The sequence below is a fragment of the Aquila chrysaetos genome, chromosome 3, assembly GCF_900496995.4.
Source record: "Aquila chrysaetos chrysaetos chromosome 3, bAquChr1.4, whole genome shotgun sequence".
Taxonomy (NCBI): Eukaryota; Metazoa; Chordata; class Aves; order Accipitriformes; family Accipitridae; genus Aquila; species Aquila chrysaetos.
In genome coordinates this window covers 7,530,712-7,667,344 of record NC_044006.1, presented here as the reverse complement: position 1 = coordinate 7,667,344, position 136,633 = coordinate 7,530,712, and the positions used below count along the sequence as shown (strand labels likewise).

The window sequence follows — 136,633 nt, the reverse complement described above, 5'->3', positions numbered from 1 at the left end:
AATTATTGATCTCAATGCACATGTCTAAGGACTGATGGTAACTCTACACCCAAGACTGTTTTTTATTAACACTTTGGGGGAAAATAAGAAAACTTTCAGTTTCATTTCTGTTGTGAAAGCTCTTTTTTTCCCCAGTTGTGCAATATTGCTATTAAAGGTTCATCCACAAAAGCTTTAGTTTGCTTTTCAAAATGTCTCCCAGCACCAATATTAAATGTGTCTATGCTCTCAAACAGCCTTTGGGTAAGTTTTTAAACTTAAGACTTGTCTCCCGTTTGTAGGGGTTGGAGAAGTGTTCGTATGTTTTTCATGTATGTGCTACCCAAGACAAATACATTATGATAATTTATGCTCTTGAAAAGAAGAGCAATGGGTGTGTTTGAGACGTTCAGGTTGACTTTTGATGAGGGAAGCAAGGATAATGTTAGCCACAGATGGAATCCTGGCAACTCCTCTGCTGCTTATGTAGATAGCTGTGTTAAACCTCCTGTAAAAATGTGTCCCAGCCATTTTACATTTAATTTTTTTCTTTTGAGGTGCAAAGTCAAAATTGTGTTAAGGGTGACAGTACATTTTTCCCCTCCTTGGCTCATGCAGTTTACATGAGAGAAACAGTGATTGGGAGGTAAGAATTGTGAACAGTTACATGGTTAGGTAGGTTAATACAAACATCTCCCTCAAAGTTAGTAGCTGAAGTCATGCATAGTCCTTGCTGTATCTGTAATTATTCTGCAGATAGAAATGTTAGCAAACTGTTCATTTCATGTTTGTGGCCAAGATCCTTCATGAAGGCAGGCCTCTTTAAACTCTACAGCATTTCTTCTACCTCCTTCACCCCTCCCTGGCTACGTTTCCCACTGCCGGAGAGAGTATATCTGCTAGGCTTATTGAAGCAAGGTAGGGGTACACAAATACATACAGACTATCTAAGCGGATGGGACTGTGTTGGTATATTATGCACTTTGCAGAAAATGCTGCTACAGTGCATATGTAGACAAATACAAATATTAATTACTACTTTTAAAAAAAGGAGCAAAATGGACTTCACTGTAGAAGAGTTTTGGCTATGATTACACATTTTATTGTGTTAATGATCTTTGATTTTACGAAAGTCATAGCAAAATCAACTGTAGAATTTATTTTACTAGTTAACTTGTTCTACAACATTTGATGGAGCTACAGTGAGGATGTTTTTCTTTCTTTTCTTTTCACCCTCCAGCTTTGGACATCAGTGATATGGAGTAACTATATGACTGCTTGTGGATGTTACTGAGAGATCACTGTTGCAGAAGTTTTGCAGTTATTCTCTCCCCAATTATTCTCCTCGCTGTTCATTCCTATGTGATGTAGCCATTGAGGAGATAGTGATATTTATTAATAGCCAAGGAGTGCATTATAGCGCTCACGTTTACCTGTACAGTCACTTCTCTGGCACCTCATTATTGCAGGTACAAAGTACCATGGGATGAAGAATTGGATATATGATACTCTATAGACAAGTGTGGGTTGGTTGGTTGTGGGTTTCTTGTTTTCTTTTTGTTTTTTAAGTTCTTGTACTTTGTGCCCTCTAGTTACTTTTTCAAGTTTATAGTCAGCTTTGCATTGGATACAGTAGCTGTCAGACTTTAACAAAGTTTAAAAAAAAAAGTTATTTTACCTATATGATATTGTTACTTTCTACTGTGGTAGTCACCTTTATCTCCAATGAGACATGGAACTTTCATACTATTAATGCTCACCAACCAGTATTTTATATTTCAGCCATGTGTACTATAAGGGACACTTACCTGGTGCTTTGCATTTTTTACCTCTAGCTTGGGCTTTGTATGCTTTCACTTTTCCAGACAACAGACTGCTAAATAGCTCTATGTATTTATAATGCTGTTTGGTGACATCAGCACAAGAATTTCACATCAGGTTGACTTTCATTTATTGTTACTGGCCAGAACTTCTTGACACATTATTTTATTGCTGCTATACTTGATACCACAAACATACAATAAAATAAAATTGCATTTCACTTTATATCAAAGCAAAGATTTATTTAATACCATCATGAAGTTTCAGCTGATCCCTGTTGCTATGACAACATGCAGTAACTTTGTGGTTAGCATAGGAATTATCTCAAGAATTTCCTGAGTTTCATGTCAAATATGAATAGCTTGCAGGCTTTCCTTATACTAAACAGGACATGTGGGAGAAAGATCACAGGCTCTTTCCTTCTGTTCCTTAAGTGCTGGTTTCAATTCCCTCTTATTTCAAAGGTTAAGTTCTCCTTGATGTCAAAGTTGATATGAAAGTTAGGAAGTTTTTCAGAGTAATTTGTGACCTGCTATTTTCATTTGTCCTTTGTACTGCGATGAAGAATACAAAGTTTGCTTTTTATTCCACAGTAGCTTTGATGCATTGATAATGAGCTCTGGGTCAGGCTTGGCTATAGTTCACACACTTCCTAGCATGCTGAAAAATATGCATTTAGGCGCTTACTCTTCTCTGCTTACATGGTGACCTGTAGCTTCATGTTGAAATATTTATATTTCAATTAATGGAGGTGTATAGATGCTAAAATAATGAACACCATTCACAAATTAGAAAAACAAATTAATCATACAATTAAAATGTAAAATGAAAAAGTGATTGGAGCCAAAAGAAATCAATTCCCCTTAGGAGCAAGTAAGAGAGTTTCCCTATAAATGTAACTTTTCTGAAAAATCTCAGCTATTTTCAGTGACTACTTCTTCATTAATGTGTACATCTAAGTTTATTCTATACTATTTTTCAAATAAGGCCAGAGAGTTGGTTGTTATGCATCAATGTACCATTTACACCTAGCTGAATTATATGAAGCAAATTGTTTCACATTCTATTCTGTTAATCATCATAATGAAAGGAGAAAGTTCTAGTTCAGCTTTGAAAATGCTGCTGTCTTGGTCTTTTGGTTGTGAAATAGAACTGAATTAATGAGCTATAGTAGTCTACATAATTATACAGGAACAATTTATTTAAGGCATAAAGCAAACATGGAGATTTGCAACAACTCAAGAAAAAACCCACAAGAATTATTTCCATTTTGCAGCTATTATGGTTTGTTTGAAAGCGATGGAGTAAGAAAGATCTAAGAACCAACTTACAGCTTGAAGGTGACACCAGCAATGTTTGAAATGTCTATGCTGTACTGCATTTTATAGACAACAGAAGTGCAGTAGGGTTTTCTGTTCACAGTGCATTAATGAGTTCCATTCTAGCTTTTTCTGAAGGGGTTCTGAGCACACTTGTTAAAACAAACAAAGTTTTGGAAAAACACCTAAGCTTCATTTTTATGTAGACTTGTGCAGATTTCCTGAATTCTTTGCTGTTGAATTGGTACAAAATCACTGTGTGTGGAATTAGGGGTGGAAACACAATGAGAAAATAAGTTCATTTTTGTTTCCTGTGTTGTCTATTGGGATTTTGTATTGGTGTTAGTACCTTCATTATAAGTCATTGAATTTCATGGCATTGGGACTTTCTCCAACACAGAGAAATCTGTGGCTTGCCCTCTAACTTCTTTTAACCTAGATGTGGAATTTTACAGAGTTTATAGGGAATCTTATGATTGTAGTTGGGAACGAGAAGAGATGATACATTCAGGCATCTGAGCCTTTTGTATGTCTGAAACAGCTTTGATCTTAGCCATTACAGAAACAGCAGTGTAGAGCAGGAAAATCCTCAGCAATCTGCTCACTTTTCCCCATGGTTAACATTTCAGTTTTGTTGAAGAATTAGAGTTGACCCTTGTCTGCTAAACCATTACTGAGTGCCCCAGACGCATTAGGCTAGAGGAAGGAAGTGAATTAAACATCAACTTTATCGCTATCTATAATGTGGTAAATGTAAGACCACACACGGAAAGATCTCAGCCTTAGTGGAAGCGAATGTCATTGACTCAAAGTCTGCAACAGTTGGATGTGATTTGCATCAAGCAAATAGTTTACATTTTTCCTAGACTTTGTGTTAAAATTGACTCAAAACTAGTACCAAAGCCTGTGAGAAATACTGATTTAGAATAAAAAACAGTAATTGGTCTTATCTTTTAAGAGAACAGGCAAAAGCAGAAATTGGAAGAAAGGTGACTGGCATATGTATACATTTTTTAATGTCTCTGCAATGTAACTTTCAAGATTTTATTATTATTTTTCACAAATGGAAATTCTGAAAAAGCACATGTCATTACTCATCATATTTTCTTTCTTCCCTGTGGCTTAAAAAGGGGTACAATCAGTAGGCAAGGCAGCATTACTGTGAGAAGAAAGGACACAGCCATTTTATAAAGAATAATGAGATGAAAAATACAGTAAAGCCTACAACTGTTCCTTCCTTGATTATTGATACTGAGCTTTATTAGAGCATTTAAAAGCTTGGAAGGGATTATAGCCATAGTACTGGCTACCATGGAAATGCCACTTCAAATGATAAACCCCTTAGAGTGACGCTGGTATTTCAGAGGATATCAGAAGTAATTATTCAGGTGAAGAAGTGAATTTTTAGTAGCTCTTTGGAATTGATTTCTTTATTCTCCCCTGCCCCCTTTTCTCCTGTCTTTTAAAAAGAGCTAATCTTATTTCATCTCTGTTGTCTGTAAAGCAGGTATTAGGAATGCTTATCTCAGCTTTCCAAAGCAGTATACAGTACAGTGATTGCAGCTAAAAACACACCTATCCCTAGTGCCTGCAAAATGTTAAAACAGAAAAGCATGATTGTTTCTTAGTCCCTAAGGAGAGGAAAATTCTTTAGCTGTTGTAACAGTGTGAGTAGCATAGAGCCAGACAGCTGTGATGTCCAGTCTGTTGTAGCTAAAGACATAAAGTGCATGTAGTTGTCCTGGTTTCAAACAGCCATGTGTCTGGACTGAGAAAAGCTGGATTTTGAGCATGAAAGTATATTTGGAAGAGCTGGAGCTTTGGATGCATGTGGTTTTTTGGGGTTTTTTTTTTGGTTTTTTTGGTTTTTTGTTTTTTTTTTTTCCTAGACAGAGCCTGCTAGGTACAGCAGTCATTAAAGGGGGAAGCAAGGTAAAGACATGCTGACATTTATACACTAATCCTTTTGGGTTTACTTTTCAGAGGATGTTCAAATTGTGTTATATTGTATCTGAACTAGTTCATAAAAGTTGAAGACAGACAAGTATTCAGGCACGCAGAGCCTATCCTTTTGAGTACAGTGCAGTTTATAAACTGAGAGAAGTTTAAGCTCCGTAATTCTGCTGGCCTTCTTCTAGAGGTTGCATCCATTTGTCTGAGATAATCATAGAAAGAATGTCTTTTGCATAAAGATCCAATCAGTGCTAGAAGCTTCACTAAAACAAAATATTTATACTTTGTGTCCCAGGGACATCACAGCAAATGTCCAAGTACTTTGCAAAGCTACATACTAACATTCTCCAAACCAAGAATTAGTCATGAAAAAGTAATTTTTAGGTCAGAATTACAGTTAAGAAAAAAGAATCTAAATCCATTGGAGGTATCTATTTTACAATAATTTCATCTGGTAACTCAGAATTGAAATTTGTAGATTTAAGTGGAAGGGATAAATCATATTGGAGGGACTTCCTTTCTGTTATTAAACACAGTCTGCTTGCAGATAAGTGTGGGGCTGAGAATTCATCATTGTACAGAATTTGGAAAATTAAATTATGGAAATGAAAATCCTCGTGGAAGGACTAATAATTCCTCTATTACCAATGCAAGGAAACCAAGACTTAAAACACAAATGAGACCTTGAGCTCCTTGAAGTCACTCTTATGACCTCAGCAGCAGATGAATTCCAGCCATTTAACCAGGAGCAGGGACAGGTGTATTCTGAAACTTCAGGAAGAGTTTTGCCTGACATACTGACATAGCTTTCTGGACAGTTTACCTACAGAGGATTCAAAAATGTTGCAGACAGTCATCTTGGCACATAAAGTAGCTTTGGTATATTCACATTAGCCATTTCAACAGAGGCTATGTAGGATGACAGAGAACTTTAACTTGCCTCTTCACTTATGGTAAATACAGAATTATATGCTGTTTTAGTAATGTGTCTCCTTACACTTGACACAGATGAAGAAAAGCAGCCCCATGCAAAGAGTTACTAGAACTGAATAAATAATTAATGATGAACAGTTTATTCAAACACATTGTTTCCCATTCTGTTTGCAAATTGGCCACAAATAGAGTGACTTTTTTATTTGATTAATTATTCAAGAAATTCACTAAATAATTCTTGGTCTCCAATGCTGTCATGTCAGCTTTAGTAAAAACAAGAGAGATTTGTAAAGTAACCTGTTTAATCGGACACAAATCTCATGCTATGGATCTTGTTTGAATGACAGGGACATGGTTTAGTGGTAGACTTGGCAGTGTTAGTTTAACAGTTGGACTCAATCTTAAAGGTCTTTTCCAACCTAAACAATTCTATGATAGCAACCATTAAGTTGATTAGAACCAGGGTTTTAGTTAAAATGACTTTGCTTTTTCATCTGACATTTGATTTTTGTCTAGGCAGCTCTGTTATTTGCTTCAAATTTGCTTCTTTTCTTATGGCTACCAGTAGTCCTGAAAATAAACTCATTCACAGTGGCAACCTCCAGAGGAACACCACCAAATTCTCTAAGATAAGAGCATTACAAGTGGAAGAATTAAGACAATTCCCAATGAGACCACAGAGTGTACTTAATATCAAGAGGCAGTCCAACTCTTACCATTAACTTCATGTTTTAAGGCATAAGCCAACCATTAACACAGGAAAGAGAAAATTTCTCTCCAGATAGATAATTTCAAAGTCACTGACTAAAGATTTTCTCATGTTCTACATAAAAATCACAAAAATAACACCTCTGATTGAGGAAGTCAGGGCAACAGTCCTCCAGGCTGAGGGGCTATACAAAGAAAACATTGCCATAGGTTACTTCTGTTCTCATACTCACCTTTGTTTTGACCACAATGGCTTTAAAAGAAGGACTTCTAAGCTAAGCTGGTGTGGCCTTTCTGACACTATCATGAGCACAGGACATTTCAGGACAGCATTCTGACTCACTATAACAATAACTGTTCATTTTGATTGGATGCTGTGAGAATATGAAAAGAGCTTAATTTCTCATTTTTTGAACATTTAACCCAAATTGAAAATTTTTAATACATTTTAATTTTTTTAATGAAGTTTCTGTTCAGTTCTTTTTCTCCTCCTCAGATTACCTAGATGTATTTACTTATCTGTCTCAGCTATTGCTGGTGAATTAGTCAATGTTTTCAGAGCTTTGTAAAGCATCATGTAGGTGTCAAGATTTTAAATAATCTCTCAGATAGCATTTATCACTATACTTAATAGGCTTTCAATTAGAATGCCAATTAAAACTGATTTGTTTTAAAGAAACAGACATATTTTTAATTACAGCATGCGCAGACTTGTATTTAATTGCAACAAGATTTCTGAAATGCTGTCTTTATTCCTAAATGCACAAGGACAAAGCTTTTACTCAATTCTCTGCAATTAGGATGAAGTAGGAACATTATCTCAGCAGGTGCAGAATAGCTCAGAAGGGAATTGCTGAGGCGCAGATTTTTGTGCCCCTGCTGGCTGAATGGCTGTAATATCCTAGAAATATGCCCCAAAACAGGATCTGGTTGCCTGCATTTATTGTGCTAAAGTCCACAAACACAGGTTCAAGAGAAGCTGGAATTACTTGTGGTAGTCAGATCTCCTTCTTCCACTGCAGAGTTCACCATCCTGTGTTGAAATTCTTCACAACCAATATGACTAATGCCTCAAGAAAGTGGTACTGTTGCAGACAACCAAGGCACAGATCCTTAGCTCCCCTTCAGTCTGCTCAGCGTGACTTCTGTGGGACCGTAAGGGCATGATGCTCTAAGACAAGAGAAATATTCATCTTGTCCATCTGGGGCTAGCATAATCTGCCTTATGCAAAATGCTCTTGACCCCGCTGGAAAGTAATGGGGGACTAGAGGAATGGTTTAAATGAGACTACTTGGGTTATACCATATTGTGGCCTGGAGGCAAAAAGGGCAGGCTCCAGCCCTTAGATTCTGGTCCAGCAACGGCCTGAAGAATGCATGTAATCCCAGCCTGTAAGCAGTCTCACTGAAAACAATAGGACTATATAAACATTTCAGAAGTTTGATAACAGCAAAATGCTTTCCTAAGTCAGGTGTTTAATATGCAGTATCTGCAAACCAGAGCCCATATTCATGTTACTTCCTTTCCATCGTGCTCTCAGAACTTACTTTGAAAGTTCTATCTGTATTTTCTTTTACCTCCGAACATGCTATACTGGTATTAAAAGGTGGTCTGATTTATGGTTTAGATTTTTTTTGTCCTTTTGTAAAGCAGCACATCAAGTCTTAATATGTCATCTATCAGCACTGTAAATCTCATGCTTCTAGATATTCTGATGTCAAGGCAAACTGCAGTCTTTGAAGTTTTAATACAATAATCCCCTTACCAGCCAAAGGAAGGGTTTTCAAGATATCCATTTCCTTCAGTTTTTCAGTGTGTTATGACTGCGCACAAAAGCTGTGCTTCACTAACTACAGTTAGAGGAAGCGCACCTCTTGTGACACTTCTCATACTTAAGGATTTTAAGTGTAGATTTGGAATATAGCATTATAAATAGTGACACTGATCACTGGTGTGATCTGAAGTATCCTGTAAAAATAGTTAACTATCTTCTCACAAACACAGGAGCCTGAGTTTGTCTTAGTGACTTGTCAGCTAAGCCAGGATAACTATGCATGGCATTTTGCAACAGCAAAATAAATCATTGGCTTAAACCAGCACAAAGCTTTCACTATCAATCATTCACATTGAAAACCACTTGACTTCAGGTTAGTCTTCTTGCTACTCAGTGTTAATATTCTCATATTCCTTTAGAAAATAGTGGGTAAACATTGAATTCATAGGTTCTTAGAACTATGCACAGTATGGCATTATGTATAGTAACTGTAATGGTGGTCCATTCCCACATGAATATTTAAGTACCTCTTTTCTGTGACATCTGAAGTCAAAAAGTTGAAGATTGAAATAATTTTGAAGCAGAATGTGACAAATGTCTGGACTGTGTGCCACATGCAAATGGAACAGAATAAGCTTTTCAGCCACTCCTATAATTAAAGTAAACAAAGCTAAAATAAACCCAGAGTGGAAAATAAATTGAACTGAGGATATGATTACACCTAATTTTCATGGGCTTCATGTCATTCTGCATTCACATCATAATTCCCTTTTAGCACAATTGTAAACATTTTGTTCTCATCTGGTCATTGATTCCTCTTCTCCTAAGGAACAACTTTATCCATAAGCATCAAGAAGAATATGAATGTCCAGCCCCTCTCCATGATAAATGTCATACTTTCAGGGAAAAGCTGCATTTGAATGCTTTCTCCCCACTGCTATTATATTCTTGGCACTCACTCCAAATTTAAGCAAAAAAGATAGACCTAGTCTTGTGAGTCATTTTCTTGATTGATCTAATTTACCTTGAAGGTTAATGTATTCTAAACTAATTCAGAGATTAATAACCATTTAAAGATATATGAAAGACATTTAACTGTATACTAGACGAGTGTTGTAACCTAGTTTATCTCTTCAATGACTTTGGGAGTTCATTTGACAAGATTTAAGAGTTGCTTGATACACAGAGTGGCAGGTGCAAAGCAAAAAGGTGTTTTCAGAACCCACTAGTCAATTCTGAAAACAAGGATGTAATTCTATTTGCTTATACTGTATAATTCAAGTAAAACATTTATGTTCAAGGTGATAATTAATATTTTTTCTTATGGCATTCATTACAATTCTTTCAGTGATTAAATAATTAGTTGGACCAGAACAATGCTGGATCTGTCTATTCTCCAGCTTGCTTTTGACTTCTAGGACAACAGCACTGATGATGATGCTCTTCCTCTTTTTTTGCAAGACTACACCAGAATACCAATACAGAGCTTTGCCTTTATCTTAAGGAACCATATCAAGTTTAGGTGTTACCTTTTCAAATATTAAAAAAAAATGCAAGTCTGTTGTATGTGTAGTGTTTTTGGATGTGTCCTCTTTCTGCTGGAAAAAATTGTCCAGTAATTTTCTGAAGAATTCGTGTCTGACCTGATAGAACTAGCAGATGGAAAATGTGAGACAGTACTGTATATGCCCAGGAGCTCTCACTGGGCTGCCATATGTTCAAGAGTCTCAGACATTTTCCAGTGTAAGTGGAGACGCTACTTGTTGCTTGGAGGTATTTGTGCTGAAGATCTGCATAGTAAGTCCAGCATTTGTGGGAAGCACTGTACATCTGCACTAAACAGAAGCATTCCTGGCTGCATCAGATCTATTGTGCATATAAAAAAGAAAAATTGCATAACATAACATGCAATAGGTCCAAAGTTTTTCAAAACCCTGGACAGAAATATTGTATGCTGGGGCTGTAATGTACTGTATTTTGGCCTGGCTGGTCTCAGCAGATCAAAGCTGAATGAAGGCTAAGCTCTGTATATCCTTCTGGTAGTCCAGTTCCAGACTTCTTCTGATCTGGAGAAGGAACATAGGCTGCTTAATCTGTACTACATAGACTATGTGAGAGCTTTACACATGACCTTGTAGCCTAGGTACTTTTCTGAGTGGTGCTAAGGATTTGCTCCCAGACCAGGAACTCAGTTCTATGTAAACAGAGGAGAGAGTTGTTTGATATTTACAAATGCTGAACATCTTCAGCTGCCAGAAATTGGTGAGAGTTGCAAGTATTAAGCAGCAGCAAGGAACAGATCAGGCAAATAGTGTCTGTTTACTGTAAATATTTTGTTTTATATTCACAGCCAGATAGGTACCAAAATTGTGAGCAAGCTGTTAGGCACATCAATACCTCTGAATATTGTGTGTGGTCCCATTCACTGACCTTTAAAAATAACAAAGATGATATACAAGGTGTTTTGTTCCCAAGAGTATAGTATCCTACTGCTTATAGAGCTTGTATCATGTTTTATCTGGGTTTTTATCTCAAACCAGTGTTGCATGAACAACAAATGCACAATGAGCCCTGGCTACCTGATTTATGTCTGCAAGCTCCTGATGACTTCATAGCTCATGAGTGTCAGAGCAAAATCAAGCCCAGATTGATTTATGAAGGGTCATCAATAAAGAGTGGAAGAAAAGGACTGATCTAGAATTAGGGCTCTGTATGCAACACTGGGCTAGACGGGTACCCACATAAAACCTATTTCATACCTAATCCAAGCCAAGCAAACAGTTACAGAGTTATGAAATAGTTATAAATGAAGAAAACCCACCATAAGCTTTGTGGAGCTTCAGGTAACATCGTGGGGATCTATGCATAAGTTCTATAAATAATACAAAAGCTTTTCACTTTGAGGTTCTGCTGGGCTGTCCGAGGGAATAAAAGACCTGGCAAAAAGAGACAGGTATGTTCAGAGTCAGTAAAAACCTTGACAAATACTAAGAAAGGATCAAGTGGATGAACTGATGAATAGATATACAAATCCATTAGAAAGTGCAGTGTACTGGTGCCTTCCTTAAGACACATCCCGTCAGCAATTGCTATTAGTTGTATGTATCCCTCTACTCCTTCAAAATGGTCTCTCAGGGCTTGCTTTGTCCCCTCAAACTGGAAAACACAGGGAAGGCAGGATTTCAAAAGTGCTGTTTTCATTACCATTGACAAGTAAAAAAAGAAAAAACCAGCAAAAATTATCCTGTCTTGGATAGCCCACTACTAGAATGCTTTCCTGAGATTAATATAGTCCAGTACATGCTATTTGACTCATGATATAGCTTAAAATGCAGAAGAGATGCAGCTAGTGGGGTATTTGTCAGAAAAGTATAGAATAGCATATCTGTTCTGTTTCTTATCAGTGAATTTGACCAAAGCATTTGACACTGTCAAGACCTGGACTTTCACAAGGACCTGCAAGTTAGGTTCTCCAAGAAAAAAATCCAAACCACCTGTAAAATTCCTTCAGAAGCCTTGGGGTTTTAGCATGCCCCGAGAGGGAGAGGATTGTTTCTCAAGAATGCAACCAGAGACAGAATCAGATGCAAGCCAGGAAAGCATCCACAGCAAGTTAAGATGAGTAGCTGTGACAGTATCATGAGATTGTTCTGTGACAGAAAGCCTGGCAGATGGCGTAAACTGATCCTTGTATCATCGATGGGCCAGCCCTGTTTTGTGCTATGAAGTTTTACAAGCTCTGAATCACATTGATTTGCTGATAACTGCCCCACAGAAGCAAACATGTACAGAAAAAAATCATGAAGCTGATTATGAGCTTGGTTTGAGAGGTATGGACTCGTAATAAACTTGGGAAAAAAGGAGATTATGCATGTCATTTTGTATCACAGCCTGTCATTAGTCATTTTAATTCGCAACATATGTTAGCCATGAAAATTTTTGCTATTTTGGAAATACATTATTGGAGGGTGTTCTCTTGGACAAAGAACTGTCAAATATCATTAGCACAGCCTGTCCATCTTTTGTGGGTTTTTTCAAGAAATAAAGCTTGGAAGCAATATGGTATCAGCCTCTAGATTAAATTAAAGGTCTGCAAAGTGGATGCTTTATCTAATTTTCTATACAAGAAGGCACAGATTTGCTACTGATAATGCATAACCTCAGGAGAGATTTCATCTGCTTACCACACTGTGCAGTCAAGGTAGGAAGAAGTTTTCTTTTAAGTCATTTTAGAGCATAGAAGTCTTCTAGGGAGCTGAAACCATGATCATTACAGCACACTTAACTGGTCTGGTCTTATATCTGGAATGGAAGACAACAGTTAGAGAAGATTGCCAAGTCAGATGTTATTTGGTGAACTTAAAGAGGGAGTATGTCAGCAGGGCAGTTAGATGAAAATCTTCAAGGAAATACTGAAGCACAACCTTGAGCAACATGACATTGATATCAACACAGCTGGGAATTACTGACAGCAAAGAGGGCATGCTGGTGTTGGCAGTTTATGCTGGGATGGGTTGATCTGACCAGTAACACATAGCTGATATCAAAGCAAATGGCACTGAAAACTGACAGGTTCACAAGGCAGAGATTCCAAGATTTTCTGACTTTACTTACACCTGATCGTGAAAAGAAATGAATGTCATTCGTACACCGGACTTTTCAGGATTCGATGACCCAAGATGGAACATAACAGTGTATTGTCTGCGATTTAAAAGTACTTACTGCTATAATGCCATTGATCACTGCAGTGTCTCAAGATGCAGCAAAATACAATATGAAGCTTATCAGAGAAGAGCGGTCCCTTCAGAGGTCACCATGCACCTCTGAAGCCTGAAAGAAAACTTGCATCTTAAAGGCTTCTAACTTTTTTAGTCTTACTGTAATCCAGCATTGCTCTGCACTTTGAGCTTCTCTTTGCTTTTGGGCTGCTATCTTGAATGCTAATAGCAACAACTCTAATGATCAGCTAAAGTATCAAAAGATCGGTAGTTTCTGCTTCCAGTTCATGAACGAACATACAGTTTTTGTTGTCAAAACCTTCTTAATTTATCGTTTTTTATTTTTCCCCATAGTATCAATTTGGTTTTGATGGCAGTTAAACTAGAAGCAGCCGAATCAATTTTCTGAGTGTAGACTGTAGAATTTAGCTGGATACAAAAGCAAACCTATTTCCACTGCCAGAAACAGGATTAGAGTATGTCTTTCATTGTGTCTTTGGTCAACCTCCAGATCAGTTTCATACTTTTGGATTTTTTATAAAAAGCTTTTAAAGTTTTTATGAACAAATCACTTTTCAGTGAGAAAAAGGCAACTTTTTCTGAAAAAGTGAGATCTATTTTTTCCCACTTCTAACAATGTGATAGTAGCTGGCAGTATAATTATGAAATTAAAGTATCATTTGTTAGGCATTACAGACCTAACAAAAAGACTTTCACTGTATAAGTAAATGTCAGTAACAAATGTGTTGCAATAACATGTAGTAAGACTTTCTCTAATGTCTATGGACTCTGGCTCAAAATCTTGGTTTCACTTTTCTCAAAATAGTTATGTCGCATGAGATCCATGCACTGGTATATAAATTGCAATTCTGACATTTCAGCATTAACACTGAACTTTCTTGACTATCTTAGCTACCAGTTTAAGTTCATTATTTTATAAACTTTGTAACATTTATTTCCTTGGTGACTGTAGTCATTTACCAAGTTCACTGATAGTTTTGAAGTGTTAGGTTCAGAGAGCCTGTAGATGGGATTGATTTTCTGTTTGAGGCCAAGTATTACCACGTTAAAAGTCTGTCTCTCCCTTCAAATACAGAATATTTTTTATGGGTTGGTTTTTTTTTTTTTTTTTGGTGTGCAGAGCTTTAAAAAAATCATCCAGCTACACAAAACTCCATGTCCATTACTTGAGTTCAGTTGATGGCAGTAAGTTCTTTAGTCACTTCAGAATTGTAGATAAACAGACAAATTTTAGATATTTAGTTACAGTAAGCATGCAACATTTAGCAACACACAAAAGTGATATTTACAGGGATCTCATATTTCACCATTTGTGCTGATTGGTTGACAAACATGTTTAACATTTTCTGTAGAATAGAAAATGGCTTCTTTTTTTTGTCTTTCCTATTTGATTTGCTTTGGTATATATGTCCATTGCATTTTTTTCTGTCTAACTTACCAGAGTGATTCTGTAATTCTTATGATTAAATGTGCAATTAAGGCTTAAGCACTATTAGCACAAGGAATTTTGAAATTGGGATGAGACTGCAACATTGACATCAAATTTAAATGTCAGCAGTACTGGAATAGGATGTGTGACTTTCAGTTAAAAGCTATGTAGCTCTGCCATGCAAATTGCTAACGGGTATAAAGCATGATGAGGCATCAGGACTCAATGTACCCAGCAGCAGTACTTAGCCGACCTATAATGGATTTACCCATGGTAATTTTTGGAATTACATGTACGCTGACAGCATACAAATGACACAGTGCAAATTATATTATTTTAACTTGTTTATCAACTTGTCATCATAGCCCTTTCTTTTTTTTCAGTGCAGCATTGTAAATCTGACTCATGCAGAGAAAGTAACAGAGATGCACTGGCCTGTCTAGATTTCCAGCAATATTATTATGAGAAATACATTAATTTGTCTGTATGGAAAGGATTTAAAGGTTGTTGGATTCATTTGTTACCAGAGACTGAGCACTTAATCACAGACTCAGTTCAGCAAGAAAACTATCTCTTCTTCTCAAGTCCATTAACAGTACTTTTACAGAGTCTTGAGAAATATAAATATTGGAGGATATTAATGAAAATGACATCTATACCTGATGTATTGGTGCCCCAAAATGTGATTAAGTGCCCTGTTAATTAACTTTTTTTGCTATGATACTTGTAAAAGTGTAGTAATTTTTTAAACCTAACTGAACTGCCTAGAAAAAGGCCAGTAGTCTGATCTGGGTGAACTGTTGTCCCATCAATGACTTAATGATGAATGACAGCAACATATAGTGCACCCCAGATATATCACACTGTGTAAAGCAAAATGCTGAAGTTAGTATTTTATTACTACAGCAGTACCTCCATAAGCACTCCTCCTCTTCCTATTTTTCTGCCACTGAGCAAAACTTTGTTGCAACAGTGAAAGAGAAAAACCTGTGTTTTTCCTTTTAAAGATTGGAATTTGAGGCATAGAAAAATTAAGGGTCACCAAAAAAGTATACAAAGACCTCCTATTAAACAGTTATGTTTTCTCCTGAAATCAGGACAGTGGGAGTGGAGCTGTTCTGAAATTCTGGCCCTCAAGAGCTTAAGCAAGGATGTTCAGAAGAAACATGGCATAGCCAAGGACTGACCCCAAGTCTCTTGAACGCAGTCTGTAAGGCCATCCTTCTCACTAGAAGTTATCTTAAGTCTACCTCCTGGCCTCAAATGGACTTTTGAAAACAAGAGGAAGTCAAATAGCTCTGAAATAGATTTTCTTTATGAGATCTTTTATTATTAGTTCTTGACTGAAAGGGTTTTCAGTGAGTTAAGTGGAAGCTGAGTGAATGTAGGGTTTGCAGGATCAGGTGGCGAGATGCTTGTCTTTAACAGATTCCTCAACTGGCACAAGGAGATCTCAAATTTGAGGAAAAAGCCCTCTGACACACATTATATTATGCAACTAATTATTATGCATAAATCATTCCAATTTTGCCACAAGTTTTTCTGCCTAACCTCTGTCCATGTTTGTCAGAGTTCTGTTAATGGGATAATCTTGACACAAAAGACACAGGTAGTTTTTCCCATATTACAATAGGAAAAAAAGGGCAAGAATAGTACCTTTAGAAACAGCCCTTTAGTTCAAGAAAGTAGAGAGAATAACATTCTGAAATGTATCTTTTAGATTAGCAGTTCATTCCCTTACTTACCTGGTGGCTGGGTTTGCTATGTAACAGTGAAATATTAATTCCTGTTAGGGTTTTTTTTTTTTTTTTTTTTTTTTGAGGAGCTTCATGCATTGACAGAACCACTCTAATAGTGGTTGTAAAAAATTATCGCCCCAGCATTGGAACATACTTCACAACCAAGGAGACATTAAATTCACTCTACTTCACTGCATTTGCATTCTGCAGTTATTAATGAGTTAATGATCTGTACAGTTTTAATGAATAGAACATAAATGAAGAGACAGGAAAGGATATTAGAGTGAGTGAAGCCCGTGAGTGAAGGCTTTAATTACCCTCCCATCTTCAGGTCATTAGCTGCATAACTACCTGTGGACGATCTGATAATTATTCTCTCGTGGCACTAATGAATTTGCTTTTTGTTTGCATTGGTAAAAATGTTAATATCCTTTCTATGAACAATTAAGCTCTCTGACACGATGTGTATAAAAAAAACTGCAGTCAACATACTTGACCGTACCCTGCATGTCTTCCTTCACCCCTCATGCTGCTGCATACTGTTTTTAATTAAAACATTTCCAGAATGACTTCCAATTAATTTTACTGCAATTTGGATAGCTAATCTTTGTAGTGCCTTTCAGAAAGACAAGCAATAAGCATTTCATTTCTCAAAAAATTTGCCAAGTGTTCTGATAGAATTTATAGATACCAAAACTGGTTACATTATTCTTGAACTGAGATACCTGTTTAAGATTGTTTTCCCCCCTAAAAAGTAGGGGTATACTTCATGTCCTTTTTTTGGTAGCATGTAATGCAAGGACTACGTAGAAAAAAGTTCTCTTCAACTTTGTAAATACCAATGAGTAGTACTCAGCTAGCACAGCCACATGCCAAAGGGCAAACACATTTAAACATTGGATAAAAAATAACTTGTTACATGATGCAGATCTCCAAATACTTCATAAGGGGGTTTGTTTTGTTGTTTGGGGTTTTTTGTTTGTTTTTTTTTGTTGTTTTTTTAATTATTAAATGCCTTACAGAATTCCTAGGCACATGGCAACTTGGCCCGAGTAAGAAAAAGGCCATAAAGAAAAAGCTACATCTTCCACAAAGTAACGCCCTTATGTTTTCCAACAAACAGCAACTGAATAATATCGTATTAGTAGCATCTTGAAAATAAACAGGCTATACTGCTCTTGTTTTGCAAGATATTGTTGCATTAAGCATAATATATATTTTGTCACTGTTAAGACAGAAAGTCAAAAGACAACATTTAGCAGGCTTATAAAGTTCTTGGAAATAGTGAGGTCCAGCCCCACCAGGTAAGAGCTGCCCCTGCTTCCCTCTCGTAGGGGCCCCTCTCCCAGAGCACCGACGGTCTTAGGTCAACCAGAGACTGCCCAGCTGTGGGCCAGTTCTCCTGTTGCACTGCTTGGCCTGCACTTGCAAAGAGCCGCGCTCGCTTCTTGCCGTTAAATTAGCGCCAAGTACACTCTTAGTTTCATATCGGCCTGTTGTGCCAACTCCAAGTCATAAAGCATTTGCTGCCTTGAGAAACTACTTTTTTCCTAAACAGTATCCATCTGAATCCTTGAGGCTTCAGACCCAGAGAAACTAAATGACATTAGAAACTAGAGAACCGTTACCTCGGGGTCAATTTTGAAGACCATCACAAATTTCAATACCTAAATTAACAAAGTTTTTTGAGCTTGAAAGAGAGGTGTTAGCAACACATCAGGATGCTCAGAAAATTCAAAAAAAGCTGGCAAAACAAACCATCAACTTCCACCTGTTGTATTTATAGAAACACCGAAGAGCATAATCCTGCTTTACATGATTATTATATTCTGTGGACACTTAGCAAAAATTCTTAACGCTTTTTAAAATAGCTTCCATACTATGGAAGTCCTACATTGAGCTGAAAACCGGTGTTTCATCACTCATTTAACAAGCATCAAAGTTGGATAGATCATTTCGCTAGCCTTTGATCTCATATTGGATCTGGTAATTTATAGATCAGAAAGGACAGGAAAAAGGCATGTGACTAAAAGCAGGATCACTACAGAGTTTGCAGATGACCTGCTAGCATTTAATAAGTTGTAGGAGAGCATAAAGCATAATATGCTATTAAATTATTAGATACACTGATCATTTGAAAATGCAGGATGGAACCTCGTGACATTTTTGCTGACTCAAATTAGGTCTGGTTAATAACTGAAGCAGATTATTGCTCATAAAAGTTATGCCTGCACTGGACAAGAAAAGACAACAACTAAGTGTTATTTCTAACCTAGAAATCAGCCTGGCCAAACAGCTCTTAGTCTGAATTTAAAAGGCTTACTGACATAATTTCTGAAGCTATTTTGAATCTATTTTACAGTACACTTGTTTCTATACTAGGGCAATCACAACAGGGTTAAAGCAAATATCATCCCATCCGTCTCCATTTATTTAAGATTTTTTTTTTTTTTTTCCTTTTAAAAGACCCTTTTCTGTTTAAACTGTTATTCTGCTTTTTTACTTAAGCATTTTGTAATGGAGCTACAAATTAATCATGCTGAGTACATCAATTTTGACTAGAGTTAATAAGGCATTTGTGTAACCCCAGTGACTCAACCAAGTCCCTTGGGAGTCCTACTGTGCCCGCTACAATTTACACGTACAAAAAAGTACTCTTCAAAAAGGGAAACGGCAGTATTAGCATGAAGTTAAGCATATTAGGCTTTATTCAAAAGAATTGTAAATTTAGCAGCTAGCTTTTGACCAACTACAGAGATTATTTATCCTGAAGGTGCAGGGCTGAACTCCCAGCTTTGACTGTACTTCAGTTTGACAGTTGTGACATTGGGCAGAGGAAGGAGGTGAGGCAGCAGCAGTTGTTTAGCAGGTTACTGAACTGATAGTACATTTGTTATATGGAAACTGGAAGCTCATATAAAAATTTAAGATACACTTTCTTCCATGACAAATATATATATTCATAAATAATCTTGTCATAAAAAGCCCACTGTGACCAAATAGCACTTTTGTTCTTTTGAGACTTTGTTCTGCATAGTATTTTTATGGTTATGAAAAGCAACCAGCCCAGACAGCTGCCTTTTCTGACCAGTATGTTTTAAGTCTGGAGATATTTCATTGTAGATAATTTAGCTTTTCTTCCTGAAAAAATAAAGAATACCTGAGAGGTTCTGACTGCTATAAAATTCATAATAGTTCAATTCTGTATTGACTTTTTAACTTGACAAATGCTTAAGAACACAGCCAAAACATTGAATAGAAGATTATACCCTTTCTCAGGAAAATCCATAGGCATTATTATTTTGAAATTCTATAACAATTTTTTTAATCTGGGCTTTGTAAACCAGAACAGAAACAAGTTCCAGGGAACAATTTTTGAATTTATTAAAAAATGAATATATGAAAAACAAATTAAAAGAAATGTATGTCTGTGTAATTTGTGTATTTGATTGCTCTTGGGGTGAAGCCAGTTGCTTTGTACATACATACATACCAGATGTAGCTGACTACAAAATAAAGATAACTGCAGCATATAGATATGTAGCTGTCTTCTGAATTGGCATAACATAAGCTAGGCACGTTTTACCCTTTCTAATTCAAAGTGTTGTGAGTCATTTAGAAATGTAAAGACTTTGATCAAGAGAAGCTTAAAGAAGTAGAGAAAAATCACCCACTGAGATGAGAATAGCTACACACTTGTAAAAACAAATAGTTACTTAATTAGTGAGCTTTTAAGGAGAGACATGTTGCTCTGGCCAGTAAAATATCAAGTAACATTATATATACATTTTATATTTTTTTTTATTGCTATAATTAATCCAGTATACATGTACAGATCACTATTGCTAGACAGGTGGTTTTTACAGCCAGCTTCTATAGTTGTTACCACATACTGTGCAAGCTCAAATGCAAGCTTATTACAACTGGGTTTATTAACAAATAAAACCACAAAACAGTATAGCCAGCTCAGGTTTTCATTAAAAGAGTAGTTAATCCTAGGACCCCTGTTTGGGATCTGCTCAGTCACACATTACATGTGCTGCTATGAGGAGGACTTCTCAAATCTCAATCAGAAAAGGTACAGAATGGCACGGCTACCATCTGCAAAAAACAACTCAACTGTCTTCACATGACAGCTAAATAGAAAAACTGGTCCTCCCGGCCTTTGGATCCCTCTCATAGCCCTTGGCCAGGATGATCATCTTCAAAACATGGTCTTCCCCATACTGCACAACGAGGATAACTTGGGGACATTTGTTTTGATGAAAAAGAAATGAGATGTGCCCATGAAGTAGATTCACTTGAAGTAGATTCACTCAGATATGATTGTTACTCAAGTAGTAAAAGGCTATTAGTGAAAAAATTAAGTTGTACTTTTGGCTTATTCTATGTGATTTTATACTGAATATATACCATAGCTAGGTCTCTTTTGTACCACTAACATTGTTCCAGTGATTTGTTTAAATGGGTTATATAGGCAAGTAGTTCATCTGGGAGTTTGTGACAGATGTTTTGAGTTGAGCTATTTCTCACCTAGTTAAGCATCTAAAATACTAATGACCAGGTCCATACAAAGAAACTTTATGATGTGACTCAAAGTATTCTAAGTAATGTTCATGAGTTCAATTTTCAGATCCATTTCTGCAGACCAGTAGACCAGTAATTGTTTCAGGGCATTTTGAAATGCTAATGATGGCCCAAATAAATGGTTTTCATTAATGCTAGAGAACATTCCTACACTGTAAATGAAGACAAAAATTGTGAAAAAGCATCACGCAGGGAGCATGGTATCCAGGATTTCAAAGAGCAGTCCAAATACAGGTTCTTTTGCCCAGCCAAATTATATGTGTATTGGGTGATTGTACAAGGCATTTTCCTAGTTGCCTGTGTATTTAATCCTCCTGTCATTTAACCTGCAAACCCAACTGGAGATGTTGGAGGGTTTGTTTTTTTTTTTTAAATTCAGACCCAAGGAAGGATGAAAGGTTGTTTCTAGAATGAAAGTGTAGTGGTATTAGTAGGAAATAAGACATAGTCAGAAGCCTTTGGAAAGACGGCGTTTGACGGTAACAAGACTACCTGGGCTTTCCGCAGCAGTGTGCTGTACGGCGTGGAGCACTGCCACTACACAAAACCAAAGCATTTCCTCTGCTTTGTACCTGCCAGCTCAATGGACCAGGCTGGGCCAGAATCATAAGCATGGCTTCAAAGTCACCCACCCTCATGGCAATTACTGTCCAGAGAAACCAAGCATCACTACCCCCAAAGTAACAGTGCCACCGCCCCTGCGTGCTCCCTACCTACCCTAGAGCTGTTGTGTTTGTTTTCCATCACAATACCCCATTTGTCTGAAGCAGCCGAAGCCTTTTTGAATTACTTAAGCTCAGTACAGCAAGATCTGTGTAATGTATTAGTTTAATATAAACTAATCGGAAGTGTTTGCTTACAAAAAATTGAAGTCAAAGTGTCATAGAATAGTAATTTATCACAGGGTCTTGGTTCAATGATTCAGAACATGAAGCATAAAAAAAATACTAAAGGGTTCATCGTATAATAAAACGGCCTTGAGGGGATGTAAAATTAAAATAAAAAATTGGACTGTGGAGTAGGGTCATCAGCTTGTGTAAGCTGATTTAATTTTATTACAATCAAAAGGCAATATCTAGCTTTATCAAGAAGCAAGCATAAAATTTATATGGACAAGCAGCTGCTTCAGCATCTATAAAATGTATTCCTCGTTCAGTGACAAGAAACTTCAATGGCAACAATATTTGGGAAAAGTATGACCCAGGAAAGAAAAAAAGTAATGTAACCACAAATGTGGTCACACTTAAATGCATAGTTTAGGATTATCATCTTGGTCCACTTAAAAAAAATACAAAGCAAAATATCACATAGGTTATCCAAAGTTGAGCTGGAATTAATCCAAACAGTAAATCTCCAGTACATTCAGCTGCATTATTTAATAGAGCAAATCAGTATTGCTTTAAAAAATCTACTAAAATTCAAATAAAACATTCATGTTTTGATCAGTACTAATTGTTAGATTTTACAGTTTAAGTCTGTATGTTTTTAATTCTTTTGTACGCAAGAGCAAAAAGTTTTACACCACTGACTTACCCAGCAGATGCCAGACTGGCATTAGATCCTATCACCTTCGATAGTCATATTGATAATACAGTACTCCAGCTGAACTCTTAAGGGAATGGAACATAACATACTCAGAGTTACTCCAACATCTTTTTACTTCTGGGGAAAGAAAGCACTCTTCTAGGCAAAGAGTCAGAGTTCCTTGGCTGAAAAAATACCTGTATTGAGACAACACTGCTGAAATTAGAGGTTAGTTTTTCCTAGATCTGGAAAGAGTCTTTTCTTGTACTTTCTTTACATCCTTTCAACATCATTTCCTTTTCCAGAGGCCTACAATGATTTGTATTTGTTTTGTGATAACTTGAATCTGTATGCAGCTCCAGTGTTTGAATAATTTTTAGTGTGCAATTCTTCTATGTACAAGTACAAATGTTCTCTGTGGCTGTTTTGCAAGCATAGTGGTATTCCCTCATGTTTTCTTTCACTGCAACTTTGGTCTCAAGAGATTTGGTAAAAGTTTACTTTCATGAATTACAGTAAATGGTTTGAAAGAGCCAAAGTGACAGATAACTCAAACACTAAGTATAAATGGTAAGTATGAGCAGCCTTACATACGGTATTAGACATGTTCACCTTAATATTCTGGTGATACATAAAACAGTCCAAACAAGGACTAGGAACACATACAACACTACAGGACTTCAGTAAGGACATAGGGGATAAAGTTAACTTCTTCAAAAATCAACATGGGATCTTCAATGTCCCCTATGACAGGAAGAACATCTGTTTACTTCTCAGCCCTGAAGAGGTAAATTATATTATCAGCTTCAGCAGCATATTTGGCATTTAATAGATCCCATGTTAAAAGCCCATTTAGGGAAAAATAAATAAAATGAGTCCAAGATTAATGTTTTTATTTAAGAAAATGCTATATATGTAGAAAATGTCATGACTCAGCCCTGGCTGCACTCATCTAGCACTGCTGGAGCCAAATTACATTTGTACCATTAGTACTACTTCATCCTTATTCTTTCATACAAGGATCTCAAAACACTTTAAGCATTCCACAATTATTTTTTGCATCAACTGAGGGTACAAATTCCTTTTCTGTTTTATTTCTTTCATCCTTTGTTTACAGACAAGGAACAAAAGAGCTTCATTTACTTTGCTCAAAACAATGAAGAGCTCAAATGTTACAGCTCCCAAAATCATATGTAAACCAATAGACCATATTCCCTCCACTAGATAATTCTGGAGAGGATGCTTGGCAAGTGTAATACATTTGAGTAGAATTTATTGCAGCTGTTCTGAAGAGGCAAGTTTAAAATACACTAAGGGTGAATTTTTTTGAGAGGTTCCAAACCTGACTGATCCATTTTTCTTTGCACTTTACATGTCTAATTGCACTTGCATGCAAATAGCATTTGAGTGAATGCACAGATCAAATAAGCTGACAGCTCACATATACAAATCCTGTTTGCTTCTAATAGATCTACAGGGCTAAGTATTTGCATGCACAGATATGGCTAATTTTTAAATATGTGCTGAAGTTACATTGAAATCAAATGGTATCAATCACATTATTAAGAGTTAATCATCTCCTTAGGTCTCTTTCTATAAAGGGCAATGGGATATTTTAAAATAATCCTTACAGAACGTGAAATATTTCAACCAAAGAAAGTAAATAGACAAGGAACCACATTAACTAATCTTCCACCTTCATAGCTCTGTTGATTATCTGAAATAAATGTCAGGGGCTGAACTGACTGGCAGAAATTGTGACGGAAACCAAAACAGCAGCCAAGACATTCAGTATACGACCTTAATTGTAATAACGCTGGCCAGAAGCAGGCATCACACCAGCCGCTGCATGGAGAGCCACTCTATGCAAAGTGATTCAATTGTATCATCATCTTCCCATCAGTGGGAAAGAAAGTCTCCGATAACTAGGCTAACTGCTGATTGATTGCAGGTCTAGTCTTTACATGAAGTAAATTATCTTGAAGCCAAAAATAAATAAGAATTAATTTGCCTTCCTTAAATGATTGCCTGATTAGTAGAAGCCATAATTTGTAGATTTGGGGGAGTAAGTTAAATTAGAATGACCATTACATTTTCCTAAGCTCTTTCTGGTTCCTGGGACTCTGAAGAGGAAATGATTCTCCAGACAGTATCATTTAAATTTAGATACTTCTGTATTACTAATTCTTATTGTAACACTCCTCCTGATTTTATAATCTGGGGTATGGCTGTGCAAATGTAATCTTCCTCTCTGTGAATTTATCTTTTTCCCTCGTTTACTTGCGCTGTGTGTTGGAGATCATATATGCAATTTAAGTGAAGTATTTAAAAATCAAAACTCTAAAATTCTCCAGGTCACAACCTGAAAGATAAAGAGCTAGTGACTGTCTCCAAATTACATCTAACTTTGACTGAGAGAATGACACTAATTTGAAGCACTGAGAATTGATTCCCCAAATGAATTGAGGTTAATGTTTAGTACATATTGAACATAAAACTGGTGATGCTGTGTTTGTAGGCTATGTCTTGTGGATTTGTATAGTCCAAGTTCTACCCTTGTATTTCTGTCTTTCACTGCATTTTATAGATCTCTTCTGGAAGCCAAAGAGAAAGGAAACAGGCACAAGTTGATCCTGGCTGAAAAACATAACCCTCTGGAAAAGGGAGAATGAAAAGGCTGTTTTAAAAGCAAGCTGAAGTATATTCTCTTCAGATACACTGTTTCCCACTTTTCTGTTTCAAGATGAGAGAGCCTGCTTACTGTCTGAATTTTAAAGAGATGCAGCTGCGTCCACAGACGTACAGTTTTCTATAAACCACAGTAGAACAAGTGAGAAGGAAAGCAGATCCCTGAGCATAGACTCTTTCCTCCCTCCTCCACCACCTGTTCTGCCCAAGCTACTACTTTTCAACCACAACCTGTAGCAGCAATAACCTTTATTGCTATCTTTTTAGGGGAATTCCTTGGCCACCATAAAAGATTTTGAAGAATAACTCTTACCTGAACTCTGTTGCTACCCTTTTTGACTTGTTTGTTGGAAGCCTGACAGGCTTCATATCCCCTTAGGAAAGCTTAATAGAAGATAAGGGGTTTTATTTGTTTTTTTAGTGTTCATTAGTTGACTTAATAAGACATATTATGTTAGTGAACCTAATCCATATAATATATACAGAACACATTATGTTTTGTAAAAACTCCTTTTGTATAGCTGAAGGTACATATAGTTACTTCAAGAAAAATATGGATGCATACCTAGAAGTTGAAATAGTTTACTTCTGAACCTTCCAAAATGGCACATCCATTTTTATTCATTTTTTTCTAGTAGATATTATTTGCAAAGCTCAAACAAAATTTCTTAGTCTGAAAATACTTGCATCACGTAATAGCTAAATAGCTATAAAAAATTCATTGTCAGTTTAGAAGTGTTAGTAGTATATTAGCAGTATTTTCTGAAGAAATTACTTTTCTTAATTATATTATAAAAGCAGAAAGCGGTTACTTACAAAGCAGCATTAAGAAATCCTGCAAATTTCTTATTTTTACTGATGATCTGACTTTTTCTTAAAGGATAAATTTGTTTCCTTGTTAGCCAGACTACACACAAAGAAAGAATTTATTCATAAATTAACTTACCAAATGCAAGTCACTTAATAGATGCTTCATCTAATACTACTGAAGCTCTTCCCTACATTTCTATAAACTAAATTTACTCTACAACCTCAAATATCAGAGAAGAAAGATTTTTTTTTTTAAGCAGGATGTATTTATAGTTAGTCCCAAGTTAAGTGATCCCAGCTGAGCTTATACATCACCCCACCCCCTTCATTTTTGTCCCTATAAATTGTGGTGAGGTCAGTGTATGGCTGCCTTTTTTTTTCAAAAAAAAAAAAAAAAAAAAAAAAAAGGTGAATGGGTAGGAATTTGTAGTGTGGAAAATTACTTTTCTCTAAAGGGGAAAATAAAGTGAAGTGAAACAAATATAGGAAAAATTATTTCAGTATACATTTTGCTCAGCTGAAGAGGTTTTGTTTTTTGAAGAAGTGTGTTTCAAGGGTCTGATGTAAGTCACTGATTACTTTTCTTCTGCATAATGGGGTAGTCTACAGTTAGGTTCTTCTATGTAAATGTTTAGCTGTGTCTTTGCAGTCTTTTTTCTAAAGTCTTATATAAATAGAAATGCCGTACCATATTCTTTCTATGTGTCTATCTAAGAAACAGCAAGATGTTAGAAAGCTGCAGTATAGATCTTAGTGGGGAAAAAAAAGACAAACAGTTCACTCCATTCTTATAACAAATTCTGACTTCTCTCAGTAAGGAAATGTATTGATTTTTTTCACTTTTTGGCAGAAACTTTTTTAAAAGCTTCTCTTAAGATGTTTTGTTACTGAACAAACAGTTATAAGTTCACTTCTGTAAGCTGTTTAAGAATTGATAAAAGTCCCCTTTCTAGTAGCTGCTGAGGATACTTAGTCTGGAGTTTGTGGAGCAAGTTAGAAAAGAAGGGAGTAAAAATCACACTTGAATGTTGGGGAAGATGGTTCCAGATTTTTTGGTCTGCCCTGTATGAAACACCTTATTATGAGATAAGGCATAGGGGAATTTTTAATGTTTTGAAAGAAAAGTCTATTCATGTTCTAAACGTACAGCCTATTTTAAAAAATATGAAAAGTTTCAGCCAACTGTTCGGCACTGACTTATGTTTGAGCTATATATATATATATGGAGGCTAGTAAATTTGTTTGTGCTATCTCAGTCTTGTGTAAAATGTGTAGCACTTCTTCACTCTTCTCCCTGGGTTATTTGTATGTGTTTTAATGAGCATTGGGATATATCCTGATAACCACATGTGTGTCTCCATTGATCTCTCGAAACCTTGACTAAAACTGTCAAATTCTTCTAATAGAAGCAATTGGACTTTGAGGGATAAGGAGGGGATGCCTTCTGTGCATCCCAGCGAGGTGTGGCTTTGCTGGCTGTTAGTGAAAGATTTAACGTGTGTCTAGCTAGTTTTGTAGGTCTGAAATCCTAGTGACTTGATACTAATGTCACACTGCAGTCTTGGTGATGGCTAATATTGAACATGTGGATTATGTTTGACTCAAGCACAGAAAGCTTGAATTTCAGTAATTTAAAATGAAAATTGGATGATATCTTATTTTTTTTGTGAAAATCAACTGCCTTTTTGGATTTCTCCCAGTCATAGCTGGGACCCTTTGCAATTATACTCTAAATCTAGAGACAGTTTTCCCTTAAACCAAAACCTGCCAGTCTAAATAGGTATAATAAAGAGGTTGGAAAAAAGGTGGAGGGGGAGGTGCCCAATGTCACAGAGCAGGTCAAAGTAGAGCCAGTAAGAGGACCTACATCTCCTTAGGTAAGTTATTTACTAACTGTACTGAGATTTGGAATTGCTTTCTGCTCCATAGGGGAGGCCTAATTACTCACTCAGGCCTCAATCGCTAGTGAATTATGAAGCCATCTGTATCTCATGAATATAAATTCCTTTCTCTCTGGTGTAGTTAAATATAGTTATATCATTATGGGGGATAGCATATTCCATATATAGAGAAGGATAGAGGGACATTCTTCTCTTTAAAAAACAGGAACAGTTTTCTAGTAACACAAATGATCATGTGTTCAGAAAGATAGATTATTTCATTTTACTCCTGCTGACATGCAATATGTCAATTAAAATATTAACATATTTTTTAATTCAGCAGATTGATTTTCACTTTGCCGTATTTTTAAGTAATTTGTCTTTGTTAGCTGTCTGAAAGAAACGTGGTATATTTATTCATCCCCTGAGCCAAAATGGTGACCACTGCATAAAATACTTGTTCCTATCCTCTGCTGTTTTGCCCCAAAACCAATAGTGCCTTCAGCTTTTACTCCTTGGAGGCAGGAAGTATAGCAGAAAAACATTATTTTATGTATTGTATAGTGTTGGTTTCTGGAAAGTCCTATACCTAGTGTATACAGGCAATATGATGCTTTCTTTCCAGTTTTCCTTGCTGAGAGTCCATCAAAACTGGCAAAGGTACAATTGAGCTCCAACTATTATGCCTGAGATGTGCTATCTTGTGAAAATAACCCGAAGAAAGGGCTGCTGTTATGCTGGCTTTTGTGTAAGAAAGTGGTTAATGACACGAGAAGCTTCCAGGCACTAGAGCAGGAGGCAGGGAAATGGGATTCTTAGCTGAAACTGCCTGGTTTGGGACAAAGCGGGGAGGTTGCTTTGGACCTTGTGTTTTGAAAAGTGAGAGAGGATGCAGCTTTATCACTTCACAGGACATGAGAAAAAAGCCTCTCTGCTCCTGTCTGCAGTCCCTTGAAATGTCTGTGCTGCTCCCAAGCCTTTAAACTTGTTTATCACTGACTCACGGAGGCCAGTATTGGGCTGACATTTTCCAGGGTAGATTTCTGAAGCTGTGCAGTGAGCTGGCACTGAAATAATTGGCCTAATTTTTCAGAAGCGACGAAGATCCCACTGACATCTTCATTATATCTTGAGACATTTAAGAAGATAACGCCAGGCACTCACATTTGAAAATCCTAGCCTTTTACCTCACCAGAGATTTTACCTCAGAAGGAATTTGTGAAGATTACTGTGTTTCTAATGCTTTTTGAAATCCTTAAAAGGTTTTGCAAATGAAGAGTAAGAACAGCAGCAGTGTTATAATACACAGTCTTCAGTGGCTCTGTTTACTTACCAGGTCAGAACCCATGCTAGGCAACCAGTGATACCATAAACCAGAAGCTTGGGAGGTCAGAGTATAGGGGAATAAGATCTGCCCACAGTATTATGTGTACAAACACCTGCAGGTGATAAGCTGCATTTTGAACTAAGTGTTATAGCAGTAATACTGACTAGACTTCTCTGTAAATCTGATTTCAAAGGCGTAATTATTCCCTTTTTCCAGACCTAGAAGATAACGGGAAGTGACTTGCTTCAAGTGTGAATGGAGCACACTGAACTGAACTGCCTTCTGTCATACGGTAAGAAGGGTATTAACTGGAAATATCAACAATGAAGCAAACAACAGATTATCTCCAGTTTTCCGGTCAGAGATATTTATCATTTATGTAGGTAGGGTTTTATTCCATGTCCATTGAAGTCAAATGTTTGTTCTTTCCATTGCTTGCTTTGCACAGCCAAGTAGAAACTTCAGAATTTGCATTCTCTAAATTGCAGAATTTTGTTTCCATAAACTACAAGCAGAAAACAAAGACTATTGTTTATAATCTGTCCCATTAGTATTTATCTTCAAATAATGTTAATTAAACGAATGAACATCTATACCTATTCCTTTACTCGCTTAACTTGTGTTACAAGGAAATCACTCTTTCAGACATTTGAAAAACTAGGCACAGAGATTACTGAACAACTGGCTAACAATTTTGATCTGAACTGTATGTCACTTTTAAAACCAATTATGAAGGTTCTTGACAGATGTTATATTCTAGCTGTAATCTTATTAGTAGAAGCAGCAATGGTAAGACAAGTTGCGGTCTGGATGAATTTACTGCCAAGTCTAAACTATTTATTTTTGGCAATACTAACTTTTCAAAGAGCAGATGGTTTAATTCTCTGAACCAGCTGCTAATAAATAGAAGTAAAATCAGAGGTGGGGATTGAAATAACTGTTATCCACCTTTCAAAATTCAGCATGGTTTAAAGGTATGCAGGCATTCCAACTTCAAGTAATGGATTTTTCTTTTAGTTTCTTCAGACTGAAGTACTTACAGCCTCAAGTGATATAATATAATGAAGTTTGTAAAATGACCACTTCTTCAAAACTAGTCTAAGCAAGCAATGAAAATACTCAGCTTAGATGCTTGGAAACTTGGTTTTGCAGCAAAAAAAATGAAGTTTAGAAGGTGGATTAAATAACCAATTAAATTGCATCTAGCTTTGGAAAAACAGTAAGGTTTGAACTAGTCAAGTAGCAGTCAGGTCTTACAGACGTTTACTTCTATTTCTGAAGTGATTCAGTTGCAACTTTAGCTGCAATATTTATTCTGACCACTCTGTTAGGTGGAGCCTTTTTAAGCAAACTAGGATATACAAGACATAATGCAATGGCATGACAGCTGAACCTTGAGAACAAAACCCATGAACTTCAAGACCTTGAATTGATGAATCCAACTTTAGTGGCTCTAATTCTTCTTAAAAACAATCCCACAAACTTGGTATGCTCTGGTTGCATAGGATCCAAGGCTTAGCTGCTAGCAGCAATACAGTTTGGAAACTTCTAAACAGATTCTTATTTCCTTCTGATTAGGCAAATAAAACCATCCTGCAGTGAATTCCAGCTGCATCTGTTCATGAGTTTTATTCTCTGAATGCTCCCCAGGAAGCCCACATAATGCTTATGATTCTGTGCAATTTATATCTTGCTCCTGGAAAACAGTAGATGCTGCCAGAGGTTTATTTGCACAAGTTTTGAGAATGTGTGGTGAGGGCATAGGATATATGAATGGCTGTTGCACCCTTGTGCAGGAGAAATGAATGTGCTGTTGTCTGTGGGCATTTGGTTTTTTAATATGGTCATAGAAGATTGCTCAGTATTTTTCCCTTCTTTCACTTGCAAGTTTCTCCTTTTTTGTTCTCTTTGGATGCTAGGATACTGCACACTTGATGTTAGCTGGTCTACCACTTTACGTGTTCTTATTCCCTGTCATGCAAGTATTCAGGAGTAGTATGTACAACTCTCTCCAGTCAGGCTTCCATTTAATCTTATTTGGCAAAAATGTGGAATGACTTCCTGAGAATGTCCTTCCATGAATCCTTGAAAAGTCTGCTGTGTCTTGAACATGTTATCATTGATTATTAAGCTACCCAAGATGAGAACTGTCTTGTTTTGAAACCTGTTATTAGAAGCAGTAGTTCCTGTCTCGAAATAACTTGTTCTGGAGGTCAGAGTGCTGCTTTGGCTAACAACCGTGTCTGACTTCAACCCTTGGTGTCATTTTGCTGAGTGATAGATCCAGTGGAGAGCAGGCAGGATGTGATCAATATGTGCATGTGGTGGGTGAACTCCCATAACAAGCTCTGCTTCCAGCAAACTGCAGTGATTCTGCTTTGAAACTTCTGTACAACTCACTGAAAAGCTATAGTACCCCAACACTACTGTGGTAAAAGGCGTATAAATTCCTTTGGATAACACAGTCTGAAGACCTACAGATTGAAGCAGAAATGCCGAGTGTATAACAACTAGGGTGGGTGCAGTGTGTATGCAGTACTAGGAGCAGTAATGAATTAATCATGACTAAAAAACAAAGCGGGAGCCTTAACTATGTGATGCCAAAAGTGTCAGCCTTCAAAGAGTAGGTTATAAAGGGTAAAGCAAGAAGGTCACTTAAGGAAGCTGTGCTTATAGTAATTCAGGTAAACTTAAAAATCAATCATTTGATGTTGTTCACCCTGGTCTACATAATTAATTACAATTAGTTCATATAAAACCCCACAGGTGTCTATACCTTCTCCTGTGTTGTCTTCTGCTATTTTCCTGTGTCACCACATCTCAATACTGTTATTCTCCCTTTGCACACAAAGCCTCACAGCAGGTACCAAAGACTTTTGAATGCTATTCCTGACAGCAGCAAAACTGAGAACTACGTTGCTTTGTGTCCTGTCCCTCATGATTTGGTGGCTGACAAGGATGGTATTGCTGGTGCCTGTGAGGATGGCTCAATTTTTCTTACCCTGTTCTCTAGTCTGTCTTCTGAGCAGCCATGGCCTTGGTAAATGTGCTCCCCATGGAACAGAACTAAGCACTATGCATCTGTATATCAGTGAAAATCAACATATAATTGGAAATGATACTACTTATGATGAAATAGAGCAATCCTTAAACAGTAAACAACCTTTCTGGAGCACTAATGGTGTTTCAATCAAAACATCACAGCTGTAGTAGTGGTCTGCAGCTTCAGGCTTTCCAGAAGTAATGGCATGCAGCGTGTTGGTTCTAATCCCCATGGCAATAGACTCTCTTCTTGACATTTTCTTGTGTATTTAATAACCAGTTGTTAGTTAAACAACTTACTAATATAGGACACCTGGCCTTCTTCATCCCCTTAGTAATCAAATGATGGACTGGAAGGGAAATAGATGTATCTATCAAATTTTTGCCTAAGCAGAAACAATTAAAATTTTCTGGCTCAGGAACAAAGCAGACTAGTTTACTGTGAGTCTTTGGCAGCAATGGTAATCCACTCAAAGTAATGAATAGCACAGCCTGGATTTTGATGCTCTGTCTGAAGAGCTGTTGACGTTCTTTGAAGGTTAGAACAGGACATGGCCTACACAATATGACCATCTCAGAGATGTGATCAAATTCGTTATGCAGCTAGTCTGATGATGGTCTAAAAAAACCCCCTAATTTGAATAAGCATTTGGAAATAAACTTTAATAATAGTGATGTTTCCTTCACCATTTTTCATAAACAGGAGCCTGAAGTCATGTCTCATCATTACTGTAACTCAGGTGTTCTCGGTATTATATTGCCACTTGGACTTGTAGTTCATGCCTGTTTGCATCTGGTCGGATACTCAAATATTCAGAAGCGTAGCATGGTTCCTTTTGACTTTCTTTTTATTTTGCTGATGTAGAGAGATATATAGGAAGCAAGAAAATAGCTTTGTTCATATCACTTTATTCAATAAAATGTCATTACTCAAGAGAAATCTGTACTTGTTGAACCATTGCCTCAATGGAATTGAAAGGTGATTATGTACTTTCCTGAACTGAGATCTAAACTATTTACACTTCAGATATTGGCCATAGCAGACTGACATTCAGAAGCTATATACTTACTTATGGATCTTGTATTTTTGATTAAGTAATACATACAGATCTTTTAGTTATACTGATCTTTTGTCATAATTGCTTTAATATCACCATGATGCTTGCTGCCCCTGCATTGGATCTGTACCCAATAGACAGATTTAGAAATAACTAATGTATTAACAGTGTCATTTTCTTTAGAGCAGAGACAGTGTTGATGCCAAATTTTAATTCTATTTGAGCAAGGAAATGGCAAATGCAGAGACTGCATGGTTCTTGCTGCTCCTTTTTGCCAATAAATCATGTGGAAAACCGAGCAACACTCCTATCTAGATACTACCTGCATTACAAATCATTCAGTTTGTGAATGTTATTGTCCACCTTTTTAAACAAATAGCCTATAAAAGCATAATAGTGAAGACTTTAATTCTCTTTTCTGGTTGCCTTTCTTCAGTTTAATAACACTCTACCAAGAAGAGTACTTTAGCTTAACCTAAATAACATCTATGCCTATGGAACCTATGTAACTGCATCCCTTGATAATAACAAGCCTGGTAAAAATGAAAATAATTCAATGGCCATTAATCTCAGAGGAAGACGTATAAGCACCAACCTATGTTTCAATTATATACAGCAATTTACTCAAATGGCATGTTAGCACTGCCCCTGGATTATTTTTTATACTTAATAGATTAGAGATGTTTAAAAAGATAATGGAATTGGGATTATTTAGCTGTCCATAGTTGTGCTGAGATGAACTCCTTCAAAGGAAGCATCAATAATGCCATGGTTTCCCCTATGTCGTTAATTGCATCTCTCTGTATCCTGCCCACTTGGATGACAGAACTCATTACTTGTGGAGTAGGGCAGTGACACACCCAAGTTTTAATAGCATCATGGGGAGCAGTGCTGAGAGAAGATTTCAGCTGAATTACACAACAAAGGCTATTTGATTCATCATTCTCAATTTAGGGCTTTCATAGTTGGGTGCCTGTTATAAAAGGAGAAGGAAATTGGAAAGGGTAAGATTGGTTCAAAATGAGTATTGCAGTAGATTAAATTGGGACTTTCTCTGCTTCACTATTCTCAAATGCAGTTTTGAAGCTCTGTGGATAGGTTGGCAGCATTTCTTTCCCTTCTTCCTGAGAACTAGAAAGAAAAATGTTCTTTAAATTGAGTAAGCCTAATTGCCACAAGGCACAAGAACATGGACCCGGCAGTAATCTTCACTAACTTACCAGTGGTGAGAAGTGCAGTTTAGAGTGAGTTCTCTGTGAAATTGCACAGACAGACTTCATTAGGAGGAAAGTTCCTGCTGGGTAAAACTGCATGTCTTCATTCTTTCTCTGACTCATTTTCTTTCTGTTATTATGAGCGTAGTTTTATTTCCCTCCACGGGTTTGCACACAGAGCTGGGTCGTGTGTGCGTTTACCCCTTACGTAGCTTATCCGTCTTTGACCTTCATTCCCCATTGTGCCAATAGGTGTGAAGCGGTTTGCATAAGGGTGAGGACTATACAGTTGAAAAGTAATCATGTACTGAGCCCTTAAGTGTTAGCTCACCAGCCACTCCAGGTCATTTTCTCTCATTTGAGTATTTTGGCCTCTTACCTCACTGGCAAATAGATCAATGGGTGTTTTATCCCATGAATTGAGCAATACACAAACCATAACTGAACCTCTGTTTTTTCCATCCTAATTTTTCCAAGAGAAAACCAGTGTTGTCAGAATAGAAGTATGTCACTGGATGTGTCAATTTTGGCAATGTTTTTGATAGGAATTTATGAAAACATACCATTTAGGCTTCCTGTGCTGATTTTGGCTGGGATATTTTGTTCTGATAATCTTTAATTCCTTATTTTGTTTAGTTTCAGGTTTTAAATGCAATAATTAATATTAATCATTGCATATTGAGTAAGACATGTCATAATTAATTTTGACCTTTAGTATTTTAAACATTCCCTACATGCAACAATATGGAATTTTCAGTCTGTGAAGAACATCCAAATGTTCACTTTGTTACAAAACAGAACAAAAATAAATGTCAAAATATACAGTACTCCACGGAATGTATGGTCGATTTTCTCAACAGATGTAATAGCAATATTTCAACATGACTTAACTTTGAAAAAAACAAACAGCTTCACTTTGCCATCAAAGCATTAAAAAAGATCAGGCATAGATTTTTCTTACTCATATGCAGGCTTTTGGGTTTTTCTGTTTATTTTTCTGTGATTTAGGATTGTTCAGAGGTGAAAACAAATCTAGAGAGGAAACCTAAAATGATTACAAGTAAACCACGCATAATGAGGAAAATAAGACTTCAGGAATGATTCTAAAGTAATATTACTTAATTTTTGATGTAAAAAATCTAGAGTTTAAATTTGATTATAGGACTGAAGCAGTATGTGCAAAACTGGCAGGCAGCAGTGTATTTAGCCAATCTGGATTTGCAAATTCAAGTCTATGCATACACATTTCAGCTTCTGTGGCCACCATGATAGAAACTTTTTCACAATTACACTGATATTTGGATATTTGTCAACTTAAGTTCTAGTTATAAACATTCTTTGGGTTCTGGAACACACAAGAATAACCTTAGAAATGCAAATATTGAATATTTTGAAATATTCTCATTTTTGCAAGTGCAGGAAACCACTGTCACTCTAGGGCATATCAGAAACAAGTCTGGGAAGCTCAGTGAAAGAAGGAGACAGATGGATTGACAGAAGGACTAACATAGTAAAGTTTATTTTCTTTTGGCTGAGTATTTGCTTGGCATCCAATAGAGTGTTTGATTATTATTCCAGTGAAACACAGGCTTTTTCCTCTTGAATGTCACTGCAGAATGTCTTGGCCTATTTTAGAAGCTATTTTCTTTGGTATTTGTTTTGCAAATTCTTTTCCATATCTGTGCATATTAATGGTTTTTATATCAGTTTGAATATACATCATTTGGTGTCACAGTGTGAAAGTGAGGAGAATTATAAATAAGTTTCTAAGGAGCAGGTAGTGATGCTCATGGTAAATAATGACTAGGATGCCAGTAAATAATGACTGGTGTACGCCAGCTTCCTGAGATAATTTTTCACCCAGATATGTAACAGGAGCATGCAATGCAGAAGAACAACAACCTGCAGATGTGCTTGCTTATGGCTGCATACAACCATTGCTGTAACACCCTGATGGGTAAAGGAGGTTTCTCGGTGCATAATTGAGACAATTCAGGCTTATCTCAGCCTAAGTAACTGTTGGTGAGTCCCTTTAGAGACTTCTTGACTTTATGGTAAAATAAGCTTCTGCTTCAGCAGTGGGTTGGGCAAAGTCCTAGATCACTGTGTGGAAATTATCCAGGGGGATCATTTAAAGGTGGCCCATTGTGTTGCTATGAAAAGGTGCAATATCCAGCCTGAGTGGCACCCTTAGTTTGAAAAAATTATTTGCAGTCCTGGAAATCCTTCTGATTTTAGTGGCTAGTGCCTGGAATTTGGTATGGCCCTTACTATCAGTGCTTGAAAAGACAGAGTAAAATACTTTGGACCTATCATCAAAGGGTAGATCCTATGGCAGCATTTGCCAGTTAGTCACATGTACCTTAAGGGCTAATATATCTTAATAAAGGAGGTGGGGGGAGAGAGAGATGTGTTTGTGAAGCTGAGTCTAGTGAGGAACACTAGCAGAGAAAAAGGGACATCTATCTCCAACTAGCTAATTTTTCATTTCAATATTTTTTCCTTTGGTGATATCTGCAAATCCTGGGAGACAGTTCTGAAATGTGCTGTGTTTGGATCCCATTCTACATTTGCCATAGCAGTGTTGATAGCATTTATCTAGATTTAGCATGGAGTAAGCAAAAGCTGTAATAGTTTATTAATCTATTCCCACTTCTTCAACTTGCTATGTGTGTTAGGCTGTTTATAAAATGCTGTATGGTTAGAAAAAAGATTGGATTAACAGAATGCTACATTAATTTCTCTCTAACTTCTAGGTCAAATTTGATCAGCTTACAAGTCAAAGAATGCTTTCTGTCATAGCTGTAAACACAGCTGAGATCGAAAGTCAAGCTGTGGGGAGGGGAAAAAAGGCTCTAGTCGCTTCTCCACATCTTTGCCTCATGCAGTTACATTGTCAGCTAAATTCTTCTTTCAGGCTCTTTATAACTGTTTATGATACTCAGATGAAAGAGGCAACTTTTTAATTTTAGAAGGCCACGTTGTCCGAGCTGCAGAATAGTATGTGGCTCCTGTCATATATTGATCATTCTCAAGAAATCACAGCTCTGCAAGTGCTGAGGGAAAAAATGTATTTCTTTAGTGAAGCCCAAAGATATGAATCAAAAATATAGGGGAAACAGATTTATTGTGTAAGGTGTTGTGGTTTTTGTTATGGTCCAGTTTTCTGACAATAATCAAAGCTGTCTGCAATATTGCACAAGATAATATCCCTTATAAAGTCAGTAGAATGTTGGTCATTTATCATCAGTTTATCAAATTCCTCTCCTCACTCCTGGTGTACACAGTCCTCATTTGGACTGGAAAACAACAGAACAGGAAAAAGATGGTGTTTCATTTCACTGAGAAACTGGTTTTGGATTGGTTATAATAGTCCCAATATTAGGAGAGAGACTTCTATCACTTCTCTGCTTTGAATGTGATAAGATGCACTCAAATCACATCTATATCATGATATAGGCTGCATATTGACCTTCTGTTTTAGAAACCTTGAATATCAACGAGGAATGTAATTAGTAATTGAGAGATGGAAGGAAATAAGGCGATGTTATATAGCTGAAGATTAAGGTAAAAGTTTGTCTGCTTTTGCTTTGGGCTGTGGAGAATTTGTGCACTTCTCAAGTGCATCATGCACATGTGAGCTTTCCTATTTATTATTCCATAATTATGAAATAAATATGGAGAGAAAAGACCTTTCTGTCAAATATTGACTAGGAAAATGGAGTGATACAGCACAGTATCTTTCATAGATCTTCCTTAATTCTGACAATTACAATGTAAATTCTGTGAAGGGATCCATTTTCCTCTTTTTAAAATCAGTTGCATTTCACAAGAAGATGTGATACTAAGACAATATGCTTTTTCCCAAATGTCCCATTGTGCTTTTAGCCATTTGCATTTCTGATAGCTTAATGTAGACTATTTGCTTCTGAAATGAATATTTCAGATGACTTTCATTAAAATCATTCAATATAATTATAATTTGTTTTTATCTAATTATATATTCTTTTAGTTGTCCCTTGAAAAAAGTTAGCTCATTATCTCATCGCTATGATGATCCAGCCATAAGCAATTTTTGCCTTTTTTTTTTTTTAAACCTCTGAGTTGGATGCAACAAAACAGCTCTGGAGGGTCCCAGTTTTGGCAGAAGCTCTGGCAGGGTTTATAAAACGTCAGGGAACTTCTGGACCTGCAGAAGAAATGGAAAGACATTTTTGGCTTGAGCACATCTATATCTCCAGTTCAGGTCTTGGCTTCTTGGAAGGCGGGGAATGCACACGGGAAATGCAGGACATTTGTTAGTCCTTTTCTATATTCATGTGGACGGAAAGATAGAGAAGCAACATATTTGAATACAAAATAGTAAGAAATGAAAAGGCAGTGCCAGAAGGCATGAAGTAAACAGCCTCGTTAAATTCTCACCACCTAGCAAATTATGAGATCTTGCTTCTTCCTCTTCAGTTTTAAGAAAATGTTGAAGTTGCTTAGAAATTTGACTGACTTTGACATCAGTGAGACGCCAGCCTTCAAAATAACCATCTCTGCACTTCTCTTTATTTACTCTTTTGGCAGGATTGCTCCTTCATTAAAAAAGGAAGGTTCATTTCATCCTATGGGCTGCCAATAACATAAGCAGTGAGATAGTCCCCTTTTGTAAGCTTATCCAAAATGAACAAAACACCACATTATTTACAGTCTCGGTTGTTCTAAAGCTGTCACAGCATGAACCGCATCTGAAGGACCTTGTACTGAGTGAAGACCAAGAACAGATCAAAACCCATCTCCTTTAAAAATTAGGCTTTTTTTCAGGCTGAGCGGCAGTGTAGAAATTAGACTTGAGCAGACTTCCTACTGTTCAGACTTATGTTCAGTCTGGGAACAGCAGGAACTTTCACCTTCTCTGGCAGTTGGCTGCTGCACAGTCGTATTTAGTCCATGATTTTGTCAGGTTTGTGGGAAATCTGCTTGGATCACGTTCCCTCCTCTCGGTGCAAGGAACTAAAGGACCTCTCTTGCTCCTGTTCATTCTTTGTGGTGTCCCATGCCTCACAGAACTAGTGGTCCTGAAATGATGCTGCCTAAGACCCTGCCCTGATGCCTCTCACTGCCCCAGAACTTCAGCCAAATTCCTTGGGTTAAATTCTCTGGATATCAGTCACCCTGAGGACATCGTGGAAAAAGTAATGCAGTTATCCTTTGGTGTAACAGACCTATATGAAGCCAAGCCAGCACAGCCTCCTCGAAACTACACATTCTCATGCTGTATGTTTCTTTTTCTGCTTGTGATCTTTGTGGTAGTCTGAGGGAAAGCAGGCTTTTGAAGACTGTTAGGCTGAGATTTGGGAAAACTGCTTTTCTTCCCACTCTTATATCAATCCTCTCCAGCCAGAGGTGAAACAAAGCTGTTACGACTTCTGCCCTTTGTACAACAGCTTCAGTTCGAAGAAACCACTTGGGTGCGGTACTATCTAAATAATTGTTTCATTATTTATAACATGCAAAGCCTGGTTACATCTACAAACAGCTGCTCTGGCATGTTTCAGAAATGCAGAATTCAGTGAAGGCTGCTAGAGAGCTCATAAATCGTTCAAAGGGAGACTACTGAGCTGCTGGTGACTACAAGAGCCTTCCCGATCTATTTGCCAGCCTCTCCCTCATGTGCCCAGCAGTTTTGTTGCTGGCTTTGCTATTCTATCATTGAATTCTCCCCAAAACTTAAATTTTTATTTCATCACTCAGAAGCTCATCTAGGCTATGTTGCAGTGCAAAGCAAAGTTTTATGCTGGAGTTCTTTTAAATGCTCAAACGTGGGGGTTTTATGACAATGCTAGCATAGCTTAACTAAAGCAGAGAAACAGGTTCATAAAGTACTACCATATTAATTACTACTGAAATATTACAGGTAGCATGGTGAACACAAATTTCATGGAATAATTTCACCAGAATTAGTGAGTTACATTGTGTATTGCAAACTTCTGTTACTAGTCTAAATTAATCAAAACCAGAGTATAATTCTCTGATAATATTTTTCTAAAATTGTTTGTAAAGAAATAAATTGTACAGCATGTTCTGAATATTAGAAAGCACTTCCTCACTTGGTCAGAAGCCAGTAATAAAATTATAATAAGCTAATTTCAATTCAAAATGAACTCGTTCCTATGCTGGCTGCTGAAAATGCATGAGACAGGCATTGTACTGGCAGAAGCAACTTGGATTCTACCTTCTTCTGCCTGTCTGCCCCCAGAAAAAATCCAAACTGAAATATTTCAAAACAAATGGGTTTTAGAACAAAATTAACAGCTGTTACAGTATTGGCCCATGGTGTTCTCTGGCCTGTTTTCTGAACTACTAATCCATTCAGAGTGCTTTTAAAAAGGTTAATAGGCACAAATGCATGAGTACGATTCCTTATATTGCGTATAAAATACAAACAGGTTGTAAGATGCTCGGAAAATAATATTTCATACCAGAGAGTGGGGTGGGTTCACACTTTCTGGTGCAATAAATCAAGAGGCCACAGAAGAAACAAGTGAAATAATCACTTTGAACAGGTGTGGATTTAGCTGTTGTCTGTATTCGATACCTGTCTGAAGCAGCAAGAAGAGGGACATAAACATACTTAAAACCTCTGCATTGAATTCCTCCCTCTAAAATACCATTTTGGATACTGGTAGCTAATCCTTTCTAAATTGCTGTCTGTCTCTGAACAAGCTCTTATACCTGTGAACCCAGCACAGTGGATTACCTGTTTTATAGTTTTTCCCAAAGGACAAACTCTGCCTGGACCTCCCCCCAAAGATCATTTGCTAATTCACTTTCAAGTTTCCCACTTCAAGCTGCCTGATGATGTGTCCTTACGTGGGGGTAGAATTGTTTGTGATATCCCCTCTCTTTCCCCACACAGGTTCGAATTCTGCCGGCTACGCCAATTTAAAATGTTACAGATGCACGCATAACCAAATCTAACAGGTGTTAAAACTCAGATTTATTCTTCAGTAAAAAGTTAGTTAGAAGTCTGGTAACATTTTATAAACCACAGGCTGAATGATGTAAAGATGTGCGGGGAAGGATTTTCTAGTGCAATATATCTGTGATTACCTTTCACAATCACAACACCACTATGACCTTGGTGTGACAAAATAGTCCAGCTGAAATTCATCGCTAAATCTGCTGCCATGCAAAACCTAGTACCTCTGAATGACAGTACTAAGCAGCTTTGCTGAGTGTTGCCCTCAAAAGTGAGCTGGCCAAGAAAACTGCCTCCCTCTATCAAGAAAACTTAATTTTTTCACAAAAACCACAAAATACCCCCTGCTTTGTCATAAAATTCCCAAGATTGGGGTAAGAAAAAAAAAATTGTCACTATTCCTTCTCTGCTCCCATACTCCCAAATTGTTTTGAAGGAATTTTTTCTATCAGTATTTAGTGCTGCAACATTGACTTTAAATGTCTTGTTCTTATAGGATGGATTTTATCTTATTTTTAGGTTCAGAAGTCTCGTGGCAATAAAAAAATGAATATACTAACATATATGGCAACATAGTCTATTAAAATGTTAGCAAGGTTGTACCATATGGGAGAAAAAATAACGAGCTTGTTGAACTGGATTGTAATTACAACCAATAATCAAATAGAAAATCCTTTTTCTAAGCTAAAACTCTATATCATGTGTCTGCAGATTCCTCTTTCTCAGATAGTATTCTCCATTGCCCCCCCCCCCAACCTTACCTGCCTTTCCCATTTAATTCTGGATGTTTTTAAATAGATACTAAATAGTTAATTTTTCTAGAGCATTTGAAAATCCAATTCATTATTCCCAAGATCCTCAGGTTTTTCAAGCTAAAGATGGGATAAACCTGATTATTATTTGCTAAGCCAGTAATTGAAAAACTGATTTTCTGTTAGCAGCCCCAGTTTACTCTGTTCAAGTAGAAGCAAACATTGACCTTTCTACCTGTCACCATGAAGTGAGTCACGGCTGACAAATGTTTGAAGCTGATGTGCACTATTTGCAAGATAAATCAGTATTGCAAATCACCCTGTTTTATTTTTGTCTTAGTACTTCAGATGGGCCCAGGAAAGTGCCTCAGGCTTCTCCTGTCTCATCCAATTACTCACCAGGCCCAGGCACGTAGCCTCAAAATAACTTACTAGACCGTTTCTTGCTCTTGAGGCAAACTGAGATCCCATGGCCATGACCCATGTCTTCTCCCAAGCACATGGGCTGAAGGTGCTAGCTGAGTGCTGGGGACAGCTGGGGGTGCTCTCAAGACAGCAGGAAAGTCCTCCTTGGTTGGCGATGGGGTGGGCACAGGTCACATCGCTGTTGTCCCTGCAGCTCCACTCGACCTTCCCTGGGTGTTGAAGTGGCAGTGGATGAGGAAGATGAAGAATGTCATGGCTGCCTATGGTTGCTATTGCTGTCATCTCTCACTGGAGAACAGAGGCCCATTTTAAGAAGGGACAATGAAATTGGCTATTTCTGCCAGAATACAGCTGGGTGAAAATTTGGGGCAAAAATAGCAAAGAGAACAATTCACGGTGCCAGCACATGCCTAAAGCAAGCCATAACATCCAGAAGATGACGAGGTCACACTGTGCTGTATGGCTAACTGATCCGAGCAGAGCATCCTGGTCGATTTGCAGTAAGAACCTGGCTCTGAACGTGTGAAATTACAATGCATGAATGTTTTGGGGAACTTGCTTTCCTTCTCCCTGCTCCCCGAATCTGTGGTGCAAGTGTGACTGGACAACGTGCTGAGGCTTAAAAACTCCTATTCTAGCCAAGGTGAAGGATTCTTTGCTTAATTTCTTCTAATTCAGCTTAATTGCAAAGTATTGGGTATGATATTAAGTTTGGCTTGAAACTGGTGGTATGGTAATGGTTTTAATTTTATCTCTCAGCTTGAAGACTGACTTGTAAACATTAGCTGACAGGCATATCTTTCATCTCACTGACAGTAAACCTATCTGTCAAAAATCCCAATTAATATTCAGAGAGGGAGAAAAGTAATGCAATTCAAATTAGGTTAAATCACTTGAGTTAGGATTTGGAAATTCTCCCTTTGAATATCTTAGGTGTTTCTTTAAGGTATTAGTCTGCACGTGTTGTGTCCAACTGCAGTGAAATCGTGGCTGTTTGATCACTGCCTTTGTGCCTCAAGAAAGAAGAGGCCGGTTCAGGTTTTTTGTTTTCAGTGTCCTTGTTCATGCTCCTGTCTTGCCAGTCAACAGCTGTGCCTTAGGCTATGAAACTACTTGTTTCTTGGTGTATGTCATTTACTACTGTATTCATCATTTGTCCATTTCCCTCAGTGAAAAGAAATATTTTCTTTCCACACATGCTGTTATCTGCAGATATTTGAGAGCTTTATTTACATTTTAAAAGATGTAAAGTCAAATACACAGCAGGTCAGCAAGCCCTGTCTAAACCCTTTGAAGATGTTTTCAATGTTCACATGCTAGCTGGGCTTCACAAATTAATCTGTACAGCCCCCCAAAGGCACATCTGAATAAACCCATTACAATATCATTTGTACATGGAACTTTGACATGCACAACAAACCCAACGCATTTTGCCTATACAGATATATTAAACGTATTTGTATTGATATTTCTCTTGTCATTTGTATTCATGTCTTTACTTGACAGTTTTGGCAATCAATATTCAGGTCTTAATTTGCCAGTTTTAGAAACCAGTAGGCAAAAATCTTTGTCTTCAGTTCACTTTCCTTTTGAGCCAGGCATTGCTCACATTTATGTAGGAGATACTGCTGAGGAGTTTTGATGACAGTATGAGTCTGACCTGGTACATTTGTAGCTGGAAGTAGCTAGGCTAGAGATGCAGAAAACGCCTTGTCCTCCCACTTCTCAGTGCACTGAGAGAAGCACAACTGTCCATGGTTTTTCTCAGCCCTAATTCAAATTTTCTGATAAGTGGTTGCTTGTAATAGTGTATCATACTACAACTATATCTACATCAGTGTCAAATGTGAATAAGGCTATTACAAAAAGCCAGTATTACCCAGCTAATGATATGAGCTGTGTGGCATTGAGTAAGAAATGACAAGTGGATGCCCTTAAGTTTGGATGTCTGCTATCTGCACAAATGGGGCTTGCTTGAATGAAATCCCTGTAATGAAAGAAAATGAAATGAACTGTTTAGTCTTAAGTGGATTTTCTTGCTATAGGAAAAACTGCTGGAATGTTTTCAAGTAGTCTAGGAAATAGTATTAAAACTTTTTGCTTGAGAAGTGGAGGTGTTAGGCTTAATTAAAAAAAGAAAATCTTTAACTCTAGTTTCTATAAAATATAGACATAGTCATCCTGATTCTTATATTAATATAGTGTGATAGAGGAGGGCAACACGCAAAGCACCTTTACTTGTTTGACCTGCTTCAAAATTCAGTGAGATCAAAGGAAGACTTCTCTGTGAGAAAGACTTCAGGTGAGGTTTAGCACTTAAAAACAAAGCCAGCCCTTGCGCAAGATTTTAAGTATTTCTAGTAGAAATTTCTAGGTAGGAAAGTCAGAAGCTTAGCTTCATCTTTGCTGCTGCAGCCTTTTTTCTTATCCTTTTCTTTTTGGTGATCACCAAAGCTCTGCAACTTGTTACACCCAGGCCAGATTCTGCATCGCATCTGCAAATATCGCATCTGCTACTAATAGATGCTAGCATTTCTAACCCATAGACATACTGTTGCAAACCCTTTCTGTGCTCTATTAGTGCGACATTCACATTGGAGTGTGATGTTCTGGCTGCTTTGCTGTTTGTCAGGGATCTAGTTAAGTTGCCTGGTTCTCATTTTGTATTGTATTTTTCTGGGCAAGTTTTCAAGGCTGTAGGTCTCGCACATCTTAATGAGCAATCTATTGCCTTTTTGCTGAGATGAATTTTGCTCACGTAACCTGCTAATGCCATTGGACAAGGTACCAGTCAGCTCAGCCTGGAGTTTTTTAGTATGTATCACTAGGACAAGAGACACGCAGTTCTTCCTTCCTGGGACTTTTTATCTTAATGCACCATCAGTCCGAGCATGCATCCTTTCTAATGCAGAAACGCTATGTAAAAGCCTCTTGCTCTGCAGATTTTTTATAGTGATGACTCTGGATCTACTTTTTTCTTACCTTCTTATTTGCATTTGATGCTGCAGCCCTGTTTCAATGCTCTTAAGTGAACACGAATTTCTTACATAATAATTCTTTATGCAACTTCAGGAAAAAATTATACCTGGCAAAGTAATGACAGAAATAACAAATTGTCCTTTGGAACTAAACAAATGTGATGATTTTCTTCATACCTGTATCTACTGTTGATACAACATATGAATTTTTTTTTTAAAAAGCAGAGGAAATACAAACCCATTCTATACCAAGTTTTAAAACTTGTCTGCCATCTTTTGAATAGAAAAACTGGGAACATATAAGGTATTACATAGAGCTTTTCTATGAATTGATCTCTGAAATTGTACATTAATACATAGGTAAGATGGAAGATAAAGCAAAATCATGCTCCATTGAAAGAACTTTAATTTGCATGCAAATTTATTGAAAGATGGATTCAAGAGGGGAAAAAAGTAGATCTAGGTATGAGACAAAAAGCATTTATATCTGGCATTAATAATGTATAGTGTCCCCTAATGTTAAAGCAGAAAACAGGTGCGCTGCTTCTCTATAAGGATGAACTGTTTTAATAATAATAATGATTTCATAAAAGTGAAATCAGTAATTGATCTAATTTACATTAGCATGTAAATTATTCATTAGTGAACTGCACAGAGTAAAATTAGACTAGCCAGCAGAAAGACTTACTATTTGTCTATGTGTGTTCCTGCCCTCAGTGTGTGATATTTGCTGTACAGCTGGCAAATTCTTAAATAATATATAATTTCAGCAAAGAGCCTCTATGATACACATGAAAACAACTTTCCAAAGTGTCATGATCCTTTGGTAGAGACTTTTTTTATATATTTCACAATTTAAACAGAGATATAGCTAAAGCTCTTTGCTTTTAGTTTTCTTATACTTTATTTCTTGCTCTTTGCAATTCCTATACAGAAACTTGAACTTAACCCCTCTTTAATCCTATCACCCCTCATATGCCTTTCACTTATCAACATTTAATTTTGCTCTTTCTCCAATGGAAAGGAAGTGAAACTGGATTCATATTTAGGTATTAGTCATTTGCCCTCACAGAAGAAGCAATATTTGCCATACCATTTTTCTAACTTGTTTTCAGGAGGGGACATTTGTAGAGACAGTCTGGGTACATGTATGAATAACACTCCATTTCTTATATTCATTTATCTATTTTACTAATGATTCAATTCCATGGGAAGATCCTCCATTCAAATCAGTGAGAACTGAATGTCATTAGCAGCCCTTCAGTGATAGTTTGCACACATTTGGATCAGCCTTTCTGCTCACCAGGGAAGGTGTGTGGACTCTAGGGCTGTAGTTGCTCCCTGTGATTCTTTGGCAGAGATTTGGGGCAGTGAAAACCAGCAGGATAGCTTTTCTGGGTCATAGCTCCTGAAGGACGTTATCAGAAGAGAGATTTTTTAAAAATGATGTTTTCTCCAGGGACCTTCATACTGCATCCAACTTGCTGACGTGTTAGAAAATAAACAGTAACACAGTGCTTTTCTATTGAGCTTTTCTTCAGAGATCTCAAAGGGGCTTGCATAACATTTGCGTGCACTAAAAGCCTAGTGAGATAATTTCATCCATCACTAAGTACAGCTAACTGAGGAGTAGGCTGCAACAGCTCTCACAGTGACAAGATTACTGAATGGCTTTGGGAAGAGAATGCAGAAGACTATCATATCCAGCTGAAATTATAAGGGTACTTACACTGAATGTAATTACATGTAATAGTTTACCCAGAACACCAAGAGTAACTACAGATGCCTCCTGAACCCCATCATCGCTACAAGAAGTGATGCCGTGAGGCTGCAGCTGCAGTGGGGTATGTTTTGTGGAGGATTCAGTTCAATGACCAAACAAGTTTAACACACTGTCTATGAGGAAAGCCATCAAAATAGAGATTAGAGAGACTAAGTGGGCCTTGTGCACAAGTCCGTGAATGTCAGAAGTGCTCTAAATTAATTGCTTTAAATCTTTATAAATGGGCATTTTTTTCCAGAAAAGTTAATGAAATGAAATAGATTTTTGGTGGTGTCTCTTGGGATTCAAGAATGTCAGACTGTACTAATGAGAAAACATCTTGGTTTACACTTCTGATTTTTACAGAACTGTGTGAGTAAACTTGATCAAGTTTTAACTGGAAAATCCCACTGGCTAAGCTTTCAACTTAAGTCAGTCTTAATGTGTCCTGGGAAGGGAATCCATGAGCTAACAGGAGGGATATGTGGGTGTTGCTTTTTAGGTGATACTAAGTAAAACTCTGAAACCAGAGGCAAAAAAATCCAGCAAGTAACATTTCAGGGTGTGTGGTGAAACAGGAAAGGGCTACTTGCAGTCAATGCTGAAAATAACCATCAAATTGAGTACAGTTATTTCAGCTACAGTTATAAATACTAGGATTGAATTTCCTTCCTCTCTATTCCAGAAATGACTTGTAGAGAGCAGAAGTGAACTATTACTATTTTCTAAATGCTGTTGTGCTGCCTTTCATTGAGGAAATCTTGGAATGAAGAGTGGCTGCACACACGTTAAGGCCACACACTTTAGTGGGATTTACTGCGTGCGTAGCATAAAGTACTTGTGAGCAGCAGGCAGCCTGCTTGAGGTTATTGAAGCCTCCCAGATTTCTTTTGGGTAGAATAAGTTTCTTGACAGAGAAGGAAGATCTAGGGAAACCTCTGTGTCAAACATCTGCAAAGACTCTTTGTCCTTCAGCTCTTTGAGCAAGTTCCCAGCCACCTCTGCCACCCATGATGTCTTCAGAAGTTTGGGGCTGAACTTCAGCTTCAGCGTGCTCTGCCAAGCACCTTTGGTTTTGCTTGCTTACAGTGTCCCTTGCCAGGGTTTCATCCACTGAGTTTGATTAACGGTTTGGCCAATAGTATTTTCTGATCAAAACCTTCTCGCTGCTTCTGTGGGTTGCGGGGTGTTCTTTCTGCATTCAGGACAATTTACTACAGGTAGACTGGGCTATGTTTACTCTTAACCTCATCTCCAGTTGTTGCAAGCAGCACAGAATGAAGGACAAATTCAAATATAAAATTATTTCCATGCCATTACTTCTTTGCTAAATTGTCTGTTGTTTAAATTCAGAAATTGCAGTGGGCCAAATGCTGTTCCTACAATAACTGTTCTGGTCTTGTAAAGCAACAGAGAGCAGAGTTTGATCCACTTTCCCTGTTGTTAATCACCATAATGGTAAACAAACCCGAATGTTATAAATGCATTAAAAGTAAATGAAAAACAGCATTGCAAAGTAAAGTGGTGAGTGGATGCATTTGCTCATTATATACTAAATAACACAAGCAGTTAATGCCTTTGCTGGCTAATTGCTTTGCTTTCTATTTTAGACTAGAAGAAGTCATATTTGAATATAAATTGAGTTGCCATGTTTATCATGTACCATTTTTTATGACTAATTAACTTTCTTTTGCATTTAAACCACTAAAGCCAATTGAACTTCAGACTCACAAGCACCATTCTTTCCATTTGGGAACATATTTAAAATTCCAGCAAGGGATCTCAGACAATCTGAAATTCATTATTGGCTGTTACACCAATACTTCAGATCACTAGAATAACAAAGTGGTACTGCAAAGATTATTTGTTGTGCAATCACTTTCAGAGCTCTTTGTTATTTGCAGAGCAACCTAATGAAATATGGGCATGTTTACGAAAGATTGTTCATAAGAGATAATTTCAAGCATTCTAGTTAAATCTTTCTATTTCTATTAATTGCTCCTTTACAATAACAGTGGGGTTTGTAAAAGAATAATTTTGTTACTGAAGATCATTTTCATATTGGAAGGATTTCCCCCCCCCGCCCCGTAAATATCCACGAAGGTAAGTTGAATTACTGCAGATGGTTTAGCCTGGGGGAAAGTATGTATTTTTAAAAAATTGTAATTGCAAAACACATTTCCATGACAGAGAGCTCTTGCACTGTTCATCTTTTGAACACACTTTCTTATTTAATATTTTGATAACTATCTTTTGCAGCTATAAATGCATAATGTTGAAAATCCTTTCAAATACGACAATAGCAAATGCTGTCTCACACGTGAAGCCTGAGTTTTGTCACCAGTGAGTTTTATTAACTGAATGGAGAGCTTTTGCACGAGGAGCATCTCGCTTCCCAGCAGCAGTGGTGGCTGGGGAGAGGAGTGTCATCTGGGGGTCAGCAATCGGTCTGGCACAAGTTCCTTTTATTCTTGAGCAGATCAGTCTCTGTTGCAGGTGACTATCTGATAAATCACAAGGAAAGCTAAGGTGCCTTGTCTGTGCTGTGTGTTTGCACTTATTTGAAACCCAGAACATAGGCCAGCGTAGCGTATTCTGAATTGGCCTGCCAATTTTATTTTTTCTGGCTCTCTTTGGGAAATGGGGGACATGGGGGGAAAAGCAAACTACTTTTGTTCTGTCTAGTTCAGCGCTAGCTAAATTCCAAGATAATTTGTGCCAGATATTTCCAGAGAATCTGGATCCTTATGCAGGCCTCGCCAACCTGTCTTGGTGTGCAGATGTTACGGTGACTGCATGCCAACTTACTGAAATGTTTTATGTCTCGGACTGGGTTACTAAGACAACAGTTCTGCTCGATTCTTTAAAGCAAATTCATTATTTGAATGAACATAACAAGTCCTTCTGCCACTCCTTGCATTTCTCCAGTCATTTTTAGCTCTCACATTGCTTCAGGGTAGTTGCAGGGTGCTGACTTGTTAATTATACAGTCTCTCTATTCTCTAAAACTTGTAAGAATATGATGGCAGATGCTGCTGTACTAGTTCTCCTTTAGAAGTGGTATAGGATGCTGGTGTAGGACAACTGCATGATGATCATCTTTGGCCCAAAAGGCAAGTGCTGGCTTTCTGGTACATATTCATGTACATATTCATCAAAAGAATGTAGCAGCATATTGTGGTTTCAAACCATTGCAATTCAATTCACTGTAGCACGCCGATCCTTGTAACATGCACTGGACTGAGAATCAAACAGTGGGATGAGAAGAAATAGATTTGGCTTGAGAAGAATTTCTTTAAGTAACCTAAAAAAATATACATTCATGTTCCTTAAGTAATCTAGGTATGTAGATCAGATGCAGCATTACAGAAATTGAGCATTATTAAAGTGTTGTCAGCGGTCTGTGCGATGTATCAGAGGTGTGGCACAGGTAGACTTAAAATTAGTACTTCCAACATTTTTAAGCCTAAGCAGTGAAATAATTTTGTTGTCTTTACTCCTTAATTTGAGGCACTTTTCAAAAAAAGTGCCCAAAATTGTCTTCCTAGAGATTTGACTATTGCTAGAAATTTTGCATTGAGGGTGCTCCAGTCTAATGAAGATGGTTGGCAGTAGAAAACCTGAACACAGGGAGAGAGGTTAGATGAAGAAAACATCCTAATCACATAAATCATTACTCCAAGGCAAAATGTAATGAGCATTTTTTAAAACATGAGCTGTCTGCACTGTGACATCCATTTAACATCGTACTATCATGCCACACCAATAATTTGTTAACTTTAATGAAATCCTCCTCCCCCTTCACGTCACCCACGCTTTTGATTAGTCTGAAGGTATCACAACAATACTCAGTATTGATTTCCCTATAAAGACGGCTTCTTGGTCCCCATGGATAAATGTGGGAGCAAGTGACACTTGTGACCGTGTGGATTTCAAATTAATGGGCTACTCTGGTATGACTAAAAGAAATAATAGATACCTTGTGGTATTAATCATTTTGTGACAGTCTGTCCTAATTGCACCATTTTTAAAACTCTATAGAAAATTCAGCTTTCGGGGTTAAATCATCCTATTGCATATCATCCATCCTCAGTGACGTCCATGTTTTCAGTCCAAAATGTTGAATAAAAATGGTACAGAAGGGCAGATGCTACACTGAGGCATTTTCCAGGTTTCGTATCACCTTTGACTTCTGAGCAGACATAAACAAGCTCCCATACAGAATGTGGTGATAGAAATGTCTTTGCAGTCACAGGTGAAAATCTGCAGCAAACCTGAAGAAACATTTTTTTTTAGTAATGGCCTCATTTAAAAGAATGATTGCAAGAGAGGAATCTGAGAGGCCATATTTATCCACTTGATGCATATGTGTGTTTACTTATATTTACATAGGAGAAATAGTCTGACACCTTCAGCTTTTACTTCCCCATAGGGGAAATGCAAATAAACATTTAGCTAAATAAATTATGGCCATCTTTGTGATTGCTAACATATTTTCCTCCAGATCTCTCATTTATAACTCGCCCTTGAATACCAAGGTTGTTGATCACCGGCATCTTGTTAATTGCCCCATGGGGAATGGGGCTTTTACTGACTTCCAGCCTTATCAGCAAGGAGACAAATGAAGCTCTTTGTCTTATTGTTTTCTTTTATTCAATGAATTACAGGTTTGATGCAAATCCCATTAAACTCTCAGTGTGTGTTGGATCATTTTCCTATTGCAAAGCTGCTCTACTTCCTTCTGCTAGCTGTTAGGAAGAGGTGAGAGCCTCCACCAGCTGTTGTCTGGGCTTGGTGTCACGTTCCTAATGCTCCTTATCTGCTAGCCAACATCATTTGCAGAACTGCGCTAATGCCGACATAGTGAAGTCATACTAAAAAAGTGACTTAACATTTTGCCTGCATTTCAGTACCTGTAAATTGGAAAAAAACCTCAAACAAACCCAAAAGCCCCACAACCCAAAACCCCCAGCAATTTACCTGCGTGGCAGAGGTATTATGGGACTTCACAGAATGGTGCAAAGGATATGATAATTACTGTGCAGATATATATGTACACATGTATACAGACATGCATTTCTCAGCACAAACGGTGCTTTTAACTGTCTTGTACTCTTTATCTGGCAATGATTCATGCAAGATGTTTCTTGTAATCAAACATGCTCTGAAGCATAAAATAGGCACGTCTCCCTCATGAGATATTAACACCGGGACCTCACAGTGTGCCGGAGGAAGGAAGTGCACATTCTTTTTCCCCTGTGCAAACTCTGAAGCACCAAGAAGCTTGTTTGCACTGTGGCTTTGTTGTGGCAGATCCCATATGTTGCCTCTCTTTCTGGCTTTTGCTTTCAAATGAGGTGCTGCGCTGCAGCCAGAAGAGGCTTTTTCAGACCGCAAAAGGGCAACACCGTTTTTGCTGGAATTTGTACCGGTTTTAATATGGTGAAGTGAGGTCAAAAACCAAGATTCCACAGCTTAATAATAAAACAAGTAATGCTATTACGGTGACTATATTTAAAGGAAAGACAGTGGGCTTTATCTACCAAGAAATAAAGTGGAGCCACAGACAGTTCAGCTCCTGCAAATCCTAGTAAGTTGTCTCTGGAACACTGGAGATGGTGATGGGTCTTCTCACAGCTCTTCCTAACCCCATCCACACTTAGGAGGGGCTGGCAGAGTAGCTGTGGGAGCGTGAACATGTCACTACCAGCCTTAACCTCCTGAGCAGCTCAGTTATTGCCTACGGAGGCAATAGAGGTTTTTCTGGAAGAACAGTAAGAAGAATGGTTTGCATCCAAAACCAGCAAGTCCCTCCACTGGGCAGAGCAGGTGGGGGAAGCCTGGGCAAACGCCATGGGGAGACCAGTCATGTGTCCCTGTACAGACCATGCTCCCCACCACAAACTGGGTGGCAGTGGTGGATGTGGAGTGAAACGCAAAGCTGGGGGAGGGCACTTCTGCTTGCTGCTACAGGATGTCGATGGGAAACCAATAAAGCAATGTGTCCTTATGTGGTAGCTGCCGAATTGCTGCTGCCACAGACTGAGTCAGTCTCATTAGCGCACCGCTTCATTAAGTTTTTCTTTTAATTGCTTCATTGGGTTAAGCTTCAGTGAGCATCTAAGAATATTTTTCCATTCAGCAACAGAGAAAGAAGGAGATGTGCAATACGTGATGTTGTTTATGGGTTGTCAATGAAAAAGAGATGGGAAAGTTTTTACTTTCACACAGCAGATTTTGGGTTTTTTTTTCCTTCCTATTTATGATCAAAAGAGCAAACATCAATTGCTGGCGTGACAATGAGAGTAACAGGGAACGAATGTGAAGCATAATATGATTTTTTAATAGTTTTTTTTTTTTTTTTAAATTCTTAATTTTACCAAAGGCCATGAGGATTGATCAGATCCACAATGCCGGGGGACATCAAACTGGATAGTTCCATTGAAACTGCAGTGGCTATACCTTCCAAAATAATGCTTTTGCCTAATTAAAAAAAAAAAAAAGTAATTTCTGACTGATTCTAAAATTCTTGTCATTGAAAGACTTAGGATTTGTAAGCAGTAGTGTAATATTTGCTCTTATCTGCCTGTGATATACATTCTCACTTGCTTTGAGTTAATTTGTCGCATATTGAGTAATTACCATTAACCATACGAAATCTTCTCTAAATGAAATGCACTGCTGACATGGTCATTTGCAGTTATTCAGTTTCAATTAAGCAGGTCTTTTTAATGAACCCCAAATCCTCTTTTGATCTTATTCATAGTTTCAGGAGCTGACTTCTAGCTTCATCATACTGGATTTTGGGTTGTAGTTCATTAGTTTTGAGCAACCTTTTTGGCCAAATTTCCTTAGAAATACTGCAAAATTCACATACGTTGATTTAATTTATATTTTTTGCATGTATTAAATGACATTCTTGAACTATTACTTCGTTTCCACCCTCCCCCCTGCCGCTATATTTATCAGTAAAAATATTTCCCAACTCAATTCATTCTTTATGCTAAGTTACAAGGAACTATTTAGTTTCCGTATGTGCACGCACACACAAGTTATAGTATGACATTCTTGGAAAATGGTTTTGTTGGTCAAAGAGCTTTTTATATTAGTATGGCTGTTGATATGTAGCTAACTTTGGGGAATGAAAGGCAGCAGGTTTTCTTGGCTTTATGGATTTCTGTTATCTGTACCTGAGACTGTTGGCAGAGAAGGGGCTGGATGTCTGGACCCTGCTAGTCCCAATGAAGGACACATGCTCTCAAAGTACCATTTCCTCCTTTCTGTCCTGGACCATGTCTCATTTCTGGTCATTGTCCAGTTATTAAGCTTGTTGCATTGATGGTTCGTGCTGGTGTCTGGGCTGTGAAGTGAGGCAAGTCTGGGTAGGGGGTACCTCCCAGTGCCGGCACTCTGGGAGAGGAGCTGGACGTTTGACTCACATCAGCCTCAGGAATGGCTCTGTGTGCTCCTGGCTCTTTCCAAGTAGTTTATTTCTGATAAGCTTTCTCAGAGACAAATTATATTTTGTTTAATATTGGTTTTTGCTTTGGTTTTGGTTTTTGTTTTTTTGGTGTGGGTTTTTTTTTTCTTTTACATAGATGCAGTTTGCATGCAACTGTATGGTTTGTGCTTCCTTAAAGATTGGACTGCATTTTACACTGGCTCAGTTATTAAAGGCTAAAAAAGTGCACACAGAGTTTAGTGCTGTGCCTTTAAATTCTGAAGTACAATTGTTTATGTTTTGTAACATTTGGGAAATCTTTCACTGGCAGATAAGGTAACATCAAAGTCTTAATAGTTTATTTTACAAGGATATTTTGGAGTCTTTCTAATCTTCTTGCATGATTGCTTATCTTCTCCACTGCAACTTGTTGAATGAAAGGATAATCTTCCTTTTGGATTAGTTTAGGAATTTTAGACCGAAAGGTCCACAGTGTTTTATATATGAGAGTATTTTATTGTTGCTCATGGTGCTTCTGCTGAAGTTCAATGTTACTAAGTACACACTAGATCAGTTTTTCATTCTGCTTAGCTGGTGTCATTAACTGAAAGTCCTTAAAAAGAGTCAGTAAGTGAAATCAACATAAATATATATAATAAATTTTCTGCCTTTCTTCTAGAAATGAAGGTACAAGTGAAAAATGTCCAGAGATTACAGTGAATCAGTTGCAAAATGTTTTCTAGAATTATTGAGGTCATCTGGGCTGAGATATCCATTAAGAAATGTGCAGAACTATGTGAAAACCTAAATCAAGACTCTAGCCATACATATTCTGACTATGGTAACTAAAAGATGGGTCAAACCAAGCTGTTATTCAGGGTCATGTTATTACTCTGAAATTAAAATGCCTAGAAATGTAATTTACAGAATAAAAAAAAAATTAGTAGTGATATTAAACAAGGGGCTAGGGCTTTAAAAACCTTCAAATTTTCACATTTGCAACCCAGTCTTGAGAGGTGGCAACAACACCTGAACATATCTAAAATGTATTTACACATTCCACTATATATATATTTTATTCTATCGGTGTCTTCAAGGAACTGTTAACAATGCAGTCAAGTTCCTTAACTTAAGATGAATACATACAGACAAAAAGCTCATGGGGAAAAGCCACTAAAGAATTCTGTTCAAGAAAATCACCAACTGCTTACACTTTAAAAGCTAGAAATCTCACAACTGGACCTTTAGAACCAGTAATCATAGGTATGTGTTTTGCTCATGAAAATAACCAGTTGGCAAGCACATTTATAAAGACAATATGTGCAATTAGATTCGCAATTATACATTTTGTTTATTGGCAAACATTCCTTCTCCAGTTTGAAACAAAGAAGAAAATGTGTCGAGTAGCTTTTGGATGACACTAAATATTACACATAAATGCTTTTTAGCAAATCTACCCCAAGCAAGGCTAATGGAAACCACTGATTTTCATAAAAGGAAATAACATTTGGTTAAAGTTTAATGCTAAGGAAATGAACTGTCACAAAGTATAAGGCTTGAAGAGACTGAGAAGGGATGACAGCAACGCCTGTTTCAGACCCAAATGCTGCTAAAATGCCATGGTAACACTCATGCATTATTTATTTCCATGACTAAATATAAGCATTACTTTTGCTATCCTGAACTGAACCACAGCTGGGAATTAGAGTTTTCTTTCAATAAAGCTCATCAGTCTTACCAATCTATCAATCTTACCAGGCAGGCTTTTCAATTAACCAAGTAGTTGTTGGATCTGTTCACACCAGCACAGCTGTGCCAGGCCGTGCGCTGGGGGATACAAACTGCCCCCAGGAGCTCGCACCAGCCACAAACACACCCACGTGTTACATGAGATAAATTGCCCGTATTTTCATCAAGTGACAAATGCACTATTGGCCCTATGTGTAGTTGCAGGACGTTCAGAAAAGAGGGAACAAGCTGCCGGAAAAACGCATTTGTTGGTGACACCTATCCAGATCTAAGGGATTGCTCTACAAGGAAGCTGGCAGAAAATAACGCTGATGGCCATATGAATTGCCCTGACAGCCTGCATGTCATTATTGGTGGCCCCACCTTCTGTATTAAAATTTTAGATCTTATGTGAACTCCTGCAGTAAAAGATTAATTGTGGACAATTACTTGAAATCTTGAGTTTGCAGCATGTGTTGGGATTGGAGACTGCGAGGAAAGCTCCCAAGACAAAGACCGACATGTCCGCTAGTGCAAACTGGCATCGTTCAGCTGAAGGGAATGAAATTCTGCCAGTTTAGATTTACTGAGACTCCAACCAAAAGCTCATAATAAAGTTACAATGAACAGACACCAGTTTCTCCAGAAAAAACCTCAAAACTAGTGTTATTGATAGAGAGTGAAACAGAGGCCTCAGAATCACTCATCCATCATTCAAGGAATGAGGCCCTGGAACAGCCGTCGCCTGAGCACATAGCAAACGTTATTACATGAGTAAGACCATTAATTTATAACGTCACTATGGAACTGCTTTAAATTAGGTTCACAGTTAAGGCTCTTGATGACTCAAGGCGTAGCATTTTAGTGCTTATGGTCAAAAACTACCAAGAAGATGTTCACAGGAGGGAAGCGAATCCTTTCCCCCCCCTCACCTAACCTGAGTGAAGGCCAGACTCCCCAGGGGGAGGAAGGGAAAGGGTGAGGGGAATGTGGCACCTGATTTAAGGACAGTTAAGCTTCCTGGTCAGACATGTGCTTTCACTTCTGCCAGGAGCCCCACAGACGTACACATCTCTCGAGCAGGTTTGCTCCTTGCAGTCTTGATTGCACCTTATGGCCCTGCCTAAAACCTCCCGAGTCCATAGCGGAATGGGAAAATTCTGAAAGCTCCTCCTTGCAAAGTACATTGCAAAAGCCTCCTTCAAAATGTAATGAACAGGCTCTCAGAGGAACCTGGCAGAGGTAGGCATCCAAACCCCACTGAAAATTCATTAAGAGTTGGGCTTCCTTAAGCTCTTCTGAAAAGCCCAATGCACACAAGTGATTTCTGAAGCATGAAAGCGATGCCCAGAAGTTCTGCAATAGTGCCAAGAGCAGAGTATACTGCCAGGTTTTCAGTCCCGCTTCAAGCTCTGGCAATCAAAAGGGACAGGTAATATTGTTACAGCGAGATTAGTTACAATTTAAAAATTACTTTCCCCCCATTCTTTTGGCCATAGTTTGTTTTGAAAGAGAAGGCTCTTTGAGCGTGAGTGTATAAATTCATAAGGACTCACCCCGAATGACCACAATTTGAATTTCAATACTTTAAGACAGATGGCAAGTTTAGTTTGTTCATAAATTGCACGTGGAATCCTTCTCTCCGACTTCCTGTTGTTTACTAAAATGTATGGAAAAAAGATCAATGCAAAGCTGAGTAGATAATTATCAGATTGGCTGGTCATTGGCTGAGGCACAAAGTAGCAGAGAACTGCACGCACCCGAACTACCCGTGCTGTATAGCAATTCACATTAGTTAATCTTCCACAGGAAAAAATCAGTATAATCTATTTAAAGGAGAATTAATTGTGGTTTGGATTTATACACGTGTCAAAGAATGATCAAAACTAAAAAACCAGTGCGAAGTGCCCAGAGGACATACTCATCTTCAGCTTTCAGATACTTACTTTGCCAAGAACCGGGCTGGATGCAGTCTGGCCTGCTCTTCCTCGCCATCTCGCCACCAAAGGTTTCTGCTGGCAGGCGGGAGCTGGAAGGGCTGTGAAACCGCACGTTAGTGCTTCAGAGAGCGGTCTGAGTTAGCTTCGGTAACCCGTGAGAGTCCCATATATAAAGATATTATAAAGTTTTAATACAATGGTGGAAGTTTCACCAAATGGTTTGTTACGGGTTATAGAGCACACAGGTTGTGCAGCATGTTAGTAATTCTTCAGCACTACATTTTATAATAACCTATAACCTTTTAGCTTAGTGCTTTTTACCACCCAAATTCACATATTATTAATATTCATTTAACATTTTTAATGTGTCATAAGCTACTTATTGAAAGAATGTTAACATAAAGTGAGATAGATGTGTCTGGCCACAAATAATGACAAAGTTAAATTTGAATTAATCTAACATTTAAATATCAGTAAGGAAACAAAGGCACTGCTGACAAGGTTTGTTAATGTTGGGCAGTGCATGTTTCTCAAGTTGTCTTTGTTGTTTTTGTTTATGAATGAGTGCTCTTTGTATATTTATGCTCGTGCTTTTCTCCCACTCTCTGCTCCTGCTAATCAGTGTGTATATCCACCATTTAGGACAACTGATGAGTCCCCAGAGCCAGCTGAGCCTTGGCAAGCAAAGTCACCTGTGTTAATGAATACTCATTTGAAATAATTTACATGAGAGATGCAATTTACAATATTTTCTGTGTAAATTGCATGAAAATCAAGGATAATTGGGCGTTAAGTCATTCTTCTCTGTTCCTCAGGGATGTAGCTGCATGAGAAAGGTCTGTAAATTCCACCCAATACAGCCAGATGTTGAATTTATGGCAGCTTTGTTAGAAAACTTGTTAAACTTTGGGTAATAGTAAACAAATATTTTTTCCTGATACATTCTACAGTCAAAAACCCTGGCTTTTTTTCATTGCTTTTGAGTGACCTGACATAAAATTGAAATTAACCCTTTGGCAGACTTTTCCCATTTTAGACAATCTATGCCTGTGCTGGAACCTGCTCCTCAAAATATTGAACAGCAGCAATATTTACAGCCCTTGGGAGGTGTAAGCATGTGGAATGAATTCTCGTGCTATTTCTGACCAAGACCCTGGGAAATCTGAGAAATCATTTAGCCTTAGAGAATCCTTTCCCATTTGTATACCAGACTTGCTGGTGCAGTTTAGCAAGAGACTAGGAAGCGCTGTGGCTGAACTCAGACAAGTCCCCTTAAATCTTTGGTAAGACTTTAATTTCATCGTCAGTGCAAATGCAATTAATAAATGGTGTCTCATAAAGAAAGGCTACAAGTGACTCGATTTAAGGTACCTGCAGTTGCTGGGCAGTTAGCAGGAGTTTACAAAATCTATATTGTACAGTGAGCCTTTTGCTATGTGGTGTTATGGAGTCATGTAAATAGCTCTGATCACTTCTTGAGCAGAGGGCCTGTCATTTGCATTTTGCCACTCTGAAAGTGTTCATAATATTTTTAGTTCAATACTGAAGTACAAATTCCAGATTTGTTTGCGTGCCATAAAACGAATGACTTGCTGTCCTGGTGTCTGCCTTATTTGAGTTAGTCTTTGTTTTATAATGGGTGTTTTGAATTGCCACCTTCAAAGTTAGCAAAGAACATCTGTAAATTTGGGCTGCATTTTCAAAAAAGTGACGTGCAGGTTTTCACATGTGAACCGAATGTTTCCAATTGCTTGTGCAGGAGGGTGATTGATGCAGTCTTTTGTCTCAGCTCTAGTTAAGGAGAGTCAGAAAGTACATCTTTTTGGTTAGCTATCTTTTCTGATACTTTGGTGTGAAGGTACTGTGATTCAGTCATCATTCTGTCCTAGTAATTTGTCTTGCTTCTAAAGGGAAATAACTCGCTTTAGCCCGTTAGTGCATTACAAAGCACAACTCTTCTTGTACCACCTCCATGCAGGGGGATTGATATGCTGGGAGAATGACATGGAGAACAAAATCCACCCTTCACGCCTTCCACGTTCAATAGCTCCGGGGTGCGGGACATTGCGAGAGCTTTTCCTGCCTCCAAGTCATGCTGCAATGGGGAATGGTGTTTGCTTTCATATTCATTCATCTTTATTCAGGTGCCCAGTTCTGGTAAATGCTGATGCAAATTTAACCTTGCAACTGCACAATGAAATGTTAAAATCCAGCCCCCAAATCTACTGATTATATAAGGCAGTACATAATATCAAGCTCTGCACTGTAAAATGACACTCTTTGATATCTTTTCCAAATGCCATCTGCAAATACTATAATTAGAATATATACTTTTTTTCTAACTCATTTAACAGCAACAAAAAGATCAAAAAACTTTCAGGTGTAAATTTTCAGTAGACATGCAGCAATAAATGCTGAAATATGCACTGAGTCAAAATAAGAATTTGCCTTGTAGACATATTGTTAACACAGACATCAAATTAGCTTGACATTGGCTCAGTAATGAGTATTTAGGGCAAAACAACAGAAAATAAATTTCACTGGAATCAATCAGTATTGGAATCTCTCTATATATACATTGAAGTCTAATTTAGAAACAACTTCTCACATTTAAAATTGTGATGTAATGTAAAGAAGCTTCTATTTGAATTTTCAAGTGAAACCCTTAACATTTGGGTTTCAACTGAAACTTAGCTGATGCTTTTCTTGCAGCGTGATAATAGTAAATTATTTATTTAAATACACTGTAATAGCAACCAGCATCCTGTTAGAGCACTGATAGGCATACTGCAGCCTGGGTGCTAGTAGTAACCCCAAACCCTCTTCCTAAACAATGTTATCAGATACAAGGTTTAGGTTCCTACAGAATGTCCTTCTTAAAAAGTTCAGATACCATTAAATATAGGCCCTGGCTTAAATATTTCCTTGGGTACCATTAATACTTTCCTAGTGAAGTTCCTTTGTGAGCATACAATAGGCAAAACGTCCATTTTTGGTGTGTTTTCTACACCTGTGTCTGCTAAATCTCACAGCTTGATCTTGGCAATTTGAGTCTTGAGATACCATTTAGCAGGCTTGTCTTCACTGTCTTGGAAAATGCTGCCTTATCCCAGAAGATACCGATTTTACCGTCAGTGGTGGTAGGTCCTGTTTGGAGGGATCTCTTGGAGGAATTATTCAACGTGCTGTGGGGTTTAGCTGGGCCAGCCCCAATGACAACCACATATGTTGTGCAGTGAAATCCACCTACACAAGCAACGCAGTTAAGTCCAAACACACGGACAAACGTGAATGAGGCTTTCGTGTGCCCATGGCGTAATCCAAATTCAGCTGTTGCGGAGGTCCGAGTCTTTGGCTCTGCTGCATTGCCTACTCATGGCTTGATAAAGACTACGGTCGCATATTTTGGGACCTCCTCTGGGATTAATGTTGTTGTGCTGGCTCAGACAGGAAATATCAAACAGGCAGTCAGGGAAACTGCAATTGCACAGGCTGTATCACTCCAGCTCTGCCATAGCCAAAGATCAGAGCGAGCTGCCGGTCCCAGAGCTGCGCTTTGATACGCTGCAGACTCTGATAAATTACCTTTAGGAAAAGGGAGGATGGATGGTGACCTTGTGACCCACCACTCAGCCTCGCTTAATCCCTCCAGCCGTGTTCTGCAGATGCAGGAAGGTCCCTTGATGTATGTCTTCAGGAGAGTGAGGATGAAAAAGTTGCTTAAATGCTTGTAACTGTCACAGAAACACAAAGCAAGCAAAATGAATGTTGGGTTTTTCAATAGCTAATGTTACCCTGGATTCACTTTGCTTGCAGATTCAGTCAGCATATATTTATTTCTATCTTAACATTCAGTGTGTTGACAGTAATTTTGTTAGGGACAAAATATTACAATCAGAACGAGAGTTTCCAGTAAAGGGATGCATTTCATTTGCTGCTTCCCCCGCCCTCCACTGTCTTCTCTGCCTCTCACCACCTTGGTCTACATGAAGCAAAATTATTTGAATGGATCGTGCAGAGGCAAGGTAATTTCAGTGCCTGATACTGCAATATTACTGTGCAAAATGACATGTTATCCTGGTTAATAGATTATTTATTTTCATTAAATATTGATTATCAGTGGCTTATGCTGGCAGGCACTTTCCTGTTTACTGTGCAAGTAGCTATATGCCTACATTCTGTTATGGTAGGGGTTTTTTTTAAGTTAACTGTTCAGTCTCATGAATTTTCATGTTTTGGCACTGACTGACATCTGCATAGTAATTCTGCCAATAAGTTATGTGTGCTTTTCACTAATGCAATTTTATACCTAATGTATTCAAAAAATCCCTGGAGCGAATGAGGATGTTTTAACCAAGGGTCCTGCCCTCACTTCACCAGGTAAGCTACTGCAAAAGGCTAGCCCAAATTTTATGAAGGTTTCCTAAATTCTGTGACGCAACACATTAGTCCTCTGCCTGAAGCCTGGCAGTGCTGGCCATTGCTCAGGCAGCCTTACTGGTATATTAGAAACAGAGAGGCAGAAGAAGATCTAACAGCAGAGAAAAGTATCTGAGAAATCTTCATTTCTGCAGAATTCATTCACTCAAAATCGATTAGCACAATGATACGTAAAAGGTGAAGGAAGAGAATTTCTGAGCAGTTTTGTACTGTGGATCCAGCGTATGGTGTTACATTAGTGCCAGCAGTAGAACAAGCCACCATTATAAGGCAAAGATAAACAAATCTCTGGATTGTGAAAGAAGTAAATTCAGAATAAACTTCTTTTTTTCTTTTTCCAAAATTAAATATGGCTGGCCTAATGATCCAAGGCAGCGCTACAAGTTTGGCTTTGCAAAAACGGGAATAAGGGATTTCAAGGTTTGCAGTAGCATAGGAAAAGCCCCTGCTTTTTTTAAAGAATGACACTCTTTTAGTTTTGCTCATTATCTCTTGCATTTCCTTGCAGCTAGTCCCAATTCAGAATTTCCATTGCAAAATCAGAATGAAATGTCAAAAATTTATCTCACACCAAAACAAAATTAGACTAAGGAATGCCAAAAAGCTTTTCATGGAGATACTGTGTTTGAAATACTGCATTCCAGTAACCTCAAAGTACTTGATAAGGTCAGAACACTTCATTGTGACGTTATCATTTCTAAACTACTCTGAAAAATCAAAACAATAGTGGAAAAATGTTGGCATCGTGACCTTACGGAGACAAAATGTTATGGGAGCTTTTCATAAAAAAATATTGATGCATGTTATACATTTCCAGAAAATCATTTCAGGGTGATCAAATGAGAAACTTTTTTGTCAGGAAATGCTTGACTAGTACCAGCTCCATCTGTTCAAGGAAATAACTTCCACAGAAAATATCGCTGCCTTAAAATGGCCTCCGCAGTTTTCTTATTCTTTAACTTAGTAAGTCTCAGAGATGTTTGTCAAATTTTGCCTGTAGACTGTGATGAAATAGTATCATGGACACGGAGGATGACATGCTGCAAATATAATAAGGTGAATGTAACTTCTTTTTAAAATGTCAGTATGGCATTTTGAAAAAAACCGATACCTTCATTTTCACTTAAAATGCGTAAAAGTGATATCTGTTTCCAGAGCCCTAAAAGCAAACGAGCTCATTGTAGGGCAATACAATGATAGTTATTATGAGATTAGAATATAACAATAATCCACTTAAATTATTAACAGCAGGCTAGTACTTCAAAGTGACCCTTGACTCTTATCTTCGTAAGAAATAATAGCAATAACATTGTCATTAAAAGGAAAAGAATTTGAATTTCAATGAAAGCTTATTAAAAAGGTTTTATACAGTTTTGAATATAGATAAACATGTGCAGCATTTCCTTATAGGGAGCCCAAATGGTCAATAGACCCCTAGGGAAATGAAAGAAGGACTCCTGTCAAAACAAAGAGAGGACACATTTGCATCGGTATTGAAAACCTGGTAAACAAGTTTTTTCTAGTGATAGTATTGGGTTGAAAACCTGAACAATGAGATTTTCTGGCACATTCTTGGAACAGATTGCACACATGGGAATTAAAATGTATTTTCTCTTTGAACCATAGGATGTGTAAGGGATTTATGTTGTTCAAAGTAAAAACGTAAGTGGACGCTAATATCCTAATTCATCAAAGAATAAGTACAGGCTTAAATCCACCTTTACTTAGCAAAGCTCTTAGGAATGTGTTTACCTGCAAGAATATGCTGGTGGCTAATGAAATCAGCAGTATGTGTTTACAGGTACTGCAAGGGATTAGAAGAAACGTCTAAACTTGTTGAAAAGACATCTAAAGTGGCTCTGTAATTTGTTTCCTGCTACAAACGTCTTTGAAACCAAAATAAGCGCGCTCTGTTTTTTTCTGGGTTTAGAATATACTTGACGCTTCCAGCATTAGTATTTCTACGGTGCTTGAAATTGTGAAATATGTTTCTGTGCTGAATGCACACTTCTATACAAGATGAAGCAGGCTGGTTGTCTTAACTTTTCTAGCTTTCGACCAGCAGTGAAATCTAACAAATGGTGCTATGGAACTGGTATTAACAGTTTTCTTGGGTCAGTACAATATAATTAACAAAAATACATCACTTGGCAATTTTGCAGTGAGGAGCCTATGCTTTGTAATACGCAATTTCTGTGTTGACTTAGGGTCATATTATCCCAGCAGACGGACTTATCTCAGAATGTTCTTCTCATTTCTGGCATATTTTGGTGCATGGGTGTGGAAGTTTTTGTTGTTTCTAGCTGAAGCTGTTCTATTTTATGCATTCTGTAAAATAGCTCAGTGAAAAGGAGTGAGAAGTGTAAAATAATAAAGTAGACTGGGAGGCGAGGACTGCAGGCTTGTCTCCTTCATCCTAAGTGAATTAGCCTTTCAGCTAGAGAGTCTTACACTCTATCTCTGTAATCCACTCCATCAATTAATATTTCGTAAAGCCTTGCAAAGCATAATCACTTCTTCAAGCAAGAACTGAGAGCACCATGCTGTTACCACAGCAGAGCAACCCCCTTCATTGCTGGCTGCTCCTAAAATGAAGGAGCTACATATTTAAACCAGAAAGGGGCCAGTTTCATCACAGGTGAGGTTTGTAGTCATTGAACAACTAAATAAAAATGGGCATCACTTCCACGTCGCCCTGCGCTCGGCACAGCTGCGAGGTCCTCTCCTTTTTACGCTCCTTGGCGATTCTCTGCTCTGCCTCCCTGCTTGCTACCCCGTTTGTAATTTCCATGGCCTGATAATTCTCAAAGTCAAAGTCATCTATCTGGCTGACCTCCTCAGACTGCCTATATTTGTAATGCTATTAAAAGATGTTATGAAGAGATGAACAGTCCCTCTTTCCAGGACATAGTATTTATAGCGTACGACTAACAGGTAACCCTTGTAGAGCAAGCGGGGTCACTGGAGCCCCTCTCTCCCTGGCGTACTTGGCAATATTTGCACGTTCTCGGACAAGGAGAACTCGGGGGACGCAGAAGGCAACCCCGGGGCCCAGTGCCAGGCAAAGCCTTTCCTTACCGCCACCGCACATCGCCTAGAAAACGCAGCATACGCTCGTGTGACATTTCCACGCCGTGAAGCGCACCACAGGACACCGGCTCAGGTTACCCGTCTTTGGAAGGAGGTTCTGGAGCTGCGCCACTTGGCAGACGTTCAGGCATCCGAAAGACTTTCTGGGAAACCCCACTTTCCTGGGGAAAACCACAGGTCTGAGCCACGCCGCCTCAGCACGGATGGGGGGGGGGCAGATCTGATTATTCCCGGCTGACCCACCTGCAGCCGGAGGAGACGCTACGCGCTCGGTACAACGTTGGGCTGGCAGAAAACCTTTAGACAGCCCTTAGCCCAACTCCCGAAACAGCCACCGGCGGAGGGGGGGGGGGACGGGACACGACACACACACGACACACAACCCTCAGCGTTTTGCTCCTCCAAACCGACTTTTGGGGAGCGAGGACCGCCAGCCCTCCGCGGAGGCTGCGGGGGTGTAAGAGGGAGGGCGCGGGGCGGGCGCTGCCGCCAGCCCTTCCCCCGGCCCGGCCCGCCGCGGGGCCGTGGGCTGCTCCGCGGGGCGGTGCGGAGCGGAGCGGAGCGGGGCGCGGCTCCGGAGGCTGCTGCGCGCCATGCGGGCTGGCTGAGCGGCGCCGGCCGCCTCCAACTTTCCCCGGGAAGGATGGCCTCCAATTTCAACGACATCGTGAAGCAGGGCTACGTGCGCATCCGGAGCAGGCGGCTGGGGGTGAGTGCCGGCCCCCGCCCGGGCTCGCCCGAGGGCCACCTGCCTTTGGGCTTTTTTTTAAATTGTTTTTTTTTTTTCTTTTTTCCTTTTCTTTTTTTTTTCCCCTTCCACTCCTTTGTCCTCCTCTTTTTGCAAACTGAGCTCAGTGGGTGTCTCCGCAGGGGAGACGCGAAACAAAAAAATGGGGGGGGGGGGGGGGGGAGAAGAAGAAAGGCACCTAAATGCGCATATATATATGCATTATATATATATACATACCTATATGTATACATATATTTTTTTTTTTTTCTCTCTCCCGGTGGGAGATGGGGATGCTGCCTGCCCGGAAGGCTGCGCTGCCTCCACCTCCCGGCTCTGCCCTTCACCCTGAGCTCCCCGGAGCGCCCGGCAGCCGCCGCCAACTTCGGGCCGGAGCTGTACGGCTGCCGCGAAAGGGAGCGCGGAGGGCTCCGGGCAGCAGCGGGGAAAGGGGGTGACCGGGAGGAAGACGGGGGGCTGGGGGTGCCTGTGCCCTCGGGACCGGGGGGCTGGGGGTGCGGGGGGGGACTTTGGGCAGGGGTGAGGGCTGAGAGCGGGCCGGAGCTGCTGAAGTCCTGGCGTTCCTGGGAGGGGGCTGCTGCAAATCAGGGCTTTGAGGTCTCGCGTGGGACAGGTGAAGAACTTGTGATATCTTTAGGGCTTTTAAGTTCATTTGAGTTGCACAGAATGAAAATCCAAACAGCCGCCTTTAGCTCCTTATGTAATTTTAAACTTATTTAAAGGCTGTTCTTTTACTACCATGGCGTGTTCTTAGATTCGGTTGTAGGTACTAGATACGCAACAGTGGCGGGTCAGTTCCCAGTTGGCATATGCTCTCTTAAAGTCTGGTCTGCTCCTACAGTGCATGGGCTGCTGCTACTTGCTCCCCTGAGCAAGCTACCAGAGCCGCTCCAGTGCTGGGACTTGCGTGCTCCACACCTCCTGTCTCCCTCAGTGAGCCAACATGGCTTAAGGGGTTGCAAACTGGAGGGAGGCTTGTGTATATAAAATGTTTTAATTGATATATGTGCCTCTCATGACAGGAAAGGAACTCGTTTCTTGTGTTTAATGAGAACCGATGGGTCGGCTTATGGGGGGGGGGGTGTGTGTGCACGATCATCTGAAAGCTTTTGCTGGCTCATTACAATTATAGTTTCAGACTCTTGCTGTATCCATGTTCAATGGCTTCTCTACAGTTTTGGTAATTTGCATCTCCCTGACTCGTTTGGAAGCTGGAAAGCATTTTAAAGTATTCCAGCAGGCTATTTTTCTTGTACCTGGACTTACAGGCATAGTTCGTTCTTTAAGAACTGCGTGATTCAGTGACAGAGGGAGATAACGTCACTATGAGAGAACTTGTAGTAAACTTGGCACAATTAGTGTATCGTAACTATCCTTTCCTTACTGAATGTATATTAGTATTCAGTTTGCTCCAGCATAAACGAAGCGTAAGATTAAACTTTGACACGTCTTTCCATACTGTAACAGTGAAACCCAATGGGCATGTGAATAAGGCACATCTAATTCTGAGACGGGTGTAAATTCTGTTAATGCCCGTGTCTTTCCTTTATTAAGGCTTTCCAAAACACTTTGAGGGTGATGGTGGTGAGGAAACACTCAATGCCCTCTCAGTAGATGTGCATTTGACAGCTGACTGCAAAAACGGAGGGAGAAATGGAGAACGACACTGAGTCCATGGAAATGGAACAAACGTTAAATGTTGTCTTTGAAAAGACAGTTTCTTTATTTGATCTCGCTCTTTCTAGTTCCAAAGGTTTGTATCATTATCAGTGGCTGAAAAGTGTGAAGGGGGTTATGGAAAGTGCTTTTGTGAAGAAGTCCGAGCAAAGTCCCAGAGAGTTCCCATGGCCGTAGATTTGTTAAAATGAAGAGCCCTGAGTTTGTTGCCCTAAGCTGCCCTTGGCTCTGGGCGTGCTGTCCCGACAGCTTTCCAGTGCTGTGGAGGACATTAGGAGGGAAGGTAGTAGCCGCCGTGATCTGGCTATCACTGCCTTAGATCTGGTGACAGAGGCTGTGCTATGAGGGAGAGATGACCTCTTCAAATCTTGCTGCTCCATTTGTTTGGAAACAAGTTGTTTCATCAGCAGTAATGCTTCTCTCTCCCTGTAGTTTTCAGTTTAGAGTATTGGCCCGCTACTTAAGAACAGACAGTTGAAACACGGCTGCAGATTTCTTCCTGTGACTTGCATTTTCTATAAGCTGCTTAAAAGCCCAGTGCCCTGATTTACAACACCCAAGTAGAAATGGGTAATTATGATTAACCCGAGTTCTTTAAATGCAGGACAAGCTTGTGTTGCTTGCAGCAGCAGTGCAACTGTCAGCACTCAGTACGCAGTCCCAGCTAAAACGTGTCCTTTCTCCTCTGTGCATTTTCCTCCGTGCTGCAGGTGTGTATGTGGACAGCTGGTAGTGAAGCTGGCTGAGCACCTGGAGCTTTAGCAAGAGCTTGAATTCAGTCTTAATCAGTGGCTAATGTGAGCTTGGCTTCTTCAGAGGGGGAGGAACTATGCGAACAGCTTGTTTTCTGGTAGCTAAGTTGGGGAGGGCTGTTGGACACCCAGGAGCCGGAGGTGGGAAGGGAAAAAAAAATACTTTAGACATTAAAATAACTGACTTTCAATGAACTTTGCCATACTGTGAAAATGTTACGAAGGGCAAGTCTACTCCAGCCCCGTGTAGGACTCCTGTTTAATTGAGAAGGATTTCAATACTTTGTGTGTGGTGAGATGGAAGTGGGAGTTATGAAAATACATTCCAATATTATGGTGGCACAGCTGTAATCAGCGCATTGTCTTTTCAGACTGAATCCAGCTCCTGGGTTTTTCTCTGTAATGCTATGGTAATTCCATCACCAAGGGAACTAGGAGCAGAGCTTGTATCTACAAATTATTTCAAGAAATTACTTTTCTGTATAACTGGGGTGCAGATGCTACATTTGGAAAGAAAGGGGTGCAGAGAAGCAGCTTGCTCAACCCCAAACCTCTTTTAAAAGAAAAATGACAATTCTGGTAGGGCCTACTTTGTAATTTCAAGATTGAATTTAGGCTAATTAGTTTTGTACCTGGACTGTTATTGCGCACTTTAAATATGCAAATTTAATTTAATATTATTTAATAGAATAGTTTCCATAGCAACATTTGTATCACATGTGTCTTCTGCAGAGCCAAATATATTCAGGAGAAAGTGCACTCTTCCCGATTCTTTCCGTCCTTATAGGGAGAAAAATAATTCCCTCAGCCAATGGTTTCCCTCTGTTATGTCATTAGCAGTGACACAGAGGAGGTTGTGTGCTAGAAAACTGCTGACAGTGTAAAAGCACAACCTTCCAGAGTTCCTTTAAAATGAAAAAAAATCAGCTTTGCTCTGTGAGCGCTGCTTCCTTCAGTGACCACTAGTGACCGCTGGACCTGTGTTTTGGGAGAGGAGGTACTCTGTTGCTCTGAGCGCTTTTGCTTGCAGTCACCTTTCATCTGATTAAGTGCTTTCTATCTACATATGAAACAGGGGAGTCCTTTTATGGCCTAGGTACCAAAAAAGGCTTTTTTTGTGCTTAGGATTTTCAAACAATGTCTTGTCCTGTGATACAGATATGACCTTTCTGAGGAGGACTATATCATGGAGATGTTTCCTCTCCTTAATGAAAAGGCTAGTTCTTGTGTTTTCATTTTAAGGATGGGTGGCTGTGCACTGCTTGTGAACATGCTTGAGCTTTCATTTTAGGTTGGGCTGGCCCAGCTGAGCGTTCAAATAACAATCAAAACAGGAACAAATCTTTGAAATAGAGGGCTTATGTTACACTGGTGAGCCTGAAGAGCTTTAAAAGGAAAGGGGCACTTGACAGTCGTCTTCGAGTTGCAGCCAGCCTACCTCTCCTCGTGGGGCGGGAGGCTCCCAGCGCTGAGTGTTGGTTGCACTCGTAACGCTTTTATTGAACTCCCTGTTGTTAAGGCTTAGGTTACCCTTCCTGCAACGGCACCTAAACTCAGGTTTGCTGGAAGCCACGTTTCAATTTGAGCAAGGATTATGGAGCACAGAAGCTGCTCTAAGGATACCCGCTTCTGCCATCATCAAGGTGCAGGCAGAAGTAAGTGCTGGAGGCTCGAGGTGAAGGCAGGTGATGTTCCCGAAGCCTGTTCCTCAGGGTACAGGCAGCGGTGTTGGGAGTGCTGATGGCGTGGCACCGGGAGGGTGCCGGCTGCCCTCCCGCGCGCAGGGTTTTAAAGACGATGCCGTTCCCCTTGGAAGACCCTGCGGAGTTTGCGGGCATCTGGCCTGTCCCTGCCTCTTGATGTATGGGAGACTGCTGGAGCAAGATGCCATGGGGTTAGCTGTCAGCCCCTAGCTTCTGGTATGCCAGTAACACACTTGGAGTGTCTTGTTGCATTAAGTGATGAAGTACCGTTAGTGTCACAGGGAAACAATCTCTTCGATGAACAGCAACTGCCTTGAGCTGTCTGCAGCTAAAAGCAAAATAGTGCTGATCAAACACAAGTGCCTCCGAGAACCAGCTGGGGTGTGCTGGTGGTGAGCAGAGATGTCTCTGTTAAGGAGTTGCACATATCCACAGCTATGCCAAGCCTTGTAGAGTCTGGTTTGGCTCTGCGCAATACTTGATTGACTGGAAAACATTGGCTTCCAAAAACATTCTCTCTGGCTTGCTTGGAAACTAGGTATCTTCTTCCCAACAGAGGGTTTGGCTGTGGTGGCTTACATGTTGCTGCTTTCCAGGAGGGGTAGAATACCTTTCTGAGCATACCTTAAGGTGATACAAATATGGCTGTACTGTTTCTCCCAAGCTTTGTCTCCTATGAACACATCTGGCTTCTGGGAAAATATTTCCATTGTCTCCCCATTTCTCAGATAGCATCACTTTGAAACTCATTAATGTAACAGGTATATCAAAGTGCGATCTTAATTCTGTTTACTGTGATGCTTGACCTGCTGTGGTACAAGGTGGATCAAAGCTCTGCTTACGCAATGTGAGGAAGCTGTGTTACTGAACAATCTTCCAGGAAAAGTCCAACAGTAAGGATGGACAGCATCTTTTAAGTCTTTAAGGCTTAAAAATAAATGTGGAGCCATCTACAGTAGTTTGTGCTCTCGTGCTCTTCCCTCTTATCACAAACTTCCCAATGCTGAAGCAATCTTTATCTATCTTGCTAATAAAACTCTTAAAATGTCTTTATTCTGGAAGACATCTGATAGAAGAGGTCTATGCCATAATCCAATATAAATCCAGGTTGAAATAAGGAATGAATTATGGTTAAAAAATTGAATGCATAGTTGTTTGCATACTTACTTCTTTCATTGTAAAGCAAAAAAGTGTAATGGTTGTGGTGCCTTCTGCTTCTGCAAACTTCTTTTTAACATTGAAACTATTTCTCTTCCCTGGCTATTCGCAACATGTTACTTCAGGCTGTCTGTCTCTTAATTTCATAGTGAAAATGCAAGAATTGGAGTTATAAAACAACTTTGGCTCTCACAGTTGTAGGAGTAGTCTTCCCAAGCTTAAATGCATGTTTTCACAAAGGATTCAAGAAAACACTAAAGATCATCCATAAAAGCAGAATAGGAAATGCTGAAATAATTTGCATATGAAAATTAAGGTGACCTGTATTCTACAAGAGGGTGAAGTTTTTTTCCTTTATAAAAGGCAGCGTTATTAAAATTGGAAAAGCGTAGGACAGCATATGCTGCTGAATTAATATACATAGATTACTGCTTCTGCATGACAGAAGCACTTAAAGCAAATAGTCCCGGCAATTTGTTGTTTGTTAGAAAAGCCTTACAAAGTATTTATCTTTCTAGAACATATACTATTGCTAACTAGATACACTGGATGTTTACAACCCAGAAAAACAATCTGAACACTAAAAATAATGTGCGGAACTCTCAAAATTGGACATTATTAACAGGCAGCCTGATTTATTGTATTATTGCCGTGATTTTATGAAGGTATTTCCTGCATGTGGAGGTCTGCGTGTCTGCTCCACAAGTTTGTATTACTATCAAATTATTACAGGCTATTACAAATACTCGTTTGGGAGGATCCATTGACTTTAATGGAGCTGTGCTAACAGCTAAGTGTCTGTTCCTAAAAACGCAGGTCTCTGCAGAGGCTTCTATATCTGTTTGTCAGAGAATAAAGCTCACAGAGAGGAAAAGAGGGGTAAAGTGGAGTTTTTTTACCTAGCAATCTGTTTCTTGTACCTCTGTCTGGCAAAGAAAACGCTGCTAACGGATTTTTGCAGAATCTTGTCTCATGAGGTATCTTCCACTTTGCACTTATGAGGCGAGGCACAGAACTGCTCTTGCAGTCGTATCTGTTTAACAACACTTCTAATTAAATCCGCACTCTGTACAGCCTGCTCTTGGGGTTGTCTGTAACCCCATCTGTTGGAGGCACCTCCTTGTTATGCAAGGAATGATCAGCCTCATCTGTCTATTAGAGTGGGTCCTCCAAGGAAATTTGGGCTGCATCCAAGAAAAAGATCTGAGCACCCAACATGAGGGTTAGTGGGGTTTTAGCAGCTGAAGCCCAAAAGTGCAATTCTGATACCACTTGTGTTTGTTCACGGGGGTTTCCTAAGGACACAGAGATCAGCCATTGTCCTCCAGGGTTTCAGACATGGCAAGCACGGGGTTGTCCATCTTTAGGCGTGTTCCTGCAGTCCTGCCTGGGGGGTTTCTGTCATTATCATCTGATGGGGCCAGATCTTCTGGGAACAAAAGTGTAGAACAGTGTTTTAAATTACGACTTTCACCACCTTTGTTAAAGATGGAGAAACTTATGCCCATATGTCTAGCAACAAGGTTATTCGAAGAGCTAAAGATGAACTAAGCTCAGCCCAGACCTCTTCCTTCCAACCGTTCTTTTGGCAGGGCACTTTCCTGGCTGTGCTGGGGGCAGTGTGGGTCAGGGGATTCAGCATTTCCTCCTCGGTGGCCTTGCCCTCACTGATGGGGCAGCATAATTTGATTTTTTGCACCTCTCCAAATCAACTTGGGCATGATTAAGTGATTTCTCATTACAAGCATGGCCTTATGCAAGTGCTGAATGTTACTGGAAATGTGGCTGCTAAGTAGGTCCTGACTTTTTGGAGCAGAGGGAAGGAGGAAAAGCAGAAGTTGTACTTCTGAAAGTAGCTGCGTTGATGGCATCGATCTCACCGGTGTAAGGATCACATTAACATCTAGTAGAAAAAGTTTGTGTGGGTGCCGTTGTTCTGAACACTGTTTAACACTGATCTGAACCAACTTAACCAAATTCAGTACAGTCCTGATCATAGTGAAATCGGGGAAGTAAAAATTAGTAGGTAACAGTAACTGGGTCTCTTCTGAAAGATGTGACTGCTGGAACTACAACAGTAGACTTGTACCCTCTTTAGTATTAACCTTGTTGAGGACAGAAACTAGATCCGTGCGTGTCAATTTTCTTTGCTTGATGGGTCTGACTAGCCCAAAACCTCTTAATCACGTCAGTGTGAAGCAATGTGGTGTAAGTGGTGTCCTCCAATGCAGAACCAGGGCTCTCCTGGCCAAGCCCATAGCAGGAATTTGTAATAGTGTAGTCTTCAGTTTGTGACAGAGGAGGGAGCTGACTTCTTCATGACTTTATAACTAGTTACTCGTTTCTAGGAAATGCTTGCTTAAGTGAAGTAACATGAGCAGTACTCAAATATTTCTGCATTAATTTAAAAACTCAATGCAAAAAATCATTCTTAGGTTTCTGGACTGACTGCTTCTTACTTTGATTAGTGCTTTACTGGCAATATGAAATATTCACCTAAAATTAGGAAGCTGTTAATTTCTTGTGTATTTGAGTATTGCGTGAGAACTTACATGTTGGACAGTGGCCATATGCAAGATTTAAGTGGGAAAATATGACAATTTTGTCCTATAGACTGTTCCTGAAGTTAATGCTTACTGCATACGCTTGTTTTAAGACTAGATGGGAAAACTTCTGATTCAAGCTTAGAAGTTTGGAAAAACTGTTGTATAAAGTTTTGGACTTGTCCACTTCAGCCTTTTTCTTTTTTTTTTTAAACTTCAGCGGAAATTTTTGATTGTCAAAAGCTGAGAAGAGATTAAGCTTTCAGGGTTTTCTGTTCTTGATTTTAATTAAACTGACTTCTGTAGAAACTTCATTGAGAAGATTGGTGTTGAACATTTAAAATGACATGTACTTTTACAAGTTTTGCATAGCACTGTTTCTGTGAAACCCTGTGGGAGGAGAGGTAAAATGGGGGAGAGACAATCTGCAGGACTAGAACCATATGGTTAAAGAGATTAGTGCTTGAATAAGCGTGCCAGAAAGTTAATATAGGGATTTTAGAGTATGCGCTGTGAAAACTGGAAACAAGAGTGATGTAAGGTGGGGGGGGAGGGGGGAAGGAGAAGGAAAAGTTGTCTGCCTATATCTACATTTGAATAAATCTCTTATGTTCACCTATACAGCTCCTTTAAGTCTGAAAGCATTGAGACAGAGAAAAACTGAGCAGATTTCTTACGTACCAACTTCAATCTGCAAGATATTAAGCCCATTAGATATTCATATTTTTAGAAAACTGTTAAATAAGGTGTTGGAACATATTCACAGATATTAAGATTTCTTACTGCTTGGAACGTCTCAGTGGCAGCAGGGATAGGATTCAGGACATTGCTTAGAAGGTTTGAGCTTTTATCCTTGAGCTGATAAGGGGAGGAGTACCAGTAAATGTAGTTCAAGACCTAATGCAGCTCCATCTGGCTTCTGGCATTGCGTCTATCAGCCCATGAGCAAGTCCCCGTTGGATTTCCTCTGGCACAAAGTTAATGGGATTTAAGTCCAAGTCAGTAGGTATCTTGATGGGGTTACATCTGGAATTGAAGCCAAGATCCTTGAAGCCAAGAAGTTGAGTTGGAGAAAAGCTGGCAGTGCTTGTCATTCGGGAGCTGCTCACCTTGTGTGATCTATGTGTTAGAAGAGCACGGTGCTTATCACTGAATTCAGGATGAGTTAAAAGGAGGTTTTGCAACTCACATGGTAGAACTATATTTTGTTTCTTCTCTTAAGGTATCTCAATTTTTGCTTTGTGAAAACAGGATGGAGAAGCAAGGATCTGATATGTTTCTCATGGCCCCCCACTTTTCATCACACTGCTTTTCCTCTCTGAGTTTCATTTTGGGGCAGCATCTGAGTTTGTTTTGGATATCACTCATAGCTCAAGCTATGATTCTAAAATGAGCTGGGAAATCTGGAGGTTTGTATATCTTAAAAATAGGCAAATCTGATCTTTAGGACTGTGTGCAAAGAAACAAAAGAGAGCCTAATTTGGTTCCAAAAATACCCCACCAAAATCGCCCCAAACAAGCCTAGGAACTGTTGCAGTTTTTCTCCAAGAGGTAGAAGATGGGAGATTATGCAGATCATGATTTGGAGCATGAAATTCCTGTTTTGATGGTGGCCCTTTTTAGGAGCAGGAACAGCTTTTCTTGTGCTTTCCAGCATATGTTTTCTGGTAAATTACCTTCCACGTTCTTTGGAAGATGGGCTTAGTTTGTGAAGCAAAACAATGATATTGCAAATTTGCCTTTTTTCATAAACTGAGTTAACTAGTAAACAAGTGGTTCTTGCCCATTTGCTATCTTGTTCTAAAGATGGAGTTTTTATTTTAACAAGTCTAATGCAAACCTGACCAGAACACCCTTTTTCTTCTGCTTTTATCTCCCTTTCCTCATCTTCTGTCACTCGTGGGTCCCAGTTCTGTATTTTCACTATTTACTCTTCCTTTGTGAGACAAAGGTCTGTACGGTGTCTGGAGGTGACTGCACTAGCTGCTCTGTGTACGAAAGGGTATGCCAAGAATGATTGTAAAGGCAGTGAAAGAAAAAGAAAACCCAATTATAAACAGGTGAAATTTTGTCTTTCATGATTTTGATGCCTTTTCATCATCAATTCGTTACACAGCGTGAAGGTAATTCTCCTGCTGGTGTATATGGGCATTACTCTGAAGTTGGATCAGTGATAAAATAACATTTTGCAGTGTTTGTGGAAACACTTGAAAGAAAGTAACAGATGTAAGGGCTGCACCTGAGACTGACATCTTAATTTGATGTTTGTGTAGTTTTAGGTACACCATGGAAGATGATGGACTGTTCCTATTATCTTCTTGTCTGACTTCATCAAGTGCTGTCAGAAATACCAGTGAAAGTTCAAGCTATTGGAATGAATAGTGGGGTTTTTTTCCCCCTTGTTGAAAATAATGTAACTTGTTTCAATTCAAAATATCAATACGGTGAAATCAGTGATATTTCGCCCCAGTAACGTTAATGGAGGAGATTAAATTGTCCTTTTACTTACCGAGTAATGTTTATCTGGGGAACTATCAATGCCCTATGGTCGACAAAGGAAAATTCCTCTTAATGCTCTCACTAATGTCTCCACACCAGTGAGGATGGATGTTAGCTGATTGTACTGAATTAACTGCATAATACTGAGTGGCGTACTCTTGGCACAGTGCTTATGTTAAAATACAAGTGCCTATTCTCTGTTAAATGAAGTAGTGCAAATTAAGACGGTATTCTGCTAAGATTTCATAGACTTTTTTTATGAAGCAGTCATACTTTCCCGAGGATGGAGTCTACCTAAATGTGAATGAACTCCTGAACTCTTTCTTTAATTAGTACTACACAGCTGGGACATGAGAAATTAATAGAGATTGGGTTTGTCCATTTGAACTAATGTGTAGATTACCCTAAGCAAATGCAAGAAGACTGCAAGATCCAGTGGAAAGCTAAAGTCTACCAGGGAAATATTGGCTCTGGAATCCGTGTTTTAATCTGTGTTTCTTTAAGTCAGTATTAGCCCATCCCCTCCAGCCCAAAACAAAAGAGAAATAAACCCAATAAACAAGCAAACCCCTCCCCCCAGCCTCAGTTGCACCTTTACTAGGAAACCGACTGAATTTTGTTTTTGAAATATTGGACGAACTGGTGACACGTTTCACCTGGTCAGTAGCTTTAAAAATTCTAGCATTGCAACAGAGCTCTTAGGTTTCTACCCAGTTTATACCCAGGATGGAGTCCATCTGATGACCACAGGCCTGTGGGCTCCCTGCTCTGACTTGGATCCGTTTGTGCCCGTGCCTTCAGTAATTCAGGATACACTGCAGGTTATCGGTCTGAAGCCAGTGCACCAGAGTGCTTGAAAAGGGAAATACATTTTGACTGCCATGCACTTCTCCCTGCAGCAGCTTTGAACAGAGTATCAGTCCATCTAGCAGTCTGGCCGAATGACTTCAACTATTTGCTGCAATCCTGTAAGGCAATGCTGAAGTGCTTGTTACTATGATTTAATGGGCTGTAATTCTGTCGCTTTTAACAAAGCGCTATATTTTGGTGAAGTCCAGCTTGCAGTGACTCACTTGGTAGCATTATTTGCTCTTTCATGCAAATTCACTTTTATTTTAAAACTGACCCAACATCCAGACAGGTTGGGGGAATGACCTATGGCTCACTGCACAGTTTTGATGTCAGAATTGAAAGAAAAATACGGAAGGAGTAAGGTAAGTTTACCTCGTGTTGGGACAGTATAATGGAGTAACCTTGAGACTTACTTGGGGTGTCTGGAGGGTGTATATAGGGATGGGAGGAGTTGTATTTGTTACAGGAAACCTGTGATGCTTTCTGAAGCTTGCAGTTAAATTAATTGGCAAATGACAAGGAATGACAGCAGGCCAGAAATGGGCAGTTATACCCATCTGTTAGTTATGGGCTTGCAGGGCATTTGTCATCCTTGGCTCTCCAAGCAGCACATAACAAGCATCATTAACTGAATTTAACAGGTGGGCAAGTGGCAACAGGTACAGCTGAATTATTCAAGTCATACACTGAAGATTGAGAAACTAAAGCTCTTCTCTCATGTCTGGCTTTGGATGCTGGCAGCTTACTGCTGAAGAACATACTCTACCGTGATAAAGGCTTAATTCGAGTGCACTGTCTGCCTTTTTTTATCTCATTCTGTGTAGTCTTAAAATTACAAGTCCAACTCTGAAATACAACTCTTAGAAATGGTTGTATGCTCTCGGGGGGCTCAAACAAAGCCTGTTGCTGGGAGTTTGTGGGCAAGTACAATTCATCTCCAAACATGGAGCAAGTCCCATCTGTGCCTTCTGACAGCTGAGTTCAGGAGAGCATCCCCCTAGCACGGCTTTAGCAGGTGAGCTCGTGTTCTCGTTAGAGCTGTGAGCGGCTGTTACCAAGGGTTAGCGCATGTACGCTCTGCAGCCTCTTTGCATCTGATGTACTAATTAGTGAGCTCCATGAACTGTTAATGAGCTGTATCAATGCCATTTTCCCCCTATAGCCCATGAAATTAAAGTAACCAAATCAGATACTTACTGACAAAAAAGAATAATTCCAAACCGTAATTCATCGCAGTCATTTTAAGTTACTCAGCAGTTACCTAAGTCTAACACAGTACTAAATTGTGTTAATTCACTGGACCGCACTAATGGCCTGACCCAGCAGGACAGCACATCCAACTGCACTCTGTAGAGCTCGGCCAGCATGAGCTGGCTGCAGAGAGTCAGTTTTTAGTCTGCATTGAAGCCTTTACTATTTTTTCTTCCTTTAATAGTTAGAGTCCTAGGCTGATTTTCTCCTATCCAGTTTCATGCCTAGAATTAACTGTGCCCATATATAAAGCTTAGCAGATGTTCAAGGCACCAAATCAGATACTTAGCTCCAGTCTGACTTTTTTTAAACTGTCACTAGCAAGAGAGGGTTTCTGCTGTAAATGCTTCTTGGTACTTGGAGGCACTCTCCTCTAATGGCCTAACTCAGCCCAAAATTATAACCTTTGCTGTGTATGATTTTTAAAACATCCAGCAAACCAGCAACCCTATACTTTGAAGGCTATAAGTCCCTAAGAAGGGCCTGAAAGTGGAAGGGTATTTCAGCTAATGCTCTCTTTCTAATGATACAGCACCCAACTCATCCCTTTTGCAGGAAGAGTAGACTGGAAGTTGAAGTCTTGCTTTCATGTCATTTAGGTCCTGAAATTCTAGACAGTCATTAGAGAAACTAAAAAATGGAGTCAAGTTCTATATTGCCCTCCATCACATCAAACAGCATGACTGCTTATCCCTTAAATCTCCTGTGTGGTTTATTATGCAGTGTAATTTATTTACACATTAGTTCATCAACAAGTAGCCTGTGAGTTACATGGAAGGAGCACCGGCCAATGCAAATTCAAGGCACCATGCACTGAGTAAAGAAGGGAAAGAAATTACTCCTTTGCAGAACTTTTATGGTACTTACATGCTATAATCAAGTCCTAAATCCCAGCCCTGTCTTCTTAATAGACATTTTGCATTAGCAGTCATCACTGTTCTGTTCCAGGTGCCGACCTCCTGGGTGTCCTATGGGCTTGGAGCCCTTTGCTGGTCCCTTGAGATCCAGAATGCTGTTTTAGGTGTCCCCAAAAGTCTGGTGGCTTCTCTGCCCTGTCTGGACTGAACCATAATGTCCTTCCAAAGCCCTCAAAAGATTGTATGTCAGAGAGATTTCACTGGTAATGTGCTTCATCATCTGGCCAGGATCTGTATTGATGCCTCTGAACTCTAGACTTCCAACTGCTGAGTGCATCAACAATTTGAAGGGGTCCATTGCTTCTAAACTATTTTATTGACAGTTGCAGTGATTCACTGTAAAGGGCTCTCATAAGCTCCTGGGTGTCCCTTTAATTTATTTATTTTTTTAAAATAAACTTCTACCAAGCTGGAATGTATCGGGAAATCCCTTCTTATCTTTGAATGAGCCCATCCCATCCTGAAGTCTGCCAGAGGTGACCTGTGTCGCCAGCAGCAGCATTTTTGTTGAGCATTTTTTCCCCTTTGTCTGAACCAATGACTAATATACAGCAGTTACAAGCAAAACCTGTAAAATGCTGCTTGTGTTTCCCTGTCAGCGTCCGTTGTCACAGAGCATAGTATAGACATGAAATAAAACAAAGGCTCCGTTACTGAATTGTTAGGTAACCTTGGGTGAGCCATTTTACTGTCTGTACTTAGACTGTGCTCCTCACCACCCTGCCATAGCTCGGACAATGTGCCTTAGATCACAGCACGCAGACTTCTAGTTACTGAGGATGTTTTGGCAGTAAGTAAATCTTGTCTGTGGAATGAATCCCATGTAATTGTGAAGGACGGGAAAAAAAAAAGATTTAGAACAAAGTTGCCTTCTAACCAGTGTGCCAAGTGGGAATGCATCCGTAGGCTCAAATCCAGCTGTTTGGGCTTTTAAACTAAGGCTGGAGGAATGGCTTTGAGTTCTGAGCCTGAACCATTAACAACAATCCCACTTCTGGTTGATGCAATTCCAGTTGGGAGGGAAGGGGTAGAAAGAGAGTTTTTGAAGAGGAAAGACTGATTAAAATGCCTCATATTTTAGAGCAGTAGGCATCTGTTGTGACTTGCATTAATAAGTGTAAGAGTAAAAGAAGGTGTATAAATTCATACAGATCTGCCAAACGGTTTTTTTGTGCACTGGTCTTTCAGCAAGTTCTGGCCAGTGCCAAAGCTGGATTTTGTAACTTGATGAAAAAACTTTGCAATACTGAGCAATATTGTGCATTCTGAACAGGCACCGAGACAAGATTACAGCTTCATTCCCTATTAGCAGCTGTGGATGACTTAGTGTAAAATATTGTTTCTGAAGATGTATACTGAATGAGAGGAAGGAGTGAGGTTTATCTCTCCACAAATGTGTTTCTCAGGGGAAGGAGAAATCTAGATTATTTTCTGTAGTACCCCAGAGAAGAAGATAGCTTGATGTAAACCAACTTTGATTTATGTAGTTATTATAACCTGATCACAATGAATAATGCAATATTGCTTACTCATAACACATTCACATTAAATGGGTATTCTGGGAAAACGAAATTGTCTTGTTGCCAAGTGCAGCGATATCTTTACAGACAACACGTGGACAACTTTGCTGCTTATTTTACAAAGCCAGTGAACCGGTTTACACTTCTGTGCACCGTTTAAGTCATGCTAAACACATTTCAGTACAAGTTAGATATGTTTACAGCTATGTGATTCTTTCTAGTAATCCATCTACTTGTAATTGTTTTATATGTACATTGTGTTTTTTCAGAATGAAATATAGCTGAACACAGCTGCCAATATGGGGATGAAGTGGGCAAGGGACAAAGCTGGGCTGGAAAGGTAGGGGCGAGTCACAACCTTACGGAAGAAATACATTCAAATTAAGTACTTCCATTGTTTGAAGTCATGGAAATATTGTGGGGTCTTCACTAGAGTCACATAGTCCCATTCAACATGACACATAAGGCATCATCATACTTTCCGATACCTAGAACTTTTTACTAGAAAGCAGCCCTCCAGTTTTTCACGAAGAAACAGCTACCTAATGGAGATCTACTGCTTCAGATGTGTGTGAAGTGAATATAATTAAATGAATGAGCTGCAATCTGCCTTTGTTGGCAATATTTCATTTTTCTAGATGCAAAGCAAAATTCTAGATCCAATCTCCTCAGAAGTTTTCTGCTGGCTGGGAGTTCTATTTCAGGGTTCTTTTATCACCTTTTGAATCAGCAGTGACATACATATTAATGGTTTGGTTTTTTTCTTTCTAAATACAGGAATTAAGATCCAAACACTTAGCACTAGCTGGCTAATTTCCTGTGTGAACAACACCCTGTTGGAAGGGATCTTGTACCTGGAACTCCAGTGCACTGGAGACTCCCTGGCAAAGCTCAGCAAAACACTCAAATTATTTTCCATATGCACCAGAGGTACTTCAGTGGGTGAGCTATCTTATCAGTCTTGGATAAATTGGCAGCATTTTTTTTCCTACCAAAAAAAAAGTTCAGGACATACTGTAAGAAATTTCTTGTGCTGTTGTGCTGTGCCTTTACTAGATTATCTGTTTCTAGAGGTTATCAGAGTCACAAATGGCAAGTTCCTGGCAATGGCCCAGGCTTTCTGGTAATCATCCCAAGCTGCATGATAGTACTTTCAGCTACTGCTTTTAAAAAAAGCAAAGTTTGTGTTTATTTGATGGCAAGTTCAGTGTCCCTGTAAAAGCAGCTCATTGGAATTCTTTGTTTTAGGGCAGAGAGCAGAAAAACACAACACGAGAATAAAATAGGGCAGCTTTCCCTGAAGGCTCACTTTTTGTTTGCAAAGGAGAAATTTGCCAGATGAGACTTTGTGCAACTGTCTCTGACCTCTATATCCCTGTTAAATAACAGACAAATAAGGGGTGGGATTGTTTGGAACTGAAGTAAAATAGGCTTGCTTTGCCATAGTGTAGCGGAAGCAACATATCTTAGTTTTAAAAAATAGCCAGTTTTAAACCCCCTGCCCCAAGATATGAAAAATAGCCTCTCCCCTCCAATTTCTAAATAGTTGGCTATTTCCAGATACTTTTTTAGATCAGTTGCTGAACAAAAGTATTGAGGGGAGGGGTAAACTTGCTTTGGGCTGAAATGCAAATTTTAGTTTCTAAATTCAAATGTCTGTTTCTTGTGTGGAATAGTTTGTGCTTCCTGTATAAAGAATGACATTTTAGACACTCAGAAATCTAGCTCTTAGTTATCTTGCTTTTCTGATCGGTTGGGAGGTGCTGAAGACTGACAGGTCTCCCTCCCCACACCCATTGCCAGGATGGTCCAGGGGTTTGGGTCGTCACGTAGGACGGCAAGCCTCCGGTTTCAGTTTCCCTCTCTACATGAGAGTATTCTCAAACCACGACTGAATCATGAAACCCAGGAAAGTCAAAAGGCATTTTTCCACTTTACCCAGCCAGATGCTGACCAGTTCCAGCTGAGGCTAACAGCTCCTTTTCTTCACAGTGTATTTCCAGTATCAGAAGGAGCATGGGAATGGCTGAGCAATCCTGCCTGGTTTCGAAGGCATAGCACTGAGAGGCAGGAATCCAAATACTCAGATTGCATCATTCCTTTGAAGTCACTCCTTCTTTGACTTCAGTTGTGGTAATGATTTATATCAGCTGGTATTTAGAGCCAAAAATAGAACTGTTTTGATGTGACCTTGGACATGCATATTGGATCACCTATCTGGGTTTCGGATGATCCACTTCATAAACAGTCGCATTATTTCCCTCGAGTTTTAAATTGTTACCTGCTCCATGGGCTGTTAGAAGCCGAAATTTTCAGGAGAGACCATAGGAAGTAGATGCTAATTTTTGATACTCGAATTAAATTTTGAGTTAGGCTTTCTCGGAAGATCTCACAGGGAGAGCTTTGTAAGTTTTAGGTGTTATGCAAATGATGGCTATTACTGTTCTCTCTCAGCACATCAGATCCTGATTTGCTGTTTGGATTATCTAATCACTGTCAGCCCAAGTGTTTGGAGTGGAAGTAATTACAGCAGTACTTTCAACTAATTCCTATTCATGGAGTAGTAGTGAAAATGTTGATTTGAGGGATAAGTGAGCAGAGTATTCATGATGGAATAGGCACCTAAGAGCATTTGGGGCTGGTTCTTGTTGCTGCTGTCAGGCAGCTGTAACACTGTAAACAGTTCACATGCCGTCTTCAACTTGAAATACTGACAAGTCTCAGACGTGTACTAGATCATGATGGCGTCAAAGACCTGATTACTTCTTCTGTATTGTAGTTCATAACAGGGTCTGTGATTAGCTCTCTGTCTTGGGCACAACATCATCTCTTCTGTGCATTGACTGCTTTGAAGGGCTTTCAGTGCTCCTAGGCAGGTGCTGCCAAATTGGTTATTCATAGAATCATAGAATGGTTTGGGTTGGAAGGGACCTTTAAAGGTCACATAGTCCAACCCCCTTTTTTTATCGCTTTATTGCTAGAGGTTTAGGGTATCACGTATTTTATGCTCTGTTAAGATGGTGCTGGATGTTCACATGTGGGATACATGTGTCATGGGAGCACAGAAATGGGACTGTGATAGCAGTACCCATTCTTGATGCCTCCATTATCTCATTTTTGAAGGTGCTAAGCAGGTTTCAAGTGAGGGGATGTGTCTTCTTTTTCAGTTTGTTTATATAAGCTCAGCAGAGAGGAGTTAACCATCAGATCACTAACTTTAATGGGATTCCAAACTGTATATTCAGGCAAAAAATTGTTCATTGTCTATAATCAAAACAAAATACTTTATTCTACTTTAAACTGCTGTTGTGGTAGAATCTCTCTGCCTAGAGATTCCCTGAGAGGAGAGAGCTGACTAGCTCATACAGAAGGAGGAGGAAGTTCAGGGGAAGGACCTTCACGACCTGACTTTCCTCCAGTTTGCTCAAGTTAGCGTGATGAATGCCATTTGTTCTTTATAGGTGTAGTTACTTGGGTTGTGATGATGTTGTCCTGAGGCACTGGCATAATGTATTCCAACCCGAGGACTCTTTTGGTAGAGAAGTGTTGTAATATGGGATTGGAACCAAAACTCAAAGACCAGTATTTATATTGTAGGCTGATTTGGCTTTTGCATTCTTGGAGGTACTTACATGTAACAGTTTTTGTTGTTGTTGTGGTTGGTTTTGTTTTTTTTTCCCCAGCTGTGCCCTGATTCTGATCTAAATCCAAGAATTAGTCTTGGATTAGTCATTGTTGAACTGCAGTAATAAATTCCAATAGCACCAACTTATAGCCGTCTCCTATGCTTGACTGGAGTTGATTGTTAATAATACTTACGCTCCTAGTGGCATTTGGAAGGGTGATAACCATACTGGATCTGTGCCCAGCTGGAGGCAGAGCAAAACTTTATTTGCTTATTTGTATTAGAATGTTATTCTCCTGTTCCGCCCCTAATTCTGTGTGCTGCTGAGCTCACTGGAGCACAGCTACAGCTTTGAGATGCTTGCTGACCCAGAGAGGTGCTTCTGAGTGCAGATGGTCTGAGTAGGAGATCATCACATTGTAGTTGTCCTCGTGTGTGTTGTACAATGGCAAATGCATTACTAAAGGATTCTGTTCTCTTCTATGGTCTTCTAATTGCTAAAGTTAAAAATACAGGTTTTTGAAAAGCAAAAGGGCTGAATACTGAAAGTTTTGACAATCTCTTTTGGGTGGCATTTTGGAGAGTTATTCTTGTCAGGTGTGATGAGGTTATCTAGGCCCAGGAAACAAGATTCTCAGAAGGCAAATGTAGAAAGTCTCCTCCAGTAGAAGTGGGTGCATATCTAAATTGCTTTTTTGGTGGTAAGCTGTAATGTTGGTCAGTGTCTAGTAATTTTTGAACAATTCAATTCAAACCCTTGCATTAAACAGAACAGGTTGAGTGGCCAATAAGCTGGAAAATTGGAAGAAAATCTTGATAGGTTCAGCTGGTGCCTGGCATCAGAGCAGCCTGTCCATATGCTAAATGCTTCTGCAGCCAAGTGGGCCAGGAGTATGAGTGCCCACATGCGAGGCAGAATAGTAAAGCTGGGGGGGACTAATGTGGTTCTCTGAACAGCTTTATAGCAACAGCTAAAAGCTGGTGAAAGCAGCACAGCTAGTCAACAATCATTTCTGGGTACAGAAATAAAGTGATAGCTACTTTTCATGGACATAATTGTTTTGTGCTCAGTACATTGGTTGGAAACCCAAGGGTTCCAAGGATGGAGTTGCCTTGTCTGCTGGTTACCTGTTGGGTGCTGGCTTAGCTGGAGGCAGTGAGATGTTTTGATGGGTCTCGTCACTGATCACTCCAATGAATTTGTGCTGCGCTGGAGCTCTGCCAGAGCTGTGAACCACTTAATAATGGCTGATCAGATTTTTTTCTTTGAAGTCACACTGATTTTAGTGGCAGTTTTGCTTTATTTCTAACTTACCAGGTGTTACTTTGAAATTACTGATTAAATGTAGGCTGTGAACAGTTGGCAAGGCTTATAATTCTTTCCTTCTGTACAGACAGTATGGTATCTAAGCTGAGAGCTATGGTTTTGAATGTAAGAGGAGGGTAGAAAGTGCACCACAGTTAAAGAATAGGTGGGAAGATTGCAAGAAACGGTGGCAGAAGTTTGAGAGATGAAGTGGCTTAATGCCGTAGATGGAAAGGTGCTTTTTCAATCACTCTGCACAGACAGAGTCTGCTCCAAGTGACTTGAATTGAAATTCAACTGGACCTTGAAAGCAAAACGCCCGTTGTCAGAATAGTCCTGGGTTCCACAGTTAAACAATCTGTCTTTTTTGTTACCTAGTGATTCAGTTCCTTCTCCCTTATGTATCTTCATTTACCCTTATACATAGAATATACACTTACAGTTTTATCTCTCGTACTTGTGTGACGGAATGTCCATTCCTACTTGTCTGCTCAAGCTTGCTTCATGTCTGTCTTAAGCATGCAAGACTGGAACCAGTAACAAATCCACATGGAAAAGTGTGTCACTTTATTTTTAAAAAGCTGTTTCCTAGAAAGCCCTGCATTTGCAAGCGTAATTACAGCTCTTTCTTCCTAGCACCTTTCATGCAAGCATGCACTGTCTTCGTAAGAATTTCTGACTGTATCATAATTCCAAAGAAATAGGATATAACTATCCATTAGCTTGATTTTATGTTTTGTCTAAGCTACCGAGAGTCATTAATTGTAGCTCCAGAGCAACAGCCGATTTATGAGTTTAACTTCTATGTGAATATTAGTGATATTCAAGTCATTGGAGATGCCAAGTTTACTCTCTTGTGTTTTTAGATTTATCAGAGATGCTGGTTAGTATTCAAAAAAGCTTCAAGCAAAGGACCGAAGAGGCTGGAGAAATTCTCAGATGAACGAGCTGCTTACTTTAGATGCTATCACAAGGTAAGACTTGGTAATATGGCTGTTTCTCAAACTTTTTTTTTTAAACATACAACCAAGAATAAAATCTGAAGGTGACATGTATTAATTAACCTGAAAATTGGAAATTTTTTTATCAAGGTCCTAAAGCCACTTGTATGTTCCTTCCTTCAGTGAAGTAGAGGCAGAGTAAGTGTTCTATTTTCTGCTTTGTAGCAAACATCTTGCCAAGCTAATGGAAAATGACTTTATTTTTAGAGAAGATGTCCTTTCCTCTCCTCACCCCTTTAAAATCAGATCTGAGATACTTTGCAGTGACTATTACTTTTCATAATTACAGTGACGACCATCAAAAGTGACGTGGATTCAAAAAGCTGGGTACTTAGAGGTTCCCATTTTACTAGGATTTTGGATCTGTGGGAAGACAGTAAACAGCTACAGAAATGAAGGACAACATGCAAATTTTTCTTGCAATGATGGTGTGAAAACCTTTGCTAAATTCACCGGTATTAAAAGAATGAAGTTTTTCCCTCTAATCGCTCTGGAGTTATGTGCACATTTCATATTCATCTGAGAATTTACATGTGTAATTCTCCTGGGCATGGAGATGAAAATAAGAAACCCTTTAATTTATAATCATTGTTGGCAAAAGCTTAATATATTAGAAGATTAGGAATTATGTGCATAAATTCCTAGGAGTCGGCGAGCACAGCTCAGCTTGAGGCTGATCTGCACTTACTCACTTTGACATACATTTAGGATGAAATCTTGAGGGAATTCTGAATCTGAATTCAGACTTGTCTGTCCACATGCCATGTAATCTGTAATTGATTGGTCATAAAACCTGTGGCTATTTGTAGTAAGTCATGCCCAGAAATAGTTCATTCAAATTTATATTAAGCAACTTTCAAAAGTAATGAGAAGTGCATTTTTTTTTCATTTGATGTGTGTGAGGGTTGCACAGTGTGTATAAGACAATTTCCAGCTTTGTGTGAAACGCTGCATTTATATTAGTATGGCTCTGTCAATTATTGATGCAAATCTGTATTTCTTCCATTGTATTAATGCAATATATTAGCAGCATACACTGACTTGAAGTTCATATTAGGTAATGGATATGAAATCCAAGGGGAATCTAAATGAGGCTGGACTTTTTTCTCTTCTTTCAAGAAGTTCTGTAGGTTAGCACTTGTTTGTCACATACGTAACCTAACAGCAGGTTCCTACGTCTGGATCTGCAGGCTGAAGCACCACAGAAAGTCTCACTAGCTTGGAGGGATTTTCAATTTTAAGTCAAGCTTAGCCCATAGTTAACAGTTACTTAATTTTAAATTATTGCTGTTTCTGGATTTCTCTGGTAGCTTATTTGACAGGAATAAACAATGGTCAAACTCCACAGTCAGTCACTGGGAATTGACTGTTTAGTAGCTGCCAGGTTCATGCTTTCTGCTTTTGAAAGCTGTAACTGTACATAATCAGATCTGTAATATTAACAGTTATAGACATTAAAGCAAACCCTAGTCTTGGCTGAAGTTTTGAGAAACATTGTCATAGCAGTAAGACATCTTACCCACATATTTTGTGTGTCTTTTATCAGAACCTAGCCAAATCTAGGGGTTATTTCAAGCAGGATGAAGGCCTAGACCCAAATGTCTTGAGGGGAAGTGGGCAGAGAAATGTCTACCTTTTGGAGGAATAAAACAAATTTGAATGCAGTGTGTACTCCTGAAAGCACTGGTTCCAGCGGGGGTGAACTGGTATGTTATTTCCTAAGTCTCCTTTGGGAGGCGGGTGGGGTGTCTTGGGGTCCGAGTCTTGAGCTTCTATGGTTTTTAGGTGTCTTGGACCTGCCGAGCTAGACTGCCAGCTCCAATCACTCTGAGCCCTTCCCCTAAACTTCTGTCTGCTTCAGGTCCCGGGTATGTAGACCTAAATGACAGGATGCAATGCTGAGGTTTCTGCCAGAAAGTCTGTAGTCCTCCTGTATAAAAAGGAGAGATCTCTCTTCCCAGCACCGCGCCAGGCTGGACGCTGTGGATGCGCTTGCTGAGAGCCACTGGGGTGCAGACGGGCTGGACGACCGGGCAGCGATCTCGCTGCCGTTCATGGGAGCTACCCTGGGAAGATTGCCATCAGCATTTGTTCTCCACGTTTATCACTCCTCTTTGCCGCTCTGTAATGAAGCAGTACTAACGAAGTAGAGTAGCCCAGGACGGGGGGTTGTCACTTCTGCAGGGTTGCTGTTTGGCAGTGGGGCTCTGCAGTGTCCCCATTTTTTCACTGTGGTGGTAAATGAGGCTGTCCTCTAGTTGTGGAGTCATCGGCTATACGAGTTGACAGGTTCTCTTTGTTTTTAATTAACCTTACTGAAAGGAAGCTAATGAATATTAAATAGCATTTTCTGGCTAAAATGTGTTAACTTACAAAGAGCACAGGTAGATAAAAATAAGTTTCTTTTTAAAATAAGCTTTGTAAATGTGTGAAAGTCTAAGGTGGTGAATGATGCAGCTTCTAACAGTATTAAATATGAGGTGTTGAAAAAGGAGAACATGTCACTGCTGTTCTATACCACTCTGTAGTTGAACTGATTCTTATAAAAAGCATAGTTAATTATTGATTAAAAAACCCCCAACAAACTACTTAATATGGCAGAGTCTTCAACTAACACTACTTGTCACCTGGTTTTGATCTGTAATATTAATGGGACTTTGGTACTCAAGACGTCATCCAGAGGCCTAGGACAGTCATTGCTGTTGTCTCAATACACATTTGGTCAGCGAGAGCAGCTGTTGTAATAACAGCTTGATGATGCGTAGAGACTTTTCTGTGACTATTCTAATTCTGTCACTCCTGGACAGAAGGCTGCTTCTCTCTGTCTCTGACAATAAAGTCAATCCGACAAATGAGAAGCCCAGCCAGTCCTGTTAACGTGTCAGGTGTCGCCGTGTCATAAGCTTGTGCTAATGAATCTAAGGATGAATGCAGTTCAGTCTGAGAGATGATGCTGTAAGTGGAAAACCTCACTTACAGATTACCAGTGTTTCAGAAATATGGTTGTTAACTTCCTACCTAGGTTCTGAAGTGATTCTCAAATGCTGTTGAAAGCAGTATCAAATCTAGAAAATTGGGGAGCCCCTGCTCACCCCATCAATCTCATGAAAGGTTTAATCTGTCATAAAACTGTAAAGGGTAGAAAAAGAAAAATGATGAATGAAGCTAATTTTTCAATAGCACCTGCCTCCTTCACTGAAGTGTTAAATTGTTTCACTTTGTTGCTTTTTTTTTTTTTCTTTTTTTTTCTGTGATGAATTAAAGTGCAAATGTTACTTTGATTTATTAGTGGAAAGAGGCTGTCCAGAGCATTTGTTCCGTTGGCACCGTGATGGTACCAGTCACTGGACCTGAGCTGCTGTTATATCGGGGGGTCCAATTTGTTCCCATTTGAATGCATGATGTATGTGTCCTCCACTGCAGCCCTGCACCAGGGGCTGAATTTTGACATCCTTGCCACCGGAAGTTTAAAACAACAAAAGAAATAAGTACTTTTTTTTGGTATAATATTGACCTTTAAGTACTTTCTGATCTTGTTTTATTTTTTTAAAAAGTGGAAAGGTTAAAGTGTCCTAAAGTACAGGTCATCTGAGAACAGGCATCTGTAGCTTATGAAATGAACTGGAAATTTGCATACACAAAGCAAATTGCTCACTTAATTCATTTGGTCCCACAAGGGAGAGAAAATAATTAGGATCCAGGCTACAAAATCTATGCAGAGAGTTGCCTTTCAGGTAGCTGTCTAGTTTTCACTTGTTAAATGTAAATAATCAACCACAAATTACCATATGCTTTAACAAAATAATATTGGAGGAAGGAAGAAATTCTTATTTCTCCAAGTGACTTTTGACTTTGCAGTGTGCCAGAAGAATCCTTAATATTCCAATACAAAACCAACTAATTGCATACTGCTGACAGGAATATACTGATTCCTTGAGGGGTTTTAAGTTTTAATCCGATTGTATTAATCTTGCCTTGAAACAGCAGAAGTAATTTAAACAGTCTTTCTGTCTAGTTATGGAATAATCCATTTGGAAAATTGAATTGTGTAATTTGTAATTGTTTTCCAGGCTTGCTAATGCAAAACTGTATCGGTAGCAAATTAAATGTTTAAAGTATGACCACTCTGCTAATAACTGGCTGTTAAACATTTATTTTAATGAATACTATCACTTATTATGAATGAAATGTCTAGTTTGAGGCTTTAAAAGAATTAAAGTAACTTGTCAGGATATTTTGGTATCTTCACTATAATGCCATAGAGCGAGGCTCATTGCAAGTCTGTGGGGCAGGTACGTGTCCTTCCATATGGAAGGACATATCTTGTGCATGGGTCCACTGATCTGCTGAGTGAAGGAGCAGCCTCTGAGACTGATGGTAAAAACTGAATCTCTAAATCTGGTAGTTGTTCCTGGCTTTAACTTCTTCGAATAAGCCGGTGTTGGACTACAGTGGGCCAGTGTATGCGATTCTTTATGTGTGTAAGTGAAAACTAGCAGCTGATGATTTTTCCCACTGAAGAAAGGGAGATATAGGCATGGCTGTAGATTTTATTTATATATATATTTTTATATTTTTTCATAAATATTTAAAAAACTATATAAAATTTTAGTATGTTATGTGTACTAAGTAAGTTAGATAGGTACAGGCAAATCTTAACAGCAGGACTTGGCTGGAATTGCAGCAGCAGCAGCATTTTCTGTTAAATTTTCTCCTCGTGTGTCCTGGGAAGTTTTCTACCTGTACTCATCATGGGGGGAATTTTCAGGAAGCCAAGACAGAACCATGAAGTCCTTAATTAAGATTGAAACACAAGATACTTGAAAACCATTGTGGCAGTTGTGTAGGCAATAAATATACTCCCTTGTGTCGTGTTCTGAAAGGCTACCCATATTTGAGAATTATGTACTAATTCAAACAATAGTTTGAATGCCAAAGACAATTTTTAGTAAACTGTGTGTTTGGCATGTTTTTGAAGGGAGTGGGAGAGATGGAAGAATATTTGCCTGAGTGTATCTGGTCGGGGTGAAGCTCTGTCTGCTGGTACTGTTGGTTGGGAAATGAATGATTAATCCCTGTTCCTGGTTCAGAACTCTCTTACCACACAGCTCTGCAAGTATTTTAGTTTTTAATGTAATGAAATGTATTTCAATTGTATGGGTTGTCATCTAAACATAAAGGAGGCTTGAAAGTAAAAGGGAGGGGAGAAGTATGCAAAGGGAGGTCTTTAACCCCTAACAAAGTATCGTTATTCTTGTGTTTTCTCTGTTAATACTGTCTTAGGTCTGATATTTGTGGTTTACCCACCTTTTTAGAATTCAGTTTATAAATGTACATTGCTTATTAATCTCAGATAAATAATACATACATGAATTAAACTAACCATGAAAACAGTGTTTTGCAAGGGCCTGGCAGGAGGAGGGTTATGTAAAAAATGCAAAAAAAGAAAACTTCAGCCTCAAATATTTGCAGGTGTTTGGTGTCTGCTCCTGACTCCTTTCCAAGAGCAGGGTAGAGGGGATGTTAGCAGCCTGCCACTTCTTCAGCGTGAAGTCGGTGCGTATGTGCCAGACAATTTGAACCATCTGTTGCACAAGGGTGAGCAACAGGAAGGCTATTTAGGCACCTGGGATAATGATGGCATTTTGAAGCACCTTGCTGGGTGACACAGCAGGTCAAATACCAAGTGATCTTTAGACAACTTCTCCCCCAGGAGCGCAGGTGCACTGCTGAGCCTCGGCAGCAGGAATAGCTCTGTGGCTAAAGCTGGATCTTGCCAGAAGGGGCTATTACCATACTGGAGTACCTCTGGCCCTCTGAAAGGTGAAGGCAACTTCAGCAGTTCAGCCCCAAAAGGGAAGAGAGGGCAGCTGCTTATTGAGTACATTTTTGCCAGACGTAAAAATTAGGTGCCACAAGGTTGTGTCCAGGACAGAAGGCATGCGTGAGCTGAAAGACTGAATTCAAGCGACTCTTCTGCATGCTATCGCTTGTGCCACTGATTTCAGAAAAAGTCCCGAGTGCCAGATTTTGTCCATCTGTTAATCTCTCTGTGTCTGCTAGGTCTGGTACTGCAGTAAAACTTTTTCTGAAACTGTCTGGGAAGAGGCTAGAGTATGTGCGTATTACTGTAGACATTTGGACCTGGGTCAGAGGGCAGAATTGGGGGCTACCTGTCTGTCACACTTCAAAAGGGAGATGCTTTGGTGTCAGCTTGTGCAGCTCAGCAGAAGCAAATGCCATCAGGAAATCTTCAGATGCATGTGAAGACTTTCAGACAGTGCTCTGTGAAATCCCATTCTACAAGAGCTCTCAAGCAGTCAAGGCAGCACAAAATAACCCAGGAGCTGCCAAATGTTGTAACTAGCATTTCTCCAAATAAAAACACCCTTTTTTTGCCAGTTCAGAGCTAAAAAATGAGTTACAAAGGATTTGATGATCGGTGTAATTAATGACACAATACTATTGATTTCAGTGTTTCTTCAAGGTATCACCCAAGGGGTGAAATCACCCGCAATTTTATTCGACCAGGCTGTAAGCTGGGGCTCTTGGAGTGTGTTTTTGGTACATGGCTGCTGTGCTTTGCAGTGCAGTCAGTCTGCATTCACACAGGGCATAAGGTGATTCCTGGAAGCGCCTGACTTGCCGCACGCTGCTGCAGGGTGCGGACTTACACCGGGTCCCTGTCCTGTCCCTTCTCCCTTCTCCCAGCATATAGTACTTGGAGGTGGGGTGAAGTGATGAGGAACGGACTTAGGATAGAGCTTTATAAACACATTAAAAAAAATTTCCTGATATAATTAAGTTGTTCATGTTCACCCCATCTCTGTACCCCTTTTTCCTTCCTCCCTTCCTTGTACACCCACCCTGCAGACTCAGGTAAAAGCCCATCAGTCTGAGTTGCCCTTGCACTGACACCCAGGTCAGTGGCAGAGTCGTGTGCTCTCTGTCTTCATTCTCTGCTCTTATGTTGACTTCAAGAGAGTTTTCACTTAGATGAATTAACTGCTGGTTAAAGCAGAATAGAAAAAAGCAAAATAGACCACTGTGAATACTGTGAAGGCAATAGATAAGAGATAAATAATGTCTTAGGTAATCTGCATTGTCTTCTTCATAACACAGTATGCTTAGAGGGAGTACAGTAATAAAAAGCAAATGTAGGAGAAGGCATATTCAAATGAAAACAAATTTTTCTGTTCAGAAGGATGAACTTTGGGATTTCAAGCATGAGCTGATTCTTGTAAAATCTCTATTGGAATATATTACTTTGCATTTGAGATTACAAAGAAGTACTTACTGCAACTAACTGGCTTTTGAGAGGAATTTATGATAAGAAGGAAAAAAATTATTGCTATTCTCAGCTCCAAAACAATGATGCCATTATATTCATGCTTTTTTCATATTTAGTTGTTTCTAAAGGGGGATGCAGGCGTTGTGCGTTATGCTGTCGTGAGGTCAAGTCACCCAGCCACCATACTTCTGGACACCCTGAGTTTTGCACAACTCCCTAACGGTCCACTGAAGTGACTGTAGCAAAAGTGGCTGTCCTCGCTCGTGGAGGGAGGAGAAGTGAGATTGCTGTGCTGGACCATAGGATGGAGGAGGAGCAGCTGTGTAACTTTTGGTGAAACTTTTCTTGACTGGGAGGCCTAAAGAAAGAAAATTCTTGGTTGCAAGGCATGTCCATGGCTTCTGTCCTACTCTGTGTGCTGGGTAGCTCTTGTTGCAATGACCAACTGCTGCTGATGTGAAGCCCTAGACTGGTGGGAGACCGCAGGTATCTGAGATATTGGCAGGAGAAAATCTCAGTCCCCGTGGCTGGGTTCGGAGATGACGCAGTTCTAGAGCTGCAAAGTGAGGATGACACAAGCAACAGTGTGCAAGGCTGGAAGACTTTTGGTGGGTAGAGGTGAGCTGGAGATTGGAGTGTGGAGACTGGAAAGTACAGGATGTCTCTAGTAGTACCGAAATGAGAGGAAATGGGTGATGGATACTCTGTGTCAGGGATGCAGAGACTGCGGGAGCTCATGTAGGGAGATTGGGCAGCAGTTGCAGCTTGCAGCCCTAGTGAGAATAAAACATGACGACCTAGGGGGTAAAGTATGGGCTTTAGGGATGCTGGGAGTGGTGAAGATAAGATGTACAAGGTTGGAGTCATAGTAAAAGAAACAATGATCAGAAATGTCTCTCCTTTAGTGTAGGCAGACAAAGCAAACGTTTTGATCTTGTCCTTCTCATGTTCCCAACAGTGTTATGAACATCTGCTCCCATCTGGCCTGGAGGTGCATGACTCTGGCTGAACACAGGGTCATTAGTGATACTGTTTGAGTTGGTTAGTGGTTTTTTCTTTCCCAGCCCTGTGCAGTAGCTAGCAGCCTCGCACATGGTCCAAGTGTCCTTTGCCTCCCTCACAAGGATGTAGGTTGTCTCCCTGCCCGGGGCTGAGGCAGCACGTGCTACACATCGCCAAGGGCTGACGGGGGCATGGGCAGCAGCTCACCAGTTGGTACTTCTGAGCCTCCTAACAGCTGAAAGTGCTTTTGGCTCCTGAGCCAGCACGGAGAGACAGTTTACTCTTCCCTGACTAGTATAAACCTTTCGTGATCTCACTGAGCCCTGTCACAGCATCCTCAGGATTCATCATGCCAGAGACAATTACTGGGATATCCAGCGGTAGGAGTGTGACATGCCTGATTTTAAGAAATGAGCTTTCCATTAGGACAAATCCCAGATAGCTAAATGATTCATTACCAAAATGTGTGGCTACGTTCTGCTTCTGCTAACTTTTGTACTCGTAGGTACAAAACTTCATTAGCACGTTCACTTGCAGAAAATGTAAATACGCTCAGTATAAATCTCAAGGTAGTCGCTGTCCTGAATGAAAAAGTCTAGCTTTTTTTTTTCCTCTTTCATTTGAATCTTTTCGTGGCATATGAGAAAAATATGAGCTGAACTAGGCAGCTGGCAATTTGTGTTTGACCTGTCATGTGCTGAGCACGATGGGAATAGGTTATGACAGATTTGTCATATTTAACAATGAGTTTGTCGGTGTCTTGTTAGCACTGGGGGATGTGCTTCCATCACAGGATTTCCTGGAAGAGTAAAAAATGTTCATGCAAAATTAGGCACAATTAGAAAGTCTCAGTTTTGACACTTCTCAAAATCTTGAACTTGGAGGCTATAAAAACCTGAGTTTTAAATTTCACACCTATGCAGAAGGTTTGGTGTGTTCCCCATGGGATGTTCCTTCCAATTACTTCCTTCTGCTGCTGCCCATAGAATGAGTTTCTGGACATTGGATCTATTACTTGTTTTTATTCTGGGGAGGCGTTGCCTGCCAACTGCTCTTTGTTCCTTCCATTCACAATAAGATTACCTTTTCAGGGCTCTTGCTTGAAAATGTGATTTTGGCTGTCTGTTCTCCCCTGCTGGGAGGGAATGGGCAATAAATTGACTCCAAGAAGAAAGTGACTTAGGATGAAGGGCCAGAGAGATGCAGTGGGTGTGCTGGTGAGCCCAAGATGCTCTAGAGGAGCTGGTTCTGTTGCTGGACGCTACAACACTGATAACTCTTGAAAATTCCTGAGTCTTATGTATAAGATGATTGCTGCATTTCTTTGTGTGGAGTTGACACAGTCTGATGTGAGATTATTCCACAGAACTACTGAGACCAAAGTAGTGAAGTTGTTAGGTTGTACAGTTTTGGGAACATTTCTGTTAAATTCCCCCTCTTTCTCTTCAACCCCTACCATGTAAAAGAATAGGTGAAATGTTTTCGGATAATGAATATTTAAATGTAACTTCCTGATTCCTTGTCTGGGTGTTAGCCTTTATATTAAAAGGAATTTGAATAACGAAGAATTCCTCCTCAGTCAAATTTAGGAGTGTTACTTATGGTTGTGAGGGTGAAAAGTGGATGTTACAAATACGAAGCAACTGTAGTACATATTTACTAAAGCTGTATACAAGGTAACAGATATGTGTTTATTTTTTTGGCATGAATGCTATTTTTCCAATCAGTTTTTGGCAACCAAGCAACAGAAATCTATGTTTACAAGTCTGTGATTTTTTAAAGCTAAAAAGCTTTCTAATAACTAAAACTGTGATTTTATTTTATTTTTTTTTTAAGTGGACCATTCTAACAAATCCTCAGCTTCCCATCAAAATATAATTTAGAGAGCAGCTTTTCACCATTCTTACAGTTTTGTCTTCCACGATGAAAGCTGTACTGGAACTGGACTTGCTTCTCCAAATGGGTGAATCCTTTAGATTTTTATCTTCACCTCTCTTTGCTTCTGCTACATCAGGTTGGTCTTTCTTATGTCCTTCATGTAAATATTTCTCAAACTGGAGTGAGCTTTGATTCTACCGGCCTCTTGGCTAAAATCCTGTTCAGATGGTGTTGCACTGAAGCTCACGTACAGACAAGAGAGAACTGGAAGACGTTGCTGCTTCATCACCCAGGGTCTTCAAGTTGATTGTCTAAGGTGATTCATGTCAAGGCTGCATTTCTTTAAGAGCAATCACAGGCATGTTCATGCTCTCTCTCCTTTTCGCTGTCCTTTGTAACATGATATAATTCTTTTCTCTCCTTCTCCAGTTAATAATGGATATATATCTTTTCAAGCTCCTAATTAAAACTCCAAATTGTGCTTTTTCAGGTCACAGAGCTCAATAATGTGAAGAATATATTACGAATGCCAAAAAGCACAAAGAAGCATGCTGTTGGGATTTATTTTAATGATGACACATCGAAAACCTTTGCTTGTGAGTCAGGTGGGTAAAATGGCAACGCACATTAGAAGTCGTAAGAGCATTAATTGTGAATTTATAAATGTATTATACCTACACACAGATTTTCTGGGCATTTATACAGAACTTGAGGCAGATGAGTGGTGCAAAGTGCTGCAGATGGAGTGTCTTGGAACGCGAATTAATGACATTAGCCTTGGAGAGCCTGACTTGTTGGCATCTGGAGTAGAGAGGGAGCAGAGTGGTAGGTACATAAATGTTGACCTTTTAAATGTTTAACTGTATTGTTTTAAAGTCTTTTGGACTGTGCACATGAATATCAGACATAAACTGGAGCAAAATTATTTTTCCAAGCCCTCCTTCCTGTCTTGTGGGGATTGTTTTTGTTTGTTTGGGGTTTTTTTTGGCTTTGAGGTTTTTTAAAATTGCTACCAGAGATAATAAGGTAACTGGAATTATTTTAGAGTAGCACTTTTCTTTCTCAGACAAGTTAGTTGCTCTTGGGGATGGGTACTGTCTTTTGGTGTGTGTTTTCTCATATGATGTCTGTAGAACAGTTTCAGTCCATGACTGAGGCTCTTTGGCAGCATTGTAAAGCAAATAATAAATAACAGTCATTGCATGCAAAACCTGAGCCCATGGCTACTTCACTTTCCTATGCAAATTAACTAATTACATGCACAAATGCAATTGCAATATATTTATTCATGCACACAGTTTTATTAATTGTTCGCAAATATCAGGATTATGATGGTGCAGTCCTCTTCACTGTCTGAATGCACACACAAATGTTTGACGCCCTTTGAGTGCAGCATTCTGACTGCCCCAAACATGGAGTTTATTGAGTTACTGGAAGGAATTGAGTCTTTGTTTTTTAATTAATTGTTCTAAGTGGAAATAAGATCTTGTATTAGAGATGGAAAATAGGAAATTCCTTTAATGATTTGCACATTTAATGGGCAGGGATTTTAGACTAACCTTTTGTTTTTCTCCCAGAGAGATTCAATGTGTATTTGATGCCATCCCCTAATTTAGATGTGCATGGGGAATGTACCTTGCAGATAACATTTGAGAATATCTGTCTTTGGGACATCCAGAATCCCAGAGTAAAACTCATCTCTTGGCCATTAAGTGCCCTCCGACGCTACGGGCGGGACCCATCTTGGTTCACGTTTGAAGCAGGGAGGTAGGTGTGTGGTCATTATATTGCGTTGCTTTCCTCGGTGATGCTGGGTGGTGCTCTGGACCATTTCTCAAGGTTGTTGAAGGACGTGAGAGCTTATCTTCAGACAGAGGCTTGTCTGTAGCCTCTGCTAAAAAAAATATTAAAAAAAATGTTGAAACAAATACAAAACCTAATAAAAACCCTTTTAATCCCAGGTTGCAGCTTGAATGGAAGCAGTTGCCAAATAAAGCCTAAGGACAGGGGTGGGAGAGCTGAGGTATTCCAAGGGATTGCAGGGTGGAGGCTGACAGCATTATATATTACTGTGTAGGGTTGTTCTTAAATAAAGCTGTATATGAGCCAGAGAATTGGATGGATGGGTCTGGGAAGAGGGGGTGAACATCATTGCAGAATTTGTACAGTGTGGGCATTTGGGCACAAAAGTTACGGGTTCTGTACTAGAAGAAGTGGACCTTGAAGTTGAGAGCAGTGAGTACCAAGTTGTTCCCCAAAAGCAAACTAAAGTAATGGAGAAGAGACTCCTGTTTTCCATTGATTATATTCCTGTTTTCCATCTATTTGACAAATAGATTTATAAGAAATTTGAATGCAATTCCTTGTTTTAGAGATGTTGTTCTGTATTGCTTCCTGCAGCTCAGTCTTAATGAGCTGAAGTCTTTGTGTGGCTGAAGTCGGAGCACTTATTTATTGAACTAAACTATCGAATCCTTTCTAAGGGATATGGATGCATTATTTTAGATAAGCACATTAAAGAATTACAGTAGTAAAAGAGAAACAGATCATACAATTAACTTATCTGGAAAGGGAAGAGGCATTTAAATGTCCATCCTCCTTAATACTGCAGAATTCAGTTCTCTTGGGGGGCTAAAAGGATACACTTTTATTTAGCTGATCATGCATTAACCATGATAAGGCAATGCAATGGGGATGCTGAGGAAAGGTATTTATTGTTTCAAGTGGAAGATGAAACTCTGCAAAACTCATTACAGGCAGCATTAACAGTCTGAAAGGGGAAGACAAATTAATCCTACCCAGCACAGATTCTAGATAGGGTCTAAATATTAAAAATCTGGGCCTTGTGCATGAACTCTCTAGAGCTTAAGCACTTATGATAGATCAGTGGTACTTAGCTGAGTCCCTGTTTGGTGAGAGCAATACAAATATGGGCTAAAATAGTAAGACTGGACCAGGGCTGGTAAGACCCATACGCAAAGACTTTTAGATAACTTCGTTCCCTGTTTCAACAACTTTTGTTTTCTTACTGCTTGTGCGATAGTGCTTTTAGAGCAGCATGGTAAAGTTTTGCTTGTTCATGGTGATCTGTAAACTCAAATCTCACACTTGGATCCCATCTGTTCTTGCTTTGGCAGGATGTGTGACACAGGAGAAGGACTATTCATCTTTCAGACCAGAGATGGGGAAGCAATCTACCAGAAGGTTCACTCGGCGGCTTTGGCCATAGCAGAACAACATGAGCGCTTGTTGCAGAGTGTGAAAAATTCAATGGTACGGCTTCTTATGATGCTTGTGATTTCGCACTGGGCAACAATGAACAATATGTTTCTTCAATGTGATTTTTAAGTTTTGATTCACAGATAGTACAGTCTGATTATTGCTTTTATTAAATTCTGCTTGATTTTAATATTTAGGGCAGTATATATAACTGGGGTTGCTTTTCAAGAATCAAAACAACAGGGAAACTTACAGCCCTAGATTTTTGTGTTTGCAAAGCTTTCAATAAGTGTGAATTAATACAGAGATTATAAGCTCCTGTCCGTGCACATTCTCATTAGGTTCCTTTGATTAATCAGCATCATGAGTTTGTCTGGAAGCATTTCTCATCAATCTATTTGCAAACTGTTGTGGCTCATGCTCAGATTGCCATTTGCTAATTGATGTCTACACTCCAAGGATGATTTGGAAAGAGTCATATGATTCAGATTAAACTATGGGGGAGGACTAGATGTTTGTCTGATCTCAGTGGATGTCTTTTTCCACAAGTGCTTTTTGTGTCTAAAACTTGTTTTATGGTGCACATGACAGGTAGGAAATATAGGAGTGTAAGGTGCAAAACCAGCATACAGATTGAGAACAGATAGCGTGGCATCTCCAATAGCATTAGGTCTAAGGAAGGCAGTTTTATGGTACTTGCACCTAATGTGTTTCAGGGTCTTATTAACTTTTTTTTTTTTTGGTCGTGAAACCTGTAGAGTGAAAAGGAAATTTCTGTTTATCCCATATCACAACTGGTCTCTACACCCCAAGACTCACAGGTTGACTTTGACAGAAAAATTAGTATCCTGAAGATAACAGGCTTTCTGGAAAGTATAAAATGCCCAGAATGGATAACTGTGGAAGAGCCTGGCTATAAAAACCATCTCTGTTCCAGGCAGTAGTAATTGGTTTATGTAATCTGAAACAAGACTTATGTCTTTCTCTTACTGTAAACATAAGCACTGCTCTTATCCCCATCCACGTCTAATCCTTTCAGTAATTGTACTAACATCTTGGTTTCAGGGATAAGTTGTAGTGATGAACTATCCCAGTAGGAACTGGATGATCCAGCTAGGATGAAACAGCAAATGCCATTACGACTTGTGGAAGCTTAAGAAAAGATGAGAGTGGGTGTTGAAGGAATGGAGAAGGGAACAAACTGTCTTAAGTACTTGTATTTCTCTTGTTCTTCCACTTTCTTGGACTTGAGACAGAATGGAAGCCAAATACATGATAGGAAAGTTATTTCTCTTAATAACAGTCCAATGAGCAGGAGCAAATGAGGAAAGGAGGAGCAATAGGAAACTCTTTCCAAGTGTCTTGACCAGTCTTGTGGACTGGATAACCGATTGCTTCAGCCAAGCACGCAAGCACATGGGTCATTCTGTCATTTGTAGAGCAGGTGGGATAACTTAAACGGGAAAGTGAGGAAAAGTCAAGTCTGTTTCCATGTGGGTCATGCCATGTCTTTACTTTCAACAGGAAAGAGGCTACTTAGTGTTTTCTATATATATATTTCACACTATATAGAGAGTGATATACCAGTGTTCAGTTGACGTTAATCTGTTAACTTCTGGCTGGTGCCATTACAGTGTGATCACTTCTGTAAAGCCCATGGGAGAGCGCTGTGTCTGTGAGGATGAAGTACTGACTTGGAGCCTTTCTTGTGACAGCCTCTGCCCTATGGCCACTTAGACCACGTGCTTTTCCCAGCACTTCCAGGTTCACTAGGAAGAGTTTGACACTTTGCTTGCTTGCTTTCAAAAACATTAGAACTAGCAGGTGGACTCTGCAGCCAGCAGCACCGTTATTTTTCCCCTTCCCAGTAAAGTATCATCTAACACCATCTTTGCTGGTTCTGACTTTTGTTTAAAACCAAGAACCTTTTAATTCTAGTTAATGAAGAGAGCTCTTGTTCAGAAATATCCAAAATTATCTAAGTTGAGACAGATGGGTAGATGATACAAGTACTCAACAGTAACTAAATTAAGCAGATTAAATTTAACCTAGGCTAAGTCAACATAACTAGCTAACACTTGTAGCCCACCAGGATCAGAACCAATTGAGTAACCTGTTGAGAGCACAACTTCATTTTCAAAAAACAGGCATAAGTTCTATAACAATAGTGAATAGGCTTACAAGCAATGTCATGTTTGTTGGTTTTACATTTATGTAATAGCATCTTTAATAGATGATGTCTGTACTGTAAAATTGCCATCTTACAAGCACCAATAGACTCAACAGATGCACAGTTGCTATAGATTTCAATAGAGAGCAGCTGCACAACCTCTAAAAGCTTTTTCATCAACACTATGTCCAACCACAACCCCTAAATCTAATTTTATAGACCCTAGAGTGCTAAGTGGGGGATAAGAACATATTCCTGGTGAACTGAAAGTCTTGTCATTTAGTAGCAGAATGCAATTGTTTCAGATAAGTCCATATGCCCCTGAATACGAGTTTCCCAAGTCTGTCATAGAAAAGTCTGGTTCTGAAATACTCAGTAAGAGTTGGTGGCTTCTCTGGGCTTCAAGGATAGTCAGATTTAGAAGTTTGGGCAAAGGATCGTTATATCAGTGTAGCACTCAGGTGGCTTATTTTGCTGATTACAAAATATTTGTAAAGCACATCTTCATTCAGATTGATTGATTTCCCCTGTATTTTTCTTCTGCTTTTGAATGCCTCAACAAGGAGTTCATTTTAGATGTTTACACTTCATGGTTGGCTGTCTATATTGTTTCTATCTCCAAGAATTATTTACCCTGCGTGAATTTTCATATTAGTGAAGCTTGAGCTATTATTTACAGAAAGGGTAAATAAAAGAAGAAAGTAGGAGATATGGTGGTGAGAAACGAAGTCTACACTGACCGTTTTCTGTTTGCTCCTGTAATCCTGACCACTGCTACATCAGTGATGTGATAATCCAAGGCCAAGGTGAAGATGGTATTAAGCTACCTGAGGGCTCCTAGAGGCTGTGAAAAAAAAAAGGGGGGGGGAGGGCAGTTGAGTATCCCATGCTGATAGAGCAAAATAAAGCTGCCAAGTACTGTTGAGAATGTGGGCTATAATGTGTCTGTCACCTCCCTAGCAGTCGCTCTCTTTATATTACAGTATGTTGGTTCAGTTTGTGACTATAACTGGCTCTGGCTCCTGAAATGCATGTGGAAAATTGATGCAGTAGTGGTTCCTCAGCTGGGAACCTCACCCTGACACTTTCTGTTAATGTGCTGTTGCTTTCTGCTGAGGTCTAAGCATATGCTGACCAGAGTCTGTGACACTTTCACAAGGGGGTTTCATTTATTTTCTTTTTCAGTGAATTCAAAGATTTCTCTTTTAAAGGGAGGAAAGAGCTGGCTTTGCTTAGTGATGCATGAAGCCTTTCTGGTCATTTGGTAACTCATCTCATCCAACTGTTTCTTTCCTTTCACTTTTGCATTGCCAGACAATGGAAAGAAAATATCTCTTCAGGTTATATTTTCATGAGTATTTAGTTGCCATGAAAACTGACAGGAGCAGTGCTGTGACTTGACTGCTGTCATTTATGCCTGCTCTCAGTTCAGGTTGCTTTAAAAAAAGACATTACAACCTGACATCTCACTAAGAAGTAATAACAGTGAACTTCCCAGTTTTGGCAGCTAAAGCTCAGCACTTCATAGAAAGATATTATCAGCCAGTTTACCGGCAGCCTTCCCTGACTCTTCTTCCCCTCTTAGCAACTCAAGTGCGCGCTTTGCACTAGATCCATCTGATGTGCCTCAGTCCAGGCTGGAACCTGCCATTATCTCTGGCCATTTCCACAGAGATTCACAATTAAGAGCGGAAATGGTGCTCACTAGCTTTTGAAATAAGAGGAGAATATTGTGTATTAGTGTAAGATGATGGTAGTCAAAACAGCAGCAATATGTTAGTGACCTTTAATTTCTGAAGTCGTTTCTGTTCGTTTACCATTCTGTAGTTTTGCTGTAATGAATTTAGCAAATGTTTCTTAAGCAGTTATTGTTCTAATTGATTTTGATTGATTACATGAATTTGCTTCACTGGGAAGAAAATCCCCTCAAAAACACAGTGAGTGCAATCTTCTTCAATTGGGGATCTCAAGATGAAGGTTTACCTAGTGCAAGTTGTTCTGCAAGGTCTTTGAAAATTGGATTGTTCAGCCTGAGGAAACCAACCAAACCTAACAAATTTTAAATCATCTTTCTCGTCTTTCCTTTTGGAGCCATGTTCACAGTTAATTTGAGAATGTTGGTGTGCAGGGGAGAGGGGGGTTATGTTTTTTTGGGGGGTGGGTTTTTTGTTTTTTTTTTTTGTTTTGTTTTGTTTTAGCAGTACTTTCTAATTTTTTTAAATTTTAATTTTTTAATGCAATTTTGCCAATTTGTTAAGGTGGGATCCAAGAAAGAAAATACTTAATCTTTCCTCCTTGAGCCCCCAGGACTTGTGGGAAAAAACTGCAGCCCGTGTTTGAGCCAGAGCTGTGTGTTTGCCCAGCAAACTGCCTTAGTATAGCTCTGTACATCTCTTCTCCGGGGTACAAGAAGTGACAAGAGGTGGCATAGCAGCTCCCAGCTGCTCTCAGCACTGGCTGCCGATGGCTGCGAGTGCTGCTTCTCCCTCCCCTTCCTCTGCGGATCTCTCGTAGCCACTGGAACTGCGGGGTGGCCTTGTGTTGTCCCTCACCGCTTCTCACATCTTTGCCGCTTCTTCGGTTTAAGCGTGACTTAACATAACTTGATCCCTGCCACGTGTGCAGGGAGCTGCGTTTGAACTGCTCTGGGGATCCTGATCTCCGTTCAGGTTCCAGCATCCTCCTTCTCCCCAGGGCAGAAGAGGATGAGAGGCTATGGATTAGATGCCCTCCAGTTAACAAATTATTTGTTGTATTAATGATATGAGTCGCACGTCCCGCCTGGCGCTCCGCTCGCAGCCTTTGCTCATGCGTGTTCCAGCATATCAATTCTGACTGTTTTCAACCTGCTTACAGTGCCGGGTGCTTCTGCGGCATAAAGCCAGGTCATTAGCAAGTTATTCCTACTTTTTCTGTTGCCACAAAGATACAGTAGGTTAATTGTGAGAATGAAATCAATCATCATTACAGCTGCCTTTGCTTGCAGTCTGAGGTGTTTTGATGAAATGCTGTGTATTCAGGACATAACATACTAATTCTTTTCTCCCACTGTGGGTTTTTTAATTTTTTCCCATGCTGATTGAGTTCAGGAAGGGCACCCCTTCTGGCCCTTTTCTGTGTCTTTGTCTAATCTTTTTCTAGCTATATTTCTTTTTTTTTCTCCCAAGATAGCCTATTGCTTTTTGCACTCCTCCTGACAGCTGAACTGTTGCTCAAACTGCCTTATCTTGCTGTCCAACTCGCCAGTAAACAAAACCACCAACAAAGGTATCTATAGCCAGGAAATGCCATCCTCACAGTGCTCTGCTGATTTTTATTCCCAGCAAAAGATCCATCGTTGTTTGTTTCCATGGTGCTGAGGTGTGTGTGATGATACTGCAAAGGGAGTCAGGGCTTTAGTGAAGGAGCTGTAATAAATACACTGTACGATGTAGGTGGAACCTTGCACGGTGCAGTGATTCACATCCAGCTGATGTGGAGGTGGGTGGTTTAAGAGCAGGAGTTGATCTGGGTTTGGTTTTGTTTTGTTTTACCTTCACATCACAGGCACAGTGTCCACTGTACAGAGAGGAGGTTGAAGGTAGATGGCATCTCTAAATAACTTGGAAATGGTCTCTTCGGATACAGCCAGCCCTCGTGTCTTCTGTGCTTGCTTTGCCTGTTTGTTTTTGCTCCAAAATGTACTGATCTTCTCGTAAAAGGTTCTGTCACCTCAGGTTTTGTGCAACTAAAATGTAAAATTTACCCTTTTGTAAAAAGGTATCTTTATAAATTGGAAAAGTCAAGTGCAGTCTTTGTATGTTTGAACTGAGCTTTTTCTGAGCTTTGGGAGGAGAATTTTAGCTGTACTGTGAAGCTTATGATAAAATCCAAATATTTTTATCAGCTTGCACATACATCTTATTGAATTCATGGAACAAAAAAAAGCCTCAAAGTAGTCAGTTCTCATGTATTTTTGTGTTAAGTATGGTATAAATAACAAGGGGCTGTGATTATGTGAGAAAATGTAGCTGAAGGCCCTGTATGGAGGGGGAAGTGTGAGATGGGGCTCCCAGCAATGCACTGCAGCCCACATGCTCTCCTCTCAGCCTACCCGGACGTGCTGTTCATTCAAGGAATCTAGCTGAAGGATGCAGCTATCTCCTGTTGAACTCCTGTGCCATCCAGCTGGCACGTTTCTCAGCTGTAGGAGAGGGGAGATGAATAGAAAAGGCTTCAAAACTAACAAGAGCAACTTGTCCTCACCCATGTGAAATATGTCCAGTCAGGTTCTCCGTGTGCTGAGGCTGTATTTAGCTTTGGGGAGTCACTTGCGTAGCTGGGAAGACCCTCTGACGGCTTTGCTGCTGAAGGGGGGGAGCATACCTGCACTGTCCTACCTTCTGCTGATCCCTGGTTTCTGTTTCAGCTGCTTGAGTTAAAACTCCCCTCAGGGGAAGCAGTGCTAGCCCAGGACCAGGGGAACACCAAGGTGAGCTTTGGTGTGCAACAGCAGCGTGGCCTCCTAACCCGAGTGGTGTGTGTCCGTGGAGACTAACCCCCGAGCTGCTGCTCGTGTAGGGTGGGCAAATGGAGGGAGGGAGAGGCTGGGCTGGCTATTTCATTAGAAGTTCTTGCAGCCAGTGGTCGTGCTATTCTCAGACTGTCTCCCTCACATCAGTTTATTGCTTTGCAGCTTCAGATGAAAATGAGTGAGCGAGCCGTGTCCCTCAGCACCATGGTGCCCTTGCCCCGCAGTGCGTACTGGCAGCACATCACGCGACAGCACAGCACTGGCCAGCTTTACGGTCTGCAAGGTAAGGGGCTGGGGTGGAAAGAGTCAATGCACAAATCGGATCGTGACATTGTTGAATCATTTCAGTCTCTGTCCATCTCACTGAAGGCTGATGTTTGGTCTAAGCCAGTGGCTACTGCTGTCTGGTTGATGGAGAGAAGGGCACATCCGACCTTAAGATGGACAACTTGGCAGGGGGGTTGTCATCAGGAGGTGCTCTTCTCACTTCCCATGGGAGAGAGATCCTTCATTTGACAAATTTTGTGACTGTTTTTACAGGACGGCCAGTTACCAAGGTTGCTCAATCCTTTCTGCTACCAAACTCTTTTAACGGCACCTGATTTTTTTGCCAGACTTATAACCATTTGGCTCCTCTCTCCTTTGGACGGCTGCCTCATACTAAGAATGATGCGGTCTTCATTATTCATTTTGTGTACTTTTACCATTGAACCAAAACAACTGCATCCTCAAAACCAGCTGAATTAGGGAAAGTAAAAGGCAATGGCCATGATAAATAGGCCTAGAAAACTGTTGCTTGAACAGCTGCAATGCTGCCACTGTGCATTGCAGTGTGGCCTGAAGATGGGCAGATGTCTTCTCCAAATCCCCTCCTTACTGTCAGCCTAAGGGGCAGCACAGCTCAGTCCCCTCATGCCTGAAAACCTCCCCAGGCTGCAGAGAGGGAGGAATCGCTCCCCGGGGATGTCTCGGTACCCAGTGGTCCCTCCGTGGTCACCAAGGGACATCTAGTGGTTATGGAGCACATGGATGGGGAGATCCTGGGGGGAGAGCAGACCCCACCTGCGGGAAGGATGGCTAAGAGGGCTTCGCAGCAGTGCTGATGTGAGCCATGTCTGCCCTTGTATTTCAGAGCATGTTTCAAAACTGAACTTCGGCCTCCTGAGATAGTGAAAACTGCAGCACCTAACACGCAGTGTTGTTGCTTTGTGCCAGTTTCCCCAGAGGCACCCCGGGAGTAGGAGCTGCAGGTGATTAGGACCTCTGAGGAGCTGGTCCAAAATCAGCATCCTGTAGTCATGTGTATTTTTAGAATTAAAAAAAACCCCAAACAACCAACGGCCCATTTGTATTTCAAAACATACTCTTCTACTCTAAGCTATGTGGATTGGCTGGGTTAGCGTTTGTATAGAAGTTGGTATTGATGAATTGTGAAGTCAGGATCAGGGCATTACTTGGAAAAGCCAGCACAAACCGGACTAAACACTTAATAGAAGTGTGACAGCCTGGAGTATTAAATGGAAGGAGCCAATACCTGCCATAACTTTATTTTTACAACATGTGGCACAAAGGCTGAGCTTGATTAACCATTTGGATGATAAAGATGGACTGAAGCAGTTTCCCTTCAACATAGGGCATTAGGAAGTGAAGCTCAGCTTGGCCATCAGGGCACAGGTTGTTTCTCTGTCATCCCTGAAGGTCAGGGCTGGTGTGTGCTGCACCAAGGGGCAGCCCTGCTCTTGGTACCTCATCCTGCTGCAAAAAACCCCACAGGTAAACCTGTGTTTAGCACAAAACCTCAGGACTTGGCAGGGCTCTCTGGTACTAACATGGAGATACCATTTACCAACATCAAGCATTCAGAAATCACTAGACAGATATTTTAAAAAACATCCTGGTTTGGAAAACTTTTAAAGTCTCTTCCCCCCCGCTCCTCTTAGATACTAGGAGTTTCTCAAGGAATAATGAATTATAGATATTTATTTTACTTTTTTTAATAAAGTTGGAGATTGTAGAGGTTAGCACCTTCAGAACACAGAATATCACAAGCTGTGATTAAAAATTACAAGTGCCGGCAGCCTTGACATATATAGCCATGTTCCATTCTGGTCCTCTGATTTTCAGCAAATCATAAAAGCTAGGATTTTTCCTTTTTCCTTTTTTCAACACTAGAGGGGGCAGGCAGCACATAAAAAGCCCCAGCTAAACCCGGCAAATGTTCCAGAGCAGGGATGAATAATAAAACCACTTACATGCCTGTTTAAATTTGTTCAATAAATTAGGGCATGGGAAGATGACCTGCTGGTGGCAGCCTGTGGCACACAAGAACAAGACTGCTTGCAGCACTCTGACACAATCCGTGGATTGGTCTTACAGTGCCTTGCTATAGAGTCCTTTATTAAAACAATAATTCAGCATTGAGTTGACAAAAGATATATAGACTGTATGGGTACAAACCACTTGTTTTATATTTAGAAAAATAGCTTGCTTGTTAAACTGGAAAAAAAAGGATCCTAGGAGATTGTCGTCATGAGAATGGGGTAAAAGTCTTTGTAAAATAAGTAAGCCATGCAGCCAGCATTGTAACTAGGAAAGACACTGAAGTCCTTGTTTTGCTCAGCAGTCAGGGCTACTACTTCAGTGATGCACCGAGCACCTCTAATTAGATTAGGTTGCCAAAATCTTGAAATGCTTCAATTACTACTGGAAAAAGAAGTATGAAATAATTGTTATACGGACTTGTGCAATTCCATATGTATGAAGCAGCATTTCACTCACTCAATGCTAGAGGCACCTGAAACCCTGTATGCAAAAACTCTCTTCCACCAAAACCGGAATTCATGATTTCTGAATTGGCTCTTGTCTTCTTTTCTGAGGTACAGAAAAGAACTGATGCTAATATTGTGAGCTAAAGTGCGTTTTTCATTTAAAATGCAAAGTCAGAACTTATTAAAAATTAATTTACTTTGTACAACTTTCTGTTCTTAAGGAACTGGGAAAGAAAATCTGAGTGGAGATGTTTCTGAGAGGGAGCAACAGATAAAGCAGGGATAGGTTTAATTAAAAGGCTGTAATCTATAGTTCACGTAGTCCTTTATAAAAAGTGCTGAATAAGATGCCTATGTCTTACCGAGCATTGTTCTGTTTTTTTGCATCTGACTTGGCGAAGATGTTTCTAGCCCAGTGAAGCTTCATCGCACGGACACTTTTCCAACCTACAGGTCAGACCATCGATAAAAGACTGCAAAGAACTTTAAAAACTCTTTGTCTTCTGACAAGCTGCCCCAGTGGATGACAGTGATAATGATAAGCAAGGATGGAAATGTGGAAAATTTCAGGTTGGATGAAAAATTCTTGCAATACAAAGGTTTTTTTAAACTTTGCCAAAAGCTGAAACTATTCTGTAGATATTGGGGAGCGGAAAAAACCCAACAAACCCTCCAGTGTATCTTTTATATCTTACAGCTGGACAGAGAAGAAATCACTCCCTAAGTATTTCCAAATGTTTTTGTATGATAGGTATGTTGTAAATACACAAGACTTTCCTGTTGTAGTGTGGTTCCATTTTGTCTGTTACAGCTGTGTGTTCACTGATGTCAGCTCTGTCATCCTTGTTTGTTGTAACGCTTATCTTTAGTTACTTACGTTATTGTTCAGCTTAATCCTTGACCTTTGAAATGGTGGCCAGTTTTAAGCAGCTATTGGATACAATTTTTCCTGTTTGAAGCCTGATGAAGACTTGATTGATTTCTTTTAAAAGCACCCTCTATCTTCTATTTCCTGTATTTATTTCCATCTCTGTAAATGTTTAAAATAATAATAATAAAAAAAAGTCCCACTTAATTTGTGGTACAGCGCTTTTTGTCATCACTATCAGCATCATGAACAGAGCTGTTGTGGAGCCACTAGGGCACTAGAAGGGAGGATGGAGGGGGACAGTGCTTTGCTCTGGATCACACCTCCACATCTAAAGCCATGCAACCACTCATCAGGTGTCCTAGTGAAGCAGAGTAGTAGATTCAACAGGAATCTTGCAATGCCACAAACCATTTTGTGGCAGAAAGCCGATTTTTCTGATTTGTGACAGCATCCATGTAAGGCACTACTTTCATAGATTGGCACCAGTGTCTTAATTTAACAGCAAACAGACTTTTCAAAAATAGCATGGCGGACTACTGTGTGCTATGTCAAATGGTCAGAAATGTATAACAGCTGTAGACAGAAAGCTATGATTACCCTGAATGCAAATGAAGTACTGCGCTTAGTGAGGTGTAGTTAAATCATTTTGTTAACAAGCTCTGAGTAAGAATGCCTTGTCAGATTGCAAGTCAGACTGATCGTCTCTAACCATCTCGTTCCTGCTCACCTAACCAGCTTAAGGAATAGGTCTTATTTTGATTGTACCAGTGGGGAATATGGTCTCTGCATATTTTTAATTGAAAAAAATATGGGATACAAATCTAATGATAATTGCATTTATCTAGGCATGTATACTGTTCGCAGCTAAGTTTTCAGCAGATATCCTGGAAGAAAAGTAAGAGAATGCAACAGCCGGAGTAGGTTTGTAGAGAGTGAGCTTCATTTGTTCACGTTTGTAGAGAACAAGTTAGCACAGGCTAGTTTTCTCATGTGGCAGAGGTAATAGTCTTATGGTTTGAGTAAAAATAGCAAATATATTGGCTTTTAATTCTGAATATGAAGTTTCAAAGCAGACTGGGAGGACATGACGTTGGTCATGACCCACATGATGACTAAAAGTAGATTTCAAAACTATACTCATAGTTACAGTGAGCTGTACTCAGAGATGCTGTCAGTGTTCGGTGCTGGAGGAGGATATCCAGAATGGCGTGCGGTTCTGCGTCTGCTTCCAGTCCTGGTTAATCACTTGGATGGAGCAGTAGGGAGTGTGCTTATTAAAACTGCAGATCTATAAAATGGGAAAGGAAGGACACAGGAATACAAGATTAGAATACAAAATTATCTGGACAAATAGAAGAAATTCAATAGGGACAAGTGCTTCTAAGCAAGGCTAATTGACTACACAAATACATAATGGGAAGAGAAGCAAGACAGCAGCCCTTTAGAAAGGGATGTAAGAGTTGTAGCAGATTACAAGAGGAACATGAGGCAACAAGGCCATGTTGCTGCAAAACAAGTAATGTCATAAGGGAATGTTAAAAGCATTTAGCTTGCAAGACAGCTGAAGCTATTCTGCTCTGCTTAAGGCTGGCAAGGTCTCAGCTGGAGTCCCGTCTGGTGGGCGATCCCAAGCTAACGTGCTCAGCTACTACAAATAGCCATGCCCTGTTACAGTGCTGACACGTTGGGATCGGTCAGCTCTTGAATTGCACTGTGCTGCATAATGTCTCTACCTTCCTTTATTAAACAGACTTTCTCTCCAGGAGTAAGGAAGGAGCAGATGTTTCCAAGTCAATTCAGCCTTTCTGTTCGTTCCGGTGTCCTGAAGTAACCAGTCACTGCAGTAAGATCTTTTTTAACTGGTTTGGGCTTAGGATCTGTATATCAGTTTAATAAATGTATTATCAATTGTGAGGTAAAACACTGGGAAAATGTAAGATATTTGGTTTCTACATCCGAAAGGGTTGTAGTAACAGAACTGGAGGTGAGGGAGGCTTTCAGGGAAGCAAACCGATGAGTGTGGTAAAGGTAAATGTGTTTCTGAAGGAAAAAAATCAATATGCCATCATTGTTTAAGATACACCATAATGCAAAGATAAGCTTAATTTATTGTAAATAAGGATTATGTTCACTGTATTTCAAAGCTGCACTGCTAACATAAATAAGTGATTGAAAGGCATGTTATGACTAATAGGTCTTTATCTTTCAGGTTTACTTCTGCTAATGTATTCCCTTTAGAGCTGACAGCATCTGTTGTTTTATCATAGATATGACAGTTCAGTAAATGCTTTTATTCACCTTTCACTCATGCAATGATTGATATAGTAAGACTATCTCTGGTTGAACAGTCCAATTACAAAGATGACAAAAAAAGCCACTCTAACCTTGGCCTTTAAATGAAGGGTCATTAAATCAGCTAGCTCTGATATTATTCTTTCTAGTGAAACTGTCTGCGAAGGATGGAAAAAAGGCCTAAAAGTAACTTTGCTTTGAATTACTATGTGTGTATGACACAACATCAAGAAGCTGCTTTGTTTAATTTGTAGTACCAACAGATTAAGTCACTTAATCTTTGAATCATTGCTGACTCAGTTAGCAAGGTCATTAGCTGAAGGAAGTCAGAGGGTTTGCTACTCCTATAGTTACTGGCTTTATGGCGAGGGAAAGGTCTTCACTCTATTTGGAGCTGGGGCGTTTAGACTGTACAGCAGACTGCGTGTGTACAGCACCGATAGGATGATGCCGTCCTGCGTATCAGTTGGGTGCCAGCGGTACCTGGTACGCTGGTGAAAACAGATGCAGACTGGTACCTGAGCTACACTCTGTCTGACGAGGTCTACTTCAGAAAACATGCTGCAAATCCATTTGTAGAGCTGTGGGGCTTAGGGTTACTACGGGATTCAAGGATCAGTGTGTGACAAATCCCTGAGAACTATTTTTCTCCAGTCTCTGCCCTACACATAGGCCTTGCACATTAACAAGACTTCACAAGGTTGTTTTTTTTTTAGCTTGTCCTGTACGTAAAAAGGATGATAACAATTTTATGGACTAGTTTCAATTGCTCCACCAAATTCCAGCATGGCCTTTTATATCCTTCAGCCTTCTTCTTTCTTGAATGTCCACAGATCTTCCTGGATAACTTTTTCAAAGGCTCAAAAATGTTCTGCAAAGTCATCTAAATGTGCAGGTCTTTGGCTCTGTGTAACCTCTCCCATTCATACAGCTCTAAGTAATGCTGTGCAATTTCTCAGATGGCTGCTACTGAAACACTGGACAAAAATGCCGTACCCCCAGTCCCTTTCATCCCACAAAAGACCAGTGGCCAGCCTGCAAGACATAATTGTGGAGATGGAAGAATATGTTTTAGGAGCAAAAGAAGAAGGGATCAGGAGAGAAAGCATAGAGCTGCTTACCCCAGTTTTCATATTCATGCTAAGAAAAGTTACTCTATCCTTTGAGCAGGAATGACCCAGCAAACTGGTAATAGCACAGTGGGTAGATAGAGATGGTCCAAACTGCAGCAGAACTTGGCGGGTAATGATCTTAAAAGGCTAATCTTGAATTCAAGTACCTTAGGGAAAAAAAAAATCATAATATCAAGAATTCAAATTACGTTTCTTTTTCTTAGATGGTCTTATTACAGGTAACAGAATGCAAATGCCATTATCTAAAATAGCATAGAGGGCAGCATAACTACCTTAAATCATTGTGCTGCTGAGAGAAATGGGATGACTGGCATCATCTCCATTTCCATTTTCTAGAGGGAGATGGAGTCAAACAAGGACTTGCCAAAAGTTGCTCAAGTCCTCAAGGTATTTCCATCATGCTTCAAAACTTTTTTTTTTTTTTTTTTAATTAAAGATCTTCTACTTTTTACTTGACCAAGATTTAACAAAACAATTTTTTGCTTCCTTGAGGTAGGGAGCGTAGTGGTTTAAGTGGGTTGTTTCAGCATTTGTCTGCGTGAAACAGCTTTATTTTTCATGCTTGTACTGTTGTTAATATTTATTCTTAAAATTGTTAGTATTTAGTTTTGTTTTCCCTTCTTACACTTTACAGCAGAAAAGCATCCTTAATATTTAAGCAGATGAACATCTCTTGAAGTTTGTGACTTGTAGCCAGAATGTCATTAATTTAAATAATCACACAGATAAAATTAATGCAATAAGAGTTGTATCTGAGTCCTGTTGCTGAGCAATTCTGGTGAGCGCATAATAATACTGCTGCCTCAGGCACTGAGATCAGGGGTCATGATGTGATATTTCTGTGTGTTCATTAACTTTCACAAGGGCAGATTGATCTTCTGTTTCTGTGAACACTAATGAACCATTTTCTTATTTTTAGGGAATATTCTATCACTACCACTAACCATGCAGTGTTTAAAGAAAAGCTGTTTTCAAACAGAAGGCTCTCATTAGAACTTGGGCCTCAGCTGTATTGATTGCACTACACTTTCTCAGTGGATTTACAAATGCCAGCAAATAAGCTTGCCGGGAAAAAGTTTATTGTAGTGGTTTTCTCTTTAGTATTTAGCCTATGCGTTGTTCTATTTCTTGACAAGCTGAAAAAAGGGAAATAGGTGCCGAGGATGCATTCGGGATGGTTGGGTTTGTATGAGTATTTTCCCAGCTTCCTGTCTTTTAAGTACTCTGGCGATCTCAGAAATAAAAGGTGTGAGGTGTTCATCCTACTCTAAACCAGCAAAAAAAAAAAAAAGTTATAGTCTCTCTGGTGAAATTAATTCCTGGTCTTCCAGCCGTATGAATGTGAGAAAATATAGAAAGGCATAACTGAAAAGAGCTGGGAGTGTGTTTGGCTCTCCTTTCGGCAGGCCCGCACCTCCCGAGTGCCGATGCTGAAGTCGCTTTAAGCGGAGGCGCGATCTCCGCCTCGGCCACAGGGTGCCAGCCTTGCCGTGGGAAAGGGACAGGGAACACCGGCTCCGCCTGCTTTACCTGCTCGCTGCCCTCGTCTGCCGCTGAACTGGGCCAGTTAGAGCCAATCACGGCAAAATATCTCATACTTTTTCTTTTTTCTTTATCTGTCTTGTGGTGCCTTCCACCGTTTCCTCCATATCGAGCCTACACGCTCCAGCTCTTCCCTTGCTTGCGTGGCAATGGAAACAAAGTGAAGCGTTCGGATTATTCTAAAGGGGATCTCTATGGCTAAACCTTAGAGAAACACAATAGAAGTGTGTATGTTTCGGAGAAAGTTCCCTTTGTACAAGCAGTAAATGTGGGGGAAAAAACCTTTCCTATGCACCACCGGTGCCATTTTTGCACGATACCAACAGGATCGAGGGGGACGGCAGCGTGAGCCCACCATTTGCAGGTTACTGCTGACCTAGTGGGTTTTGTGCAGGGAAAGGAGGGATGGTAGACATACCTGGCGAACAACTGGATTTGCACAGACTTCTCTTACATCAGTTTGAGCAACCAAAGCCTGTCAATGAGCCCTGACCTTCTGGTTTCAGCTCCCACCACATCTTGCCGAAGGTGTCCGAGTTGGCACATAGAGCTACTCCATCCAGGTGATGGAGAGAGGCAGGCTCTGAGGCTTGCCTGAAGCAAGGTGGTTCATTTTTTTGCTTGGTTTTTTTTAAATTAAATTATTCCAACTTCCAAATGTCAGGTCATAGTCACCCAACTGCAGCGGGTTGTCTTTAAAGCTTCCAGAAAGCCACCTCCTAGCAAAAGGAGCAGTGTGCTTCTGAGCCAATTCATTGCAGTTGAGCAGAGAAAATGGGGGATGTGGGTGATTTATCCTGTCCTTGCACTGCTGCTACAGGTCACAGCCTAAGTGAAGAGTTTTATGTCCTCAGGTGAGGAAACTAGCAATTTCTAGATGGGCTCATTTTTTGGCTCAGGCTCTATTTCCAGTTCAACCTGGGATTCCCACTTGATTTTCCACATCTTAAAAATGGGAATGGCACATCCACAGGCAGGAGTCCCCAGGATAAACGTGTAGTAAAGGTCCTGTCATTTTCAGAAATAATACAGTAAGGACCACATAAAATAGTGTGAAGAAGACCTCTGGTCCTATCGGACAAATTATATTTTAAAGGACGCATAAAAAAGAGACTCTAATTACCTGTGCTCGTTAAGAAGCTATTGGTATTTTTTTTTTTTTTTTAAAAGAGAATTGCACCCTAGCCACACTTAAACTCTGGCAAATGCCTGAATTTTGTCTCTCAATTTTCTAGGTTGACTTTCCCTAACCTCCTTTTATATTCTGCTGTGAACTTAAAAGATCTAGCATACTCCACTGCAGAGGTGGACATCCTATATATGTGTAGTGTATGAAATCATGCTTGTATGAAATTATAGCTTCTAATCAGATATTGTGTGTATTTTGAGGTCACTGAGTAAAAGACATTAGAAAATGAGTAAGAGAAATGGATAAGACAAATTCACTTGCTAATATAATTTATTGTATCTTTTTGACGGAACAAAGAGTGCTTAATTTTACATAATGAGATAAACTGTATACAGACCAAATGATATAGAAAACCCTTTGTGCTGAAGGCAATGCATTCTTTTGGAATATATTGCCCATAAAACTGAAGTAAATAGTTGCATAAATACTTATTTCTCCATAAATGTGTAATGACTCAGCTGAAAGCCAGACAGTATTAATGATGTATGATCTCTATTTTTGGCACATTTAGTAAAATGAAAGTGTACCTACATTTAGCATAAATGATACAAGTAAATGTTGTTCTGCAGTGTAGGAAGGGAAATGGTAGCAAAGTTAGATTTATAGCTCCTCTGCCAGCTGTGAAAGGTAAAGAGTCGGAGGGACCTTCCACAGCTAGATCTTCTTGGGAGCTCTGCTCTGGTGTCCCCTTGATGCCCTTGAGTAACCTGTCCTTTTCTTTTGTATTTGTCTCAAAATGAAGACCAGGCCAGACTTCCACATGCCTTTTAAATGTATTGCGGGTAGGCTTAAAAGAACTCTCTGTATTCAGATACTGGAATGCCCCTGGACATAGGCAATGAGGAGGAACAAGAGTAGCTATTATGGAGTGATGTCCACATAAAGCCCAGGAATATGACAACCTTTCTTAAGCCAAATGAAGAGATGGGTTGGAAAAAACAAGTCTGTGGTCTCTCCAGATGCCACCGCCCCTTGCAACCGTGGCAGCCCACAAAAAGCACAATGGCGCGCAGCCCTGCCCTGCGGAGATGAGCTGCAGTAACTCACTTGGCTCGGACCGTCACGTCGCGGTCCATCACTGCTCCCAGCCTCTGGTTGTCGGCTCTCTTGTACAGACCCTGTAGGTCACAGCGCAAGTCAAAAGGATCCCAGCGGAGGCTGATCCTTCCCAAGAGGGAACCAGCGGTCATTGATGTGGACTGGAAGGGCACAGAGGTACCTGATTCCTCTTTGGATACAGACTCTCAGTGGAAATTATCGAGAAAAAAACCTCTCCCTCTCTTTTATCCAAAGGCATCCATCAGCGGGGAATGGGCTGGACTCGCACTCACTGGAGGTGGTCCCTCCAAGTCACAAGCAGCATTCCTGTGGTTGGGAAGGAAGATTGATTTGGCGCAAAACCCAGGCAGAGATGCTTTACTAGAAATACTCTCAAGTGACATGCTTTGACCTGGCTAACTGCACATTCTTACTATTTTCTTCCCTTTCTTCTTGAGACATTTGGAGTCCTTACCAAAGGCATTTTCAGTATCAAACCAAAGGAAAAGTAGAATGCATACTTTTAAGAGGGGTTGAGTCATTTTCCTTCCTGAAAGCCATGGCAGGTCTCTAGCACAGTCTATCCTTTTCTCTACTCCAGAAAGGTAGCAAATATTTGCAAGAAAAAATGCTTCTGTGGCAGACCTTTGCTGACCTTTTGCAGTGAGCCAATAAGGATCGATCCAAGGCCAGGGTCCACCTAGAGCAGCAATATATAAAATAAAAATTCCATTTAGCTTTGTTTGGGGGGAGTGTCTGTTATTTCTAGCATTTGTTTATCCCCATGTATTATTCAATTTACCTGTTTACAGAGTGAAACAAAATCAATTGAAAGTTGCTTTTCCTTTGCCACACGTGACTGTCAAATCCTTGTGGAAAATTGCTTAAATTGTGTGATCTATGGTTCAAAGTGAGAACAGAATGCTTAATTAGACTTTAATTGTCTTGGAAGATTTGATGCTTTCTGATTGCTTTTGTTTTATCTCTTTACTTGCTCAGTGGTCTCTGTTGAAGTGTGTCTTCATTTGTGGCAGAACCAGGTGCACAGGTTGAAGCTGCACAGTTCACCAGCGTGTAAGAATGTATTTTCTCTTCGGTCTCATGCTCACATGTATATCTGTCCAACTGACTGGCTAGCAAGAAAAGTACAATACACCTGTTAACATGGGCCTGATCCTTAGAGGTGATGACTAAATACCTAAAAAAAAAACCCCAGATGGGTTTACACAGACCCAGATGTTATGTTCTATTTCAGTCAATGTTTTTAAAGCCAGAGATAAGGTTTACTGAAGAACTATGATTTCTGACATTGAAATCCACCACTTAGCCGCCAGTGCCTGATCTGGCACCAGCTGAACTGGATGAAAGTTTTTCCCATAGGGCAGCGTAGGTACTTAAAGCTCGGCTTTCCATTGTAACGAGGCTCCTAAGATGCCGATATGCTGCCGGATATTAAGAATGCATCAATCCAAACCATATTCATTTGGGTGGTGGAAAAAGGAAAAAAAATGAGCTGCACCTTGATTTAGATCTCTGTCTTTAGATCTTTGTTGCATCACAGAGAGAGTTCTTCACCAGCAGAAAACTGATCTGCTTAAAATGGCACTTGGGTTTGTGGAATGTTTAGTTTGGGTCTGGCTTTTTGTTAGGTTTATTTAACTTGAATTAGTTCCCAGGTTTTCTTCACTCTGGGTCTGCTGGCAAGGAGAGCGCCAAAGCAGAGGCAGGAGCAGATAAAGGGGAGAATTTTGACATCTGGGCCAAGCTATGTTGGCTTATGAAGATCACTGAGTTGTGGTGTGAAGCCCTGCCTGAATCAGAAGTGAAACAAAGGGAAGGCAGGCATGAAAATTCATGGGCAGATTTTGACACTGAAAATCCTTACACCTGGTTCAGTAACAAGAATACTTTTGGATTGGAGTTTTACACAAGTTTCGGATTTTTTTTTTAAGTTTCACATAGTTTTGCCAAACGTGGATAGGATTGTTCATTACCTTCTAACCAGTTAGGCTTGTGCTGTTTGATTGTTGACAAAGACTTCATGTCAGATGGGGAGAGTTTGGCTGGAAAAACTTGTTACCTATAAGAAAACTGGAATTAAGAAGCCATTAAGTAGATGCATTTGCAGAAGATTGTTTCTCTCTTTGGAGTGTCTTCTTTCCCCTGGGGAACCTCATGTGACAGCATGTTGTTTTCCTGAGGAGCCATTGTTTAAATAAGAGCATATAGCAGATTGTATAAGAAAAGGTTGCCTTCAGTGTCAGGGTTCCTCCAGGCTCCCTGCTTGAGCTACACAGCCCAAAATAAAAGCTGACATTTGAGCAAGCCCAGGTGATGTTTGTGTTATTTGCAATAGTCACCTCTTAATTCAAACTTAAACTGGAGAAGTGAACAAGTGAGCCGCGGAAGGCAGCAGGAATCCTTTCCATTGATATTGCTGGGCTTGGATCAGGCAACCATTTATTAGCAGTCTTGGGATTGCAGGAACTCAGTGTCGAATGACAATGGCATTATTACTGTCTGTCACTGCTAATGTCAATGCAAACATTAGGTCTGTAACACATAAAATGAGTCAAGAAATCCAAGCCCAGTAGCAATACAGAAGGAAAATCTAGGAGAGGAAGGCTCACAATGCTTTTTTTTAATCTGTTTGGATCTACTAATAGGCTAGTAACAAATCTTTGCATATTATCTGATTATGTTTCTGTGCTAGTTAATTTGTTTGATTATGATTAGGGGATTCTGAAGAATAATGCTAGCTTTTTTTGCTTTATTAGAAGAGTCAAGATTGATGCATCATTATCTATGAAAGGCTGTGAGTGCTCTTTCTGCTTTTGACACGTGTTCATTTATCTACCACATAAGCCAAAAATATAAACCCTGGTACTCCTGAAGGTACTTGCAGATGTGGCTTCAGCTGCTTTACAAAATGTGGGGAGGTTCTACAGATTTATATCTCAAAATACAACCCCTTCTTTTCAGGAAAAACGAGATTTATAGCATCTAATTGTATTGATTTCCAGTGTTGAGCTGGGATGCTACTTCTTTTCCCAGGAGCCATATCTCATCCAGGCCTATTGCAAATGAGAAAGAAGACAAAAACAGACTACTGGTCAGAAAGCAAGAGAGAAATCATTCAAAATGCATCTAAGCCAGCCAGACATAATGAAGGAGTGAAACTTATACTTAAAGCAACATGATAAGCTGGAGACAAGTTGTTTTATGATAGTAAAATATGAACAAGGTTTTTTTCTTTTTTTTTTTTTTTTGGTAGCCACTACTGCGGTGGCTCTCCAGCAAAGATGCCATATGGATCCTTTGGATGCATCTGTCAGTATGTACCACCTATGTGCAACCTCTGCTCTTTGACTGCTTGGAGTTATTAGAAGCAGCTGCAGGTTAAATCAACTTTTGGCTTGCTCTAAGTTGGATCAAGCACTGTTTTGCTGAACAAATGTGTGTAGGATAGGATGGAAATCTGGCTGCTGCTTCTGTGAGCGGGGAAATACCATACAAAACAGCAGACAATTGCTGGGAGAGAAAGCCAGGAGCTGAAATGCACAGGCAGTATGTGAGAAGTTTAGACCCTGTCCCAGTCGTCCACGCAATTTCCTGCAGATTGCACTGTTCCTTCTCCATCTTCCTAAACTGTGACATCTCCTTGGTTTCCCCCTCACTACAGAGAATAACCTGATCCAAAGCACTTTCTAATGAGTGTCATTAGGAAGGAATCATTTAGTAGAATGGTGTTTGTTTGTTTTAACTGCAAGTACACCTGAACCATCATTGCTTTGTAATTTATTTTCTTGCATTTTATTTTTCATCACTTTTGCAGCTTGTGAACAAGTCAATGAGCAGTTTCTTGTCAAAATTCCCAAATAATGTTGTCTCTGACACAGCACATCAAGATGCGTTTTCATAGTGGCTCAGTAAAAACATCTTGATGGGAAATAAAGAGCCCCTCTCCTTCCAGACATAGCAGTTTGTTATCAGATTTACATGCTTTTATTTTTCCTTTGTGAAAAGCCTAAGTCAAAGAAGTAGGAGAGTTACTCGAACAGATAATTGTGCTGGCTTTCCTGTACAGGTAAGTGTGAGCTCTCTTGCTGCTGAATGAAGCAGAACATACTTTTGACATTGCAACACATTTGAACTCTGCTTGTTTTGGTTCTTTGTGCAAGGGAACATTTCTTTTATAACTCTCCTGATGCCCTCAAAAAGGGAATCATCAGCTGGAGCTGGAAGCACTTTATTGTCTAAGTGCCAGACTCCGATTAGGGTAAAGAGAAATGGGCTAAAAGTAGGTGAACTACATAGCGTTACCATTTAAATGTCTATCTTGATAGCTAGGTGTGCCACCATTGGCAGTGTCTGAGCTTCAGGATTTTTCGGTGAACTCTCACCTTCCTTTCAGCGTCTGCCATAGGGAGGGAGCACTGTCGTCCTGGTTTGCAGAGCAAAGTCTCAGTCCTAGGAGCTCAGACCCTGAAAAAAGCATTCCTTTGCCTTGCAATTCCCAACTCTTGGCTAGCTTGCTTCCATAGCAAAGTCATTGCCCTGAGGCAGGTGAGGGTGGAAATGGGAGCTGGTACCCAACAACAGGCATCTCACCAACCCGCTATGGTTTCAGCATTGGTGGGAGAGCACTCCTTCCTATCCTTCATGTGCTCCCTTCCTATGGAACTTAACAAGCCTTTTTTTCCTGTGAAAAATAGGAGCCTCTCCAGACATTCTGAAGAGTACTAAGTCCAAGAACAGTAAGAAATTTCTTATTTTATACTAACCTGTCAGAATTGAGTTTCTATCCCTCTCTAGCAAAGCGGGAACTTCCCAGAGAAGAAGTGGGTCTCGGAGGTGGGCAGCTGGCCAATATGCAATGCCACACATCTGTTAAAAATACAAACTAGATTGGCAACTCGAACTGATTTCTTTAAAATAAAGAATTAATCAGTTACCTCTGAGTGAATGAAAGCAAGAAGGTTGTTTTTCTTACCCTGATGATACTTAGTGGAGTTTTCCAGCTGCATTATGGCAATATCACTTGTTTTCCCACCATGTGCTGTCAATTTTCACGAACCATATTATATTCAAGAATCAGAAGTTCTAGCTAGATTTTATTTTCTTTGTCTCTTACTGGCACCTGGCAGGGTCCTGCTGAAATGCCATTTTAAGCTGTCCTTTGGTGATCAAGCAGCAGAGTGCATAATGAACACCTATGGAGGTATCCGAAGTGTGTAGTGAGGTAAAAAATACGCAAAGGTATCAGAATGTCTATTTCCACCTAAAATACAGTAATTTTCATCATTCCTTCCAGTTTTTCCCCATGTCACAAGCATTTTCTACAGAACACAGCAATAGATACATTGTATTAAAAGAGATTTTAGATCACAAAAGAATGTGTTGGTGCCCACCATCAGAATGAAGGAAAAAAGTATTTACGATGTACTGATACTGATCAGGAGATTCAAACTTCCATGGAATCAGACATTTTTGTCACTAGTAAGCTGTGGCCTTAATAGCCCTTTGGAGAGTGCTAGCTTCATAATTACTTTGTTTTACAAAATTACACTGAATTTCGAAGAACCTAATCCATTGAAGTTGCTTGCATTATAAATACGGCAGATTAGGGTGCAACTTAAGCAGTGCAGAACTAGCTCAGGGGAGTATCCCAGATCTTCATTTCATTTAGCTGTTACTGATGTGATGAGAAGAAGAAAGAGTTGATTGCTGATTTATGTGCCTTGTCTTTCATTGTTATATTTCTGCTGTGCAGGGGATCACAACAGAGTCTGTTAACAACAACCAAGGCAGAACCAGCTGATGTTCTTACAATCACATCAGATTCTCTTCAAAATTGCTGTTAGTTGCTTTTTCTCTGTTGTCTCCAAAGTTTGCAGTCTGCTCTCCCAGCCATGAGTAGAATTTTAATGGCCTTGCAGTCTGTTGTCTATTAAGGTTTTTATTAGTATTAATATGGTCTATTTTTCTAGCTGTCTGTTTCACTATATTTAATTTCAAAATGTTTCTGAAGTACAGGCTAAAGGGGTTCTCCCAAGGCACCATTTGCTGAAAGTTCATTTTAAAGTCATTAATATATGCCTCCAGCAAACCCTCATATTAGGTTATGCAGCAAAGGCTCTAGGAGCCAGCTTCTAAGGACACATCTGATTGACTCCCAGCTTAGAAGAGATATTTTAAAAAGATCTTGACACTCTTTTATAGCAAAATAAAAGATTCTTCAGAACCGAGCACTTTGCTGTTCAAACATACTGACTGTAATCTGCATTTGAGTTTACGCTGTGGTCATGGTTTCAGAGATGATTAACTTCCTACAAACTTCAAGAAGAGCAGAGGTTTTCTACAGAGGGAAAGGCTGAGATATGAATTCACTTTTTACTGGACGCCCAAGAGATCCGTGTAGGCAAAGGTAGGTGCTGCAGAGCTCCCACCCGATAATTCATCTGCAGGACACACACACCTGGGAAGCTCGTCCCTGCTATTTATGTGGCATATAAAACTATTTGTTCAACCTTGCTTACCCCCTCTCCAGAAGATGATTTAAGGAATGAAGAGGGATACGATGCTGAAGCCCATCTGGCTGCCGGCTACTGCAAGAAAGGGAGTTTTCCTGTTCCTTTAATTAAATAACCATTTTCTTTTGAGCCTAGAGTGCTTTCATTGTCTTTGTCAATGGCTGCCAGGTGGGCAGAATTGCAGCTGCCACTCTTCTCTGAGCAATATAAGTCTGCGGAAAGCAGGACACATCAAAGACATGAGAGAAACGTGTAATTCCTGCAATGCATCTTTTAATCTGCTATGCGAGAAGAAAAAGAGAGCTCTGTCATAACACATCAGTTTCACGAGATACATCTTTTATATGGAAATGTGCAAAAGTTCACGATATCAAAAAAAGTCCATTTCCCAAGACGCTGATGCAGGTGCTGTGCTTGGGCAGTGCTCCTGCTGGTTCCTGGCATCTTGAGAATTTTGAGTGAAACTTTACCCTCGTCCTCCCTCTTCCCGGTACCACTTGAGTAGCACATAGTGGTGTAAACAGGAGACCTCATTAATTTTATCTCAGAGCCAAAATTCTCCCCTTCTTAAACAACAGTTTCTCATCTCTGCAATGTTTGAAACCAGAGCCTGATGATGAACCTTTTGCCCTAGGTTTGGGTGAGCTTGCTTGGATTAAAGCAAAGCCCTGGTCCGCACACTGTACGGCATGAAACCAAAACAAAACACAATTGCGTTTGGAAATAACTGACATTCTCTGGTGGAAAGCCTTAGTCGCTATCTCTATTTTTGTGATATTTGTCTTCTGCTGTATTCCACTTAGTTAGCAAAGAATTTTTTCTTTGGCAGAAGCAAGGCAACACAAGAAGTCATCTTTTACAATTTACACGCAGGGTGGAAAGCTTTATTTTCTTCCTGGCTTCTTTCACCAGCCCACAGCAAACATTTATCTTCTGATTCCTCTAATAGGATGTGACTTGTTGTGACATCATATTTTGAAAGGCTGCAATTTAATGGGTGTATTTTATCCCCCCTTTCCCCAACACACATACATTTTGCAGAGACATTTTGCATTTAAAATGCAGTGCAACCTCCTGGTGATCGGAATTGCTGCCAGAGGTTTCTCCAGCGCACTTGCTCAGTCGTGACTTTGCACAAGTCCATCACAAATAAACATCTTCTGCGTCAGGCTTGCTCAGGACCACTCACCATTCCCTGGTCCGATGATAACGGCGGGCACTGTTATGCAGATTGCGGTGGCAGGGTCTAAGTTGCAGAGAATTAGCCGTACTGCCTTAACACGTGCACTGAAAGCCACTGAAACAAGAACATTGAATTCCTCGTATTATTTTACTAGTAACAAGTATAAAAGTCCACAGCAACACACTGATAACTTAAATATCCATTTCCTCCCCTCGCAGTATAGATCGAAGATAGAATTCATTCCATCAGGGAAGCACCCTAAGGAAATTCTGAGCTGTCAGCCGAAGCAGTGCTGTATATAAAACATCTCTGGCTCTATTAGTATTTGTGCCATTCCTGATGAGAGTCTTTAATTGTCCCCACCTCATTCAGGGGAGACAGGAATATACTGTATTTTCTTTCCTGAATGAACTGCAGATATCCGGTTTTTACATTTTTGTTCATTATTTTAAATAAATAGAATTGGCACTGAGCAAATCCTAAACAGTTGATTTCAGGTGGGTATTACAAGCTGGGATAGCCCTGTCTGAAAAGATTCCATCCCTGCAGAAAGGGCTGCTTCAGGGCCAGTGCTTCCCAAGGGGAATGTTGCCACATCCCTTCCAGGTGCCACCTGCTCTGGAAGCCTCGAGGGCTGCAGGGGCCATCCCTGTGCCGCAGGGTGATCCCGTGGCCTTTCTTCAGTCTGTCCTGCACAATCCCCCCAAGCAGGGAGTGAGCTGGCAACATCCCAACACCTGGTCTTTGCTCTTGAAAGTGATGTTCCTCAGTCAAAAGAGGGGGAGCGTGCGGTGAAGGCACGAGCGTCTTGATCCGTCTCTCTCCCAGAGGCAAGCTGAAGCTCCGTAGCGTATGAGAGGTGAATGAGTAAGCGCAATAACGCAGGGCTATATGTGGGCAAATGAGCAGCCCACGTGCTAACACCGCTGTCACGTAGGGAGCCCAACACCGTGTTCTTCTGTGCTGCAGGAGGTACAGATCTGAATGCCTTAGGTGATGTAAAGCGGAGGTAAAGCCTGGAAACTGCCGATGCTGAGAACAGGCCGACGCTGGCAGAGGTTTTTGGCCCGTGCTATGGGGCTCTGAGGTGTCCTCAGCTGCCTCTCCAGGGCTCACCGAAGGGCATTAAGAAAGTGAGCATGTGGTCACTGTGTTGACAATAACACCCTCGCTGAAAATTGCTCAGGGATCTGAGAATCGAAAGGAGGTTAAAATCAGAGTGTTTGGGGGTTGGCAGTAGAAGTCGGGTAGGAGAAGCGATCTCTCATCAGCCTCAGGCAGCTGTTACCGGGAGGGAAAAAGGCCCCTGCAACCTTCCTCTTTCCCCCGCTTTTGCAGAGAGATGAAGCACCAGGTGCAGGAGTATCTAAGTGTAGCAACATTTGGGATAATCGGTAATTAATCTCATACGGAAAGGATTCAGCTGTCCTGTTTGGCTCCTGCACCGCAAGCCCATCGTGTGTGATAACAAACGCCCTTACTGATTTACCACTCCTACAGCATCAGGTCAATTAAAACATTTTGTGACACACATTTCATAAGGTTACAAAACACCGAAGAGAAGAAAAGGATGCACTATGAGATGTGAACTTCGTCATTCCATCCCAGGCACTATAGGGCCAAATTCAGCAATGGTGTAAGTCCATTTGCAATGCCGGAGCTGTAACCCACTGAGGTTACATTAAGCCCACTGGTTCTGCTCGGCACATAGCAAGACATTGTGAAAATGGCTTAAAGACTTTGTTAAGAATATCAGATTTTTCTCAGTAATGATTAAAAAAAAAAAAGTATCTAACTTGAATGCTTTGGCCCTAGAATCCTGAAGAGGAGTAGCATCTTGAGGGTGATTCAGAGAAGGAGACTGAGATGTTCTGCGAGGAGCCTCATGTCCTCCCTCCAGTGACAGGAGAGGGCAAAGCGTGCTGAGCGCTTTCAGTAATATGCCCCAAATCAGATGGTATTACAAGCAGTTATCAAGGTGAAAAAATCAGGCACTCACTGCCACAGGAATAAATTAGTTCATTTAAATCGCTCTTGATCAGGCCCAGATTTACTGGCTGGACAGACTAGACAGTGCTAAGTGGGATCCTAGCATTGTTACGGGGCCACGGCCATGGGGCTACCCAGAAATCTCACCTTGTCTAGGTCACAGAAATGTCTGTAAATACCTCTACACCTTTGCTGTTTCCATACATTTAAAAACCCCAGGCCAACAACCTTTAATAAATGTGTCTTATGCTGAGTAACTGGAGGTCACTCAATACAGTGACACTACTGTCGTAACCCTTGTCATTCCTGTTCACCAACTGAATTGACTTTTAGCCATTCACAAGTGTAAATGCCACACAGAAGCCTGACTGTTCCCTAACTTTCTTTCTCATGAGATCATTGCGGTGACTCATATTTATTTGTTCGAAACAGAATTTCACCTATTTTATTTTTTCTACTTTTTCAGGCATTACCTGCTTCTCGATTTTGCTTTATTCTTCGGCATGTAGAAAGGCCTAGTGTTTTAAAAAACCCGCACCTTAAAATTCAGAAACAGAGCATGTACAGTAGAACAAATTGTCCAAGCAGATCGTGATGGTGAACGTGCAAACCTGTGAAGCTGTTGGGTGCCCACAGCTTCTGGATATGGAGCACTTGAGTGGTTCATACAATAACAAAAGAGCATGTGCAAGTGCCTATGCCATTTCTTAAGAAAATAGAAAAGCACATACTTTCATGAAGTCTTAAAAATCCTGCCTACATATGTCTAATTGCATAGTAAGAAAAGATCAACGTTACTGCTTTAGCTCAGGTATGAATCAGTCAGCTGAGAGCATCAAGGAAACGAAATGAGAAAAGCCAAGAGCCTCACCTTTTGAAAGCAGTGGAAACATGGGTGCTGATTTCTTTTGGGGGTTACGTTCTTTTCTGTAAAAGTAAATGAAAACATCCTTCTGGTGATGTTCTGAACAGCAGGGTTTGTTGCCAGTTTTCCTGCTGTTAAAATCTGATTTTGTGTGTCCCTGTAGAGCAGAGCAGTCTGCAAGACGGCCTGGATCCTCTTCTCGGTTAAACTGCTGCCTACGGGGAACGGAGAGCATGATAGCACGGATAGCCCATTCTTAAGTATGTATTTTATATCCAAATGTGAAAAATCTCATGACTGACACTTGCGTGAGGACCTGATCTCTGAATGGCGACAGGCCGGCCAGCAGCTTGCCCTCGGACCGCCGCTCTCCAGCGCTCAGCAGCGGCCGAGCGAGCGGCACCTCGACCTCGCTGCCAGCATCCCCAGCATGCAGCGTGCCTGTGGGACGCGATGGGCCGTTTGCGGTGATAGATTGTAAGTATGTGGAGAAATTGTTCCTAGTGCTCCTCCCACATATTGGGATCCCACATCTGGGACAGCGGAGTAGAAACGTGGAGGAAAGGGCTGGTTTCTGAAGGCTGTCCTGTGAAGTTGAGCATCTTGTGCCATTTCAACCTCTGGAGAGAAAGAATGATCTTTACAAAAATAAAATGGTTTTTGTCGGGCTAAGGAGTCATTTTACAGACCAAAGAGTGAACAGAGAGCCATGGGCAGTGTGGGAGCCACTGGGTTGTGGATCCAGCCTCTCCACCTCTTTTCAGGGCTCAGAGCGAAGCAGCACACAACCTCCCCGTATTCACACGCCGAGCAGGGAGGTGACGGCTCCCTGGGCATTCCCTCTCTCAAACTCCTCGGCAGCATCTGCATAACTTACTTCATGTACGTTGAGTGCCTAGTAGCTCTTGTTTATGTTGTCTATGTTTTCCTATATCAGTAGCATAAGAACTATTTAAACCTCCTCCAGGTGAGAGCTATCCCTCATACCTAATTTGTATTATAAAGTCTTTGCGAAAAAACCCCCAACAAAACAAACCAACCAACCTGAAAATTTGAGATTTTGTTTTGAGTTTGAAAGACATTTCTTTGTATCATTATGATAAAGCAAATTTCCTGGTTAGTACTACTACTTAAATCAATACTGAATTAATCAATTCATTAACTAAAAATATGGAATAAGAGTTTGTAGATACCACACAGGAAATTTAGTATATTTGAATTAAAATGCTTCTGGTCTCTGCTGTAAATATAGTACGCACTTTGTTTTTGTACATGGTCAAACACGGAATGAGGCAATTTAGCCAAAGGAAATGATAAGCAATGTAAGCCATCACTACCCCATGGAAATCTGCAGAATGCCAATAATTTAATAAAACATGTGCTTGCTAGATCAAATACTCCTAACTCTCTTTGCTCTGCAGCGAAACCGTGAGATCCAAGCAGAAGGTATGCTGAGATACTGTGCTCTCCGAATCAGTAAATTGCTGAGTACCTAAAATCATCAGCTACTTCAATTATTCGTGGTAGCAGGATGTATCTGTGTTTAAATAGATGTTAAGGTTGTGACTGTAAACAGGAAATGAAAAATAAAAAAAAGCCATGCTGGAACAGAAAAATAAAAGCAGATGATTTCTAACTAATGTGAGACAACAGTTTAAAACTGTGAAACTGAGTTTTAAAATATAAAATGGAAGGATGATACAAAGAACTGTTCTTGCTGGTGGCAATGCTGAGGCTGGCAGGAGAGCTGATTACAGGTGAATGGCTGAAGCACAACAAATATATAGGTATGCTGTACGTCAGTAGAATATGCATTATGTACATCAGTAGTATGCCTTCACATGGGGAGTAAATGATGCAATATGTCAGTATGTGATACTGACACTTTTCAAATTATATTTTCCCCAATATTTATGTATATTGGCTACAGAATGAGTACTTCCAAATATAAATTGCCGTTATGGTTAATGTATGTTTAAAATGTATATTAAAATGCATATTGAAAATCACAATACTTCTTTTACCCTTATTGACTAAACTGGAGAAGAGAGGTATATAGTTTAGGTATGTGGTACCTAAGAGCTTGAAACCAGTTCAAGGTCCCTGCCAACCCCAGTGCCACAACAATTCCTGCAGCTTGGCCTAATGACCCATATTTTGAGGTAACGAACACCCATCTTTTGGGGAGAGAGGGTTGCACAGGCTGACCAACGGCTCACATATGATGTGGAGCTGCTGTTTTACTGACTCTGTGCAGAAGCAAGTCTTCCTGAGATCAACCCTGAGGCGTCCCTCACCTTGGAGAAGGAATCAGGTCTCCTGCCTGACAGCTGTCCACGGGGGGTGCAAGCTCAAATAAAGAGGCAGTTGGTATGAAAGCATTTTTACTTTCCTATTGAGGGAAGATTTTCTGGCATTTCCCCCTCTCATTTTGCCTCTGTTGTTAGTATAAATGCATATATAATAGCAGATGTTCTCCAGGATGAGTGCAAGGTATGTTAAGTGCCTTCAAATATTTTGATTTCTCATTTTCAGGTTGTTTTATTCTAACTCACAGCTAAAAAGGTGAAAACTTTCAGAAACTCTGAGCAAGAATCATGGAGGATACTCCTGAGGCATGCTTTCTGAATTTTGTAAGAGTATCAGTCAGCTGGTCTATTTAGTAATTATGTTGGTGCAGTACTCACCGTCCACTCGTCACTTGTTTTCTACTACTAAGTTCATTATAATACCATTCAGATACTACTGCAAAGTTTTCCAGAGTTTGGAGAACAATATCATCATCATTAATGGGAAGAAAAAAAAAAAAAATCAGTCTGCTCTGCTAACGCATGCAAATATTTACTTGTCTAACACATAAGATGCACAATTGATTGCCCAGATATTCTTCCTGTTGCTGTTCCCTTTCCTCCAAGCTCTAACAAAACATAGCAGATGGTTAAATTTACTGTATCATCTCAGAGCAAGAAAGAAGGTGCTGACTCTTCCATTATGCATGGAGAACTGCATGTGACCCAGAGGACTGCAGCAAGAATGGAGCCAAATAAGAGCCCCATTCCTTAACATGATCTTTGTCATTCCCACAGGTATGATTTTGCTGTTCCTTCCTTTAAATTTGCAAAGGTTGGTGTCCTGGTAACCCATTCCTTTCTGTAGGGGAATGGTCTGGGTAGGATGGTCACTTGTACTGCTGATACACGCTCTACTTCTGGTGAAGCGTCTTGAGATCTTGTGATTTATTTCTATAAAATCCACCCTAACTTTTCCTGTGACATTTTGAAACTGCTGATCACCTCAGTTGCTCTCAGAAAGTGCCTCCTGCTCCTGTTCAACCCTAATGAAAAAAAAAATGGTGGCATTAGCAAGGTGCATTGTGGAGAATGACTTATGGAGACTTGCCAAGTAACAAAACTGTCCTGGGTGTCCTAAGAGATGTGCTCAATATTTATGGCATCTCTTCGCAGTGGCAGACAGATGTGACTAAGAAATGAAACCTAGTTTGGATTAATAGAGTGGCTGTTTTCTTCTTCTAGCTGCTTTTATAAAATGAGTGCTGTCAGGATATTTTGTAGAAATTATGGATTTTTTTTGAAGAGAACTATCAAGTACAAAAATGTTTAGAAACAAGAAATATTTTAAAGATGATAAAGACAGTAAATGTTTCAGGATATTGAAGTACTTCATCATTACAAAATGGACTTTCTTTCAAAAATTTTTTTTTTTTTGGTCTCAAGTTAAGGGTCAAAACGTCAATAAAAAACAACAAAGACCAATGCTCTTATGTTCTGCAGCTGAGGCCTTCATTGCCCTGACCAGGATCACCTGGGACTCCCACCCACTGGTCCCGGTCCCACATTTAGGGCAGACTCTGTTCCTTGCATGAGTTTGGGGGTTTTTTTGTTTTGGTTTGGTTTGGTTTGTTTTTTTGCCTGTTGTGGGCAGCTCTTTGCTCTGCCCTGTCTGCCTCTGAACCCTGCTTGCAGATGCCTTTCCAGGTTGCTCTTGGACCTACTTATCTCTTTGTGTCTTTGCTGGACCTGTTGGTACCGCTGAGCTGGCTTTGTTTAGGCTCTGCCTGTGCTGGTGAGGATGCTGCTACGTTCTCCCTTTTGGCTCCCACCCCGTCACCCTCTGCAGAGCTGCTCCGCTCGTGCTGGTCCTGGGTGAGTAGTCCCCTCTCTGCGTGCTCAAGGTGTGAGGTGATTAGTGCTTCTTGTGTTTATGGGGCTCACTGCACCTGATTGCTTTGCGGCTTGTGGTTTGTCTTTTTTAATCTCTGCAAAACCCTTTTGAGTTAGGGAAGCTGTAATCGCTGGTTTTAAAAAATGGAGAGTTGAATCAATTAAACTTTAGCCCAGATATGTAAATATTGCTTCCTAAATCCAGCAGGAGCTCTATGCCTCAGTGTCATCTGAATTTAACTACATGGTCTGACTTTGCACTAGAAGCCTGCAGGAAGGCGGAGGTATGAACGTAATATTTTTCATTCTGAGCTTATTGCTGTGCTCTGTCCTGTAAGAGATTCTGGAGATTATCACATACACCAGGAAGAGGAAGGGGCTACCATGCTAAATTTCTTTATCTTCTGAGCCACTAGAAAAAGACTTTTAGCATAGGAAAGATGGAAACTCCTGTGGAGAAACAATTATTTAAGATTTTCTGTCCTATTCAATGAATAGCTATTAATAGTACTGCATGCTTCACCTTGCCTGAAGGAGGTAACAGTCAAGTACAAGCTTTTCCTTTCTCTGCATCAAACCAAGGGCTTGCCAGTCATTTGCATGAGCTTGAGACTGAGCAGACTCATAGGATGCGATAAGAATTAAACCTCATTAGTTCAAGGAACGTAATGTGCTAATATAAACAATAATGAATTAAACATTCCAATATTGTTATTTGTTAAAAGAGGAGAGCATCCAACTTCTCACAATATTGGCTACAATATAAGACTCAAATTAGATTTTGCTGGTTTGGCTACAATATAAGACTCAAATTAGTTTTTGCTGGTTTTGCTTCTTCATAACGCTTCCCTTCTAGAAGTCACGCGTGTAGCTGCACGCACACAGAGAAGCAGTTGTATGGGCATATAAGAACAGTCCTAGAGAAGAAAAGCAGTTCTATTTCCAGCCTTAGAGTGTGCTCCCAGCTCTGTGCTGGGCTGCATGGGAGCCCAGGGCAAGCGCTCAGCTGCACAGGTTGCATCTACATATGGCTTTGAAGCACTCCGCAGCCTGGGAGAGCTGGGGCAGTAGTGCTTGTTGATACCAGGTGCCTGACTCCATGAGGCTGCTTTTAAAAAGAGGAGAAAGGAGGTTGTGAAGTATTTCAAGGGAAAATAAACCTCGAGCAGCAGATATTCTCTCTATATTTCATGAAAGCATATTAAATCCTGGGAATACTCTGCTTCAAGCATAGAAAGAATTCAAGAGTTCCACAGACATATCCTGAATGGGGACAAAAATGAGCTACATTTCTTTCCTAACTATTTTTCAGCTGGATAACAGTACACATGGATGAAAACAATCAAAAGGGGGGGGGACAGGTGGTATCCTGCCCGCCAAGATCAATGGAGAAACTGTAACGGAATGAAGAGGTTATCCCTTGCACAAGCATAATGGGCAGTGATGGTTCAGCACGGGAAACCAGTTTCCTTTCCCTCCTGTTCAATTTATACAGGCTTCAGCCTCAGATAGGGTCCCTCTTTGGCAAAGAAATCCATTGCCAGCCCTGCTGTCTGGGTGCTGCTCACCCAAAAAGACCTGAGGGGACGAAGGCCACTGCAGCACCCAGAGCAGCCTCAGGCATCTCTGGCAGAGCTGAGCCCCAGCAGGGCTCTTCGTCTTAGTGAGCTTTGCTGCGATTACCAAAGGTTCAACGAAATGTTTACACTGTGAAATTCCTCACAAATTGGAGGCACGTTTAACACATTATTTCTAAACTTAAAAAGAAACCTGTGGGGAGACTGATGGGCTTGTGATAGCTTGTTGTTTGGAAATTGAATTGTCCTGCTGGAGCTGTTACCCATCTGTTGCTTTTCCTCTCTCTTTCATCCTCGGTATTATTTTTCAAAGTGTGATAATGCATTTCAAGAGCCTTTCTTGATTAAATAATTGTAAGTTGATAAACAGAAACTGAAGTTGATATCTAAACACACAAGATTAATGTGGTGTAAAGATGGAGCAGAAAGTCTCCGTGTGCTAGAGTCAATAGAGATACCTCAATTTACAGTACTCGAGGACCTAAACTCCTGTTACAATGTGAAGGCAACTATATTCAGTGCAGCACTACAGTTAGCTTGGCAGTGCTACACAAAGGGCTGAAAATATAACTGATTGTAAAGAAACTTGTGTAGCCTTTTTTTCTTCTTGGAGAATGACTTTAAGCTCATTGCACTTGAAGTGAGTTCATGAAGATTTTTCTTTCCAGCCTTGGATTTATTACCGATAATGTTCAAGCATATTTGTTATTAGAGATGGGTGGAGGTGGTTTGTGGCAGGAGTCATGGTACATTTTCCATTCCTTGAAAGATGCATATTACACAGATATTTTTTTTTTTTCCTTACTCAATTCAAACTTAATGGGTTACTCTGTGCGAAAACTAAGCAAGAATAATTATATATCATAGGAAGATAACTTGTTGGGGTCAGGTAACTTTTTTTCTTTTAGTTTTGCTTTTGTAACTGCGTATTAGACTCATCGCTATGAATTGCACTGAGAAATAACACCATCGGAAAGATGGTTCAGAGCACAACAGGAGAGAGCCAGAGCCCTTGGCGCGCTCGGGTGCACGTGTGGCAGGGGCACTGTGTTGCACGCAGGGGCTGTGGCTCTGGGCGACCAGCCTTGCACCCAGATACCTGCCTTTAGGCAGCAGAGACAGGTTCTCTGGAGTAACGAAAATGCCATTTGAAGAATAGTAAAAAATCCCTCCTATTATCCTGATAACAAATGTGCCTGGGAAGACTAAACACCTGGTTGAATGAGCGGCGTGTTTTAATGCAGACAGAAGGGCATGCCTCCAGCAGGTACCCAGCCTCGAGGTGGAGGTTTGTGGTAGGAAAGGCAGGCATCAGTGCCACTTCTATAGGCAGGCAACAGGCCTGCAAGTTTGTTAGTTCACCGATGGCACTCTATAGACAAAACTTCAGAAACAGGTCAGGGCTAAATCAGCTGAAATCTCTTCCTCGGTAAACTTCAAACGTAGTTATTTGTACTATGGGTGGAAAGATGCCATTACTTACTAGTCAGTTTGAGTCTTTGTCTCTCTGTGTCTCTGCAGATCATATTTCTTTCTTGCTTTTTTAAAATCTGATTTCTGTTCTGTCAGTGAGATGATTCCCAAAATACCTTGGGGTACATTCCTCAGTCTAGATGTTCATTATCTGTAAATGCCCCGAGCCCCATATATTTCTTTTCTGTAGACCTCGGTCTGGAAACAAAACAATAAACTCTGCAGCCTGTTGTGGCTGTGCAACAATCTGCAATCTGACTTATTTATTAATTTACTTGTTCTGAGATTTTGTTTTCATTGCTATCTGCTGCAGTTCAAAGGGGTC

The 136,633-nt window shown here is 39.9% G+C and overlaps 1 protein-coding gene across 9 annotated transcripts; it reads left to right on the top strand.

The window, feature by feature from the left end:
- Window positions 1–29,484: 29,484 nt before the first annotated feature.
- On the top strand, window positions 29,485–111,502 carry DOK5 (docking protein 5). Of its 9 annotated transcripts, none has more exons than XM_030010170.1 (10): window positions 29,485–29,503; window positions 87,467–87,574; window positions 98,263–98,377; window positions 98,457–98,597; window positions 99,350–99,539; window positions 100,910–101,045; window positions 107,570–107,632; window positions 107,837–107,957; window positions 110,664–110,724; window positions 110,844–111,502. In XM_030010170.1, exons 3-10 carry the CDS (start codon window positions 98,299–98,301, stop codon window positions 110,851–110,853), a joined length of 801 nt encoding a protein of 266 aa, XP_029866030.1. In that variant the 5' UTR covers window positions 29,485–29,503; window positions 87,467–87,574; window positions 98,263–98,298; the 3' UTR covers window positions 110,854–111,502. The 9 variants fall into 9 exon arrangements, with proteins under 9 accessions (XP_029866030.1, XP_029866021.1, XP_029866023.1 ...); XM_030010161.1 differs by lacking the exon at window positions 29,485–29,503 and adding an exon at window positions 66,444–66,758 and having other exon boundaries at window positions 110,844–111,501; XM_030010163.1 differs by lacking the exon at window positions 29,485–29,503 and adding an exon at window positions 66,452–66,758 and having other exon boundaries at window positions 98,478–98,597; window positions 110,844–111,501.
- Window positions 111,503–136,633: the final 25,131 nt, after the last annotated feature.

Coding starts and splice junctions, on each gene's coding strand:
- DOK5 (XM_030010161.1), top strand. CDS start 66,693: ATGGCCTCCAATTTCAACGACATCGTGAAGCAGGGCTACGTGCGCATC. Junction 99,540..100,909: donor TTCACGTTTGAAGCAGGGAG/GTAGGTGTGTGG, acceptor TTGCTTTGGCAG/GATGTGTGACACAGGAGAAG. Junction 101,046..107,569: donor AGAGTGTGAAAAATTCAATG/GTACGGCTTCTT, acceptor TTTCTGTTTCAG/CTGCTTGAGTTAAAACTCCC.